The sequence below is a fragment of the Tenrec ecaudatus genome, chromosome 6, assembly GCF_050624435.1.
Source record: "Tenrec ecaudatus isolate mTenEca1 chromosome 6, mTenEca1.hap1, whole genome shotgun sequence".
Classification (NCBI taxonomy): Eukaryota; Metazoa; Chordata; class Mammalia; order Afrosoricida; family Tenrecidae; genus Tenrec; species Tenrec ecaudatus.
The window spans coordinates 123735332-123879510 of NC_134535.1; the positions used below are offsets into that span (position 1 = coordinate 123735332).

The window sequence follows — 144179 nt, forward strand, 5'->3', positions numbered from 1 at the left end:
CCTCTAAGTGTGGGGTCCTGGTTTACAACTGCCGGCACCAGCACCATGACAGGCCATATAAAACCAAAGTCTGGGGCAGGCTTAAGCTCTAATTTCAGATTCCTGGACACTGAGGTAATTCTGTCAGAGAAGGCATCACCTGTCCCAGACTGACCAGTAGGGAGCAGTGACCACCATCCCCCAATTGACCAGTCAAGAGAATACACGCAGAACTACTTGCCAACCACCACTGGACAACGCTGATGCCAGAAGTTTTCTCCAATAAGTTTAAAGAACAGCAACACTGGACTGCTCCCTCCCTCCCCTCGTCCATGGCCCCATTAAAGCTCAGGGAACAAAGAACTCGGGGCTGATTCCCTTCTGGACGATACGTCCCGCTGCGCTGGGCAGTGGAGAGAAGGAGGCCCTAGCTCGAGCTAGCAAATAAACTCCTTTTGTGGTGTTTGCATCTCAACTGGTCATAATTCTTCTGTGTGCCCAAGGTGAGCTTGCGTTCCCTTCCCCAATCTAACATAAGGTGATCTCATCAACTAGGGCAATTCTTCCCAGCATCACTGGGTCCCTATATTAAAAGGGCACACCAACCTGTCATGGCGTGGCAGGGACTAAAGTCCTCTTGCCCCACATTCAAGCAATCAGGGATCAGCTAGCTCTTTATCCTTTATTTCCTTCTTCTCTCTCTCCTCCCTCGTTACCATCACAGCAGATCTTAATGAACACAGTTGGGGTTCTGTCCCCTTCTTTCCCTTTCTTCTCTTTTTCTTTCTTTCCTCTTTCTTTTGTTGTTCTCTTGGCTTTTCTCTCTGCTTGTATGATTCTCTTTTCTACCTCTCACTCCTTTCACAGGCCACTGCTGATTCCCAGACCCCTGCACTCAGCCTAGGGCAACCCTGTCCTCCCAGTGGGCAGCCTGATCCCTAAGACAGTGCAGCACACAGGACGAGTCAGTGCTACGCACAGCACAGCACGGGGTCAGCTACTTCTTTATCTTATTTTAAAATTCTCTCTCCTCCTCTTTTTTCCCTTCTTTTTCTTTCTTTGTGTTCTTCTTTCGCTTTTTCTTCTTTTCTCATCTTCTTCTAGCTCTTCTCTTTCCGAACACAGTCTCAGCAGATTCACTTCTCCTGTTTTGTTGTTTCCTTTTCTTTTTTGTTTTTTATTGTTTTCACTTTTGTTTGCTCTGTGCATTTTAGTTGTGTGTGTGAGTTGGTGTCCGTTTGCGAGGCATTGATGCTTCAGGCTGTGTCTTCTTTTTCTCTGTTTCCTCTCCTTTCACACTCTTGCCTGTCACAAGCCACTAGCAGCCTCCAACCCACTCCCCTCTGCCTAGGACAAGTCTGATTGCCCAACTGGGGGAGCTCCCACCCGCATTTTTTTGCTTGGCAAGCAGCTGGCTAATTCACACTGGTCCTCTTCCACACACTAAGCAGCAGGGAATTCTCCCCTACAAATAGTGTGGGCATCCCCAGCCTAAATACCAAGGCCCTACAAGTGACTGGGAGAAATGCCTGACCACCACTGGTGGGGCTCCATGCTACTGTGGGAACATCCACCCCGTCTCCAAGGCAATATCTCTGTCTACGGTAATTCCGCTGACAGCTACAGAGTTCTACACCAAGGAGGGTATACCCACATGCCCTCCTCACACTCCAGTTGCAGAGGAAAACCCCACAGGCCAGCCGAGGTGCTCCTAGAACCGTGAAGCCTACTTAGAGATCGGCCAGGGAAGCAATGCTCTCGAGGGCCAACTACAACTCAACCTGTGTTACATGAAAGGAATATCCAACACACATTCCAAATAATGGAATACTGGAAGGCTAGGATAAGAGTGAAACCACAGGAAGATATAGCAATAGCCTGACCCCTCAGTACATCTACCATCAGGAAGTTCATAGAAGTATTTATATGAATCCCCATAGAGAGAGTCCAGGGCTCTTTGACTCAGGAAGATGGCTCCAGGCTCCTCTAAAACAACATGTAAACAGCAACTAGTACTAACAGCTTCAACGAAAAATCAGGAGAAACAGAACACAATACCAGAAGAAGTCATGAACTTAACGATGGGCATAGAAGAAGCAGATATTGACCTTCCACAAAAAGAAATTTTCAAAAAGCTGCTAGAAGTCACAAAGGATATGAGGGAAGCGATACATTATAAAAGATGAAATGATAGACGAGATAAAGGCAACGCATCAAAGGGAAATACAAGAGTCAAGGGATGAAATAAAAAAATCAAGTGACAAATTGAAAGAGCTTGCCAATAGACTTGAGGAGGCAGAGGATCGCACCGGTGAACTAGAGGATAGATAACCAAGCAGACCTCAGCAAACAGGAAAAGCAGTCAAACAAGACAATCAAATTAGCCAAAGAAAATTTGAGAGCCATGTCTGATTCTTTGAAAAGAAACAATATTAGAATAATTGGACTACCAGAACACGATACAACACAGAAGTCAACAGCGAAAATAGCAAGGGAATTCTTAGAGGAAATCTTCCCCAGCTTAATAAATGAAAATCTGGCAACCATTCAAGAGACTAAAGGAACACCAGCCAGACTGACTCCCAAGAAGAAGTCACCAAGACACATAATTGTCAAATTATCCAACTATGAGAAAAAGGAGATCATGAAAGGAGCTAGGGAAAAGCAAACAGTCACATATAAAGGTACCCCAGTAAGAGTATGTTCATACCTATCAGCAGAAAAGATGAAGAAGAGGAGGGAATGGAGTAACATATTCCAAAAATCAAAGGAAAACAACACAATCCCAAGAATACTTTTCCCAGCCAAAGTATCTATTAAGATAGATGGAGAAGAGTCTTCCCAGACAAGAACAACCTCAAAGAATACATAAAAAGAGCCTAGACCTACAAAAGATCCTTCCCAATCCAATATGGGCAGAAGATCAACACTCACCGAAGACAAATAAGAGACTATCACATAGAACAACTCCACCCATAGGGTGACAAAGAGAAAACAGCCCCCAGGATAGCATCAGCTCAATAGTGGAAAGAAGGCAAACATAAACCACACACAAAACACAAGCGGATAAGATAGGTACATGGGAAAATATCCAACATGAAAGGTACAAGATGACATCATGGAGTCCACAGATGGATATAACACAGAATACCAATGTCCCGAACTCAGGCATTAAAAGACTGGCTCGGGAAACATAACCCACCAATCTGCTGCCTCCAGGAGACTCATCTCAAGCTTGCAGACAAAAACAGGTTGAGAATTAAAGGCTGGAGAAGAATATTACAAGCAAATGGTATTGCAAAAGAAGCAGGGATAGCGATCTTAATATCTGACCAAATTGACCTCATGTTACAGGCCATAACAAGAGACAAGGAGGGGCACTATATAATGCTCAAGAGAACAATAGACCAAGAACCAGTGAGCATAATATATATGCACCTAATGAGAGACCTGCAAAATTCATAAATCAAACACTCCAAGAGATGAAAAAGAGATCACAGGCTCAACAATTATAGTTGGTGACTTTAATACACCACTCTCTAAAAAAGACATATCATTGGGAAAGAAACTCAACAAGGAGGCTACCGATCTAAATAGCACAATTGCATGACTTGTCTTGATAGATATTTTCAGAGCTTTCCACCCACAGGCAAAGAAAATCACATTCTTTTCAAGAATACGTGGCACATATTCAAAAATAGACCACATGCTGGGACACAAGTTGAACTTGAGTAAATTCAAGCACTTAGAGGTTATACAGATATCTCTCTCCAACCACTGAGCCATCAAGCTGGAAATTAACAGAAAGACTGTGAAAAAAAAACACAAGAAAAACAATTGGAAGATGAATAATTTCCTATTTCAAAAGGAGGGAGTATTGACCCTGATCAATGATGAAGTCAGGAAGTTTCTAGGAACCAATGAGAACAAAAATACGACATACCCAAACCTGTGGGATACAGGAAAGGCATTTATCAGAAGAAGGCTGATAGCAATAAATGCACACATTAATAAAGAAGAGAGACTTGTGGATGATATGCTGACACAAAACTTACACCAATGAGAGCAGAGTCAGCAAAACAACCCTACTAATAGCAAGAGGATAGAGAGAATAAAAATCAGAGCTGAGATACAGGAGAGGGCAAACAAGAAAACTACGGAAAAATTAATGCTGCTAAAAGTTGGTTCTTTGAAAGAATTAGCAGAACTGATAGACCTCTGGCAAACCTAACCAAAGAAAAGCAGGAAAAAATGACATTTGCCGGGATAAGGGATGAAACGGGGGACATTACAATGGACCCTAATGAAATCCAAAGGATAATTACACAGTACTATGAAGGTCTATACTCTAACAAATTCAACAATTTGGAAGACATGGAAAAATATTTGGAAACAAAATCCCTCCCTAGATTATCCCAGATAGATGTCAAGAACTTCAACAAACCCATAGCAATGAAAGAAATAGACAAGGTAATCAAGGGATTACCAACAAAAAAAATCCCCCGGGCCAGATGTATTCATTCACAGGAGAACTCTACCAAACATTGAGGGAAGAACTGACACCAGTTCTATACAAACTCTTCCAGAACATAAAAAAGAGAAAACTCCCAAACCCTTTCTATGAAGCTAGTATAACTATGATATCTAAAGTGGGAAAAGATGCCACAAGAATCAATAACTATAAACCAATATCCCTAATGAACATTGATGCGAAAATCCTTAACAAAATACTGGCCAATAGAATACAAAAGCATATTAAAAAATAATTCACCATGACCAAGTGGGATTCATACCAGGGATACAGGGATGGTTCAACATATGAAAGACCATCAGCCTTATTCACCACATTGTCAGGAAAAATTATAAGAATCAAATGATAATATCAATAGATGCAGAAAAAGCATTTGACAACACCCAACACCCATTCCTGTTTAAGACACTCAAGAAGATAGGAATAAAGGGAAAATTCCTCAAGATTAAACAAGTCATATATGAAAAACCAATAGCCAACATGGTAGTTAACGGAGAAAGGACTAAAACAATTTTACTGAAAAAGGGGACCAGACAAGGATGCCCCTTGTCCCCAATCCTGATTAACATCGTACTGGAGGTCCTAACTAACAACATAAGACAAAGAAAAGATATTAAAGGTATTCATCTGGGGAAAGAAGAGGCAAATTATTATTATTCACAGACGATATGATTCTATATATTGAAGATCCCTTAAACTCCACAAGCAGAGTGTTGGAAGCAATAGAGGAATATGGCAAAGTGGCAGGATACAAAATCAGCAAACAGAAGTCTATTGGACTGCTGTACACATCAGACAAGACCACAGTAGATTCTATTAAAAAGGTAGGACCCTTCAAAACAGCCAAGCACAAATTGAAATACCTAGGGATATACCTGACTAAAAAAATGAAAGATTTGTATGAGGAAAACTATAAGACACTACTATAAGAAATCAAGAGTGACCTCAACAAATGGAGAATGTCAGTTCTGCCCAAGGCACTATATAAGTTTAATGCTATCCCAATATGAATACCACCATCCTTCTTCAAAGAAATGGTAAAACAGATTACCAACTTCATATGGAGGGAGATGAAGCCCAGAAATAGTGGAGAACTCTTCAAAAAGGACAAAGTGGGAGGGCTTGCTCTACCTGACTTTAGCACATACTATACACACACAGTAGTCAAAACAGTGTGGTACTAGTTTAACAACAGATATTCAGACCAATGGAAAAGAGCTGAAAAGACCCAGAAATAAAAACATCAGCATACAGGCAACTGATTTTTAATAAGGGCCCCCAAAAATATTAAATAGGAAGCAGATGACATCTTCAATAAATGCTGCTAGAAGAAATAGATATCTACCTGCAGAAAAATGAAGCAAGACACTTACCTCACTCCATGCGCAAGAATAAACTCTCATGGTGGATCACAAACCTTGAGATAAAACCCTAAACAATTAGGGGCATTAATGAGGGAATTGGGACAAACTGAGAATCTTGGCACAGGGAATACATAGGCTATCAGAAATAGGGAAGGATACAAATACAGAGGAGTCACAAATAGACAAGTGGGAAATACTGAAGATAAGACACCTGTGTACATCGAAAGAATTCACCAAGAGAGTAATAAGAGAGTCCACTGACTGGGAAAACATCTTTAGCAATGACACATCAGACAAAGGCCTTATTACTAAAATCTACAATATTTTGCAAGCTTACAATAAGAGAAAATGTAATTGCCCACTGAAGAGGTGGGCAAAGGGCCAGAACAGAAGTTTCACAGAATCTGAAATCCGAATGACCAATAAACATATGAGAAAATGTTCCTGATCATTAGCCATAAGAGAAATGCAAATCAAAACAACTATGAGATACCACCTAACATCCTCAAAGATAGCCCAATTTAAAAAATCAGAAAGCAACAAGTGCTGGAGGGGCTGTGGTGAGATAGGAACTCTCATCCACTGCTGGTGGACCTGCAAGTATATACAGCCACTATGGAAATAGATTTGGTGATTTATCAAACATATGGAAATTGAATTACTATATGACCCAGCAATCCCCCTACTGGAGCAAGAAGAAAAAAGAGGCAAGAAACAAACCATAGCCAGACATCTGTGCTCCAATGTTCATTGAGGCACAGTTCACAACACAAGGAGTTGGAAACAACCCAAATTTTCATCAACAGATGAATGGATTAAAAAACTGTGGTATATACATACAATGGAGTACAATGCATCACTAAAAGGCAGTGATGAACACATGAAGCATACCGCTGCATGGGAAGAACTGGAGGAAATTATGCTAAGTGAAGTAAGCCAAGCACAAAAGGACAAGTATAACATGAATCCTCTGAGGTAAATATATATATATATATATATATATATATATATATATATATATATATATATATATATATATATATATAACAGAAAGGTAAATGCAAAAGGGACACAGGGAAAAAGCTACTGTATACAAACACACCAGGGGTGAGGTCCAGGTAATATGGCAGGGGCCAGACCAAATCCAGGGGTACATATGGTAGCCAACTAAAAAGGGGCGGGAGGGAGGAAAAGGGAATTTAAAAAAAAAAGATGGATGATGGGGAAATAGGGCACTGACCCACCCAAGGGGAGGGTATTGTTTGTATCTCCACCGGGAAAGAAGGGACCAGATATAAAGCCAGTGCTAGATGAATGCAGTATGCAGGCAAGGAGTGAGGAGTCAGTGGAGGGGCCTAAGGGCTCGGCCCCCATACCAGCTACTTGTACAATTGCCCCTCCCCACAGAAAAAAATTTACTTGAGATGACGGAACTGAAGCTGCAGCTAGGGGAGAGGGGCATGTCTGATCAGAGCAAATGGGAGCAAATGAAGGGGAAGGAAGAGAGAGTGGAACACGTTCTGGCCCATCAGGCCTAGAGGACAATATCCCCGCTTTGAGCAGCCAATGCAGAGTGGACAATATGGCTGATCCCACTACGAGACACGCCATCCCTTTATGGCTCAGGGCCCACAGGGGGACAACACTGGAGACTCAGTGTTGGGACTGGCCTAGGGGGACAACACTGGAGACTCAGTGTTGGGACTGGCCCAGACTGACCCTGTGACACTGAGGCAAACCACTAAAAGTATGCGGCAGAGCAACTATAGGAGCAGGGCAGGGAGCCCGTGAGGAAGTACAAAGGACAGACTGGGGCCAGAACATGGTACCCCATCGGACCTGACTGAAGGACACACCTAGAGATAAAAAATCAGAACTTGATCTATTTACAGGTTTTTCTTGCTTTTTAATTTTTTTTCTTTTAATGAATTTATTCTTCTATTGGTAATTGGTTTTCTTTTTTTGTTGTCATTGCTGTATTCTCATTCATCACCTATCTTGCTAATGGCTTGATTTTTGGTGCAGATTATTATCTCTACAGATCTATCTAGATAAGATAGGCTGGATGACTAGTCTGGAGAAGAAAACAATGGGATCAATGGTTCTGGGGGTACACAGGAGAGGGGAAGGATGGGGTAAGGAGGTGGTGCTGAACAACCCAGGGACAGGGGAACAACAAGTGATCCAAAATCAGTGGCAAGGAGGGTGTGAGAAGCCTGGTAGGGATTCAGCCAGGGCAAGGTAATCAAGAGAAATTACTGAAACACAAATGAAGGCAGAGCATGATAGTGGGACAAGAGGAAAGTAAAAGGAAATAGAGGAAAGAACTAGGAGACAAAGGGTATTTATAGAGGTCTAAAGACTGGAATGTACATATGTAAATATATTTCTATAAGAGTGTGGGGAAACAGATCTATGAGCATATATTTATAGGTTTAGTATTAAGGCAGCAGATGGACATTGGGCTTCCACTCAAGCACTTACTCAATGCAAGAATACTTTGTTCTATTAAATTGGCATTCCAGGATGCACACCTTCCCGACATGATTGCTGAAGAAAAATGTGTGCATAAGCAAATGTGGTGAAGAAAGCTAATGGTGCCTGGCTATCAAAAGATATAGGGTCTGGGGTCTTAAAGTCTCGAAGATAAACAAGTGGGCATCTAGCTGAGATGCAACAAAGCCTACATGGAAGAAGCACACCAGCCTGTCTGACCACGAGGTGTAGAAGGGACCAGTTATCAGACATCAAAAAACTAAATAGCATATCATTGGGTGGCCACTTTCCTGATGCTATCACTGAAGACAAACGTGTGCATGAGCAAATGTGGTGAAGAAAGCCAATGGTGCCCAGCTATCAAAAGATATAGATAGAGTCTTGGGTCTTAAAGGCTTGAAGATAAACAAGCTGAGAAGCAACGAAGACCACATGGAAGAAGCACACCAGCCTGTGTGACCATGAGCTGTCAAAGGGATCAGATATTAAGCAAGCAAAGAATAAAAAATCATATCATTGTTAATGTGGGTGAGTGCAGAGTGGGGACTCAATGTCCATCGGTAGGCAAATGGAAAACCCCTTACTGAAGGTTTGTGGGGAGGAGATGAGCCTGTCAGGGTGCAAGGTAGCAACAATGAAACATATAACTTTCCTCTAGTTCTTAAATGCTTCCTCCCCACACTATCATGATCTGATACCAATTCTACCTTACAAATCTGGTTAGAACAGAGAATATACATTGGTACACATAGCAACTAGAAACACAGGGAATCCAGGACAGATGATTCCTTCAGGACCAGTGGTGATGCCTGGAGGGTGGAGGGAATGTGGGGTAGAAAGGGAGAACTGACTACAAGAATCTATGTATAGCCTCTTCCCTGGGGGATGGACAGCAGAGAAGAGGGTGGGGGAGACGTCAGACAGTGTAACATATGGCAGAATAATAATAATTTGTGAATTATGAAGGGTTCTTGAGGTAGGTGGGAGTGGAGAAGGAGGGGAAAAATGAACAGCCAATATTAAGGGCTCAAGTAGAAGGCAAATGTTTTGAGAATGATGATGGCAACAAATGTACACATGTGCTTGACACAATGGATGGATGTATGGATTGTGATAAGAATTGTATGTGTCCCCCAATAAAATTATTTTTTTAATCTAGAATTCCATATGAAACATTGTTGACAATTATTGAGTCTATTTTCTTAGGTGCTGTGATGACCTGCTTTTGTAGTAATTATGGTATTTCCATACTGCATTTCTGATCATTCCTTTTCCAGGTTTTTTCCTTGCTTATATGAGCATTATTTTCACCTGTAAATAGCACCTAACTATTATATTTATTCTTTTGACAAATATTTACTGAGTTCCTTTGAAACTGGCCTATCATTGATGACTGGAATTTTATTAGCATATTTATAATTTATGTAAATACAATGGATTTCTACTATTAAAAGTACAACAAACCTGACATTTAGCTTTGAGTTTGATGTTAGGCTAAAATCTGGCAGTCAGACTCAGCTCTCATCTCAACTAGAAGTTCAACAAAATTTCTTAATTTTCTAAAATCTTGCACAATCAATTTACTCAGAAAACTCTCTGTTTTTATGGATAAGATTTCTTAGTGTCTATATCTATAAAAATAGAAACTAGAATATCATAAAATGGAAAAGAAAAGTGAGAGCAGCTAGCTCTTGTACCATTATAACAGTAAGAAAAACTCATCCAAATATAAACAAGTGGATTTGAATCAAGGAAGCAGGGGGAATGCACAATTCATTTCTTTAAGGAATGCTTTTCAAAATGCTTCTCATATTTACTATTGAATGCTGCAGTAAGTGCATATGCATTCATTAAGTACTACACTGATAATAATTATAGGGTTAATTCAATCCATAAAAATTATGTTAATACTTAGAATTTCACAGGCCCTCACTCACTGCCATCAAGTCAATGTTGACTCATAGTAACCCCCTGTTGGTTTCTGAGACTGTAACTCATGGAGCTGCTGGTAGCTTTGAACTGCGGATCATGCAGACCGCAGCCTAGCATGTCACCACTATGCTACAAAGGCACAAGAACATTTTTTAATAAATGTAAATAGCTTCAGCTGAAAAATTGTATAAGGGAATTATCGAAAAACTATATTAAAACATGAAACACTAGGATAAAATTACCTGAGAAATAAGAGTAGAAAGACAAGATGAAGAACAAGCAAAAATATACAAACTTTCCCACTTAGGTTCGGTATGTTAAATTACATTTAACACATACTATTATTTAACATAAATTTAACATTGTGTTAAATTATTTTAACATCTATTAAATTAATGATGATGGACACCAAATAGTTGCAATATTTGTATTCCAGTGGATATGTTCTGAAGAACGCACAGTCTTGGAAAGCCACAAGGGCAACTCTACTCTGTTCTATAGGGTCACTGTTAGTCTGAATTGGCTCAATGACAGTAACTTTTGGGGGAGGAGAGGTTACTTTTAATTTATAATGTACAATTTTTTGTGATCTTGCTCACAATGACATAGTGTAAATGTTGAGTTAAATATGTGAGATTTTATATGGTTATTAAAGCGCTTCTAGGGAACACAGGAAAATGTGAGAAGTCCACACGAGCTTAAACGCCTCACTGACGGTGCTGGGAAAGCGTTGCTCCTCCTCAATGCTGTCATGTTGTTAAAATATTTTTTGATGATAAAATATTGGTAGCACTTCGGATTTTTTCTTCTATTCCAGAATTTCAAACGATGACAATGGGTCTAGCCTTTGCCAAATACGGAGTTAGATCGTAATTTGAAGCCTATGCTAACAATAAATGCTGGCATATCAGTTCCTCTCGAAGGAATCATGATTAGGTGCTCCTTGACAGAGTGAGAGAGAAATGGGGGACAAAACTCGAAATCATAAAAGTATTAGGCTTATTGATTTGATTCAGACTGGCGGAACCCCTGAGACTATGGCCCTTACTCATTCTTCAAGCCTGGAATTCACCCCATGGAAGATCTCTCAGCTAAACAGTTCACTGGCCTGAAAAGCGAGTGATAATACCAGGGAGGCGTGTACGTGTTCCTTAGAACAATCAACCAAAGCTGACCCAAGGGGCAGAATTTGCCCAGGACAAAGTTCAGAAGGCATGAAGGAATTGGAAAGGACAAATGAAAACAGCAAACACAGGAAAATTGGGAAGAGTGCTGTTGCAATGTGGGAACTGCAATCAATGTTAATGAAACACAATGTGTATTAATTATGTAATGGAAAAATAATTTTCTCTGTAATCATTCACCAAATATTTAACAATAAAGAGAGTTAAACTATAAAACACTTGCAAATGGCCATCTAAATGATAAGTAAGTTTGTAATAGAATCCTGATGTTCTAGAACTATTCAAAATCAGAATGAATTGAAATGATTGGCTTGAAATAATTTTTAAACTTAAATCTCAAGTCAAAATGACCCTTAAAAGTCTGCCATGACACAAATAGTAAGTTAGCTTTAATTAGTACTCTTTTCAAGAATTTTTTTAAATTTATTTTAACAATTTATTGGGGCTCATACAATTCTTTTCACAGTTCATACATATACATACATCATTTGTATAAAGCACATCTGTACAGTCTTTGCCCTAATCATTTTTTTCTCTTTTCTTCTTTTACATTTTATTAGGGACTCATACAACTCTTACCACCATCCATACATATACATACATCAATTGTATAAAGCACATCCATACATTCCCTGCCCCAATCATTCTCAAGGCATTTGCTCTCCACTTAAGCCCCTTGCATCAGGTCCTCTTTTTTTCCCCCTCCCTCCCCATTACCCCCTCCCTCATGTGCCCTTGGTAATTTATACATCATTATTTTGTCATATCTTGCCCTATCCGGAGTCTCCCTTCCCCCCTTCTCTGCTGTCCCTCTCCCAGGGAAGAGGTCACATGTGGATCCTTGTAATCAGTTCCCCCTTTCCAACCCACTCACCCTCCACTCTCCCAGCATCGTCCCTCACACCCTTGGTCCTGAAGGTATCATCCACCCTGGATTCCCTGTACCTCCAGCCCTCATATGTACCAGTGTACAGCCTCTGTCCTATCCAGGCCTGCAAGGTAGAATTCGGATCATGGTAGTTGGGGGAAGGAAGCATCCAGGATCTGGGGGAAAGCTGTGTTCTTCATCGATACTACCTCACACCCTAATTAACCCATCTCCTCTCCTAAACCCCAATATGAGGGATCTCCATTGGCCGACACTTGGGCCTTGGGTCTCCACTCTGCACTTCCCCCTTCATTTAATATGATATATATATACATATACATATACACATACATACACACACTTATATCTTTTTTTTTTTTTTGCATGATGCCTTATACCTGGTCTCTTGGGCACCTCGTGATCGCACTGGCCGGTGTGCTTCTTCCATGTGGGCTTATTTGCTTCTGAGCTAGATGGCCGCTTGTTCACCTTCAAACCTTTAAGACCCCAGACACTATCTCTTTTGATAGCCTGGCACCATCAGCTTTCTTCACCACATTTGCTTATGCACCCATTTGTCTTCAGCGATCCTATCATGGAGGTGTGCAGTCAATGATATGATTTTTTGTTCTTTGATGCCTGGTAACTGATCCCTTTGGGACCACTCGATAACACAGACTGGCGTGTTCTTCCATGTGGACTTTGTTGCTTCTGAGCTAGATGGCCGCTTGTTTATCTTCAAGCCTTTAAGACCCCAGTCACTATCTCTTTTGATAGCCGGGCACCATCAGCTTTCCTCACCACATTTACTTGTTCACCCACTTTGGCTCCAGCCGTTGTGTCGGGAGAGTGAGCATCATAGAGTTCCAATTTAATAAAAGAAGGTATTCATGCATTGAGGGAGTGTTTGAGTAGAGGCCCAAGGTCCTTCCGCCACCTTAATACTTGACCTATAAATATAGACACATAGATCTATTTCCCCATCCTCCTATATATATTTGCATGTACATGTCTTTGTCTAGACCTCCATGAATGCCCTTTGACTCCTAGCTCTTTCCTCCATCTCCCTTGACTTTCCTCCTGCCCTACTACCATGCTTCATCGCCACCTGGGCTAGAGTATACCTCTTCTCTAAGCAACCTTACCCTTGATCATTTCCCACCAGGCCTGCCACTCCCCCTTCTCTACCATTTGGGGTCCCATGTTTTTCCCTTATCCCTGGGTTTGTTAACACCACTTCCTTCAAGAATTTTTAAAAAATATTCTTATGAGATGAAATCGACAGATCTATCGTGGGAGGTTGGATGAGAGTTCGGGATGGTGAGTTAATGTTAATGGGGGTGGAACAATTTGGAAGAGAACAATGAGATTGATTTCACAACTTGAAGGCTCTAAACAATATCACCAAATTGTACATGTACTATGTATGTAAACTTTATGCATATTTTACCAAAGTATTCATTCAGTAAGCATTTGTGACGCTGCTGGTATTTGAAATACTGGTCTTACCACTTCTAGCATCACAATGTGAAAGCCACCAGAGAGCTGACAGACAAACAGATCACTGGTGCCATGTAATGTATCGTTATGCTTTATCTCACTATGTGTGGCAGTTTACCACGCAGTTTATTTGCAATGTTGGAAATTTAATATCTTGGATATGTGTACTTTTGCAGCTCAACCCGGTTGTCATGTTCGTTAGGTCCACTTCATAGTCACTTGTTTAGATCAATTTTTAAAATGATGTCAAAACTTATGGTGCCTCACCTCAGTTCACAGGTGATCCCAATAAAATATTCTTGTCCACAGAAGTGCTGGTTTCTATTCATATCTTATTTATAGCTGAAATCCATTTTTTTTCTGTTTAAAAAACACACACACCTCAACTTTCTGGGAACCATTATAATAGTGTGGATACTCATAATGTTATTGCATGGTTCTTTCAAAGTTTCTGATGTGTATAAGTTGAATTTTAACATTCCAATATGCCTTGTCAAGCCAAAAAGGATGATGAATCACTATAGACAAAATATTTTATAATGCCGAGGGTAAAAACAAATAAAATGTTCATTATAGCTTGATGCAATTGATGTATGGATTGTTATGAGTTGTAAGAGCTCCAATAAAATGATTTATATTTTAAATGTTCTTCATTATAAAATCTACTTATAGAAAAAATAAGGGAATTGCCTTTGTATTCTAGGGTTGACAGAAATAACAAAGACATGTAACATGGGTTGGTATATCTTTTTCCTTTTAAAGGACAAGAAAAGAATAGGTATAAGCAACAAAAATTAAGCCTCTACCAGCGGTTCTTAGCCTGTGGGTCGTCACCCCTATGAGGGTCGAACGACCCTTTCACATGGATTGCCAGATTCAAAACAATAGCAAAATTACAGTTATGAAGCAGCAATGAAAATAATTTTATGGTTGGGGGGTCACCACCACATGGAGTTAGCATTACAAAGGTTGAGAGCCACTCAAGCAGTGGGAAAATTTCCTTTGAAGTTAGTTTGTTTTAAATTCTGCGATAAATTTCATAACTTTGTTTCATTAAATAACCATTTAAAATGAAGCCAGAAAAAATAAAAATAAAATGAAGCCAGGTGGATATGTGTGATGTTCCTTTATCTGCCACGACTTGGGGTATAGTGTCTCTACGTCACAATGAAGTCAGAGAGAAATGAAGTCAAGGACACTACTGATTTCATCAAAGTATATAGTTTGTTTCTTGTCTATTTAAAACTATTTAAAATGCTACCGAAACTTCTAATTAGTAACACTATCCAACAGTAATCTCGCAGTACTGTTGTTCAAACATTTGGACCACTTGATAAAGTCACTGCAGTATTTCTGATGGTCAACGAAATAATGTGGAATTGATTTTTGAATACTGGAAGTGGTTAATATTTTACGAAAAATAAGTGGTTGTCTGTTTACTTTCCCGGTCCATTGGGTGAAATAAAAGTCAGCGTATCTGGAGCAAGAACAGAGTTCAAGGAATAGGGGCACAGACTCCCATTCCCCGCTGTTTCTCTTCACATCATGAGGAAAAACCAGCTGCCAGGGGCAGTCTTGGTTCTACTTTTTCTGCTCCTTCTCAGAGATGCTGTAGACACTGCAGAACCGTAAGCAACATTTCCAGAAATATCTATTGCCCTCTTTCTTTCTCATTGTATTATCTGCTTCTTGATCCCCCCTTTTATATATTTTCTGATTTCTTATGAATCTGTCATTTAAAGGGGTTGGTCACTCAATTGCTCTTACCCAGGTTGAAGAAAACCCAAGATAGTTGTTCTTGCATTGATTCAGACTCTCCGGTTGTGATCCACGTCTGTCAGAGGAGACCCATAGGCCTTTCAGTGGCTGGGTTTTAGGAAGTAGATCACCAGGCTTTTGTCCAGGGGCCTCAAATCATACAACATTCAGGTAGAGGGCAATGATATCGGTGAAACATTCACCAAATCGATATGTTCTCAATTGGCTCCATCAAATGGGCTGCAGTCTTTGGCCATTGTAAAGTGACCGAGGTATTGAGCTTTCCTCAAAGCAGAGATGGCTCATGCCACACAGACAAGCCAGGTTTTATGTGCTAACTCACTCATTCCTTCAGCAATCCAAAGGCAAAGCACTGGCCCTGCCATCAATATTGCATAGTAAAGAAGATAGACTACACAAGGGATAAGTCTCTAAATGTCCAGACCCCTGTCATCTGTTGTTGTTGTTGTTGTTGTTGTTGAGTGATGTCGAGTCTTTTGGGACTCACAGTGACCCTCCATACAACACACTGAAACCCTGCCTGGTCCTGCACCATCCTCACAATCGTTTTTAGATTTCAATCAGTTATTGAAACCACTGCCATCTAATCACTTCTGACTCAGCATGACTACACAACAGAGTAGAACTGTCCCTTTCGGTTCCCCAAACTATAAAACTCTATGGAAACAGAAAGCCTCAGCTTTCTCTGGTCGTTAGCACCCCAGCACATAGCAAACTACCACCATGGCTCCTGGCAACAGAAACAGGCATTGCAGGATTCTGTGAGAATGTTCACAAGCTAACTCTTCTTGGGGCCTGACGCAAAGTTAGGGGAGGCATCAAAGTCTATACACCCAGTGAACTGCGTTGGGGCTAAATGTTTAGAAGCAAATAAAGTGCATTTCCATATACAGCCTATTTGGGTGCTTATGAGCTAAGGGCAGATGTCCTGGTGACACATTGATGAAAGCCATTGACTCTAACTGAAATGTCAGGGATTTGAGCCCACCAGTGATGGGGGCGAAAAAACAATGAGCAGTTTGCTCCTTAAAGCTTTACCACCTAGGAAATCATATGGAACGGTTCTACTTTGTCCTATAGAGTTGCTATGTGTTGGAATCAACTTCACTGCAAGGAGTTAAAGTCAAAGAGTGACATAGAAGGGCCTGGGGGACCTCACCGCTGTGAAGTCCCTTCATGTGTGTTACAGAGTAGAGCTGTTCTATAGGGTTGTCGTGGCCATCTATCATCCATCGTTACAGAAGCAGATAGCCTGGCTTTTCATCCAAGTTGCCACTAAGTAGATTGCAGCTATGCTTAGATAAGGAGTTGAGCACAAATTACTTGCACCCATCTGGAAACATGGAGGGTGGAATTTTAGGCTGGGGTTCTATGGCAAAATGCCTTGTAAATGGTCGCCTTCCTTTGGCTTGGCCGCCATCACTGGAGAGTGAAAGACGAGTCAAGAATTAGCATTGTGTTTGAAAAGCAGCTGGAATCGTCCTCCCTCGTGTATTAGATACGATCTCTCTGATGCTTCTTGAGCCCAGGGGATTCATGGCATCGTTCATGTAGAACCCCAGACCACATGGAGTATTTGAGGAGATTCGGACTTTCAGTGGCAATGGCTGGATGAATTCATATTTTATTGTTGTTACTCAGAACAGGAAAATCATTTCTATCCAAAATTTATCATCATTCATGGATTGGTTGCCCATGATGATCAACAGGCTTTTTACTATTATGATACCGCCTGGTTCCACAACAAAAGGAAACCATATTGAGGTTTAATTTCTAGGTGAGTTGCTTCAGAGTTGCTGAGAGCTACCTGCTGCTCTTCCTTCCTGTTGAAATTTGGCTCTGCTTATTCACATATCTTTATGTTAGGCGACAATAGGAAGATTGTCTAGGAAATGACCATCATAATAATGTCATTTATACCCTCTATGGCTGATACAGACCCCTGTTCTCCACAGACACTACGTGGTACTGGTCCCATCCCAGCTCTATTCTGGGGCCACTGAGAAGGCCTGTGTTATGCTGAAAAACCTGAATGAGACTGTAACGGTGACCATAACTATAGAATATGGAAGACAAACCTGGGACCTGCTCAGCAACCCTGTGGCAGAAAAGGCCTCTTTCTTCTGCCACCCCTTCTCTGTGAGTACTTCTGTGGAAGGGTGGCGATTGGTAGAGAAAGGGTATCCTAATTGATGCCTTATTTCTGATCCCAAAAAAAGCCAAGGAAGAGAAAATGAGAATTACAGAGGGAATTCCAAATTAGATTCTAGAAATGAAAGTTCTACTGAGTGTGTTAATATAATATTTACAAACAGATCTAATACAACAGAGGACATGTTGTGATACTTAGACAAGTTTTTTGTTTGATCTTAAACTTCACTGGTAAATAATGTTTGTGCTATTATTCCCATCTTACAGATAAAACCATTGAGCTGTGTTCAGTGACTTTTCTAAGGACCCGTAGATGCTTGAGAGTTGATGGATTGTCTCTATAGCCTTGTATTACTTAGAGTATTAAATGTTAGTTAATCATGTTGGCTTAGTACCAATAATGATGTCAGTATGCAAAATCTCGAAAACAAATAAGATGAACAAAGAAGAATGGAATTCGAGTGAGAATATTGAACATAAAATGGACTGCCAGAACTGTGATCAAATCTGTCTTGCAAGAAGTATAGCCAGAAAGTTCCGTAAATGGGGGAATGGTTAGATTTTGTCTCATGTACTTTGGGTTACCAGGAGGGCCCAGGGCCCAGAAAGAATATCATGCTTAGTAAAGTAGAAGTGCAGCAGAAAAGAAGACCCTCAAAGAGGTGGATTGATACCATGGCTTCACTTCAATAATGTGCTCGAATATAGCGATGATTTTGAGGCGGGCAAACACCTCAGCAAGGTTCTTTCCTGATGTACAGAGGGGCTGTATGAGTCAAAACTGACACAGGGCACTTAACAGCAACAATGTGTTGCTGACAAATGGAAAATAAATCTGAATAAATGGAAAATAAATCTGAAAATAAATCTGACAAATGGAAAATAAATTTGCTGACAAATGGAAAATATAAAAATCTGAAAATAAACCATCCTTGTTGTGAAGATGTAGGCCTGTTTCCTTCACTATTATGATTGGATTGAAGAATTAATTCATTTTACTGAAATGATTTTCCCTCTTTAATTAAATCAACCAATTGTTACTGCTTGTTACATGATCAAAATAACCAATTTATAAAGCAAAGAACATATTCTTGGACTTGTCCCCTGCTAATTCTCATGGGACTAACCAGGTTAACTGAGGAAATCAAGTAGAATGAGACATTCTCATGTGGATCTGGGCAGATTCTTCAGCCCATTGTCTTTTACAGCTTCCAGAGCTCCCGACTTCGGTGGCATCTATTACTGTGCAGGTGAAGGGGCCGACCCACCATTTCAGAAAGAAGAAAGCAATAGACATAAAAAAAATAGAGAACCTAGTCTTTGTTCATACAGACAAACCGATCTACAAACCAGCACAAACAGGTATAAAAAATCTAATAAGTAAGAGAAACTGTAAGGGCTGTGGGCCTTTTATAACTTTATTCTACGGTCATTGAAATCCTAGCATGTGGCAATGTATGACTCCCTGGGTTTCCAATGGAGGGACTCATGGACCAAATTCTTGTGTGTTTCAGTGAGATTCCGCATTGTCTCTGTGAATGTCAATTTTTACCCTTTGGATGAAATGGTGAGTCTCACCACAGTAGAGGAGGTTGGAAGAATTGTCAAAAATTTAAGTTCTATTCTTTTGGAAAGACTGAGGCCAAAATATGAGATATTTGAATCTGTTGCAGATGTACGAGGGGATAACTAAGTTCAGGATCAAGACAATTCACTAACACCATTCTTAAAAAACACTCTATTGAAGTTGCTTAAAGTATAACTTACCTCCTTAAATATCCCAGCTATTTTATTGAACAAAAGAAAATTGCATTGAATTTCTGTCAGACAAATATTATCAACAAAACAAACTTACTTGAATCACTTAAGCATATTATGATTCCCAAGTCATACATTATATCACAAAAGGAAAGTTATGACTTCGTAAGATGGGGCTCCCACACTAAGTGTTGTGAACCAAACAGGAGGGACATTTCTTTGTTTAAACAAAAAATAAAGATATTTACTTGCTCTAGATAGCTTTGTCCCTGCTGCCACCATCGTTTTCTCTTCCTAAGTTCCATCTCTGACATACTATGTCTTTCTTTCTTTTCAGTTCCCTGTGGTTTATATTGAGGTAGGTAATGCATTGTGTGTTGCAATTAGAATGAGGACTTACAAGTTATATTAAATCATCCCTCTCCCTCCCTTCCACACAATTTCACAAAAATGAAGCAAATACTATTTTCCTGTCTACCTTAAATCATCTGTAGATATCAATGAGCTATAAACGAAGGACCAAAATCCCCTAATAAGATCCTGTTCAGAGACTTCAAGGATAAGTCAAAAAATATTGCTGTAAGGGTACCAGTTCATACTGATGGCTGCAGACCAGTTCTTTCAGTAACATGCTTGTTTCACTTTCATTAGGACGCCTTCAGAAATAAATACAACCAAAGCAGAGACTTCGGAAGAAATCTATTGGACCAGTTAAATTCAAGGCACAGAGGTCAGCTCAGAGGGTTCTAGCAACTTTTTTTTTTTAGGGAATTCCAAAGTGATTATCTTGATAGATTTCCCCCAAAGGACACAGAATGATCACAGAAGCTTTTTATGAAGAAATTTAAAGAAAATTTAAAACCGCATTTGTGAGAGGAAAAACAAATGGGAAAATTGCACCAAGGAAGAGTTTACCATGACTGCAGTGTAGCTGCTTGTTCTTTGAGAGTAGTAAGGGCTGTTCTGGAAGAACATCATTGGGGAACATTTTAAAAATCATTTTATTGGAGATCCATACAGCTCTTATCAGAATACATACATGCATCCATTGTGTCAAGCACATTTGTACATTTGTTGTCATCATCATTCTCAAAATATTTTCTTTCTACTTGAGCCCATGGTATCAGCTCCGTGTTTTTCTCCTCCATCCCCCCACCCCCCAAGATCCCTTGATAATGTATAAATTATTTTTTTTCATGTCTTATACTGACTGATGTCTCCCTTCATGCACTTTTCTGTTGTCCATTGCCATAATGTAGATCATTGTGATTGGTTCCCCTTTCCTCCCCCCACTTTCCCTCTACTCTCCTCATATCACTACTCTCATTATTGGTCCTGAGGGGTTTATCTGTCCTGGATTTCCCGTGTTTCCAGTTATTATCTGCATCCATGTACATGCTCTGGTCTAGCCAGATTTGTAAAATAGAATTGGGTCATGATATTACAGGTGGGGAGGAAGCATTAAAAAACTAAAGAAAAGTTGTATGTTTCATTGGTGCTATAACACACTGTGACTGACTCATCTCTTCCTTCTAACCCTTATGTAAGGGATGTCCAATTGTCTACAGATGGGCTTTGGGTCTCCACTCTGCCCTCACCCTCATTCAAATTGATATGATTTTTTGTTCTGGGTCTTTGATGGCTGATACCTGATCCTATTGACACCTCATGATCACACAGGCTGGTGTGCTTCTTCCATGTGGACTTTGTTGCTTCCAGCTAGATGGCCACTTATTTAGCTTCAAGCTTTTAAGACCCCAGATACTATATATTTTGATAGCTGGGCTCCATAAGCTTTCTTCACCACATTTGCTTATGCACACATTTTGTCTTCAGCGAGCATGTTGGGAAGGTGGGCATTACAGAATTTTGGGATATTAGAACAAGGTGTTCTTGTGTTGAGGGAGTCCTTGAGTAGAGGCCCAATGTCCACCTGCTACCTTAATACTTAACATATAAATATATGTACATAAATCTATTCCCCTATCATTTTTAAAATATATCTACATATATACATGCCTATATTTAGACCTCTATAAATGTCCTTTGCCTCCTAGTTCTTTCCTCTAGTTCCTTTTACTTTCCTCTTGTCCCACCATCATGTTCGGCCTTCATTTGGGTTTCAGTAATTCCTCTTAGCTACATTGCCCTTAATCAAGCCCAACCAGGCATCATGTGCGCTCCTCGCCGTCTATTTTAGATCACTTGTTGGTCCCTGGTCCCTGGTTGGTTGACACCTCCCTACTTTCCCCCACCTCCCTCTCTCCTGTCCTCCCCCCAACCACCCCCAGAACCATCCATCCCATTGTTTTCCCCTCCAGATTGTTTATCCCACCTAACTTATCTAGATAGACATACAGAGACGATAATAAGCACAAAACCAAGACAGAGCAAAACAAAATAAACAACAACAAAAGAAAAGCCTATAAGTAGGTCCTGGTCTCTTTGTTGATCATTGGGGAACCTTATCTCATTCATTCTATAGCCCTGAACTTGTCTCATCCTTTCGTTCCTCAAACTCAATGAGCATTGAAAGGAACATGAGTGGAGTCCCTCAAGAATGCCCAAACTACCATTTTGTTGTGTAAATAAGAGCAAAGGGTTCTTGAAAGATGAGTTAGAGAGACAAAAACCCATCACCTTCAGAAATGCATACACCTCAATGAAGGAAATATGAAGAAATAATAGCTTCACATTTTGATTTTTTGTTTAATAAAGGACTCCCTAATTTCTGTAGCAATACTTTTTGACTTACCCTGGTGTATTTGACCCAAAAGGGGAAACATCATTTTTAAAAGATGGGCCAGTGTGGAATAGTATCTTTAATAGCTTGTATCTTATAAGGCTATTGTCCAAAACCCAGCATAGAATTCCTAGAAAATTTGGATGAAACCTTTTCGGTGTAAGTTAACCAAGCATCTGTAATGTAATACCCAAGGCCATTCCTACCTAATAAGTTTCCACTCCCTCAAAAGTTCATTTCAATTACTTATGTGGACTTTTTACCTATAGAACCCCAAGAAGAACAGAATTTTCCAGTGGCAAAATATCAGATTGCAGGGGGGGCTCACCCAGCTCTCCTTCCCACTCTCAGAGGAACCCATTCTAGGCCCTTACAAGGTCGTCGTACAAAAGAATCTGGAAAAAAAAATAGAGCACCCCTTCGAGGTGCTAGAATATGGTAAGTATTCTTCATGTACAAATAATTAGTGATATCACAGTAATTATAATTGAATACTGTTACATAGAGAAGGCCAGAAAAGTGTAAGTTCCAATATTAAAAATTAACAAGTCTTATCATTTGTCTAAATATTTGCTAATCAATTTTCATGTTTTGCTATCTCATGTATTTCTTACTGCAGTCCTTTGAAGCAGAATGAAAACTTATAAGTTCCATTGAATTGCCACTCTCCTGTCCTCCCATACCATTTCATAAAAACTATTTATTTTTATTACTTTCCCATCTATCTTACATCTCTTGTAGAAATCAATAAGCTATAAATGGAACAAGACTTTCTAAGGTGATACTGTTTGGTGACTTTAAGTATGATTACATTTAACCTCAGTTTACTAATGAGCAAATCAATTCTAGAAAAGTTAGCTAACTTGCCAAAATCTCACAGTCGATAGGAAGCAAGAGATATTTGAATAGGTCCATTCGACCTTATTCAAACACAAATTGTTAATTGTGAACTATCCACATTTCTGTTGATTTATAACAGAAGGAACTTCTTCCTGAAATTACCTAGTATATGCCTATAGCATCTATCAGCACTACTCCAATTACAGTAATAAGGCACATTGATACCATTAGCTCTCAGTTATGTGGAGATTCAAATGTACATTAAATATTTTAAGCTATGGTTGAAGAGTCCTATCACAAAAACATGAGTCCTCAAATTTATTAGAACAAAAAAATTATGAAATACAAATTTATAGTAGGAATAACACCTTAAGCAAATGTGGATGAAACTAGTCCAGCAGGGACAATGGATAGATCAGAGAAAACTTACTAACCAGTTCCCTTAAACCATTAGTAAACCAGAACCAAAGCAGATGCTAAGTAATCAAGTGTGATGCACGACTACCCGTGTATCAGAATAGTACTATGATACCTAGGGGTTTTTTTTTACACCTTTTTTGTTGTTTGGGTTTGTTTGCTTTGTTTTTTCAATTGTTTTATTAGGGGCTCATACAACCCTTATCACAATCCATACATACATCAATTGTGCCAAGCACATTTATACATTCATTGCCCTCATTATTCTCAAAACATCCGCTCTCCACCCAAGCCCCGGGCATCAGCTCCTCATTTTTTCCCTCCCTCCCTGCTCCCCACTCTCTCATGAACCCTTGATAATTTAGAAATTATTATTTTGTCATATCTTGCCCTGTCCGACATCTCCCTTCACCCACTTTTCTGTTGTCCGTCCCCCAGGGAGGAGGTTAGATGTAGATCCTTGTAATGGGTTCCCCTTTTCCAACTCTCCGCCCTCCTGGTATCGCCACTCTCACCACTGGTCCTGAAGGGATCATCCGCTCTGGATTCCCTGTGTTTCCAGTTCCTATCTGTATATATTTTTTCTTTTGTTTTTCTTTTGTAGTATTTCTCCAGCAGTTTTGTTTTGCTTGTTCTGTTTTTCGAAATAGTTCTCCTTGAGTACCTTTGGGTGGACTCAAACGTTGAACTCTTTAATTAACAATCAATATATCAACAATTTATACTACCTAGGGACTCCCAGTCATTGGCAGGGATGAATAAATTACAGTTTGTAAGGACCATGAGAAAGAAACCAGGTACCTTCAGAGAAGACAACAAAGGGAAGAATCCACAAAAAACTGTTATTTATGCATAGTGACCACTTCACTAGATCCAGAACCAAGTCGATGAAGGGCATGGAAACCGTTCCGCATGAGCGTTGGCAGTTGGGTCAGGGAGAAACAAAGCAAACAAATAACCACAACAAAAATGGATGCTGAGAGAGAACCTATTAGTTTCTCTCTGATGCTCTTAAGAGACTAATGGTACTCCTCTTCAGCAATTTGTAGGAGAATCTGGAAAATGTAGGATCACTTAAACCAAGTTGACATAATACAAACTGCCATGGTAACGAGTGGCATCTACTTGGTCAGTAGTGTACCTGATATTCTTTGTGGCAATGGAAATCATTTCATGTGACTCTATGTTAGAAATGTATAATACTTTCAAAAGCCTCACCTCTTATTCATTTTTGTTGTCAACAGTTTTGCCCAGATTTGAGGTCCAAGTGAAATTACCTAATACAATTGGTTTCCTAGATGAAGAATTTGAAGTATCTGTCTGTGGCCAGTAAGTTGCATTTTCCACCCCCACCCCCCATATCATTTCTGTTTCCCTATCTGTTTCAGAATTTTTATCTCAAATGACAGTTATTTGACTTTAAAGTACTCAAAATAGCTTCCAAACTTGCCTGAGTCTAATGCTAGCGAGAAGTGGTAGCCTATAACCCTTCTATTCCCCCCTCTGCTGTTGATTATTATTCATAGAGATTTCATGAGTGTCCTCGTAGTTGAAGTGTGCTCTGTAAGAATTTTTGCTTCAATTTTTATTGTGAATTGGGTGAAGTCTTACAGAAAAGATCAATTTCCATTTCGATGATTCAAACACATTTTGTTTCATCTTATTAATTGCAATTCTCTCCATGAAACATCTCTTCTTCTGTGTTTCCTGCGTCCATTCCTCCTTCTTTCCTAACCCTTCGGAACTGTCCACTTGGGCAAACTGTCCACTTTTGGTCTTCAATTATTGATTTTTCTAAGGTGGGCATAGCTCACTAGTGTTATGATAGACCAGTATAATGCTTGGCTGAAATTGAGCCACGGGGTGAGTTAGTTTGCAAACCTGAGGTGACTAAAGGGCTTCCAGTAGTCTCTATTGGCCCAGTAGACCTGGTCTTTTTAAAAATAATTTATAGTTTTGTTCTATATTTTTCTCCTACCGTAACCAAGACCTCCTCATGTGATCTGTTTTAGAGTGTTGATAGTGGTTGCTGGGCAACAGCTAGTTTTTCTTGTGTCCTGGTCAAGGAAAATAATGTTCATGTGGTGTATTAGTCCATTTTATCAGTTGTTTCTAGGTTTATTTAATTTCAACACTCTTTTCCCCTTTGGCCAGGAAGAGGCCAATAGTTGCAACCTAGATGAACCCAGCCATTAGTCTTCAAAATAGGATGTAGAGCGTTGTCTCTGTGGACTATGTTATGCCAATGGACCTAGGTGACCCCTAAGACTATGGTCCTGAGCCACCAAGCCCAGCAACTCATTCCCTCGAGGTTTTTGATGACATCTAAGAAATTTCATAATTTTGCCCTCTACATGCTCTACCACATTCATAGACCTATGTGTAGCAAAGGTACAGATATCCTCTGTATGTATTTGTCAGTATACTCGTGTACTCGTCTACTCGCACTATCCCTCCCATACCCATTCAGCCTGTATGCCTAGTCCTGCATCTAACTCTAGATCACGGTCATGATGGAATTGTATATAAAACCCGATTTCTCTCTGGTTCCTTTAACTCTTCACTTCTCCCAGTGTCTTCTCTAGTGTCCATCATTTTTGGCTGACCACCTACTTCCTGTTTATTGCTTTCCCCTGTCTACTTTCTACTCAGTTACTTCCCCCTTTCTTTCCCTCTACTCCCTGTTAACCATCAAAGAATGCTTCTTAACCTTTTAAAAAATATTCATAATAGTGGTCTCATGCAATGTTTGTCCTTTTGCACTCAACCATATCACACATGATCATGAGCTTTTCTATATATATTTGGTGGCTTGTATGGCGAAGTGTTCTTCATGTATTCAAGTTTCCCCCTTTGGGTTGTGGAATATCACACAAAGAAAATCATACTATATGTGCTTGCACAGCTCAGCTCACCAAAACAGTGACAGTATCCTAGTAAATTCCACAAGTGGGTGGGTCTTTCCTTTTTTCTTTTACTGCCCATCCTCAGGCATACTTCCCTTCTCCTTTCCTTCCCCGAGTACAGCCCTAAGCCCTGGCCCATCATAGCCATCAAAGTCTTTTCCTTCAGTGTAAAAGCATTATTTTTCCTTTCTAATAATGGTGTCATAAAATATTTGCCAAGAATTTCACTGTAAAGTAGTATCTCGTTGTTTTCTTAATTTGTATTTATCTTAAGCCTAATGAACATGAGAGCATTTTTTCGTATAATTATTGGCCGTCTGACATCATTTTAGTAAATTGTCTATTCAAGCCTTGGGTTCATTTATTGACTGGGTTACTTGTATTTTTTCCCATTAAAGTATTATAGTTTTCTATAGATTTTTAAAATTAGCCCTTTATCTTATATATCATTGCAAAATATTTTCCAAATCGATGAGTTCTCTTTTACTCTTTTGTTGAATTCTTTTCATGCACATAAATGTTGCATTTATAGAAGGTCCTGGTCCTCTATTTTCTTTTTCTGTAACGTGAGTGTTTTTCATTGCTTGGTAATGTGCATTGTATTAATAACCTTAAGCTTGTCCCTATTTTTTCATTGATGCTCCTTATATTCTAGAGTTTATATTTAGGTCTTTAATCTACCTTGAGTTTGATTTTGTACATAGTATGAGTTGGTTATGGGTCCTATTTCATTCTTTTACCAGTGATATTCAATTTTCCCAGTATGTTTTACTAAAAAGCATCTTCTTTCCCATTTAAAGTGTTTTAGGCCTTTGTCAAAAATCAGGTGTCTGTAGGTGTTTGGTTATATTTCTAGGTTCTCTGTTCCAATCCATTGATCTGCATATCTATCATTGTACCAATACCAAGCTGTTTTGATTACTAGGGCTGCAGAATAGGCTTTAAATTGAGAAGTGAAAGACCTCCTACTTGTTTGTTTTTTTAATAGTGTTTTGTTTATCCTTGATGTATTTCCTTTCCATATAAAGTTAGTGATTATTTTTCCCATTTCTTTGAAGAATAGTGCTGCAATTTAGACAGGAAATTGCATTGAATTTATAGAGGGATTTTGGTAATATTGACATTTTGTGTATATTAAGTCTTCCTCTTCATGAGCATGGAACATTCTTCCATTTGATAGAGTCTATTTTGGTTTCTTGTAGAGTGTTTTATGGCTTTCTGTGTAGAAGTCTATTGTTTCTCTGTTAAGATTTATTCCTAAGTATTTTATCACTTGGTTAGTTATTGTAAATGGTATCATTGTTCTATTTATCTTTTGGGGCTCCTTTTCTTTCATTATCAAGAATCTTATTGATTTTCATATGGTGATCTTATAGCCTGCTACATTGACAATTATTATAATTAGTTGCAGAAAAATTTTTATCGAATCTTTGGGGTTCTCTCTATATAAGATTCTGCCATCTGCAAATAAAGACAGCTCTCTTTCTGTGCCAGTGAATATGCCTTTAATATCTTTTTTATATCACATAGTTCTAGCTAAAACTTACAGGACTATATTAAATAAGAGAGAATGGTGCTAAATATCAATCCTGTCTGATTCCCATTCTAAAGAGAAAAGTTTTTAATTTCTCCACATTAAGTGAAATGCTAGTCACTGATTTTGCATATTTGACTTTATTATGGCGAGGAATTTCCCTTCTTTTCCTATATTATTAAGTATTTTTAACAAGAATGGATGTGAGTTTTATCAAATGCCTTTTCTGCATTGATTGATATAGTCATACGGTCCTTTTCCTTTATTTTGTTTATGTAATGGATAATATTAATTTTTTCTAATATTGGACCATCGTTGTATATCTGGTATGAATCCCATTTGATCATGGTTATTCGTTTTCAAATGTTTTATTGAATTCTGTTGGCTAGATTTTTGTTGACAATTGTGATGTCTATATTCATCAGGGATATTGGTCTATACTTTTCCATTAAAATTCTGGCGATGTCTTTGCCTGGGTTAGGCATCAGGGTCATACTGGCTTCATAAAATGAGATTAGTAATATATTATCCTTCTCTGTATTCTGAAATCGTTTATGTAGGTTTGGTGTTAGCATGTCTCTAAAACTTGCTAGAATTATTTGATAAAACATTCTGGCCCAGATTTTTTGATGATGAGAGTTTTCTGTTTTTTTTTAATTGTAACAGTTTTATTGGCCTATAATTCACATATGCAGTTCAATAGTTTTAGAATATTAAAGGGTTGTGAAATCATCACTACAATCGATTTTAGAATATTTATTTCTTCCTTGTACTCATTATTTATTTGTTCATGATGTCCATCCCACCTCTCCTGACATAAGCCCAAGAAACTATTCATACACTTACTGTTTCTGTAGATTTACCTATCCTGGGTTTCCCATAGAGAAAAACATACAAAAATAAAACCTAGTAACAAAAATAAAACATAGGAAAATCTCAGATGAAAAATTGAGTGAAAATAATAAAAATTATAACAAATTTTAAATGGATCAGCAATGATAAGGAATTAAAATTTCCTTGAACTACATCTGCATTTATCCATTTTACAATGCTCCCTGTCTGACAAGGCTCTTCACATCCCTGGCCAATGGTCAGAGGGGAGTCACTGGAAGCTTCATCTAAGTGGAGGCCAGCAAATGGATTGTGCACTTTCACTGTCATTTCAGTCTTCTGAAAACTGGGTGCTCAGAATTTAAGATCCAATACCATTCCTATCTCTGGCCTTGGATTTTATTATTTACAGTTAATAAAGATTTCTTCTCTGAGGATTGTAATTATAGGAATTATCTTAGAAAATCTATGATTTCCCCCCTTCATATGGTTGGTGGTGTACAGATATGTTAGAATGAGGCAATTAGCAGTGTTGGCTCTACTGTGTAAACCAAGACAGGCTAATCTTTGTACTTATGTCACAAGGAAAGTTTTATTTTCCAAATGTAATAAAAGTAGTCAAAATTACCAAGATTGGGAATATTTCTTCTAAGGTGTAAGCATGAAAGAGTTATAAACTATAGAAATCTATAAAGAAACTCACAAATTCATTCAGAAGGGCTGTTTAAATAAGACATTCCATTTTACTAAGAGAATTATAAAATACAAATCTGCCTCATGTGCTTTACAAGCAAAATATACTGTTTGATATATAATGGTATTAACATCAGATAGTTACGTGATCCTGAAGGCTATAATATGAACACTAGCCCGCTTCTCCTTTGTTTATGCTTCCAACTGAGAATGAAATAAACTAATGGAAGAATTCTTCACATGATTTCTTGTGACAATTTGTAGAGGCCACAGTCACTTTTCTGCTGTCAGAGTTACGACTCTCTAATGTGAAATCAGAATTGATTTACTGCTCTGCTGGTCATAGCTTGAATATTGCAAAAACCCTTTGATGGAGGATATTTCATGATGATGTTGCAAATGGCAGTTCTTGCCCTCTTGGTGTTTTGGAAAGAGCAAAACTGTGAAAGTTCACATCAGCCAGAACAGCTGTGTCTTTGTCACATTCTCTATGGTGAATTTGGTTTTTCCATCATTTGCCAGTGATTGGTCCGATTCTCCTCAAGAGGTGGTCTCCCTTTGAAGGCTTAACCTGTATGATTTCAAAAGACCCTAGGAAGACATTGTCCAGTTTGAGGAGGACAAGGGCAACCTCCTCTGGCCAAAGAGCAATCGCTGGCACCTGCCGTAGATCTCCTGTAGTCAAGAGTGGCCAGGAAGTTCAGCATTAGCCGCCTCAAGCAAGAGCTAAAGGCAGGAAATAAATACTGTCCTTTCCAAAATTCTGGTTGAGAGGTTGGCTCCAGTGTCCTCCAGGAGGGCTGGGCAACAATCAATACAATAAACATGAAGGGATGAGAAGATACATTCCAGACACTGCTCAGCATGAAAAGAATGAGGGAGAAGTACTAGTGTCCTCTGTGGTGTAAGTTAAGGGGGAATGTGGGATCTATGTGCATATATTTATAGGTTAAGTATTAAGGTAGCAGATGGACATTGGACCTCCACTGAAGTACTCCCTCAATGCAAGAGCACTTGGTTCTACTAAACTGGCATTCCATGATGCTCACCTTCCCAACATAATCGCTGAAAACAAAATGGGTGCATAAGCAAATGTGGTGAAGAATGCTGATGGTGCCCAGCTATCAAAAGCTATAGTGTCTTGAGTCTTAAAGGCTTGAAGATAAACAAGCAGCCATCTAGCTCAGAAGCAACAAAGCCCACATGGAAGAAGCATACCAGCCTGTGTGATTACGAGGTGCTGATGAGATCAGGTATCAAAGAACAAAATATCATATCATTGTGAATGAGGGAGGTTGCGGATTTGAGACCCCAAACCCATATGTAGGCAATTGGACACCCCTTACAGAAGGGCCTCGGGGAGGAGAGAAGCCAGTCAGGGTACAGTACAGCAACAATGAAACATACAACTTCCCTCTAGTCCTTTAACGCTTCCTACCACCACTATTATGATCACAATTCTACCTTACAAATCTGGCTAGACCAGAGGATGTACACTGGTACAGATAAGAACTGGAAACACAGGGAATCCAAGACAGATGAACCCTGCAGGACCAATAATGAGAGTAGCGATACCAGGAGTGTAAGGGGAAGGTGGGGTAGAAATGGAGAACCGATCATAAGGATCTACATATAACCCCCACCCTGGGGTATGGACAACAGAAAAGTGGGTGAAGGGAGGTATCAGACAGTGTAAGACATGGCAAAATAATAATAATTTATAAATTGTCTTGGGTTCATGAGGGAGGGGGATGGGCAGGGAGGGGTAAAAATGAGGAACTGATATCAAGGTCTCAGGTCGAAAGAAAATGTTTTGAGAATGATAATGGCAGCAAATATACAAATGTGCTTGACACAATGGATGTGTATATGGATTGTGATAAGAGGTGTACAAGCCCCCGATAAAATGATTTTAAAAGGGGTGGGGGGGAGGAACTGATAACAAGGGTTAAATGGAAAGTAAATGTCTAGAAAAGAATGATGGCAACATATGTGTAAATATGCGTGGTACAATATACATATGGAATGTTTTGAGTTGTAAGAGGTCCCAACAAAATCCTTTAATAAAAATATTTAAAAGGGTGAATGTGGGGACAAGGTGTCAACCCACCCTTTCCCTTCTCCTCTGCTAAATTCCACACATACTTCTGGGACTGCACGGAATCTGTGTTTTTTGGAAGTTCTTTGTGGTGATTCTTCCCTCTGAAACACCAAGATAAACTTGCTAAAAGTTTCTTCTACTCAGGTTCTTGAGCCTTCTCCATTTTTTTTTCAAAAGTATTCTTTGAAAAGGATTTCACGCAGCCTTCAATTACGTGACCATATTAGGCTGAACTCCTTTGATTGTTTTTAAATTGAGTTATTTGTCTTTTCTTGTTTAACTATTGACATTTTCTATAAACTTTAATGATTAATCCTTAGTCTGATATGTCATTGCTCCAACATTTTTCTCAGTCTGGGAGTTCTCTATTTACTCATGTGGTCCAATCTTTTGATGAGCACAACTGTCTAATTTTTATGGGGTCCCAGTCATTTAGCTAATCTTCTGGGATCTGAATGTTTTTCATGTTGTTCATATCTTAAGCCATATATAAAGGTCTCTATGTTTGTGGCTATTTTTTCATCGATGATCCACATTTTACATCTATGTCTTTAATTTCTTGAGTTTGCTTTTTATACGATGTGAGATACAGGTCCTATCACCAGTACCATTTGTCAAAGAGACCATCTCTGTCCCCATTTGATGCATTTTGGAACTTTGTCAAGGATAAGCTGCCTGGTGATGGATAGATTTACTTCTGGGTTCTCAATTATTTTCCATTGGTCTATCTGTATATCACAGGACCCTAATTCTAGTTGTTGTCTTTATGGATTCACCTTCAGTAGGTAACAGAGAATCTTCCCCACCCTGAAAGAGAGAAACTGTCTCTTTTGCTTTTGAAAACAAACAAGAAACATGTTTTCATTTCACCAGGCTTGATGTTTAAAGTTTTTCCACGAGAGAGAAATGTTTGGGCTCATATTTTAAAATAAGTTTCGGCAAAGTGCTTAAGCTTGTTCAATAAGTTATTACTTATCAGAAATTATAGGGACTTGAGGGGGTGGGGAAGAATAATGAGAACATGAGCCTTGTGGAGCTGAGGAAAAACCTCATCTACTCCAGAGTTTGAACTATGGCATTAGGTTCAAGATTGGAATGTGCAATTCCGCTTCCCGAGATTCTAAACAAAAATCTAAGCAGAGATTCTATAATCTGTATCTCAACATGTATCCCAAATAAGTGCAGTGTCGGGCCCGTTAAAAAGGAGGAGTTATGCATTGTGATTTAAAGAACACAGACTAAGATCAATTTTGTGTTATTTTCTTCCAGCAAACGTTTAACAAATCACACTGATTCATTACAATACTGTTCATATGCACCATTTTTGTTTCTATTTTTGCTTGTCTATCTAACTTGTCGTTTATTTTCTTTTAAAAAATATGAGTTGTAAGATAGATGAACCTGAAGATACTATGCTGAGTGAAATAAATCAATGAGACCTTAATTATAAGCTTTCCAGACAAACAAATACATTAAGCTTGAGAGGGCTTAAAAATGCACTTTATATATCCTAATATATTTCTTAAGTTGAATAAGATGAATATATTCACGGATTAAATAAGGTGGAGAAAAGCCTGTGTAACTTATGTTAAATATCTGATTTTTTATGTCCACTGTTTTGTTATAGATACACATATGGAAAGCCTGTCCCTGGTCTGGTGACTATAAATGTATGCAGAAGAGATTCACAATACCTATCCCCCTGTCGAAACACACAGCCAAGAGTTATCTGTGATGAATTCAGTCAGCAGGTATGTGGAAACTACCCTCCCCAGAACAGTAGTCCATAGCTGTGTTTGCATCGTGAATGTAAGATTGTCTGGCAGTGTTAGGGCCCCCTTGAGAGCTGCTGTTTTTGTACAATGGTTTTTTTTTTTCAGTATCGGGATGGGGGATGAGGAGCATAAATTATAGTGAAATCTATTTGGCCAATGTTGTGATTTTCTTGTAGCATGAATAAACACTCCAGGTAAAGTTAATAAAAGGATGTGTCACAGGTTGACTTTTGTCAAACAGATCAAACAAAAACCAAACCCAATGCCTTCGAATTGATTCTAACTTGTAGTGACCCGATAAGACAAAGAAGAACTGGCCCCTGCGGGTTTCCAACACCATAGAAATCCTTCTTTCTCCCCTTGAGCAGCTAGCAGCTTTGAACTGCTGACTTTATAGCTAGCAGCTGAACACATAGGCCACTAACCCCCCAGGGATCCTTCTGTCAAGCAGAGAGTCAAAGAAATATATGTCCTGTGCTAAGAATTTGGTTCATAGGAAAATCTAAAAGGCATAGATCAAGAAGACTATTTTAAAAATATTAAATCATCAGTGAGTTGAGGAGGAAGATATGAAAGAACAATAGACTGAAGGTTCCAATTACACCAATAAAGATATGCAATAAAAATAATTAAAGGAATCAGGTGAAAGTAGAAAATGCAACAGTAGAAAAATAGAATGATTGCATAAAGCAGTGCTTAAAAGAAAACAAGTTGGAAAGGGTCAAAATTTATGTAAGAATGGAATTAAAAGATAATGGATCTGAAGTATTAAGATCTGAAGATAAATAAGCAGCCATCTAGCTGAGAAACAGCAGAAACCACATGGAAGAAGACTATCCCGGCTTGATCACTGAGGACAAAGTGGGTGCATAAACAAAAGTGGTGAAGAAAGCATCTGGGGTCTTAAAGACTTGAAGATAAACAGGTGGCCATCTAGCTAAGAAACAACACAGCCACATGGAAGAAGCACACCAGCCTGTGGATCACAAGGAGTCAACGAGATCAGGTATCAGACATCAAAAACAAAATCATAGCATTGTGAATGAGGGGGAGTGAACAGTGGAGACCCAGGGCCCATCTGTGGGCAATTGTACATCCCTTTGCAGAAGGGATGCGGGGAAGTGATGAGCCAGTCAGGGTGCAGTGTAGCAACGATGAAATATACAGTTTTCCTCTAGTTCTTGAATGCTTCCTCCCCACCCCACCCCCCACTATCATGATCCCAATTCTACCTTACATATCCGGCTGGACTGGAGGATGTACACTGGCACAGATAGGAACTAGAAATACAGGGAATCCAGGACAGATGAACCCCTCAGGACCAGTGGTGAGAGTAGCGATACTAGGGGGTGGAGAGGAGGTGAGGGAGAAAGGAGAAACAGATTACAAAGTCTACATATAACCTCCACTCTGGGGGACAGACAGCAGAGAAGTGGGTGAGGGGAGATATCAGATGGTATAAGATATGACAAAATAATAATAATTTATAAATTATCAAGGGTTCAGGGGGGAGTGGGGAGGGAGGAGAAAAATGAGGAGCTGATACAAAGATCTCAAGTAGAAAGCAGGTGTTTTGAGAATGAAGATGGCAACATATGTACAAAAGTGCTTGACACAATTGATGTATGTATGTATTGTGATAAGAGTTGTATGAGCCCCTAATAAAATGATTAAAAAAAGATAATAGAATTGATTAATGGAGAAAATCCATATAATAATTGAACTTGGGGAGGATAAGCACTAAAAGAGTGACTAGAACGCTTGCTGAGTTTCTTTCTATGAACCATTAACAACATTTCTACCCCTGATTTCTGACTTTCTGATTGTGATTCAGAGGATTTTTTTTTAACCTTTTGTGTTAGTCTGGGTATTTTAGAGAAACAAGTCCACAAAAACTCATGTATAAGAGAGCGTTTTATATAAAGGCTAAGTGCACATCAAAAAAACATCTCAACCCAGTACTGCCCAAGCCCACAAGTCCAACATTAACCCATATGTCTGACACCAATCCACAAAGTCCTCGTCCATCTCACAAAACACATGCAACGATGCCGACTGTAGGCGGAAAGCTGAATCAGTGAGCATGTAAGCATCTCAGCACTGGCAGGGGTTTCCACACGGCTGCTCCAGCACCCAGTGCTGCATTGGGGTAGGTCCATGTGGCTTCTCCTTGGGGATGTCTTGCAGGAAGTGAGCCTTGCCTGCTGAAGCAGGGAACTGACTAAGGCAGCTGCACCTGGCCCAACAATCACAAAGCAAGAGATCTGAGAACTAGAAAGGCGAGGCTCACTGAGCCATTTATCTCTCCACCCTTCAATTAACCCCACGTGTGTTTATTGGCCAGATTGGCGCAATAAACTGTAACTAACGCACCTTTCTTTCATTTCAGGCAGATGGTAAAGGTTGTTTCACAAAACTCGTAAAAACAAAAAATTTTCTGCTGGGAATAAAAGGGTTTGAGATGGCATTTCAAGTGGAAGGCAAAATCAAAGAGGAGGGAACAGGTTTGTATTGTTCCTAAATGCTTATTAATTTCATATAGTTATTACATTTTTATTCTATGAAAATTTTGTTGGGGATTATGAAAATGGTCTGTATAGTTTGTTAACCTCAAAGAGTTAAAAAATGTAAAAATGAAATTACATTAGAGAGCTTCAAAAAGTTTGTGGAAATTTTTCATATCTTTTAGTTCTGTTTCCTATGAAGTTCTTGAAGGCCCTCCCATCCCATGTATGTACAAATAATTATCATATGATTTTCACAAGAAAAGAGCAAATTAAGGGTCAACAAATATGAAGGGAAAAGATAGAGTCAAAAAAAAAGCTTTGTAGATAAATTAGCCTTTGAGTTTATTTCTACAGACTGGGTAATATTTTGCAAGATAAAGATGTCTGAGAAAGGATGAGGAACCAAGAAAAAATGTATTCAATTTTGGAATAGTCTATGATGCACCTTCATGTTTGGTTGCTGAGAAAAGTTAATCACATAAAGGAGGTTAGTCTTTATTCTAGAGATATTTGAATCGCTTCAGATGTATTTGAGGAATGGAATGACCTAAACAAAATGACACATTTGTAATAATAATAATAATAATTCTAGAAGCCCTGCGTACAAGGTACAAGAAAAAAAAGATATATCAGGTGATGACTGGGGCAATTCAGGCGAAAAATCTGAACACCCTGCATTAGGATAAGTATAAATATATGCAAATAAGAAATAAAATGTTGATATCTTGAAGGTAAAATCAATTGATCTTGTTAAAAGATTTGATAGGTAAGGAAAAGGTACAAAGAAGTCAAAACTGACCCTAATTATTCCAAATTTGGGTCATGGGAACTAGAAATACTATTAACCAAAATAAAGAGTGCTTAAAAAATTACAAGCATTCTAAGAATAGGTCAAATATAGTTAATAATAACCTGGAATATCAAAGTAAATGAGGCTTCATAGTCCAGCTGATATTTTAAAGAGAGAGGGAGAATAAAATCTGAATTAGAGTTTTCAATCTTGAAGTCCTTCAAATTGTGTTCATGTCTACGTATGAACACACTGAATGCAGCTGAAAATAAGCTCATCTTTCATTTCTAAATTTACAATCTAGATAGGAAAAGAGAGGTGCTAAAACAGACACAGCTACCCTCAGGAAGGAGACAGTATTTTTTAAAAAGTCAGCATAATAAAATTTGAATTCCTACAGATAAAGGAAAAATGAGATTGGGCAATTTTTTAGAAGTCACTAGAAGAAAGAATTTCTCTGAGAGGTCATATATGATGAAGCCTCAGAAAAGGATATTAAACTGGAATCAACTAAGAGATTATTTAACATTTGAGAACAATAATTTAAAAAATAATTTTATTGGGCCTCTTACAGCTCATAACATGCCATACCATCAATTATTTCAAGTATATTTGCACATATGTTGCTATCATCATTTTCTAAACATTTACTATGTATTTGAGCCCTTTTATCCCTCTCCCTCCCCCACCCCACCACTCACCTTTGTGACCACTTAATAACATAAATCATTACTGTTTTCATGTCTTACCCTAAGTGCTATCTCCCTTCACCCACGTTTCTGTTGTGCATACCTCTTGGGGTGGGGGGCGCGCAGATTATGCATCAATCACTGTGATCACTTTCCTTTTCCTTCCTTCACCCCCCCCACTTCCCCACCCCCACCCCCACCTTCTCCCTACCTTCTTGGTATAGGTACTCCCAATCCTACTCCTGAGAGGTTTATCTGACCTCGATTCCATGTGTTGTGGACGCTAATCTGTGCCAGTGTACATGCTCTGGTCTAGCAGGACTGGGATCATGATAGTGGGGTGTGAGGAAGCCTCAAAGAACCAGAGGGATATTGCATGCTTCATGGGTGCTATGCTGCGCCCTGGTTGACTCATCCCATCCTGTGACCCTTCTGTGAGGGGATGTCTATTGTCTACAGATGGGTTTTGGGTCTCTGTTCTGGCCCTCCTCATTCTCAATATATATTTGTTTGTTTGTTTGTTTGTGATCTTCTGGTGCCTCTTAAACTGGTTCCATCAACACCTCATGATCACACAGGCTAGTGTGCTTCTTTTATGTGGGCTTGTTGCTTATCTGCTAGATGGTCGCTTGTTTAACTCCAAACCTTTAAGACCTCAGACTCTATATATCTTTTGATAGCCAGGCACCCTCAGCTTTCTTCACCACATTTTCTTATGCACCCATTATGTCTTCAGCAATCATGATGGGAGGGTGAGCATCACAGAATGCCAGGTTGTTAAAACAAAGTGTTCTTGTGTTGAGGGAGGGCTTGAGCAGAGACCCAAAGTCCATCCACTTCCTCAATGTATTGCCATATAAATATATGTACCTAGGCCTCTATAAAATAAATACCTCTATGTTTATGAATTAATATATTTACATAAGTGCACACCTATGTTTATACCTGTATCCATAGCTCTGCTTCTTAGATCTTTTCTCTGTTTCCTTTTACCTTCCTCCCATCCCACCATCACACTAGCCATTCTTTTGCCTCTTAGTAATTCCTCTCAACTAGATTGCTATTGCTCCAATACCACTGGGATCTCTATGTCCTCTTTGTTGTTGCATTTAATTCCCTAGTTGTTCCCCTGTCTATGGTGTTGTTTACTCACAGCTCCTTTCCCCACCCCCTCCTCCCCCCAGGTCTCTCCAGAACCAGCAGTCCCATTGCTTTCTCCTTGTGCTTGCTTCCCATGCCGATCTTATATTGGGAGGCAAAACATCAATAACAGAGACAAAACAAAATATTGAATAAAAAGAGGGGGAAAAAACCCTAGCCAAAAAAAAAGTGCTATTTGCTGACCTTTATGACTGTCTCTTCACCAGTCCTGGGGGATTCCAGGAACTTCCCCTTCTAACCTGAAGTCTATTTTGGGATTGTGTGGCTTTGTTTTATTCCCATTGCTAGTCTGCTATGTTCCTTTCTTGGTTCACCCCACTGTGGGAATGGTCAGAGCAGTCACACTCCCTGACTTGTGTGCCCATATTGCACTTCCACACGGTCTGCTCCAGCAAGGGGACATCATGTCTCAAGCTGTTGTAGGCCCTACAGTTGTTTTTTGTCTTTGCAGCTCTGTGCCAGGACATCATCCTCTGCGCCTCAGGGGTCCAGTTTGGCTCTGATTAGGGCCTGCTGTGGAGACATAAATGATATTCTCCCCCTGGGTGGATTAGGGCCCTTCTTCCCTAGTGCCATCGACAATCTTTGGAGGGGGGAGGACTCTTCCCTCCCCTTTCTCCTCCCATCCCCTTTCCCTTCTTTATATTGGAATGACATGTACATCCTTGGGTTTGGTCTGTCTCACATCCAATTGCCTATACCTCAGCCCATAAAGTGTGAGATAAGCTTTACTTCTCTACCTACTTTACGTACTGTGCTGATTATACTTACTTCAGCGGACTCATGTTGTGCTTGATCTTTTGTGATTGGTTAACTTCGCTTTGCATAATTTCCTCCAACTCTTCCCATAAGATGATGTGTTTCATGAGATCATCAGCGCTTTTTTATTGATGCATAGTACTCCATTGTGTGCATGTGCCAGAGTTTTCTAATCCACTCATCTGTTGATGGAAATTTAGGTTTCCAATTCTTTGCAAATGTGAATTGCACCACTTAATAAACCTTGGAATGCAGATGACTGGTTATGGTCTGTTTCTTACCTCTTTGGGTATATGCCCATTAGAAGGATTGCTGGGTCATTAGGTAATTCCATTTCCATTTGTTTTAAATATCACCATATGGCTTTTCATGTAGGCTGTATGTATCTACATGACCACCAGCAGTGGAGGACAGTACCTATCTCGCCACATACCCTCCAGTATTTGTCGCTGTGTGACTTTCTGATTTGCACTATCTGATAGAGTCATATTTTAGATAATGAGAACAAAATAAACTTCACTGAAGAGAAAATGACCAGGTGGTGGATATACTTTGGACAGATTATCCATTAAAAGAATGTTCCTGCTGGTGAAGGATTCTGCGATAGAAATGTTCGCATCCTTCTAGACCCAAATGAAAGGTGGAACATGGAGAGGTTCCTGCGAACTCAAAGAACCGGACAAGTATATGAGTAGTGGTAAATTTTTTATATAAAATGTAAGCTGATGGAGTCAAATAGGTCTATCTTGTAAATGTGAGGGGGGAAATCCTAAAAGACTGAGAAAAGAGAATGTGGGTAGAATTTTGTTATGATAATGTGAAGCTGGAATGGAGGTAAAAGGTGAGTTTTGAATGCATGGGAGAATTCAACTTGCTTTATTTCTTTTTCAGAGTTGGAATTAACTGGGTACGGAACATGTATAATCACAAATGTCATGAGCAAACTTATGTTCGTACAAGTGGATTCACATTACAGAACTGGACTTCCTTTCTTTGGGGAGGTAAAATCTCTTTCCAACATAAACATAATTTAAGGGGTGAGATTAGAAAGAAAATGAATTTTCAAAAATTTCTAAAATCACATTTTATTCCAAAATAAATACTTAGTTGAAATAAGAAATCACAGCCAAAATTCGAAAAGAAAATCGCCACAAAATCCAGGAAGAAAAACCCCTTTAAAAAAATGTTCTGTGAATTGGGTGAAGGTTTACAGAGCAACTCTGGTTTACATTCACTAATTCATACGTATTTTATTTTATGTCATTGACTATACTATATCTGGCCATGCTTAGCCTTCTTCCAAAAATTCCTGTTTGCATGTCTCCTTCTTTCCTAGTCCCTCTGAACTTGGTCCTTGGGTAAATGTTGCCTTTTGATTTTGCTGGGTTGTTATTATAACGTGTGAGTGCCTCCCTAGTGCCTAGTGTTATTGATACACAAAGGAATATTACCGAATGTTAAGGAATAATGATGCATCTGCAAAACACTTCACAACGTGGATCAACCTGGAGAGCATTTGCTGAGTGAAATAGAGAGATAGGAAATGGAAAAATATTGTATAAGTATTATTATAAAATGTCAAGGAAATGGTTTCGCAGTAAAGGAAATATTCTTTGATGGCTACCCAGGTACAAAGGACAAGGGAAAGGAAATTGCTTACTAGACAGTATATCATACTTTTAATAATTAACTTCCTAAAACATCTCTTTAATATTTTTCTATATAGTTTGGCTGCAACTCTTTGGATTCCTTTTTATAGACAAGTGTTTCATATTGTAACTTTACATAGAAAGAATAAAATGATGGTTCAAATTATGCTTATTTTAATAGTTCAGAAATTTTCCCTCCAAATTAAAAGTTTCAATTTGGTAAAGAAACATTGGTAAGGTTTAGAACTATTTGTTTTAAAATTTAGGAAAACAGTCATTTTATTTTGTATAGGAAATGTAAAATTTCTAGGTATTTTTTATTTTATTTTGTGATAGCTAATCTTTGAAATGACCATTGCCACTGAATTGACTAATTTCAATGGCATGTTTGCGTTTTTTTTATCTAGATTTATTTTTTATTAAACAGAGACTTAATTACAACTGCTTGGCATGTCCCCTTTTTCGGAGAGGTTTTGACACCTGAGAAAGCACCGGGAAACCCTTAGGAGCTTCACACAGGAAAGGCATGATTAACAGCGGGCTCTCTGATGCCGGTTATTAGAGGCAGTAAGCATCCTAACTGATCTACAGCCCAACACCTTCTCCCTTAGCATTTCTTCTCTAAAAACTTGCTGTTTTCTTGGAAAATGAACCCCTGTGTAGAACCCTAACCCGGAAGTGTTTTCTAGTGTAATGAATTATGTTTAAAATGGGTGCACAGACCATTAACATTTATATCACCTTGATAAAACAAACACAAACAAGCCAGTCACTGCCTTTGAGCTGATTCTGACTCGTGGCCAACTTGTAGAACTGCTCCATTAGGTTTTCAAGGCGATAACTCTTCCCAGGAGCAGGCAATCACATCTGTCTCCCACGGGGTGGCCGGTGGACTAAAACCACTGAACTTACAGCCAGCAGTCTAACAGTTAATCCACTACACCAGTTCCCCTTAGTTATAGAAATAGATCTATGTGGGCACAACTCCAGACTTCATACTCATAGCGACCCCACAGCCCCAATGGATGCTAAAGGCTGCAACTCCTTACAAGAGTAGAAAGACATGGCATGTTTTCATGTTGTATTTTCTTCATTGCTTGTACTATGTCATACTATGTCAGCAAGAAATGGATAAGTATTCAAATACATATGGGTAAGAGAGTTTCCCCCTGAGAGAAAGGCATGAGAAAACTGGAGACTTGAAAGCTGAGTAGGAATTGCCCAGAAATTTAAGCTGGAATAAGACTGCAATTAATATGAAATCTATATATATTGTGTTTTCAACAAGGATGCCATCAATGGATTCTTTGGAAAGAAGTAGGAATAAAATATATTTAACAAATAAAAGAGCTATAATTTGGCAAAACAGACTATTGAAAGAGATTAAAGGACCACCATATACTGGACAGAGAGCACGAGTGAAGCAGATTTAGGAATGTAGTCTCATGAGTCCATATTTGCCTTGAGCTTTTCAAATAAAAAAATGTCAGCTAGGAACAATGGTCATTTAAAGCCCAGGAACTATGTCTTATTGCCAAGGTCTTGGATCTTCAGGAAGTAACCGTAAGTGACAGAATGGAATATGTTATTGCTGCCGGACGTTGGGACCCAGCTATCACTTTTGTATTTCTAGCTTCTTCTCACTGATGAGAAGGATCAAGCAATCCCCAATAAAACCATCACTGTCCGTGTGAATGAAGCAAAGCAGTTCAAGTTTACTACAAATGAACATGGTTCAGTGAGGATGTCCATTGATACCACCGACTTCAAGTCTCCTATTCTTAGAGTTTCAGTAAGTAGTAACGGGCGTGGTGAATAGAAAAAGATGGATCATTGGAGCCACAGTATTTAAAGATATATGGGAATAATTTCATCTATAAAAATAAAGAGATGAATGATAAAAAGTAAAATTGGAGACCTAATTAATTATTTTTAAATGCAACATTCTCCATCAGAAAATCTAATTTGGATAACTCTGTTTATGAAATGAACTACTTTCAGGAGGCATTAAATGAATCATCTTAATATTCTCCTGAAAAAATGCCAACATAACTTTAAGATATAGTAGAATTTGTTTGATTTCTTTGGTATAATTCTATTTTTGCTATATTTTGAATATTCAAATGTTCTTATGCACAGGACAGCCATCAGGGTTGTTAAGAAAACATTAATGACCTTGATGTAGGTGAATAATATCAGGATGGCACAAACTTACATGATTTTAAGGAAAAGCTACTTATAGATTATTGTATTTGAGAAAGTGACCTTGTTTCATGTTATATAAAAATAAAGCATATTTAATGAATACATGTCATATTTTAATAGCAATAGCCTATTTAAGTCTTTTTCCCCCCTTCTACTAGGTCACTTTCAAACCAGCTAGTTACTGTTATGAGATGATGTGGCTTCAAGAAACTCATTCACAGCTTTATCACACTGCAAAGCGTCTTTTCTCCCCAAACAACAATTATATTCACCTGGAGCCTGTTGCTGGTGTTTTGACCTGTGGACAAATGCACAAGGTGAACATGCACTACATCCTGAATGAAGAGATCCCGAAGAGCCAAACAGAGTTAATGTTCTATTCTTTGGTAAGCAGTAATGCTACTCTAGCGTTTTCTAATTATATATCCTCTGAAAATGTAGAGTTCCCACAGAAGCAGTGCCCCTTTATAAGAGATGATAGCCATATTGATTTTTTTGTGTTTGTGCTTAAAGAGAAGTTATTTTGCAGCAATGCTTATGCTTTGCTTTCTTATTTGTATTCTAATATCCAGGGACATTTTGAGGTTGTCTTGGTTTGTTTTGCTGAGTTACAATGGCTAAGTTTTGAGTTGAATAGGAGAGAGTCTAAAATAAACATTTGATTTGCTAAAGAAAATTTTTTCCCTTAGAATTCTGTAGGTAAATATTCAGAAGATAAAAACCAATAATTAATTTAAAAGGAAATTAGATTATAGAAGCAACCCTCTGGGAAATCGTCTTCCAACTATGACATTAATTAGTAAAATTAAAATTAAAACAGTATAACATTTTACACCCAATAAAACAAAACAAAGCCCTGTTGCCATTGAGTCAATTCCAACTCATAGAGACCCTATAGGACAGGGTATAACTTCCTCCATAGTATTTTCAAAGCTATGGCTTTTAATGAAGCATATGGTCACATCTTTTCCCCAAGGAGCAGCTCGTGGGTCCAAATTCCTGCCAAACTTTCAGTTAACAAGTAAACCTTTAACCATTGCTTCACCAGTTCTCCTTTCCTACCTGTAAATATGCTAAATAATTTACACAATTCATGACTAGTGTAATTACCTTCCCCCAAGGTACATGGACAGCCATATCGTGTACGAGCACATAGAAAATGGTGATGGTGATAGGATTAGCATCAGAATCTAACTCAAGGGCATAAAGCCATCAAGATCACCCCAAGAATGAGACATGTGAAGCGAAAGTTAAATATACCTCCATTTTCCAACTTTTAAAAATCAGTTCTAACACCAGTTATTCCTCCCAAAGAATTCTCTCCTTCTGTAAGTGGGATGGGTTGTGTTTTATTAAGGAACAGAGTACAACTCAGAACCAGGATGGAGAAGCATGTAGTCAAAGTCTCTCTTCTTCAGTGTGAACAGCTTTTTATCTCCTCCCAACATTGTAGGGCTCTTCTCAACCACTCCGGATGTGCCCCTTATGGCTCCCCTATTTGTCCTTGACTCGGTCAATGAGCCCCTTCTGAGTCTCTCACTGTCTTCAGTGTTACAGCCCTCGACCTATTCCATAGCTCTCCAGAGGAGATGCTTTGTCTTCTGTCTCCCTTTGCTTCTTTGCTCTTCTTTCTCCCTTTGCCTCGTCACTCTTCTTTCTTCCTTTTGCTTCTTGATGGTTCTCTTTCTGTGTTTTACTGTCTGGAAAACCTCTCTGGGGTTGATGGTCTATGTCCATTTTAAGTTATGGCACTCCCACCAGGGGCACCAATGGACCAATAACCTCTTGGCCTGCCACAGACACTTCATTTGCATAGTAAACTATAGACACTTCGTTGACAAAAATAACATACCCCCTGGGGTAGAAAACTAAGACGAAGGTTTAGCCGGGGGTGAGGGGAAGGGAGGTTAGCGGGGAAATTTCTTAAGCTGTTTTTATCCAAAGAACCAAGGCAAAAGATCACATCAAGTAACTAACTTCACCACAACACAATAATTTTAAGAAAATAAATCTTCGCCCAAACAAAACATTCAAAGTTACTAGTTGCCCAAGTAAATCATTTTAGGAAGAAATCGTATTATGCAGAAAATTATATGTAGAAACATTCATTGTGAAATATAAACTTTTAAAATTCAATGAAAAATACAATAATTACCAAGAAGTCAACATCTTAGCTTTATTTCTTTTTAGTTATGTGACTAGAACAATTTATCTAGCCTCATCTATAATAAAAATAGCACTCATTTTACTTGAATACTGAACATAATACTTATTTCATGATGTTACTCTACATATTAAGTACAACCTTAAAACTAAGTTTTCTTATCTCAGTGTTTGGTACATACAAGGTGGTAAATAGTTTAATCTTTGTTGATCTGGGAAATAAGAGCAACAATACAGAATCCTTGTGCATATATTATATTTGACTACTGTATTTTGTTTTGCATATAATAGGGGGTTTGAAATACTTTTGAAACAATAACTTGCAAGTTCAAGTCTGAATATTCAAGAGTATAGTAAATATTTTGCAAAATAGTAAAAGAAGTTACAAAATTATTTTTTCAACAGTTTTGTTGGCATATTGTTCACATGTCCTACAATTCCATTGTTTATTCACATCAAGAAGATTTGTACAGGCATCACCATAATCAATTTTAGAATTTTTTTTTCTTCTGTTACTCATCGTTATTAGCTCCTCTGCCCTCCTCCCCAACCTCCCCTGGCATACCCCCAAGGAACCATAAATCCAGTTACTGTCTCTATAGATGTACCTATGCTGGATTTCACAGAACCAGAAAGAACTAGTCAACAGTCCATCATTTCAGGAGGTAACATATGAGTAAGAACGAATGCTGCTGAAGGAACACGTTCAAACAGCTCTGGATGCACTAGCTAAAACCAAGACTCCAGGAATGGACAGAACCTCCACTGAAATGTTTCAGAAAACTGAAGAAGCTCTAGAAGCACTCATTCAACTATGCCAGAAGATTTGGAAGACAGCTATTGGCCAACTGACTTCAAAAGATCCCTATTTGTTCCCATTGCTAAGAAAGGTGGCCCGCCAGAAGGCTCACACTATAGGATGATAGCATTGATATCACACACAAGCAAAATTTAGCTTAAGATCATCCAATAACAGTTGCAGAAGCACATTATCAGGGAACTCCCAGAAGTTCAGACTGAATTCAGAAAAGGACACAGAACAAGGGATGTCATTGCTGATATCAGAGGGATCTTGGCTCAAAGCAGAGAGTGCCAGAGAGATGTTTATGCTTCATTGACTATGCAAAGGCATTGGACTATGTGGACCATAATCAACTGTGGATAATCTTGAGATGAATGGGAATTCCGAAACACTTATTTGTGTTTATTCAGAACTAGTACATGGATTGAGGGGGAGTTGTACAAACAGAACAAGGGAATATTGCATGGTTTAAAACCAGGAAAGCTGTGTATCACGCTTGAATCCTTATATGCTGAGAGAGTCATCAGAGAATCTGGATTATAGGGAGACTTATTAACAACCTGCGGAGTGAAAATGACACAAGCTTGCTTGCTGAAAGTAAGAAGGAACTGAAGCACTTGGTGATGAAGATCACGGATTATAGCCTTCAGCGTGGGTTACAGCTCAATGTAAGGAAGATCACCATCCTCGCAACTGCACCAATAGGTAACATCGTGATTAATGGAAGAAAGGTTGAAGTTGTCAAGGAGTTTGTCTTGCTCGGATCCACAATCAATGCTCTTGGAGGCAGCAGTCAAGCGACCAAAAGCCATATTGCAATAGGTAAATTTGCTACACAAGACGTCTTTAGGCTATGGAAAACAAGGATGTCACTTTGAGGACTAAGGTGTCTGATCCAAGTGTTCTCCATGGCATCATGTGCGTGTGAAAGTGGGACACGGAAAAAGGACAACCGTAAAGAATTGATGCATTTGAATGGTGGTGCTGGAAAAGGTTATTGAAAGTACCATGGACTGCTAAAAGGACAAACCGATCTGTATTGGAAGAAGTAAGATCAGTGTTCTCCTTAGAGGCAAGGAGGGCAACACTTCGTCTCACATACTTTGGACATCTTGTCAGGAGAGGCCAGTACCTGAAGAAGAACATCATATTTGGTAAAATGTAGGGGCGGTGAGAAAAAGGAAAGCCCTTGATGAGATGGATTGACACATTGGCTGCAACAGTGGGCTCAAGCATAGGAACAATCGTGAGGCTCGCGGAGGACCACGCAGTGTTCTGTTCTTGAGTCACTATGGGTCAGGACTGATTCGACGGCACCTAACAACATCTTGGATGTCATATACAGAAAAACATTTAAAAATAAACTAAATAACCAAAAAAACCTACAAGCAAAACAAAGCAAAACATAAAAATCTGAATCCGAAAGAAAGCAGAAAATATTAAAAGCTAGAATGAATTCAAATGGACCATAAGGGACATCACATGACAGAATGCTGAATTTTAATCTCACTGCCTCTACAACACTCAATTTTCCCATGCAGTCTGCATGAGGGCAGACTGTTCACATCCATGATCCACGGTCAGAGAGGATGCACCAGGGGCTTCACACATGTGTATTTCCCCTTCGCTTTCCCCGCCCCCCGCCACTGCAACTGCTTTAAACTGAGTCAAAAGGAAGATCAAATGATAAGATTTCGACCTAACTATGTCTGACATACTTTACAATGCTGTCAGGACTACACATACGTTGCTAGGCATACTTTGCTGTACATATTTTGCTATACATACGTTGCTATGCATACTTCGCTACGCACGCTTTGGCCTGCTCGCAGGGCTATTCCCACCCCTCAACTAGGGCTATTCCCACCCCTCAACTAGGATCGGAGCGGATTCAGCAGAGGTTTAATACCTGTGCGGATCCTGCAAATAAGTGTTGGTCTTTCATTGTCATCCGTAACTGTCTGCAGACTGAGTGTTCACGATTGAAGCTCTGATCCCCCTCAGCTGTGTCCTCAGCTTAGCAGTCTGCTTCTTCTCACACTAGGGAGTTTCAGCCTGAAGTCCAAGGGCTGCCGGTGAGCTGGAGGCCAAGCCCAGTTCACTTACTGGAATTTCCACAGTGTCCCTCTGGTGTGGCCTCTGAAGGAAGTTGTGTGCCTCAGAAGGACAGAGTCTAGAGCCCCAGGAGTCTATAGCACATGGATGGGGTCACCAAGGGCTACACAGAAACCAGGTCAAAGTGTCCACTTAGAAACCTAGTTCCAAGTATATGCCCCCCTTGAGTTCCACATAAGTATTGTTAAGTGTTTTTGTGGGGTTTTTTTCCCCATTGAGAGGTTGTTCCTCCCCATTTTCCTACCAACAAAAATGTAATTGCCTTCTTTGTGACATACTGACCCCCCCCCCTACACACACACACACACACACACACACACACACACACACACACACACACACCCTTGACATAAATTCCAGTACATTTCTTTATCTGGTGAGAGTGTCTGTTGGACGGGGGTGACCTTAGCAAAATTTGGATGGCGGCAACTGAAGAATCTGCTCCCTCTCCCCACATCTTGAAAAGCTGGCCCTCCCCTGGGTGAGGTGTCCTCGGTGGAAGTGGTTTGTAAGATGAGCCTTTAAAGTGGGTGACATATGTCTCCTGGGCGCAAGGCAGACTCTCTACCTCAGTGTCCTGGGAGCAGCGGCCTGCCTTCATCTGGGTGTTTATCTTACAGTAGTGGACTCATACAATATTTGGCCTTCTGTGATGGACTGACTTCACTTGCTGAATTATGCTGTACTGATTTCCAGGCTCCTCCTTGTCATGAGATGTTTCATGGTTTCATTTTTTTAAGAGATGTGGAGTGTGTATGGACCAGGGTTTCTTTGTGCATTCTTCCACTGATAGGCACTTAGGCTGTGTCCAGCTTCTTGCTGTGCTGCAAGGAACATAGGAGAGCATATGTCGGTTTGCATTCTGCCTCTTCTTTCTTTGGGGTATATGGCCAGCAGAAGTATTGCTGGGTCATATGGTATTTCTATTCTCAGTTGTTTTAAGAATTGCCAGATCGCTTTCCACAATGGTGAACATACTTATTATTTTAAGAACAAAAATATAATAGAGAAATATATTCAATGTGTGGTGAAAATAACTTCCCATTTGGAACTGGGATTGTTATTTTTGTATTTTAAATGTATCAGCAGATACACCTCACAACAATAACAAAAGCATATCTCTTTATCTCCAGATCAAAGCAAGAGGAAGCATCGTCCAGGCAGCAACTGCTGTATTGCCCGTTGGACAAGGAAGCAGTAAGCATTTTCAAGATCCCTTGTGTTGCTCTCCTATCTTCAAATGTTGTGTAATTTAGCATGATAGGGCAAGTTGTGTTCTTTTAAAATGCCTGTCTACCCAATAGTTCAGCTATTTTATTTTGAATTAGATCATCTGATCATCATTTTTGCATAAAACAATTTATCAAACCTTCCTGTGGCTTGCCCCGTGTCCTTCCCCACATAGTGTATTAGCTTCCCCTAACTCAAGTTAACACCTGGCTACCCTTCCAGGAGTCCTCAAACTTTTTAAACAGGGGGCCAGTTCACTGTCCCTCATACCTGTTGGAGGGTCAGACTATAGTTTAAAAAAAAACTATGAACAAATTCCTATGCACACTGTACATATCTTATTTTGAAGTAAAAAATAAAATGGGGCAAAAACACCCGGCGGCCTGGATAAATGCCCTTGGTGGGCCGCATGTGGCCCACTGGCCATAGTTTGAGGAGCCCTGCCGGGAACCTACTGCTTCCCTTCCCCTTCCCTCCTGGCTTCTCCACCCGTTAACCCACAGTGTGTTACGTTGATATGAAAATGACAGGGCTATTTCAAAAGTAGAGTCACTACATTTCTGTCAACCAAAATGCAGCCGCAGATAAAACAGGATGGACTCATGGATTGATTCCAATCTACTTAGTACTTCTTTATGTCTTTATAACATATATTTGAATTTCAGTTCTGAAATGAGAATATACTCACTTTGTAATTAAACAACTTAAAATAAGGAAATTGCGGTTACATTTTCATGTGTGTGTGAGAGAGATTTTTTTTAATTTGTAGACAAATCCATTATCTTTTCATTCCATACATCTAGGATCTCTTTTTAAAAATCATTTTATTGGGGACTCTTACAACTCTTATAACATTCCACACATCAGTTGTATCAAGCATATTTGTACATATGTTGTCATCATTATTTCCCAAACCTTTTCTACTTGAGCTCTGGGTTTAAGCTCCTCTTCCACCCCCCCCCCCGCTTCCCCCACCCTCCCACTCTCATCAATCCTTGATCAATTATATATTGTTAATATTATTTCGTATCTTACACTGTCCTTTGTCTCCCTTCACCCACATTTCTATTATTTATGCCCTTGGGGAAGGGCTATATGTCCAACCTTGTGATGGGTTCCCTCATTCTCCCCCATCCCCCTCCCTACCCTCATGATATCGCTATTCCCACTACTGTTCTTGAGGGGTTTATCTGTGCTGAATTCCATGTGTTGAGAGCTCTTATCTATACCACTGTGTGTTCTCTGGTCTAGCCAGATTTTTAAGGTAGAACTGGTTCATGGTAGTGGAGTGGAGGGAAACATTGAGGAACTAGAGGAATGATGTGTGATTCATTGGTACTACATTACACCTTGGTTGAATCATCCCTTCCTTATAACCCTTCTGTGGGGGGATGTCCAATTGTCTACAGAGGGGCTTTGGGTCTCCACTCCAAGCCCCCTCTTTCGCATAGATATAGTTGTTGGTTTGGGATCTTGATAACGGAACAACAAGAGATCTAAAATTGATGACAAGAAGGGCGTATAATGCCTGGTGGGGTTTAATCAAGTGCAATGTATCTGTGAGGAATTAACCAAATGGAGAGTGAGCATGATAGTGGGATAGGAGGAAGGTGAAATAAATAGGATGGAAGTGTTATTTATAGAGGTATAGCTATAGGCATGTATATATGTAAATATATTAATTTATAATGAAAGGGATAGAGACCAATGTACATTTATTTATATGTTAAATATTAAAATAGCAGGCAGACTTTGGGCCTCTACTCAAGGCCTCCCTTAACACAAGAGCACTTTGTTCTGATAATCTGGAAATCCTTTATACTTACCTTCTCAACATGATCACTGAAGACAAAATGGGTGTATAAGCAAATGTGGTGAAGAGAGCAGATGGTTCCTGGCTATCGAAAGATATAGCATCTGGGGTCTTAAAGGCTTGAAGTTAAGCAAGCAGCCATCTAGCAGGGAAGCACATAAGCCTACATGGAAGAAGCACACCAGCCTGTGTGATCATGAGCTGTCTATGAGATCAGGTATCAGGCATCAAAGATCATCCAGGAATTCTTTGAACCTCGTGTGTGTGTGTGTGTGTGTGTGTGTGTGTGTGTGTGTGTGTGTGTGTGTGTGTGTAAGATATCTCACTGGGCTAAAATATAAATGTCAATAGAACTGAATTATTTTGGGAGTACTACAAGAGATTCTGTTTCTTTGCCTTTTCCAGTTTCTAGAAGCTGCCTCACTATTCCATAGATTTTTGCCCATTTCTCTATCTTCAAAGCCAATATCTTTAAATCACTCACACACACATACTCTCATCCCAACCTCCTCTATTAAAAGTCTTTATGATTACAATGGGTTCTCACTGATTACCCAGGGATACTCTTCCACCTCAAGATCCTTAGCATAACTATAATTACAAAGTCTCTTTTACTATATAAAGTGACAGGGACAGGTTTGGGGAAATAGATGGCGATATCTTTGGTGGGTCAATATTCAGCCTGCCACAATCCTTTTGCCACAAAGATTAACACCCATCCAACATGCAAACTGCATTCACTTCAAACCAACATCCCCAGAGCTTCAATTAACCCAAACTCCAAATCTCATCCAAAATTTCATCAGCTCAGTCATCTAAATTAGATATGGGGGAGGTCCTGAATATAAAAGATTTAGAGTAAAAGGAGTCCCTAATATCAAACAATTTTGAAATCCAGCTGGATAAACAGCATACTACTGCAAGGCCTGAGAACAATTCTCAAATGGGCCATGTCTCCTCATTTTTCAATATGAAGAATAGCACGTAATTAAGGATCTCTGGTGATGCAATGATTAAGCAGTCATTGGTTTAAGGCCAGTGTTTCCAATACATTGGCAGCTCCAGGGACAAAAAAAAAGCCTAGCAATCTGCTTTCATAAAATTAACAGCCAAGGAGGAATCCCTCTGGGACAGCTCTACCCTGTCACCCAGGGTGGCTGCAAGACTGAATAAATAAGAGGAATAACCACAGCACAACAATACATCAACAACAGCATAGAATTGCAGCAGAGTATTTGTGTCAGCTTGTCTTCTGCCTGTAGAATGTTTGCCACCTGCATTCGTCTTTCATTTGGCCTCTCTTCTTTTTCAGTCTGTCTCTTTGAGAAATTGATAGTACACTTCATTTCTGTCTCTTTTAGGGCACTTACTTCTGTCGCTGTCTCTTTCAAATATTGACAGTACACTTGTTTCTGCTATTGTAAAATTCTCAAGAACACTTAGGTCTTCTGATTGTCACTGGGATTCACTTCGTTAAAAAAGAAATTTCTTCAGGGATTTGTCCTGGAATATCCCTTCCCGATTGTAGCATTCACTGAGATGGCCAAAAGGATCTGTCGGTCATTCACTTAATCTACTCAAATAGAAATTTTGTTTTGTTTTCTGAAGGAGTGACAAATGGTTATCCAGCCACACTGTGGACGTTTTTTGTGACGCCTAATATTCTGAAAATGAATCTATTAATCTTAATGTCTTTGATAATCTGGACAAACTGAAAATATTCCAATTACCAAATTCTGGATTCTTTTTGCTTAGCAGTGTTTTCCCAGTTATATCTCTTTCCTCTTATAGTTTACTGTCAGCAGCAAGAGGAAATCAGGTTTCATTAACACTTGGCTTGGAAAGCTTCTGTGCTAAATATCCAAGTTGGTTGTTTGCAAGATTTACTCTTCATATAACTGCAGGACTCAAGCCAGCTCAGCCTCTGCCATTGTTTGGAGGATTCCCATTCCGTCAGTCTCCAATCACACGCTTATCATTCCCAGCTGAGCCCTCATTAGCTTCCTGTGTGTTTATTTTTTTAAAATTAAAATATAATATATCTCTATAGGGGCAGAAAGCTTCATCTTTCCTCCAACAAAGTGTCTGGTTAGGTTGAACCGCTGACCTTGCTGTTAGCAGCTCAGTGCATAACCTACTACAACATTAAAACCCCAATCCAAGTCCACTGCCATTGAGTAAAGCCCAGCTCAGAGCACCCTTGGAGAGCAGGGGTTCTCAACCTTCCATGCCGCGACCCTTTCAGACAGTTCCTCACGTGGTGGTGACCCCCAACCATAGAATTATTTTCATTGCTCTTTCATCACTGTCATTTTGCTACTGTTATGATTCATCATGTAAGTATCTGATATGCAAGGTGTATTCTCACTGTTACAAATTGAACATCATTAAAGCATAGTGATTCATCGCAAAACCAATATGTCATTATATATTGTGAAATATTTATTTCTAATAACAAATAAATGAAATTTTGTCTTGAAGTATGGTGTAGCATGGGTAAACAGTTTTCATGCCGGGTACTCATAGGTGGGTGTCATCTGCATGTGGGCTGACTCACCTGGAGATGGATAGAGGAGTGGTGTCTTGTTTCCTCAGACCATTGGAAAGATGTGTTTTCCAATGGTCTAAGGCGACCCCTGTGGAAGGGTTGTTCGACAACAGCCCCCCAAAGGCGTCGCGACCCACAGGTTGAGAACCGCCGAGCTGTAAGTTTATAGTACATTCTCTTCACCAAATTTGAGAAGTTCCATTCTAGTGCTAATTATATGAGGTTTTTAAAATCTGGAACAGATATTGAGTTTGGTTCCCCTAAAAACTAACAATATTGCTGTGATAGTTTATTGGAACATTTTTACCCATTAAAAATCATATTATTTGTTTCCATATTATTGAATCAGGAGTTCATATAGTATTCTGGTTACAAGACCTATATCAAATATATAGTCTGCATAGATTTACCCTAGATTATAACTTGTCTTTTCGGTCTCTTAACTGAATCTTTAGAAGAGCAGAATTTAACATTTTAACAATAATTTAATACATTAAAGTTCATTTTAAATTCATATAAATTTAATAATAATCAATTTACCTATTTCTTAATTTTATGTATCATTTAGTGTCTACGAACATCCATGTTTAAAACACTGCTAACCAATTAAAGATCAAAAAAGGATGCCTTCTATGTTTCCTTTCGGAAGTTGCATTGCTTTAAGCTTTACATGTATGCTTACGATCCATTCTGAGTTATCTTTAGATGCTGTGGGAGGTACAAATCAAAGTTCATTTTAGAAACATGAATATCCAATATAATAGTAGACATTTTAAGCAATTTAAAAATTCATAACTGTGACAGCTAGATTGTGAAAATGTATGACAGCTAAATTGTGGGGGGGGGGAAATTCCCAAAATATGGATATTAAAAAAAATAATAGCCCTTTTTGTCCTGATAACTCTCCATAATAGAACTTTTAGAATAAAGCCTTAAGAAAAGATGTTTCATTTCCTCAAGATGTGCAGTCAGCAAAGAGATGCACCGCTGGAGGTGCTTCCCTCCTCTAAGACATTTAGGAAGAACTCGTGGCGCGCAGGGGCACCGCAGCTTTCCAGTGGCTGTGGCATGCTCGCGATGCTGACTAGTCTCTCTCACTAATTCCTGTTTTCCAGGAAGAAAAAGAATGCTTGGAAACTGATTGTGGTAGCAGTTGTACAACACTACTTGACATGATTGAACTATGGAATGGGATGATATATGTATTAACTCCCAATTAATAATTTTTTAAAGAAATGTCTTCTTGTTTTTTCAAAAATCCATTCCTGCGAATAAAGGACATTGCTGTTAAATTTACATTTCACCTTTCATTGAGGGGGCTAAAAATTAGATTGATTTTTTTTCTAGAGCAGATAAGGTTGTTCCTAAAAGCATATCCAAAAACATAAAGCCATTTCCTCAAATGTACTTTTTATTTCTCTTGCTGGCATTGAGTCCATTTCTAACTCATATTGACCCAATCAGACAAAGAACAGCCCTCTATGGGTTTCGGAGATTGTAAATTTTTCCAGGAGTAGAAAGGTTCATCTGCCTCCTGAGAAACGGCTGGTGGTTTCAAACAGCTAATCTCAAAGTTAGCAACCCAGCTTGTCAACCACTGCACCGCCCGGGCTCCTTATACTTTTATGTTTGCTCACAGCGGAGTGTAAATTCTCTATAAGTTGACACTGGGGAGGTGCAGGTGGGGAGGGTGAAATGTCTCTTTATGGAAAACGATTCTTCAATAATTAGATGATATCTGCACAGCTAATATAAGGCTTGCTGTTTTAAAAAATGGCTTTAATTTCTAGGAAACACAATACTAACTTTAAACTCTAGTGTAAGGACCATTTTGTTGTACTTTCCTAGGAAAATTAATTCCTGACTCTAGTATCTCTGCTCCAGAATTCCAGCATCATATGGTTTCAATATAATCATTCCAAATGTGTTTTGACTCTGCTGGTTTTGTGTTTTCACCATTGTAGCTGTGGCAGGCCATCATGTCATTTCAACTCCTGGCAATCCCATGTGATTGTCCCTTGCGATTGCCCCATAGGGTGTTTTGGATGCAGTCTTTACCAAGCGTATTGCCAGGCCTTCTTCTCAGAGTCTCTAGTGCATTCAAGCTACCAGTCGAATTTTCAGTCGGCAGCTAAGAGTTCAATCCTTTGTACCACTGGGGAGCCTTCATGTTCATCATTACCTGTCCTTTGATTTTTTTATACAGAACGCTAAAGCTTTTAAACTTGGCCACAAAGACCAAACCTAGAGCACATTACATGAAAATTAAACAGGTTATGTATTATGAACTTTATGTGATTCACACAGAAACCAACTAAGAAAAATACATGAATTTCTTATTTAAAAAAACACAAAGGAACGTGATACTTTGCATGTGAATATTTGTACCTGGATTTCTTCGCTTCTGCTCTGTTGTGAACTTCCTAGAGATGGTGTTGTGTTTTTCTGTATTGTCCTCACACAAATGACAACAATTGTGCCGACTGGAATCTTAGAAGTAACTAAGAGTGTCTAGAAATGTTCCCTTTTTTCTCTCCACTTCTTTTGCAGAAGTTTTCTTCATGTGCAGAGATATGCACTCAATGTTCGCTCTCTTTGCCCTCCCTTAGACAGTAGGAATAATTAATTAAACCTACATGCTAAGGGGAATTCTGGGGTGGCGGCACGTGCTCATTGAACACCACCACATGTGTAAGCACGGGCCTGTTCTTGTTTCAGTCGGTCCCACCCATGAGAAGTAAAGTCATCCGAGAATCTCATTGTCGAGTGGAGAGCACTGTTGCTTGTCTCTTATCTGTCCCCCTTTGCTCTCTAGTGAAGGGCGTGTTGCCGCTCTCCTTCAAAGTGGAATCGGACATTGCTCCCGTTGCTCAGATGATTGTGTACACTGTGCTACCTAAGGGAGAAGTTGTTGCAGATATACAAACATTCAAGATCGATAAATGCTTTGCCAACAAGGTGAGTGATTTGTTTGGGCCTGGTTCCTGCATCTCTTCCTGTGCTGTGTAGAAAGTGAGGACATAATGTGCTAAAAGACTGACTGTCTTCTGAAAGCTTTGTAAGCACCTCTGAAAGCAAGGAGAGACACATCACACCTTAAGCCGCAGGCGTCCTCAAACTATGGCCCGCGGGCCACATGCGGCCCACCGGCCCACCAAGGACATTTCTCCGGCACGCCATCTGTTTTTGCCCCATTTGGTTTTTTTTTACTTCAAAATAAGATATGTGCAGTGTGCATAGGAATTTGTTCATTGTTTTTTTTTTAAACTATAGTCCGGCCCTCCAACGGGTCTGAGGGACAGTGAACAGGCCCCTGTTTAAAATGTTTGAGGACCCCTGCAGGCTTAAGGGCTGTGATGGAGCAGCACAAAGCCGGTACGCCTGAGCACAGTTTGTTAAAGGTTTTTGCTTTATCTTAAAACTCATATGGATCCCAAAACCTGCCCCTTTGATAGCAGTTCAGTGTTTACCCATCAGCACCACCAGGGCACACTAGATAATGCTGGCATTCAAGATGTGGACAACTTGTTGTGGTTAGGTGCCACCAGGTCGGTCTGACCCATCGCGACGACATGCTAGAAAATGAAAAAGGTTCTAATGCTGTGAAAACTAACCTGAAAAAAACAAAACAAAAAACCTCTTAAGGCATATTTTTAAAAATCTAAACCTATCTGCATGAGTCAACATTTTCTTTAATGACCAATGCTAGTTAGAAATAACAAACATAATTTTAAAGATTATGAAATAATTCATGTGTGCCATAAATCTGTTGTGTTCAAATTGAGAAAGAAGTGTATAAAATGTAAATAGAAAGACATGTTCTCTGTCCCAACAAAATTGAGATTTAAAATTTATCATTTTGAAGAACATGTGTCTGAATCAGAACTGGATTTTCCCTCATATACTCAGTCATCTTTTGTTCTGTTTGCTCATCATCTGGTACGAGATCTAACTTTTATGGTCCTTAGCTTCTCATATTACTAGACCTACCCTTTTCTAACTTTTAAATGCTACATGCATTTTCTTCTACATAAGTTATTTTAAATTTACCCATAATATAGCAAGTGATTAATACTATTCATCTTGAAGATAAATAAATGTATTTTGTTTCTCATCCACATCTCAAATATGTAATTCCAAACTACTAATCAATTCAGAAACACAAGCCAAGTATCATTTATCTGATACCAATATTTCTGATATAATTGCTATTTCACTCTAGTCCAAATCAGCTTCCAATTCAAAAATCATTAAAATTACCCACTGCTTTACTGAAACTAAATTCTTTTATGTTTCAAATCTTTAATAATTTTAAGAATAAGCTACTCAAACGTTCTTCACAAAAAGAAGGAACCAATAGATTCCTTAGCCAATGAATTTCGACATACCAAAACAGTCAAATCTATGAAAAAAATTCTGGGGAAAATGTCTTTAAGATCTTATTCATTTGTTCCCCAAAACCATTTTTTTGGGAACGAATGCACATATCATATCATTCCACAGTTCATTCACATTGAGCAGTGTTGTACAATTGCTACCACGATCCGTTCAAAACATTCTCTTCCTTCTTGAACTCCTTAGTTTCTGCCTCCCGTTACCACTTTCTCCCACTGTACCCCCAAGGAACCGTTATTCCATCCTGGATTTCATATGCTGATAACCAGAAAAACCGATCACCAAAATGCAAGGGGGTTACCCTCAATGACAAAACACATAATCCTCAATATAACAACAACCACAAAACAGTAACAGAAAATGTTAAAAACCAGATCAGGTCAAGGTGCCTCACAGAAGAGATCAGCTGGCAAAGCTTCCACCCTTCAAGTCAGGTGTACCCTTCTGATCGCCTCCAGTCAGCTCTTCAATGCACTCTCTGGTAACCACTTCATCCCCATCCCTCTGTTGGGGAGAAAGGGAAATCACTGGAGGCTCGTTCCCTGTGTAGATCTCACAAGTGGATCTTGGACTTCCACTGTCACCCACAGCCTTCTGAAAACCAGACTCTCACAGTTTAGGCTCTGTACTACTCCTTCCTTCGACTTCAGATTCTCCGATTTAAAATCCTTTGGTGACTGATGTTGGTGTGCTTCCTCCATGTGGACTGTGTTGACATCTCAATCAGGTGGCTGCTCATTTGGAAGCAAGCCTTTAAGAAGCTGGATGCTATTTAATCTGATAGCTGGGCACCATCTAATTTTTTCACCATACTTTGCTCTAGCACCCATATCTTTTGTATTCCCTTCCGGAGGGTGAGAATAAGATCTTTCTCTTGTCCACAGTTCTGTGCTAGTGTTTTGAACCAGTCAACTCTTGAGATGCATTTTAAAGGACTTAATCAAAAATAACCCAATAAATTCTTGGTACTGACAAACGGTGCTACACTGTTTTAAGTGTTTCTAATTTCAAGAATTTTAAGTGTTTCTAATTTCAAGACTGGAAAATGAAGGCAATTTTAGCTGGCTGTTCTCAAGGATCTAATATTATTTTTCCAAGTATCATGCAGACTTATAAAGCCCAGTTGGAGTCATGGGATACATGTTGGGCTGCTACCTCAAGGTTAGCAGTCTGAAACCACCGGAGAAAAATGAACCTTTTGACTACCATAAAGATTTTCAGGGTGGAAACCCCCCAGAGACAGTTCCACTTTTTTGTACAGGGTTGTTATGAATCAGAATCAACCCAATGGCAGTGATTCTGGTTTCTGAGTTTATCGTGCAGACTACAGACTTTCAACACATAAACACCTCATGGAGGTCAGCTATCCCAAGTCATGTGTCTTCCTTAGTTTAGGTGTCTTCATTTCCATTCAAAGATTACATCTATTTCAATGTGATAAAATAATAATAATCTATACATACCTGTTATGTAAGACATTACATGTAGAAATCCTAAGTTAACTACAACCACATTTCCAGTTTATTCCTGAGATGTTTAACTAAACTTGTTTTTAAATAGGTGAAAAAAACGTAGACATGATGATCTAATCCTCAGGTGTCAAAGAATTTTGAGTTTATAACTATTATAACACATGTTATTAATAATGATGTTATTATCATATCATCTTTGCAGGTAAATTTAAGCTTCTCTTCAGCCCAGAGCATGCCAGCTTCAAACACCTACCTGAAGGTTAAAGGTTCACCCTTCTCCCTCTGTGCCCTGCATGCAGTGGACCAGAGTCTGATGCTAATGAAACCGGAAGCTGAATTCTCACCTCAATCAGTGAGTCACATTTCAGTCTCGGGGGTCAGAGAAGATACAGACATGATCAGACCAATTTTGCAAGCTGTGATTTACAACTCCTAAGGACAATCTCTTCATAATGTCAGGCATAATTTAGCAAATTTACTATGAATTGGAATTTAATTCAGCTTTGCCACTGCCGTTGTTCAAGGTTCTTGACATAAACCTTCTGGTTGCATCTTCTGTTATTAATATATGATCAATGAAGGAGCAATCTTGAACATGAATATATTTCCTATGACTACCACAGTGTCTACTGTGTAGGAGTTAGTTGATTCATTTTAATGAAGGAATGAATGAATGATAATACTTTAAGGAAGGAACATTACCCTAATTATTTGAATAAAGGAAATACAGTTAAATTAGAGTAAGTAACTAAAGAAAAAAACACAACAAAAATATATATGTCAGAGGTGGAAGTTAAACTGAATGCTTTTCAGGGACAGCTCCTAATTTTCCACATTTCAAGGTTTTATGTGAAATGCCAATTGTTTTCAGTTTTCTCTAAAATTGACTCATGTGGATTTTAAGTATGGTCAAACTGGTTTTAAGTATGGTTCCCAAAAGGTGGTGATTTGTTATCTTTCATTCAAATTTCCCTTTTAAAGAATGCAGCTCTTTAGCGCTTTCCTGAGAAGCCAACAAATTATAGGATTTTCATTCATTCATTTAACTACTCACTACATCCTGACTACAGGATGGCACTGCGCTGTGAAGATGACTTCTACTAGTAAGCAATCCAGATGTGCTCTTTGACTACTTAGACTTATAGTATTGTGAGGTATTAGCACAAACAGCAACAAAACATAGCAATGCAATAATTCCTGGTTTTGTTAAATATTATGGAAGGCATATGTGATGGGATCACATCTAGACCCCTCCAAGGAGACCAACTGATATGAACATATTTAAAATTTACACATTAACAGCTAAAGTTAGTGATGAAAAAAACTGAATTCTACCAACTTCTTCAGTCTGAAATTGACCAAACATGTGATCAAGATGCATTAATAATTGCACTGGTAATTAAATGGGCAGCATTTCCCCAAGGACAAGGTTCTCAGTGGTTAAGAAAGAAGGAGAAATGGAACCAGGAAACAGGGAGGAAGTGGGATAAGCCATGCTACATTGTGAGCATCTCAATCAATGAGATGAACGAAAATTTGTATGAATCGTTGAATATAAAACGGATGATCTACTCGGTAAACCACCCAAGTAACAGTAAAAAGTTAAAATTAAAATTGGAGCAGCTCATCTCTGTTCTACACGGTCTGTAGGACTTGGAATTGGCTCGGTACTTGGTTTGAGTTGGGGGGGCGGGTAGGTGGTTGTTTGACATCAAAATAGACTCTGAGACTTTGACCAATTCATGCAATCTCTAGGCATGTAACGTTGTTACTGCACAACATGATTAGTAACCATAACCTGTGATCTATCCCCACCAGGGTAAGAAGGGTGATACAGCTTGAAGAATACAATCGGTGTTGCTGAGTTAAACACACAGAAATGATTAAGCTGCCATGTATCCTGCTGGGTGTAGCATAGAAGCAAAGTTATTTAAATTATATATGCATACATACACTATCTATCTATATCTATAGATGATATAGATAGATATAGGTATGGGTATGGGTATGGGTGTAGATGTAGATGTAGATATAGATTAGATATAGATATAGATATAGCTCCATGAACTTAAGTGTTTTTTTCCCATAAGGTAAACATGGAGATGTTTAAAACGCACCAGATTTGTTCAATGCTGTATTGAACATCATTAAATTTAAAGCAAACTTTTAAAAATTAAAAAAAAATTTGCTATCGTTGTTAGGTGTCCCTGAGTCACTTTTGACCCTGAGCGCTCCTCAGAGTACAGGGTGGAACCCCTGAAGTGGGGCTCACGCCTGTGGACCATTGAGTCACAGGTCACGAGGCTTGTCTTGTGAGGCATCTAAAAGTAGTTTTGAGCTGTCAGTCTTTCAGTTAGTAGTTCAGTACAAAGTCATTTTCACTAACCAGGAATTTCTTCTTCCTTTGTTTCTTTTGGCATGAATATTTTATTGTTCTTTTGTTTTTAATTCTAATAAATCATCTTATTGGAGGCTATTACAGCTCTTATAACAACCCATACCTCAATTATATCAAGCACTTATGTACATATGTTACCACAATCATTTTCAAAACATTTTCATTCTACTTGAACCTGTGGTATAAGCTCCTCTTTGTTCTTCTCCATCCTCCACCCTCCCACCCTCATGAACCCTATATAAATTATAAATTATTTGTATTTTTGTAATTTACACCATCTGCTTCATTCAAATTTCTGTTGTTCATCACCCTGGGGGTGGGGGGATAGGGGTTTTACATACTTCATTGTAATCAGTTCCCTCTTGCTCCCCACCTTCCCCCCTACCCTTATGGTATCACTACTCTCATTAGTAGTCCTGAGGGGTTTATCTGTCCTGGATTTTTTGTGTCAAGAACTCTTATCTGTACCAATGTACATGCTCCAGTCTAGCCGGATTTGTAAGGTAGAACTGGGGTCAAGATAGTTGGGGGTAAGGAGTATTAAAGCCCACCTGGAAGAAGCACACCAGCCTGTGTGACCATGGGGTGTCGAAGGGATCAGGTATCAGGCATCAAAGAACCAAAATGCATATCATTGTGAATGAGGGGAAGTGCAGAGTGGAGACCCAAAGCTCATCTGTAGGCAACTGGACACCCCCTTACAGAAAGGTCATGAGAAGGAGATGAACCAGTCAGGGTGCAATGCATCAAGGATGAAATGTGCAACTTTCCCCTAGTTCTTAAATGCTTCCTCCACCCACCATCATGATCCTAATTCTACCTTACAAATCTGGTTAGACTAGAGGATGTACATTGGTACAGATAGGAACTGGAAACACAGGGAATCCAGGACTGATGATCACCAGTGATCTCACCAGTGGTGAGAGTTGCGATACCGGGAGGGTAGAGATAGGGTGGGGTAGAAAGGGGGAACCAATTGCAAGGATCTACATATAACCTCCTCCCTGGGGAATGGACAAAAGAAAAGTGGGTGAAGGGAGACATCAGACAGTATAAGATAAGACAAAATAATAATTTATAAATTACTAAGGGTTCATGAGGGGGGCAGGAGCAGGGTGGGAGGGGGGAAATGAGGAGCTGATATCAAGGGCTCAAGTAGAAAGAAAATGTTTTGAGAATGACGAGGGAAACAAATGTACAAATGTGCTTCACACAATGAATGTATGTATGGATTGTGATAAGAATTGTACGAGCCCCCAGTAAAATCATTTAAGGAAAATCTAGAGGAATGTTGTGTTTTTTGTTGGTGCTCTATTGCACCCTGGCTGGCTCATCCCTTCCTTGTGACCGTTCTGTGAGGGGATGCCCGATTGTCTACAGAACGGCTATCGGTTTCAATTCCAACTCCCCTCATTCTCATCAAAATGGTTGTTTGGGGTTTTCTTTTGTCTATTACATGATACCATCAACACTTCATGAACACACAGGATGGTGTGCTTCCTCCATGTGGGATTTGTGCTTCCCTGCTAGATGGCCACTTGTTGAACTTCAAGCCTTTAAGACCCCACATGCTATATCTTGAAATATCTGGGCACCATCCGCTTTCTTCACCACTAGCTTATGCACCCATTTTGTCTTCAGTGATCATGTCAGGAAGGTGAGCGTCACAGAATGCCAGGTTATTAGAACAAAGTGTTTTTGTGTTGAGAGAGGACTTGAGTAGAGACCCTATATCAGTCTGCAACCTGAATACTTAACATCTAAATATATGTACACAGATCTATATCCTTACATTATACATTAATATATTTACATATGTTCATGTCTATGTCTACATCTCTATAAGTGTCTTTGCCTCCTCGTTATTTCCTCCATTTTGAGGGACTTCTTTATTTTGCTTTCACAGGTCTATCAATTGCTACCCTCAAAGGACCAAACTATTTTCTATAGAGAATTAAACCCTGAAGAGGATGAAAAATGCATCCCTATGGATCACCTAAGCTTCTATGAAATGAATGCGCTAAGCCAGTTCATGCAGGAGGATGATCTCTACAGTATCTTCCAGGTACTTCTTTTTCCTAAACACTCAGAGTTTATCTCTCATCTTTGTTAAGTTGGAGAATAGATTCTGTTCCTCTCTCCAAATCAAGCTATGTTTAACAGAAAGAGAAAGGAAACTAGGAAGCAGAGAGAATTTCTTATACATACAGATGTTAAACATAATTTATAGTGTTTACTTTTAGGGATCAACAAAGTTAATCATATTAATCCCAAAGTTATTTACCACTGACATATCTCCCTCTCAGTAACTCAAAGATATCTTAATATGGGAGAAAAAACAAACACATTTTTAAAAATATCCTTGCTTCACATGGTGACATCTTTAGAAGGGAAATATCTTATTGCCAAACAGATCTCTTGCACAAGAAGCTGTTGTTAGCTGCATAAGTGACTGAATATATAAAGTTCAACTCTTTAGTCCCCACCTTTATTTCAGTAACATGTCAGTAACCCAGATGAAATATTCACTTTAAAAGGTTAAACCAAATGTAAGTTAGAAATATTAATATGCTTTAAAATGTGTATTTTCAGGGTTAGACATAATTCACAGGGTTATGAAAGGGCAGTCTATCCAGATTATGAAACGAATCTTATGATTACCAAAAAGTAGGGGGGAAATTATATAAACATCTTGAACAAGGCATGGTTCATTCTTTTAATACACGTTGGCGCCTTCACTGGGAACAAGAGACCTCTCTCCTCTGGTACCCTTAGAGTGCTCAATCAGAGGGTGGCAGAGAATGGAAAGAGGATAATTTAGGTTTACTACTAAACTATTCCATCTTTAAACTTTTACTTGCTGATCTTTTTCTTCCTATCCCATATTCCTATTCGTATCCCTTCCTATCAGAATCCAGGCTGAGATAGGCTGAGCAAGCAGTGCTGATGGCTACCATTGAAGAAAATGAAAGTGAGAGCAGGCAAGTTCTAGGAACCAGGCTGCTGTCAGTACCTGTGTGCGCTTTTTCGATAAAGAGAATGAAGATGATTAAAAGAAACTATTAGAAAAGATCAATAAAAATGATGAAAGGGATGACTTTAGCATGAGTATGCAAGAAAAGGCACATCTTTCAGTAAAGCACGTATAAAACAAAATTTTCTGAGACTGACGAAAATATGAAAAATTCATAGTATGTTGCATAAAAACAATATGTAACCTTACAATGTAAAAATCTATACATTATATGCTTAGATATGATTGCAGATTGATATAGACATGAGCATAGGTAGAAGTTTTTAATTGGGGGAGGTGGCAGGGGGAGAACGGAAGAACGCTTGTATGACTAAATACTTCATTTTGGGGGCAGAAAAAAAATAAAAGTGGCATCAGAATTGAACTTACAAATTTTTTGAAATAGAAATCAGATCATCCTAATCCCAATTGTAACATTCGCTAACTGAATTTTATTGGCCGCGTCTCCATTTTCATATGTATAAAATCACTCTGCCTCTCCAAGGCCTGGGATTGTGCTCATTGTCCTCTGAGCTCTGTGTCTGACAAGAGTGAAAATGGTATGAATTCAAGAAGCTTAATCCCATCTCAAAAGTGGATTGTGAATATGCTTTTTCCATCAATATTTTGTTCCAGGTTGCAGGAGTAAATATTTTTACCAACTCAAATATCCGAAAGCCTCAACCATGTCCGTTTTCACTGAATCAAGGATATATACCAGGTACTGCGGGCTTAAATAGAGGGAAGGGTGTGCTCTATTTGTCTTCTTGAATAATAGAGTAGGATGTTGTACAGGGTTGGATTAGGGTAGAAAGCTATTTTTCCAAGTATTGGGCCAGTTGACTCAACAAAATGTCGCCCTTCAAAAACAACGAGTTTTAGCTAATCATGATATCCTTTCTGACATCAAAATCATCAACTTTTGTCCCAGTCTTCAGTAGTCTTTCTATTTCATCTCTTCCTATCCTCTAGGAATGTAATCCATGCATGTGTCAAAATGCTGCTGTCCAACAACTTCTGATTCATAGCAGCCAGGTACACACTGGGTTGTGCCCAATAGGACCCAGTAGGTTTTCATTGGCTGATTTTCTGAAGTAAATGTTAAAACTTTCTTCCTAGTTTGACTTTATCTGGTAGCTCTGCTGATAACTGTTCTGTGTCATAGCAGAACCCAGTTTCCAACTGCCAGATGGGTAGTAATTATATATATGGTGCATTGGCTGAAAAATCAACCAGAGTCTCTTCCATGGAAGGCAAGAATTCAATCTCAATTCTCTTTAGTCAAGAGCAGGTTGCAGTAACAAGCAACCCCCCAGATCTCAGTGGCTGTGAATAGTGTATTTTTTGCTCATACCACACCTCTTTGTGGGCCCTGCAGCTGTCTAGAGATGAATCAGGGACATATCGGTGCCTCTCATCTTGTGACTCCACTATCTCCAATACTGCCTTCAAGATCAGAACTGGAAACAAACAGAGGATGATTGTCCGGGACATTGAAAGCCAGGAATAGAAATGGCATGCATCATTTAACTCAGACCCCACTGACTAGAAATGCTCACAGAACTCCTAAGCACACAGCGAGGAACCCTGAGAAATATGAGCAATTATGTAGTCATCAAACAATTCTGTCACAGTCCTTTCATGGAATTCAAAGTGATTTTGGACTATTGAACAAATTAGACTGATTCAACTTCTGGTGAAATGGTACCAATCTCTTTGTGTGTTTCAAATATACCTGGAAATGAATTGAAGTTGAAAAGATTCTAATACTTAGTATTCGCTTCTACTGCTACCCTACCTTAACAGTTTTTCCTCTATGACCTCTAATGTCTACTAGTCCCAATTTCTAATAGAAAATTAGGGCAGCGTGATAAAGTATTTCTTTTAAAAATAAAAATAAATGCATCATACAGTTGGAACTACAGGCCTAGGAAGACAAGGAACAAATTTATAGCTAAAAGCAGAGACATGAATAAGAGTATTCTTCCATCAGAAAGTCTATCTTGTATAAAAAAAAAAAAAAACTTTGATAAAAGGAGAGGGAAAGTTTCTCATGACAATTCCAACTGCTGAAACTTATTGTTAGGGGCCGAGTCAGTCTGGGCGCATCACACCCCTATGTGTAACACAATGAGATACTGCATAGTCCTTGTGGCCACTTTGCCAATCCATTTTGTCCAGCATCTTCCTCCTTTTCACTGCCCCTCTATCTTACTAAGCACGATGCCCCTTTCCAGGGATTGGTCCCTCCTGATAGTGTGCTAAAACGATGTAACCTTAAATATATTCAAACCCACTTAACCTTTTGTAGGCTTCATTTCTTCATGTCTAAAGCCACAATGACTAAATTTACCAACGTGTTCTTTTGAGACTGAACTAAGGGAGAAGGAAAAAAAAAACAAGAATGATTCCATGTGAAAGCATGTATTTTGGGGAAAACAACTAAAAAGCACTATTGCTTTATTTTCACATCAATCCAAAAACCGAATGTATATTTTCTCTCCAATTCTAAGGAGGAAAATAAAATGTCAACACAAGATCTAAGAGATCTGAAAACTAAGATCTTCAAGAAAATTGTTAATTTCATCCCCCACCGATTTTCCTAATACTCTTTAGGGCTCCATTCTTCCCTTTGTTGTCAAGTAATCCTGTCCCTAACTGTGGCACGGCCAGATTATTGAAAAATCCTCCCATTTGCATTCCTTATTCTCCACTTCAATCATTCCGTATCCTGTGAAAGACTACCTGCTCTTCAACAGTGACTTTATCATGTCATTTCATTCTTCAGTGTAGTCATTGCCTCCAGAATTCCCAGAATCATGGTAAAGATTTGGCAAAAGGCTAGATAACTCTATGTTAGAACTTAGACGCAAGTTTAAAAGCTCTATCTCCTGAGTGCTGAAGTGTCGGTTAACATTTTGTAGTCGCGCTAACTTCTGCTTTAGCAGATCCAAAATGTCTGCCCTCATCGGCAGAACCACCACTTGTCTGTCGTTTTCGGTGCTGTGACAGCTCCCATGATCCTGGCGGCTATGCCACCAGTATGTCAAGCACCACCAGACTCACCCATGGGACACAGCTCTCAGCGGAGCCTGTTGAAAACAAATTAGGAACAAGGTGGAGCACTTCTGAAAAATTTGCCATTAAAACGCATATAAATAGCAATGGCACATTGTCTGCTATAGTGTGAGATGTGCCCTCATGTGGAAAGGCTCTCAGAGAAGGAAAAATAAGTATGAGAATGGGATCTAGGAAGACCTGGAGGTGGGAATTCAAAGGGAAAAAAAACACATGGCCAGCATTTCTCAAGCTTAAAAAACAGGGGGGGAAAATATCAAGCTTCTGGTTTTAATATTGAAGGATTCTCTGGACAAAATACTGAATGATGTTAGAACTTTCTTTCATCAAAATAAGATGAAAAGAATACAGTCACTGAACCCAAACGAATTGATTGACATTAAAATATTTTAAGAAGTAGCCTGATTAAGAACTGCTGGTCATGAAGGAAGACATTAACACTGCACTGAAGATGTAAGTGAAAAACAGCTCGGGGAGCTGACAGAATACCAAGAGAAATGCTTCTCTCAACGGATCAGTGCTGGAAGCAATTATTCATCTAGGCCCAGAAATTTGGAAGACAGTTTCCTGGCCAACCAACTACAAGAGGCCCCCATTTTCTCCTAATTTAGGTGATCCAACAGAATGAGGGTTTATCTAATAATATCAATAATATTAGAAGCAAGTAAAATTATGCTGGAAGCAATTCAAAATTGATTCAGTCATACATTGATAGGAAGCTGCCAGAAATGCCTGCCGGATACAGAGAAGGACTTGGACTGAGGAATCTCCTTGTTGTTTTTAGATGGAACTTGGCTGAAAGCAGGGAATACCAGAAAGAAATTTATTTGTGTTTTATGAATTATACAGAGAAAGGCAATTGATTATTTGGATCATAACAAACCATGATAACATTTTTTTTCATGTGAATTCAAGAATACTAATTTGTGCTCATGTGGAAACTGTATATGGATGACTAAGAGGCAGTCATGCAAACAGAACAAAAGGAAACCAAATGGTTCAAAACCAGGGGAATGAGGTGTCCGGGCTGTATCCTTTTGTGGTATTTATTCAGGCTGAGTACTATACGCATTATATGCTGGACAAATGATCCTAGAAGCTAGACTGTGTGAAGAGAGCAAGGCATCTGGATTGGAGGACGGTTCATTAACACGACCTTGCTTGCTGAAAGCGAAGAGGGGTTGAAGCACCTATTGATAAAGATCTAGGACTACCGCCGTCAGTATAAATTATACTGTAATGTAAAGAAAACAAAAATTCTCACAACTTGACCAATCAACAGCATCACTGTAAAAAGAGAAAAGATTCAAGCAGCGAAGGATTTTATTTCTCATGGATCCACAGTCAACACCCATGGAAGTAGCAGCCAAGAAATCAATGACTTCTTGCATTGTGTAGACCTGTTGCAAAATGTTCAAGAACAAAGGGATTTCTTTGAGGCCTAAGGTGGGACTGACCCAAAACATGGTATTTTCAACCTCATATCCATGTGAAAAATAGATAATGAATAAAAGAAACTGAACAAGAATTGGTGCATTTGCATTATGGTGCTGGCAAACAATATTGAAATTACCATGAAATTCCAGAACAGCAAACAAATCTATGCTGAAAGTAGTACATCTACAATACTCCTTATAAACCTGGATGGCGAGATTTGGTCTCATGTACTTTTGGCATGTTATCAGGAGGGGCCAGTCCCTGGAGCAAGACATGGGGTTTGGTAAAGTAGAGCCCCAACATTCAAACTCACTGTCATCAAGTCAATTCCCACTCATGGCAATTCCATAGGCCAGAGTAGGACTTCCCCTTTGGCTTTCCAAGCATGCAAATCTCTACAGGAGCAGAAAGCCTCATCTTTCTCCCATAGAACCATTTGTGAATTCAAACTGCCGACCTTGTGGTTAGCAGCTCAGTGCATAACTCATTTCACCCTAGCGGGTCAGTGACAGAGAGAAGAATTTCAAGGAGATGGATTGATACAGTGGCTACAATACTGGGCTCAAACAGAACAACTCTAAGAATGGAGTAGGACAGGCTAGTGTTTCATTCAGTAGTATAGACTGGTTTGCTCTGGGTGGGAAATGAATCCATGCCCCTAGTAACAAAAATAACCTTCATATTTTTATATAATTACGTTCATTATTTATTTTACTATGTTAAGCACATATTCCATATAAATATTATATTCCAAGGAGGTGAGCTGTTCATTGACGTTTGGATTCATATTTCCCCACCTCTGTATCTGTACCTTTATATCCCTTTCCCTGGAGAGTCTTTCCCTTTATCCTCTGCTGTTCATCTTTTAATCATTGTCCTAAGTTCTACTTTGATAAATATAGGTTATTGGGTGATGCAAACTCTTTGTGCTTGATTACTAACTGAAAATGTGACTGTTTGGGCACATTAAAAATGGAAATCTGCTTCCACAGAGGTTAACCAAGAAAGCACTATGGAACTCTATGTGTTGTATCCTGAAACACGTAGAGTCACCATGACCTGGAGTCCACCCAATAGGAGTGGATTTTATTTCGTTTTGGTTTTGATTCAGATTAAAATGTTTTTAGCCAAACTATAATTAATTTTATTTTCTTTCCTGAGTTTTTGTTGCCTGTAAAACATACTTTTCTGTCTCTTCCTGTCTATTCCCATATCTTATTCACTGGATTTTAAAAAAAAATACATTCCTGAACTGCTCTTGTTTCCGTTATTATCTGTTCTTTCTCTTTGATTTTCACTGCTTCATCTCAGTATAAAGGCAGCATATGATATATTCAATTCTTTATCTTTACGTTCACTGGATGACTGGGCTTTTTATTTCAATTTAGGGAGAGCTACCTTTGATTTTAATCTCAGAGAAAATATAATTACCCATAGTTTCTATTTTTATTTTTATTCGTGTTAGTCCTCCTTTAAAATGGATAGATAAGTAAGCTGGTCGATTTACTTGTTCTAGTAGCAAGCATTCCTTGAGCAAATGGTCTTATTTGACTTGGTAAACAGGGCAAACAAACAAAAAAAGCTCACTGTCATCAAGTCAATTCTGACTCAGAGCAACTCTCTAGGACAGGATAGATGTGCCCTGAGACTGGAACGTTTTACGGGAAGTAGAAAGCCTGGTTAGCAACCCAATGTGTAAGCCACTGCACTGCCAAGACAGTTGATAAAAAATGACATCGGACAGGGTAAGACATGACAAAATAATAATAATAATAATTTATAAATTATCAAGGGTTCATGAGGGAGGGCGGGATGGAAGGGAAAAAATGAGGAGCTGATACCAAGGGCTTAAGTAGAAAGCTAATGGTTTGAGAATGAGGATGGCCACACACGTACGTACAAATGTGCTTGACACAATGGATGGATGGATGGATAGATGGATTGTGAAAAGAGTTGTACGAGCCCCCAATAAGATGTTTTTTTTTAATGAGGCTCACACTAAGCACTGCCTTCTTTCCTCCATTCCGGTGTAGGAGGAAGAGCCGTTCCAGTTGCAGGAGTGGGAATGGCTCCAGGTGTAGGGATGGGAGCCGTTACAGGAATGGGACCACCTGGAGCAGCAGGAGTTGGGGGTGTAGTTGGGATATCTCATCATCCAGCTCCAGCAGTTCCTCTGGCAATGCCAATAGGAACTCCCGAGACTGCTCAAATAAGAGAAATCGTCCGGAAGTATTTCCCTGAGACCTGGATCTGGGACTTGGTCGTACTTGAGTAAGTGCTATGCTGCCTTGAATTTGATTAAGAGGATTTGAATCCTCTCCAATATTTTAGTTCCTGTTTCTTTCAATTCCGCTCCATTCTTTTCTAGTACATATTTAGGTTCATAATTAACCGGTTTTATACCGACAGAATGTAAACTTGTTGGACTTTGGTTCCTGAGATACTTCAAATAATAAAATAATAGAAGGCAGAATGCCATGAACCTCCTGCCCTGACCCACCCAGCCCCTCAGAAGAAATTATGAGAGACCTCATTGTGTACTAGATAGATCTAATTGGTTCCAACTCATAGCATCCCCATGTACACCAGTCCAAAACACTGTCTGATCTTGGGCCAGCCTTACAATCATTCTTATGCTTGAACCCATGGTGTCAGTCATTGTGTAGCTCCATTCCCTTCCAGGTACTCCTTTTATTACCTGACAATTTACTAAACATGATGTCCTTCTCTAGGGACTGGTCCTCTCTGTCCAAAGTATGTGAGACCACATCTAACATCCAGGTTTCTAGGAAGTATTCTAGCTGCACTTCTTCCAACATAAATTTGTTTGTTCTTCCGACAGCCCATGGTATAGTCAATAGTCTTTGCCAACACTCTAACTCAAATATATTCTTCGGTCATTTTTTTCATTGTCCAGTTTTCACATGCATTAAAAAGCAAATAAAAGCGCAGTGGCTTCCGTCAGATGACTCTTAGTCCTCACCATGAGATCTTTGCTTGTTAACACGTCAAAGCAATTGTGCCCATTGAAATACATTGTATTATTTCTTGGCTGCTGCTTCCACAGGCAAATTGAAGCTGAAGAAAATTATAACAAGCCCATGAGATTGAAACACAACCTTGAATTTGAATACCATCTCAAGAATAAATGTGATGCATTAGTCACTAATGACTGAAGACCAGACAATTGTGGGGTGACATCAAGCACATCATATCTGAAGTAATCTAACACATTTTAAAAGATTTTGATCTAACACATTAAGCAGCACATAGGTCTTATGCATACATCTATCCAAAGTCATGGCAGAAAAATCTGGTGATGTAATTAGGAAATAGACTGCACTGAAATTTAACCCCCCCAAAAAAAAATCCTCCTTCCATTAGATTTACCCATTGGTTTGCTAACTCTTAAATATCCAAGCATTTGAAAGCCACAGGCATCAGACTTCACCCATAAATACTTCAACAGGGACTTCTAAGATTAAGACTATTCTCCTAGATTTTCATAATCCCATTAATTCAATAATATTATCTAATAGTAGTTTACATTCAAATTTCTCCAGATAATTTTTTATTTAAATGTCTTTTTGGCTGTTTATTTCTCACCCATCCCCAACCCACCAAAACGAAGTAAACTATTGGAATCAAGTTGATTCCAACTCACAGTGACCCCATCAGGAGTTTCTCAGACTGTGCATCTTTAGGGGAGCAGGCACTCTCATCTTTCTTCTGCAGAGCAGCTGGTGAGTTTGAATCAACAACTTCACTATTAACAGCTGAATGCTTAACTTCACGCCACCAGGGCTCTGTGTTTATTTTTCCAAATGAAATCAACATTAATTGCTTTGGGGTGGAGTGAAGCTGGTCTCAGTTTCCTAAGCCCATCAGAAATATGTGTTTTCCGGTGGTCTTAGGCGACCCCTGTGAAAGGGTTGTTTGACACCCCCCCCCAAAGGGGTCGTGACCCACAGGTTGAGAACCACTGTTTTGGTCTCTCGCCTGTTGCCTCCATGAGCATTGATTGTAGATGCAAGTAAGATGAAATTCTTGACAACTTCCATCTTTTCTCTCTTTATCACGATGTTACCTATGGTTCCAATTGTGTTTCACATATGACTAAGCAAATGCACATCATATCTGATGTAATATAACACATTTTTAAAGATTTTGATCTAACACATTAAGCAGCACATAGGTTTTAAACAGTTGTCCGCAACAAAGATTAGAGTAGAGAGACTGAAAGGGGGCAAATGAACATTTTAGGGGGCTAAGGTGCTTTAAACTCGCTTTGGGTACTGTCAACTGCTCCCGCCTCCTCCCCCAGCCTTCATTCCACCCCATCTCTCTTTCTATTTGGAGAGCACAGAAGCCATAATTCAAAAATCTCCTCAATATCTCAGCACATCTCGACAAATCCATCTAAATGAGTCCTCATTTTCTCTTGTTACACGGAAGAAAATGTCTTCTCTTCTGGTGATGGAAAACTTGGCAAGGGGCACTGGTGATGCCCGTTTACTATGACTGACATAATGGAATTGTTCATGTAAACAAAAATGTCAAACTGACAAAGGTTTCAATGTATACATTGCATATATTATATATGTGTGTATTAGTGTATTGCAACAATGAAAAGTCAATTCCTCAAAAAAAAAACTTGTGATATACAGATGACTCAACCTTGCTTGCTGAAAGTGAAGAGAACTTGAAGCACTTTTTTTTCAAAACCATATTATTGGAAGTTAATACAGATATCATATCATTCTATAGTTCAAACACATCAAGCAGCATTGTACAATTGTTATGACAAGCAGTTTCAAAACATTCTCTTCCTACTTGAACTCCTTGACATCAGCCCCCTTTTACTGCCCCCCCCAACTCTGTACCCCCAGAAACTTATTCTACTTGCTGTCCCTAAAGATCCATCAGTCCTGAGTCTCATATGCTGAAAAAACAGACAAACATATAACAAAATCTCAATTCAAAATTTGTCATCCCCAATGACAAGACACATCTGAGATAAACCCAGATTTGAACAAAAAATATAGAAAAGCTAACATGCATTAGAGGGGGGATCCACTGACCAGGTTTGAATCATTCAAGTCAGGTTCATCATTTTGATGTTCTATAATCATCTCTCCACTGCCCTTTGTTTCTGAACCACTTTCCTCCCATCATTCTATTAGGGACAGAGGGAAATCACCGGGGGCATATTTCCTATGTGGATCCCACAATATATTTGTGGGATCCCACTCTCATCCATGGCCTTCTGCAAACTGGACTCTCACAATTTAGGCTCAGATATTATTCCCCCTTTGCTGTTGGAGAAGTATTTACTTTCTTCTTGATGAAGATCAAAGCCTGCAGCTTTCAGTATGGATTCAATATAAAGCAACGCAAATCCTCACATTTCTTGAGTTGGAACTAAGCAGACGCGTAGAACTAGCCTGTAGGATTTCCAGTTCTGTAAATACTTCTGGAATCAGACTGTCTCTGCTTTCTCCTGTGACGCAGCTAGAGGGTTTGAATCCCCAACATTTTTGCTAGCAGCCAAGCACTTAAGCACTGTGCCAGCAGAACACCCTTTCCATACTAGGCTCCTAGGGTGAGCTATGGTTCTTCTTTAAAAAGGAGGTTCGTTCAAGCTCCTCTTTTTCCCTTCACTAGTTTATCCGGTGGAAGTGAGATGGCAGTGAAAGTCCCAGACACCATCACTAAATGGAAGGCCAGTGCATTCTGCTTGTCCAGGACAGAAGGACTTGGCCTCTCGCCGATCATCTCTCTCCAAGCCTTCCAACCTTTCTTCCTGGAACTCGTGCTCCCCTACTCTGTGGTCCAAGGAGAAGCCTTCAATCTCAAGGCTACCGTACTCAACTATTTGTCCCACTGCATCCGGGTAAGGGCACGTCTCTCGAAGTGAGTGAAACTAGAAGAAAGGAACATGATCACTACTCATTCCCTTGGTCTCTGATCACCAGGATAAATTAGAATGGAGTATAAGGCATCGAGATATATTGACACAGTTGCTGAGACACTGGAGTCAGACATAGGAATGGTTGTGAACGGGATCAGTGTTTCAATTCCTTGTATGGGGGAGGGGGGTCACTAGAACTTGGAACTGACTCGACAGCACCGACTAATATTGGAATGAAATCGGTATTACGAGCAAAGCTCTTGGACAAGTTCAAGGTAGCATTACATTCTTTCAGTCACCTGTGTCTGTTTCCCTAAATGCACACAGTATTTCCACCTGATTTTTTTCACATTAGCTAAATGAATATTTCTTCCTGTGTTGACACAAAATCTGGAGAGTTTTTATGCTTATCCTTGTCGGCTTTGTAATTCCTCTACCACAGACACCTCCACTACAAAGTACTTGATCATATTTAGCTCATGGCCACAGTTTCTTAGATTCCTACAGGCCCATGGGCGACACAATCAGTTCGCAACAACCATTTGGCTATGAACAAAGGTTGACATTCCAACCCACCCTGTGATACTGCAGGAGAAATAGAAGGTGAACTGCTTTCCGGAAGATCACAGCCAAGAAAATGCTAGGGTGCAGGTCCTCTCTGTAACCTACAGGGCTGTTATGAGTCTGAATCAATCTGATAACGGGGATAAGAGCTAGCGTGCACTGCCCCGCTAAGCTTCTTTCCATACGATTGACCCTGTATCTATCAGTGTTCTCAGACATGTGCATGTTTGGGGGACAGGTCAGAGTGCAGCTGGAGGAGTCTTCTGCCTTCTCGGCCATCCCAGGGGAGAAGAATGCAGAATCGCACTGCATCTGTGGACATGGGAGGAAAACTGTGTTCTGGGCTGTGACCCCCAAGTCATTGGGTGAGTGATAAAGATGTGGACATATTTCAGCTCGTTTAGTCTGGTGAACTGAATTCATGGGTTTGGTTTTTTTTACTTCCTTAAAAATGAATTTATTGGTAGAACACCACTAGAGACAGTTATGAAAACTTTAAAATGAGGACTGATTGATGTAAAATCATTGTTTAACCATTCCCCAGGGAAGGTAAATTTCACAGCATCTGCAGAAGCCCTACAGTCTCGGGAATTGTGTGACAACGAGGAGCCTAAAATGCCATCATTTGGACAGAAGGATACAGTGGTCAAGCCCTTGTTAATTGAGGTATGTGCACAGTATACTTTCTCTGAGTCGGGCGGTCTTATTGTGTAGCATAACACTACCTCATCTGTATGTGGGAGGCCTGAATGACAAGCAGTTAAATGTTCCATTACTAGTTGAAACTATGATGGTGGAAACGCACCCAGAAGTGTCTCAGAAGATAGTCTTAGTGATCTGCTTGCAAAAATCAACTTCTTGAAAACTCCATGAGGCTCAGCTGTACCCTGCCCACGTGAGGTGACTTGACAATAGGTAACAACAATATGTATGTGAAGGTGACATTTCATTCCCCAAAATAGGAATGTATCTACATCGCAGGGTCTTGTTGCTATCACTTTGACTCTTCTTTAAAGTAATTGATTTTCCTCCTGATGCTCCTAAAGTATCGCTTTCCTTTTTTTTTTCTTTTTTCAATCAAAGCCTGAAGGAATAGAAAAAGAAGAAACTTTCAACACACTACTTTGTGCATCAGGTAAGTGTCAAAAATAGATAAAATTCTCATGTTAAGCCACTTGTTAGTTTTATTCCAAAGGAATTTCAGGTCACCAGCATATATAGAAGCCAGTATTTTACTAATACCTACTAATATCATCATATAAAATTTAGCATTAAGAAAATGCAACTCTGTCATCTTAAGGACAATACTCAGTCTGAAGATCTCTTCTCTCTTTAAGTATTCTTTGATGGGTATATCTAGTTATATAGCTTTATAAAAATAAAATAACTAACATTGGGGACAGTTAAATTTATATCTTAATTTCTTTGCATGCATTTTTATTAGATACTGGAGCTCCTGAGAAATTATCCCTAAAAGTTCCTTCAAATGTGGTTGAAGGGTCGACCAGGGCAACATATACAGTTTTGGGTAAGTCTCCTAGCTCTAAAGGAAGATGCTATTTGTCAATGTAATTCCAGTGTGTGGGACCTCACCATCAAAGTTAATGAAGTAAACAGTAACAGTAAACAGTAAACAAACACAGGATACCAGTTTATTACTAGTCAGGATCAATTCTCTGTGCCTCCCTCTTTAAGAGCTTACCTAAGTAGGGTGTCTAATGTTGTTGATGTCAGGTGTTGAATCAGATTCAACCCAGAGTGACCTGATGATGTGCAACAGAATGAAACGCTGCCTGGTCCTGTGCCGGCCTCACCATTGTCCCTGTGCCCGAGCCCATTGTTGCAGCCATGGTGTGAATCCATCTCCATGAGGGCCTTCCTCTTTGTCACTGCCCCTCCACTTGACCAAACATGCTATCTTCTCCAGGGACTGGTCTCTCTTGACAACAGGTCCAAAGATGCCTCCTAGCAGATTTTTAAATAACTGGTCATTCAGTTTTAGCAGCTAATAGGTCCATGAGAATAGATACATCACTTGCCTTTCAGTTTCTTCTCTACTTTTTCGGTCCTTGAAACACTTATTTTTCTACCTTTCACCGACCTTTCTCTTTCTTGCTTCTCTCTCTCTTGTTCTTTCTAATATTCCCCTCCGTAAGAAGTTTATCCCCTAGGTTAATAATCTATTTCCCTCTCCCAATACAAATGATTTCTGAATGCCTCTTATTTATTATTTTTTCATCTTTTCATTTCCAGGTGATATACTAAGTTCTGCGATGCAAAATCTGCAGAATCTTGTCCAGATGCCCTATGGTTGTGGAGAGCAGAATATGGCCCTTTTCACCCCTAATATCTATGTTCTGGCCTATCTGAGTGAGACAGGACAGCTAACAGAGAAGATCAAGTCCAAAGCCATCAACTACCTTACTAGTGGTGAGAAAGTAATCTAAACAGAGAAACCTTCATTGATTCCCTACATATATCCATCCATAAACTGAAACATTCCATTCATTAATATTTGCTCATATTAATTCTCAAATACATTGTTGCTGTGGTATCCAATGAAATGCCCCACCATGCAGCCCTAAACGTGTCCTACGGATACAATGGTTAGGCACTCCGATGCAAACCCAAAGGTTACTATTTTGAATTTACCAACCACTCTGTGGTAGAAAAGACCTGGTGATGAGCACTCAAAAACTTCGGCCTAAGAAATCCTATGGGGGCGATTCTACTGTGTCCTATAAGGACAAGAATTGACTCACCAGCACACAGCAACAGTATATAATGATTTAAAAGTCAATGTTATCATCAATTTTTAAAACCTCTATGCTCTATGGTTCCTCCACAAGCATGAAAGAAAAGACTGTTTAATTCCCCAATGTTTCTGCTGCCTCATAACATGAAAACTTCCTCTTCAGGGTACCAAAGGCAGTTGAATTATAAGCACAATGATGGCTCATACAGCGCCTTTGGGGATCACGATGGTACAATACCAGGAAACACGTGGTAAGATAATTATTCCATGTGCTACTCGTAGACTCATGATACATCAGCGTTCTGTAAATATGACTACTCTCTAGTACTTGGAACTCATCTGTATATGAGATACATATATATTAGTGTTATAAATATGTTAGAACTTATATATGTGTATATAATTTAGCCTTTAAAAACCAGCGTGTACATCATTGCAACTGGATAACCTCGTAGTTCCATCTCTGAAAGCTCACCTTCTTTAATAGCACAACTTCTGAGATAGAATGAGAACCTCCATGTTAAGTGACATAGTGAGAAACATTCTACATGGTAGGATTAAAGGAGGGGAGGACAAGAAGAGACAGCGATGTGATAAAAGTAGGAAAAACTATTCAGGAAATGCAGTGTTGGTTGTGGAAAGGCTTAGTAACTCTTATAGTGATTGCGGAAGAGGAAGAAAGGATGAAAGGAAACAACTCTGTAGAAAATAATAGAGTTGAAATATCAGCATAAAGATTGGGATGTTTGCTGAACTAGAGAACATTCAACTCTGGAGCCCCATTTCCCCACTAATCACTCTGTCAATTGTTCCCATCGTATTGATCAATGGCTGAAGGTAGCACACAATGTGATATTTGCAAGGGAGGCAGTCCTCATGCTTCTGTCTCTTCTGTGTTGAACAGGCTCACTGCATTTGTGGTCAAATCCTTTTCTCAAGCCCAGTCGTACATCTTTGTGGAGAGTTCCCATATCATAATTGCCTTCACCTGGCTTTCACAGAGGCAAAAAGAAAACGGTTGTTTCCAACCCTCTGGATCCCTGCTAAACAATGCTATGAAGGTGATGGTGCTGTTATAAAAGGGGGGTGGGGGATGGTCTCTAAAGTTAGTATCCATCACTCTTAGATCAGTTTGTCGTATGGTAGTGGTTTCCATGTTGCTGAGAACCTAGAAGTTACACTTCTAGAACTTTAAATACCAGCAGGGTCACCCTTGTTAAGCAGCTTTCAGTAGAACTTCCAGATTAAGCAGGACCTGGAAAATTACTTTTTAAAAACTTGTCAGCGAGAGCCTGTGAATAGCACCTGAACATTGTCAAATACGATGTTGGAAGATAAACCCCTCAAGTTGGAAGACACATAAAATATAACTGGGAAAGAACTGCCTCCTCAAAGTAGAATTGACCTTAATGTGATGATTTTAGACGTGTATTTGTTGACATGACATGACTCAAATTGAGAAGAAACAGCAGCAAACAATCATTAATAATCAGAGCATGGAATGTATGAACTATGAAACTAGGAAAATTTGTCATCAGTAATTGAATGTAACACATAAAGATAGATATCACTTACGAAGGTAGATATTAATAAATAGATTGACATTGGTCATTTTGAATCAGACAATCAAATGGTCAATTATTCCAGGAATGCGAAATGAACAGTAATCATGTCAATTCATTATCAACAAGAACATCCTAAGATCTATACTGCAGTACAACACTGTCACATATAAGATAATGTCATATGCGTATAAGGAAAACAAGTTGAAACAACTATGATTCAAATTTAAGCAATCACCACTAGAGCCACAAATGAGAAATAGAAGCTCTTACCAACTTCTAATATCTGAAATTTATCAAGCATGTAATCAAATGCACTAATAATTACTGGTTGTCATAGCGGCTACAAGTCTGGGCTGCTAACAGCAAGGCCAGTGACTCCTCAGGAGAAAGATGAATCTTTCTACTCTCATAAAGGTTTACAGTTTGGGGGGGGTGGGGAATTTCCATTTTGGAACCCCACAGGGGCACTTCTATCCTCTAGGGTCACTACGAATCAAAATCAACCCAATGACCATGAGTTTGGTTTGGTGATTAAAATATGAAAGTTGGAAACAAAGAGGAAAGATGGGCAGTTTAAAATGTCACACATTGCTTGATAGAATTTATTGATTATGAAAAGTCATTTGGCATTATAGATCACAACAAGCTATGGATAACATTTAGAATGATGGTAATTCTAGAATGCTTAATTGTGCTTATGAGAAGCCTGTACATAGACCAAGAAGCTGTCATTCAAACCGATTAAGGAGACACTGCATGCTTTAAAATTAGGAAAGGTGTTTATCAGGGTTATATCCTTTCACCATATTTATTCAATCTGTATGCTGAACAAATGATCCAAGAAACTAACTATATGAAAATAAAGAATTAGGATGTGAGCAAGATTTATTATCAGGCTACATTCTGTAAATGGCACAACCCTGTTTGCTAAAAGTGATGGAGATTTGAGTCTCTTACTGATGAAGGTCAAACACCACAGTCTTCAGTGCAGATTACATCTCACCCTCAAGAAAGCAAAACTACTCACAACCTGGCAAATAAGTGCTATCAGAATAAAAGGAGAAACAGTTGTAGTCAAAGACTCCATTTTACTTGGATCTACAATCAATGTCCTTAGAAACTGCAGTTAAGAAATCAAATGACATAGTGAATGAGGCAAATCTGCTGCACAAGACTTCTGAAATGCGTTGAAGAGAAAATGTGTAATTTTGAGGACTAAGGGGTGCCTGACCCAAGCCATAGTATGTTCAGTTGAATGGGAAAGCTAGACAGTGAATAAGGAAGACCGATGAATGAATGATGCAATTGAATTGCGGTGTTGGAAAATCTTGAATATTTCCTGTGTCCTGGGCTTTAAGAGGATTGAACAAATATGTCTCTGAGGAGATACAGCCAGGTGCTCATTGGAAGCAAGGATGGCAAGCCTGTATCTCATATACTTTAGACATGTAAAGTAGTATTTAGTCACTACAGTAGAGCATCATTTTAGATAAAATAGAGTAAAAATAGAAGACCTTCAAAAAGTTGCATTAAAAAATGAGCTCAAATATAGCAATGAGTGTAAACGTGGTCCAGGACCACGTAATATTATGTTTTGTAGTACATAGGGTCTGGATGAGTCCAAGCCAACTCGGCGACACCTAGGAACAGAACATTAACAAAGACAGAGAGATAGAGAAGGAAATTCTGCTTCTGTCATTTCCTCAGATCTTGGCGGCATAGAATACTGGAGAAGGAAGGTAGGGAATCAATAATTTGGCACAAGCAGGCACGCAGCCTCGCGAGCACTGTGTTCTGTTGTGCGTGAGGTCATCAGGACTTGGAACCAGCTCAATGGCAGCTAACAACAGTGACATTACCCAAGTTGCCCAAAGCACTGTTGGCAGAATCTAGCTTAAAAAAAATATCGAAGCATTTATGAGTCTCCATGTTTTATCCTTCCAGGGTGGAGTAGATGACGAGGTGACACTCTCTGCCTACATCACCATTGCTCTGCTGGAGATGCCACTACCCATCGGTGTACGTATTAGCACATTCCCTGTAGCTCCTTCACAACTGTAAGAAATAAAAAGTATGAATCTCAGAGGAAACGAGTTGTGGATTTAATGATAATTAGTTTGGGTATACTTTGCTGAGATGTAAGGAACTAGGTTATTTCAGAAGCTACAGAGGAAATGATTTTCTGGCCAGAACTATGATAGTACACACACAAACACACACACAAAGGCTTTTAATCTGAGGTTTACCTGGGAACTATTGTTAATTAGCCTGATTTTGCTGTCTTAAGATCTCTTTTCATCTTCTTCTTAGCACCCAGTTGTCCGAAATGCTCTATACTGTCTGGAAAGGGCCTGGAAATCCACTTCAGAGGCCCGAGGGAATTTTGTCTACACAAAGGCTTTATTGGCCTATGCCTTTGCCCTGGCAGGACACCAGGCCAGCCGGAATGAGGTGCTTAAATCACTTGACAGAGAGGCTGTAAGAGAAGGTAAGAGCTACCAGAACACCTGACCTCCAACAATTACCTGAGATCAGAGGCGGAAAGAGGGCCTAGTGAAAAGCTACGAAGCTATTTTAATCATAATTATAATAAGAACCATTATCATTTACCTAACACTTAAATATTCTAAGCATCATGAATTCTTTCATTCATTCACAAGCTATAGACCCTATACAGATAAACTTTTCCTCACTGGTATATAGCAGACACAAAGACATTGTGTGACTTTATGTATCTTATTAGCAAATATTTGCTGCATTAGTGACTATTAATGCTTTCACTTAATCAATGTCAGTCATTAGGTTAGCTCTAATTATAGTGATTAGTTTGCTTTTGGGGCTTAAATATTTTTCATAGTGTGATAAATATACATGTAACACAATATTGATATTTCAACCACGTTTACATTTGAAATGTAATATTATATTCATCATGTTACTCAATGCTATTACTTTTAATTAAAGGTCAGGGTCCTCAAAGTAGAGAGTCTTCCTTTACTCCTGCCTCCCACCACTCCTAACCACTAATAAACTTTGGTTTCGATACCATTTTTAAGTTAAATGGCCTACTGTTTTCCATTTCAAAGACGGTTCAATCCACTGGCAACATCCGAGGAAACTTCAAGAAGAGAGCACATTCTTTTATCAACCTCGAGCTCCCTCTGTGGAAGTGGAGATGGCAGCCTACGTCCTCCTTGCTTATCTTACTGCCCAGCCTGCCCCATCTTCAGCTGACCTATCCATGGCATCACGCATTGTGAAGTGGATCATCAAGCAACAAAATCCCCATGGAGGTTTCTCATCCACTCAGGTATAAGAAGTTACTCTATGAAAATAGAAGAATATATATGCATATGTATGAATCTCAGAGTATAATAAGTTGTGGATTAAATATTAGCACATAGGTAGAAAAATATATATGAATATACATATATATATAAGCACCTGGAAAACAGCATATTTTAGAAGCTTAGCTGGGGTTTCTAATTCACCTCATCTCCATTCCTTCATCAACACCCCTATAAATTCCATGTACAGATTACTGCTATGTTCCCTTTACACATCTTCATATCTTCTCTCCTTAGTGGACCCCCAACAGTACATGTAATTTTCCTAAGGCATTGTTTTTGTAAAAATAACACCCACATTTTTTTTACATCCAAGGTCTGATATGAGGTAATATTTTGCCTAAATATTTCTTCTTTCCAGAATACTGATTATTTTTATTTCATTAGATGATCCTTTTATCTTTTCTGGAGTTGAGTTACTGCTATTTCCATGCCTCCACTGAAAACATCCCCTACCCTGGTTTCTCATACACTGCTCTCTTAAGTATAGAAACCTTCCCCATTATTCAAGGACAATTTTTCACCTTTATCAAAGTCTCTTCTTACTATTCTACAATGTATTTTCTTCTCCAACTCTGAAATTTTACAAAAGAAATTATTGTACAATTATGTAAATTCTTGAAATTGTCTCCACTCCTGTCAGATACTTGAGTATAATTTCTATATACATATTATTTTTAAAAGCTTGAATTAAGAAATATTTACTTGTAGTCCCAAAGTATCTAAACTAGTTTAGGATTAATAGCAAGATCTGAACTAAATTACAATTCAGTTAAGTACTGTGTCTTAGCCTGGACACATCTGCTGAGGAGCATTGATGACATGGCTTGCATCCAGTAAGTGTTTGATAGCTTACTCTCTTGTTTCTGCACCCATCTCTTTTCAGGATACAGTAGTGGCTCTCCAAGCCCTTGCCAAATATGGAGCACGGATCTTCGCTACAAGTCAGAAAGCAGCTACAGTCACAGTCAAGTCTGCAGGAGCCTTCTCTAAAGAATTTCAAGTAAATGAAGCCAACCGCCTATTGCTGCAGGAGGTCCAGCTGCCTGAGATCCCAGGGGAATATAGCACAACCATTTCAGGAAGAGGGTGTGTGTACCTCCAGGTGAGACTGCCAAGACTTGAGGTATTCTGAAAATGTACCAGAAGGTCGCAGAGTGAAATGTGTTTTTCAAAGTAGTAAAAGAAACAGAGGCTAAAAGGTAGTGTGATTAACTTGGGGAAAGCTGTGAGACTGCTTGAGTACAAAGATAATGAATTTCAATTCTATTTTAGACAACTTTGAGATATAATATCTTGCCTAAGAAGGAACAGAAAGCTCCCTTCATCCTGAGTGTTGATACTCTGCCCAAGGACTGTGATGGAGCAGCTGCTCACAAGAAATTCCAGATTCACATCAACATTAGGTAAGTCTGTCCTTACTATCAGACCATTTGCATAATGTGAGGAAATTGATTTTCTATGAGACAACTTCACTGTCCAAAGTCATACATAATGAGTATAACACACCTGCAGTATTTGTTAATCACAAATTTCTTCTCTTATTGAAACACTGAAAAAAAGAGAGTGAGCAAAAACTATTTCTTTTTCAAATATCCATAATGGAAGCAAATAGAGTAGACATAGAAACTGAGTGAAAGTCAGGGTTAAGAAAAACTAGAAATATAGGAAAAGAGTACATTGCTTCCTTGAATTAATTCCATCAAATTTTGACTGCCTAATATGTACACCTTGACTTTCTAGTTATATTGGGGAGCGACCCAGATCCAACATGGTCATTGTTGATGTGAAGATGGTATCAGGCTTCATACCTGTGAAACTATCAGTGAAAAAGGTAAATTCCAAATCTCTTCCAGCTAAGTTATGACAAATGGTGACACTTACGGTTGTCGAACTTATTTCACTGATGTACTTTAAAGAGATTTCCTTCTTAAAATGTGCATCTGCAAGTAGAGTGTGTTTCTATTATTTTATCCGTGAACAATACGGTTATGTGGAGTGCTTGGGTGGCACAAACAGTTAAACACTTGATTACTAACCTATTTAAACAAAAGTAAATTAAGTTTAAAAGTAAATGTGCCAACACGCACCCAACAAAATGTCTTTGAACTTATTAATCTAACTCTTAAAGAACTCAAAAGAGAAGTAGAAATTATAATAATAGGAGACTTCAATACACCACTTTTGAGGAAGGACAGATCATAAGGAAAGAAACTCAATAAAGATGAAGAAGAACTAGACAACACAGTTAACCAATTTTATCTCCTCGATATTCCCAGAGCACTCCACCTGTGTTATTCAAGTAGACTAGAGAAATAATTCCAGAGACACTCATATATGTGTAAGAGAGAGCTTTAGATCAAAGAGCAATTGTGTATTGAGAAAACATCCCAGCCAAGTCCAGATCCAGTCCATAAGTCTGAAATCAGCCCATAAGTCTGATACTAGTCCATAAATCCCTCTTTAGACTCACACAGACACACACAATGATGCAGAATACAGGAAGATAACAAGTTGGTGGGTACAAAGTCTTGTGGATCCAATGGCAGTGGCTACATCAAAGCGCTTGTAGGTGTTAGCCTGAATTCTCCATCAGGAAGGTGAAGGAAGAGAGAGATGGCCCACTTCCAGAGAGCCATTTATCTTGGTGCCACTTCCAAATGAGGTCATCGAGCGATGATCTGACTGACGGGCTAAACTTCACCCCTTCGCGTTTATATACTCAAGTTGACATGAAATTATATAACTACCACACAACCCAAGGATACAGTGTAGATTCTTTTCCAGTGCACATGGAACATACACTACAATAGATCCTGTGTTAGGACACAATGCTCAAAATTCCAAACTCACTGCCACCTGTTTGATTCTGACTCACACTGACTCTACAGAACAGGGTAAAAATGGTCCCTGTAGATTTCTGAGAGGTAACTTCTTATAGGCCTAGAAAGTCTCATTTTTCTCCCACACAGTGGCTAGTAGTTTGGGACCACAGAACTGTGGTTAGCAGCATAATGCATAACCACTACACCACCAGGGCTCCTAGCAGACACATCACAAGCCATAATAAATGTACACATATTGACATTTTACCATCCTTTGTCTCAGAGCTCATGCTATAAAAGGAGAAATCAAGGAAGAGCAAGGGAAAAACATCAAATTCAGGAAAACTGAACAACACACTGTTTTGAAACTACTTGGTAATTGATGAAATGTAGAATGAAATCAGAAAATATCTTGAAACAAATAAGAATGAAAACACAACATCAAAACATACCAAAACCTTTGGGACACAGAAAAATAGTACTCAACGAGTAATTTATAGCAGTAAACACAGGGACAAAAGGAGAGAGACCCAAAACCAACACTCGCTACAAGCGTCTTCAACAACTAGAACAAGAGCAACAAAATAGACCTCCAATCAAGATACATTATGAGGATTGGAGCAGAAATAAAGGAGTTGGGACATAGAAAAAATCAATAAGTTAGTTCATTGTAATGTTTAACAAAATTGACAAACCCCTGGAAAATTTAACAAAGAGAAAGAAAATTTCTTTTTCTGCAAATATCAAGAATAAGAGATAAAAGGAGTGATATCATAACAGATCCCAATAATTTTTTTTTAATTTCTATGAAGGATTGTACTCCAAAAATTTGAAAACCTAGATGAAATGGGCTAATTTCTGTCTACCCAAAACATCTACCCAAATTAATACAGGCTGATGTAGAAAACTTTAACGAGCTCATTTTTTAAAAAGGAAGATAAAATAAATCAGTTCATTTAAAAAATTCAAACAAAATGAAGTCCAGGACCAGATGGCTTCACCCAGGAATTCTATAGAATATTCAGAGAAGAGTTGATCGCACTTCCACATACACTATTCTAGGATGTAGAAAAGGATAGCAAACTCCCACATTCGTTTTATGAGCCAGCATAACCCTGATACCCAAACAAGTCAAAGACACTATTAACACAATGAATTACAGGACACTATGTAAAAATTATTAACAAACAATTGGCCTGTAAAAGCCAACAATACATGAAAAAAATAATAGCCATGATCAAAAACCAGGCACAAAAGCATAGTTCAACATGTATGTTTGTGTCTGGGGCTCGGGAAGAGGGGGCAATTAAAATAATATACCACTTAAAACAAAACAAAAGATAAGAACCATGTGCTCATATCGATCAATGCAGATACACTGATAAATACATAGACCAATGGAACAGAGTAAAGAACTTATAAATAAATTCAGTCACTTATGAACAAATGGCTTCCACAAAGACCCAAACAACTTTCACTGGGAAAGAGTCACTTCAAAAGAGTTGTATTTAAAGCTATAAGAATAAAACCGGACCCACATATACCTCACCCCATGTATAAAAAATAGCGAAAGATGAATTAAAGACCTAAATGTAAATTCCAGACTATAGAGATCATAAATGAGAAAATGGGAGCAAATATAAGAACCTTATTGCAGGGCGTAGACACATGATCACATTTTAAAAAGGAAATCTAAACAGTAGATGACAAAATCGATGACTGCAACCTACTGAAAATAAGACACTTGCGGTCATCAAATTATTTCATCAGAAGAGTAAAAAGAACAAGAAATAAATTGATAACACAACTGAAATGGGACTGAGCTTAAAATCTATAGAAAACTGCAACACCTCTAAAAGAAACAGACAAACAATCATATTTAAAAGTGGGCAAAGATTATGAATTTCATACAGTTCACCGAAATTACATCCAAATGGCAAACAAATATACGAAAAATACAATCGCGAGCCATCCAGGAGATGCAAATTAAAGATGAGATGCCACTTTACACCAACAATGATTCTAGTGAGACTCTAAATGAAAAACCACTGTTGAAAGTGATATATCTTCACATCAAACTGGATCATAACAGATCTATATGATCCAGACATCGCTATGTTGGGCATATGTCCAAAAGAAGTGTCATAACATGAACAGACACATGCACACCCATGTTCCTCACAACACTGCTCACAATAGCAGGAAGATTGAAGCAACCTAAATGGCAATCAGGAGAATAGCTGAAGAAATATTGATTTGTACACACAATGGAATATTATGCATCACTAAAAAACAATGAGAAAATCACAATGCACCTCATTCCATGGATGGACATGGAAAACATTATGCTGAGAGAATTCAGCCAATCACAAAAGGACGAATACTAGAGACCACTATTCCAAGGACAAAGAAACAAGATAAAGACTTTCATACTTAAGGGAGCAGACGTTGATGATTTCCAATGTGGGAAAGAAACAGGGGGAGGATAAAGCATCGGGCTTTATGATTGAGGGATATTAACTTGGGTGGAATGGAATGCAGTAGTCCACTAGAGAGAGAGATATCGAGGAAGGGAGGGAGAGTAAACTACTGCAGGGTTTGATTAGTAGTTAAAATTTTTTAATACAAAATTGATTATCTGAAATTACCCAATTTACAAAAATATAATAATATATCATATAATTATAAGGGTCCTGAAGGGTAGGGTGGGGAAGGAGGGGATAAAAGGGAGCTGATATCCAAGAGTTCAAGAAGAAAGAAAATGTTTTGAAACTGATGGTGGCAGCAATTGTACAATGATGCTTGATCTAATTGAATTATGGATTGTTATAATATCTGTAAGAGCTCCCAATAAGATGATTGATTTTTTTTTAAAGAAAATTTTTTTTTCTGGTCAGATTACCTGAACTATATCCAGCTTTGCAGTGTAAATATAATATACAAAATGACAAATTAATCTCTTTGTATTTGGCTGGATTCTTGTCTCAAAAAGATGATCTTAGTACTGAACTAACAGTGTCAATATGAAATTATATCATTTAATCCATAGCCAAGCGATCAAAATGGTGATGAGAATATAGTAAAGGCTAAATAAATAGCATTGTCATCATGCCTCTTATTCCTATAGGAACTGGCATTAGTGGTTTGGATGCTTCTGTGCAGCCATGCAGATTATTTTTTCTAAGGCTTTCAGCATAAAACGCCCTCATTCCACATTTCTGGTTTATGCTTTCATCAACAGCTCCAAGAAAGACCTGAGATTCCAAGGACTGAAGTGAGCACCAGTCACGTCTTAATTTACTTTAAAGAGGTAAGATTCTCTGTGACTTTGTGCTTGGTCTGAGAGGACCAAGACAGTCCAGGTTTTTAACAATTTGTCCCATGTCCCGTGGCATTTTTTAAAAGTCCTGATTTTGGGAAAGAATGTACGACAAGCTAGGGTATACGGTTTTGGGCTGCCAGGTGCCTATTTCGCGAGGATATGAGTTTTATCAATGGTGTCCCACTTTACCAATGTTAAAATGGAATCTACACTGACTCTCAAATTTGAGTCCAGTTAACAGTGTTTTTCATATGTACAGATGCCAGAAAAGAAAATTATCATAGAGAGAAATGAGGCTTCTACTGGCTAACAAGGCTCAGTGTACTACATTTGTCTGTTCATACAATTGACTCTTTTGTTCTTATTTATTTTGTCCTCATTTTATATGCCACCAAATATGATATGCAAATCAAAATGACCTATGTTTTTCTATTGGTTTTAGTTGGATTGCAGGTCTTGGTACTAGATTAATATGGTATGTGAGGGAAAAAATTAATCTTTATTTTAATTTCCTTTTCCTGTCTCTTCAGCTAACCAATCAAAACCTGAGTTTCTCCTTCTCAGTGGAACAAGATATCCAAGTAGAGAATTTAAAACCAGCTGCAGTCAAAATCTATGATTATTATGAGACAGGTGAGATTTGGCCTCGATGAGCCTTATAAGAGAACAAATGGGCAACCTAGTTAAATGTTACCTTCTCTAACACAAAATTCCACAATGTTTCACTGGAAGAAAATTTGACTTTCCAGTCAGTAAAGAATCATATTCTTGTGTATTATCCTATTATATATCTGCTTAGCATTCTTATATATTGGACTGTAATCTATCTCCTAAACATTCTTTGAACCATTCTTACAAGTTGATTGTGAAGTTCTGCCTGAATTTTCCAATAAAATTGTTTAGGATGGGCGAAATGATTCCAAAAAATGAGAAGAGTAACAATAACTAAAATATCATCTCTTAGCACTGATATGTGATATGGAACCTAAAGTCTATTTATTTTTGACTTGTGCTTTTGGGGTTGTTGCTAGATGCAATTGAGTCTGCTCTGACTTATAGCCAATCTCTGTCCAAGAGAATACAATATCATGTTTCTGCATCATCCTCAAAAGTGTCACCAGGTTTGAACCCACAGTTTCAGGCACTTTATGTTTCTCATAATCTCATAAAACATGGAACACTTTTCAGTATAGCAGAAGATTCTTTCATTGACTCGTGCCTTTACACTAGAAACGTAGGGCCTAATATGTCAGTATATCATAGGACATGGTAGTGTTAAAACTCATCTTCTTCTTGCTGCAAAAACAAAACTTTAGAGAGGAGGACACTACTGCAATAGGGAAACAAACAAACTGAGAACCAGGGTGCTAGGGAGCCCTAGAGATAGTCACACTCATACTATGTGTGGAACCTGTTCCTCAACCTGTACCCAAACCCAAGTTTATCTCTTGTTCTGTTTCCCCAATTCTAAATGGCTTATTAGAGAAGTAGTTGTCTTGCTTTGTTTTTTTAATCATTTCATTGAGGCACATACAACTCTTCTCACAATCTATCCATCAATTGAATCAGTCATGTTTATACATATGTTGCCCTCATTCTCTAGAAGTAGTCTTCTTTATTGGTTCCATGCTCTTTGGATATCAGAGTACCTCTTCCTTATTTGAGTTATATAATTAAGTAGTTACTCACGTGCCTGTAACTGGATGTCTTAATTCTTTATTCACAAAACCCATCCTTTTCTTGTTTCAGATGAATTTGCCATTGCAGAGTACAGCGCCCCTTGTAGTTCTGGTAAAGTATAAACAGTAAACTCAAGTGCCAACTGGGAAAGGAAGGAAGGGACGGACTGAGGGAGTGAGGGAGGAAGAAATCAATTAAGAAAACCAGTAATTCACCTTTCTGCATAAGATTGCTTCTTAAGATGAGTGTATCCTTGTCATAGTATGAAAACTTCTGCTGTTCTCTATTAAGAATTGAACGGTTTCAAATGAGAGATTTAATGCATAAAACTTTCCTCTAAGCTAGTTGACAGGATTTATTTGGACAGTATGCTATTTCCTGTAAGGATGTCAGCTATCCACTTCAAATTGTAAATGTCAGAAAATCCTATTGTAAAAAGAAAATAAAATTTTATTAGGTAAAAATATTTATGATGAAAAATTCCTCCTACATTGTATCATTGAATTTCTCTGATCGTTGTATCCTTTCTGATATTGTTTAGAATCAGAACAAGGAAATGCTTGAGAAATGGAAATGTATGTACCTCATCAGGTGGATTTCGGCATAAATGAAGACCTATTGCAGAGAGGAGAAAGGAATTCATAGTATTTGTATTGAATAAAGTTCTATTTACAGTGCTTACTCTTTCTTTTTTTCTATTTATCAATGTTAGTTTTCCTTCTGAAATATATCTATATTCTCCATAGCATTGTAAGGGACATTTAAATATCTGTACAGAGGAGTACATTAAAAATATAGTAAATAAATTAAAGTAAAATTCTAAAAATTATTTAAGTAACCTCAAGGAATGCAGGAAAAATAAAACATAAAAAGAAACAGAAGTGTGGTGTGTGTTTATTCTTACCTGTCAATAATTATGTTAGGTGCAAATACTTTAAATCTTACAAAAGACAGAATGGTTAAAGTATATTTTTAAAGATTGAGCAAATTTTCTATTTCCAAGAAAAACTCCCTTGTAAAATGATAGAAGTTGAAAGTAAAATGATGGAGAATAATATGCTATGGAAACAATGAAAAGAAAATAGGAACTATGTTAATATCAGATGAATTAAACTTCAAAATGAAAAGAAAAAATCTTGATGTGATTGAACTATTGTGATTGAATTATATGACAATAAAACTGTTGGAAAAAAGTATCAGGAAAGTAAGTAGAATTACAGACCGGTAAAAGAATAAATTCACCCTGAAGACATACTAATACTTAATGTGTACAAATCAAACAAATGATCAGCAAAAATCATGTTTTAAAACATAAACTAATAGACATAAAGGGGCAAATAGACATTTCTTTAAGACTTTAAAAGCCATATGTAAATAATTGTTAGAACAACTAGAAAAGTAGATCAGAAAGGCTATAGAAGAGCACCATCAGCCAATAGAATCAAAGATCAGAAGCAAAGCAAAAATCTCCACTCTTGCTGCTTTTATTCAAAAGAGTACTAGAAGTTCTAGTCACTGAACTAAGAAAAGGCACATTCACTGTACACATGGACTTCCCCAGATGGAATACACAGAAATCAAATTGACTACATCTCTAAGAAAACACAATAGAGAAACTCAATATCAACAACTAAAACACCATGGGCCGCCTATGGAACAGATTATCAATTGATTGTATGTAAGTTCAGGATAATGCTGAAGAAAATCAAAACAAATCACAAGAGGCAAATATGACCTTAAGTCTATTCCACCTGAATTTTGAGACCATCTCAATAACAGATTTGACGCATTGAGCACTAATGGCAAAAAGACCTGATGCGAAGTGGGAGGACATCAAGACCATCATTCAAGAAAAAGCAAAAAAACATCATTTAAAAAACAGGAAAGAAAAGATCCAAGTGACTGTGAAATGGGCTTCTGAAATTTACTCTTAATTTTAGAGTAGCTAAAGCAAGTGGAAGAAAGGATGTAGTCAAGGAGCTGAATAGAACTTTTCAAAGAGCACCTTGAGGAGAAAAGCCAAATATTTTAACAAAATCTGCAAGGACCTAGAGACCAAGAGAGAAACATACTCAGCATATTTAAAACGGAAAGAACTCAAGAAAAAAGTCAAGCCTCAAATGGCAATTTTGAAAGATTCTAATATCAAGCCCTGGCGGTATAGTGGTTAAGCATTGGGTTGTTATCAGAATGGTTGGCAGTTCAAAACCACCAGCTGCTCTGTGAGAGAAAGACTGAGCTGTCTACTTCCATAAACAGTTACATTCTCAAAAAACTCACAGGGGGTCATTATGAGTCAGCATTGATTGGATGGCAGTGAGATAGGAAAAATATTGAATGATGTAGGAAGCATCAGGAGAAGATTGAAAGAAAACACAGAGGCACTGCGCCAAAAAGAAGTAGTCAACAGTCCACCATTTCAGGAGGTAACATATGAGCAAGAACCAATGGTGCTGAAAGAAGTTCAAAATTCACTGAAAGCATTATGCAAAAAACAAGACTCCAGCAATTGACGGAATGCCCATGGAATGTTTCAGAAAGCTGAATAAACAATGGAAGCACTCACTCAACAATGCCAGGAAATTTGAAAAACAGCTACTTGGGCCAAATGACTGGAACAGATCCATATTTGTTGCCATTCCTAAGAACGGTGACCCACACTATAGAATGATATCACTGCTATCACGCACAAGTAAAATGTTGCTTAAAATCATCCAACAATGGTTGTAGCAGCATATTGACAGGGAACTGCCAGAAGTTCAGACTGTAGTGGGGCTCAATCAAAGGCAATGTAGCAGTGAGGGGTTGAAAAGCCGAACATGATGGTGGGACAAGAAGGAAGTAAAAGGGAAATAGAGGCAAGAACCAGGAGGCAAAAGATATTTATAGAGTCCTAAATACATGCATGTACATATATAAATATATATTTATATAATGAGAGGGGAATAGAACTAGGTACTCCATCTATATGTTAGGAATTAAGGTTGCAGATGGACATTGGGCCTTGACTCAAATACTCCCTTAACACAAGAACACTTTGTTCTAACAATCTGTCATTCTGGGAACTTACCCTCCCGACATGATCGCTGAAGACAAAATGGGTGCATAAGAAAATGTGTTGATGCTTCCTCCCCCCAACTACCATGATCCGAATTCTACCATGCAGGACTGGATAGGGCAGAGGTTGTACACTGGTGCATATGGGGCTGGAGGCACAGGGAATCCAGGGTGGATGATACCTTCAGGACCAGGGGTGTGAGGGGTGATGCTGGGAGAGTGAAGGGTGAGTGGGTTGGCAAGGGGGAACTGATTACAAGGATCCACATGTGACCTCCTCCCTGGGAGATGAACGGCAGAGAAGGGGGGAAGGGAGACTCCGGATAGGGCAAGATATGACAAATAAACAATGTATAAATTACCAAGGGCACATGGGGGAGAGGGGAGCGGGGAGGGAGGGGGGAAAAAAAGAGGACCTGATGCAAAGGGCTTAAGTGGAGAGCAAATGATTTGAGAATGATTGGGGCAGGGAATGTGCAGATGTGCTTTATACAATTGATGTATGTATATGTATGGATTGTGATAAGAGTTGTATGAGCCCCTAATAAAATAAAATTTAAAAAAGAAAATGTGTTGAAGAAAGCTGATGGTGTCCAGATATCGAATGATATAACGTCTGGGGTCTTAAAGGTTTGAAGATAAACAAGTGGCCATCTAGCTGTGAAGCAACAAAACCCACATGGAAGAAATACACCAACTTGTGTGATCATGAGGTGTTGATGGGATCAGTTATCAGGCATTTAAGACCCAGAATGAAACCATACCCAAGGTGAGTGGGGATTAGAGGAGTGGCATGGAGTGGAGACTCAATGCCCGTCTGTAGACAATTAGACATCCTCTCACAGAGGGGTCACAGGGAAGAGATGAGCCAGTCAGGGTTCAGTATAGCACCAATGAAACACACAACTTTCCTCTAGCTCTTTGGTGCTTCCTTCACCCCACTATCATGACCTCAATTTTACCTTACAAATTGTATTAGACCAGAACATGCACACTGCTACAGAATAAATTCACCCTGAAGACATACTAATACTTAATGTGTACAAATCAAACAAATGATCAGCAAAAATCATGTTTAAAAGATTAGAGCCCACAACACAGGGAATCCAGGATAGATAAAACCCCTCAGAAACAACAAGAAGAGTAGATATACCAGGAGGATTAGAGGAGGGTGGCGGGGAGAAAAGGGGAATCGATCACAAGGATCAAACTAGAACCCCCTCCCAGGGGGACGAATAATGCAAAAGTGGGTGGGGGATGATAGAGAACAATGAAAGATATGGAAAAAAAATCTATAATTTATCAACGGCTTGGGAGGGAGGGTAGGGGAAGGGAGATGGAAGAAATGGGGAGCAGATATCAGGGACTCAAGTGGGAAGAGAATACTTTGAAAATGATGATGGCAGCATATGTGCAAATGTGCTTGACACTTGACACACTGGAGGAATGTATGGATTGTGAAAAGAGATGTAAGAGTTCCCATAAAATTATTTTTTTAAAAGAAGTTCAGGCTGGATTCAGAAGATGTGTGGCAGTTACATAATCTCTTGTCAACTTGAGAAGGGGTGGAATCTAGTCTATCAGGTCATAGCCAATGAGGCATTTCTGGCGGCATGGCCTTCTCCTGAGGACTCTGGGGTAGTCCTATCTTCTTCCCTGGAGGCAGGACAGACACTTCCTGTGAGACACTCCTGTTGGCAAGACATCTGGGACTATACTAGAGCCCTGGCACTGGAGAAGTCACATGGAGACACATGCCAGCACTGAAATGCTTCCTCTGAAGAGTTTGCACCCATTGGCCTGTGATCTTTCTGCAATCAGCATCATTGCATGTGTTGCATGAGTCTGAAGAGGAATTTAGAGACTGGTATCAGACATATGGGCTAATATTGGTCTTGTGAACTTGATCTGGACTGGGCTGGGTTGTTTTCTTAATATATAACTACTCTTTATATAAAGCTCTTTCTTATACATATATAAGTGTCTATGAATTTGTTTCTCTAGTGAACCCAGATTAATACAACATGGAACAAGAGGTATCATTGCTGATGTCTGGTGGATCTTGGCTCAAATCAGAGAATACCACACTTTTGTTTCATTGATTATAAAAAGGCATTTGACTATGTGGACCAAAATAAACTGGATAGCCTTGAAAAGAATGGAAATTCCAGAACACTTCATTGTGCTCTTTTGGACTTGTACATGGATCAAGGGACAATTGTGCAAATAAAATAAGGGACTACTGCATAGTTTTAAATCAGGAAAGCTGTTCATCAGGGTTGTATTCTCTCACCATACTCATTCAATCTATATTCTGAAAAAATTAGCAAATAAGCCAAATTATATAAAGAAGCATGCAGCATCAGGAGTGGAGAAAGGCTTATTAACAACCTGAAGTATCCAGGTGACACAATCTAGTTTGCTGAAAGTGAAGTGGCCTTGACGTACTTGATGAAGATCATGGACTGCATCCTTCAGTATGGTTTACAACTCAATGTAAGGAAGACCAAAATTTCCACAACTGAGCCAATAGATAACATCATGATAAATGTAGAAAGGGCTGGAGTTGTCAAGGATTTTGTCTTGCTTAGATCTGCAATCAATGCTTATGGAAGCAGCAATCAAGAGATTTTAAAAATGCATCACATTAGGTGACATTGCTGCACAAGAACTCCTTAGAGCATCAATGAACAAGGATATTCTTTTGAGGACTGAGATGTGCCTGACCCAAGCCATATGTCCAACATATGCAAGTGCAAGTTGGACAAGAATCAGGAAGACTATAGAAGAATTGATGCATTTGAATAGTGGTGTTGGGAAAGAATATTTAAAGGGCCACAGCCCACTAAAGGGACAAGCTGATCTGTATGGGAAGAAGTAAGACCAGAGTGCTCCCTAGAGGCAAGGATGCAATACTTTGTCTTACATATTTTGGACACATTGTGAGGAGAGATGTCTCTGGAAAAGGACATCATGTTTGGTAAAGTGGAGAGGCAGCAAAACAGAGGAAGGCCCTCAATGCAATGAGATGGATTGCTACAGTGGCTGCCTCGGTGGGCTCAGGCATAGAAACCATTGTGAGAATGGTGCAGAATCATACAGCGTTTCATTGTGTTGTGCGTGTCGTTATGGGTTGGAGCTGGCCAGATGGTACCTGACACCCCCACCAACAGCAACAACACAAGAGGCAGAGTTATTCAAATTTCCTAGGGATAGCCAAACACCTAGAAGGATTGAGCCACTGGGCCTGGGGGCTCAGGACCATAGTCTCATGTGACACCAAGGTCAGATGGCATAACACAGTCCATAAAGACAATATTCTAACCTTACTTTTGTGAGGAACAAGTGGAGCCTTAAACATTCATGAGTAGCCACAGAAGGTGTTCTCTCCTGTCAAAACCAAAGAAGAGCGAGGAAATCCAAGACATGTGGAAACAATTAGTCCAATGAACTCATGGGCCGCATGCTCATCAGTCTTCATGACCATGAAACCAGAAGAACTAGATGGTGCCAGACAATCGCTATAAACTTCTCTGAAAGGGATCACCTTAGAGGGTCCTGGATAAAGTGGGAGAAAAATACGTGCAAAACTCAAATCACGAAAGAATCAGACTTACTGATTGGAAGGAGATTGATAGAATCCCTGAGAGCATGATGGTTAGTCATCTCTCAAGCCTGGAACTGAACTCACCCTGTGCTCAACTGTCAGCCAAATACAGTACATAGGCCTATACGGTGGAGTGTTCGTGCCGTTGTGGGTTATGAACTGGCATGCAAGTTCAGCCATTTCAAACCATCAGCTGCTCCACAGGAAAAAGGCGAGGCTTTCTGCTCCTGTAAAGATTAACAATCTCAGAAACCCAGAGGGGCAGCTCTACAATTTCCATACAGTTACTATAAAACCAAATTAACTAGTTGGCAGTGAATTTGATCAATCAGGTGATTAGTAACACCTGAAAGGTATGCCATCATTAGAATATTCAATTGTACCAGACCACAGGGGCAGCATTTGCCCAAAATTTAAAAGGCAGAAAGGTATAGGCAAGAAGGACAAAGGGAAACAGGAAACACAGAGAGAAGAGAGGTGTACCATTAGACTGTGGGATTGCAACCAATGCAATGAAACAAATGGGTATAAATTGTTAAATAGAAATCTTAAATTGCTCCATGCAATTTCACCTTAATGACAATGAGCAGGTCAGTTTTGTTTGCTTTTGTTTATGTTTTGGGCGGGGAGCTTGTCTGTTGTGTTTTGTTTGTTTTGTTAATGAGACAGGCTTCTGTTAGCTGCTATCAACTTCTTTCTGCCTTACATACTTCGTTCCTATTTTCCAGAGAGACTACTCTCTGAAGAAAGACGTCATGCTTGGTAAAGTGGAAGGCACTGAGAAAGGGGAGGCCCTCAATGAGATGGAGGACACAGTGGCTGCATCAACGAGTCCAAACATAACAACAATGAGAGGATGGTGCAGGACAGGGCAGTGTCTTGTTCTGAGGTGGAACCAACTTGATGGCACCCAACAACAACAACTAGCAGAATAGAGACATGGTTGCAGGCTTCCAAGATGCACCCCCATGGTTTCCACTTCCTGGTAGTCATGGCCACGCATACTCTCAGTTTACATTAAACAGAACTAACTTGGACAATCAATGGAATACTGAGGAAGGCCAGTATTCAAATAAGAATATTATGACTTCCACTTTCCTTTCCCCCAGACAAAATCCTTGACAACTTCAACTTTTCCTCCTTTTTCCATGTTACCTATTGGCCCAAATGTGGGGTTTTTTGCTTTCTTTACATTGAGTTATAATCCATATTGAAGGTTATAATCTATGAACTTCATTAGCAATTTCAAGCCCCCTCCCTTGTATCGGGTAAGGTTGTTTTATCTGCATGTTGCAAGTTGATAATAAGCCTTCCTCTAATCCTGATACTGCATTCTTCTTCATACAGTCCAGCTTCTCTGACAATTTGTTCAATATACAGATTGAATATGTATTATAAGTGGATGCAACTCTGACACATGCCTTTCCTGATTTTAAACTATGCAGTATTCCTTGTTTCTGCTCATACAACTGTCTCTTGGTCTATGTACAGGTTCCACAGAAGCACAATTAAATATTTTGGAATTTCCATTTTCCTCAAGGCTATCCATAGTTTGTTATGATCCACGCAGTTGAATGCCTCTACATAGTATATGAAACACAAGTAAAGATCTTTCTGGTATTCTCTGCTTTTGACCAAGATCCATCTTCCATCAGCAATGATATTCCTTATTCTATATCTTGTCTATCAGTTTGTTGTACTGTGGTGGCTTGTGTGATGTGATGCTGAAAACTATCACTGATATTTCAAATACCAACAGAATCACCCAAAAGGAACAGGTTTCAGTAGAGCTTCAGGCTAAGAATATAGCATGAAAATGGCAAAGACTGTCCACTTGAGAGGATTAGCCACTGAAAACCCTGTGGAACGTATCAAAACATTGTCTGTTACTGAAAATTTAATGACCAGCTATAAAAAATAAACCAAACACCAAAGTAGTACAAAGAATATATTTATTTATGTAAAATCCAAACCCTCAAGTTCAGAGAATATTGATATTATCACATTGTGTGACCTTGACTATAGACAGCTCTCTTGATAAAGAATAGATATGAAAATGTGCATTTAAACCCATTTTAAATGGGACTATATATAATTGTATTATTGGTTTACAAAAGAAGGGCATTGGTTTTTGTTTTAGTTGAATTTAATAGGAAAAGTAAACTAAAGGTGAGAAATCATTGAATCTTAGATAAATATTTCTTTGACATAAAAAATAACTTCAGTTCAATATATGTAATTGATTAAAGATTGGTTGCTAAAACTTCCATTAAAAAGATATATTAGTGTTGAGAAGACATCTTTAAGATCAAGATTATTATCATAAGCAATGGAGTATTACTCATTCTTAAAGAGAGATTAACTCCTGATACATGCTTCAGCACTGATGAGCTTTTAAAAATCAAGCTAACTGAAGTATGATGGTCACAAAGGGACAAGTATTATATGAAGAATAACATATGAAATATCTAGACTAAGCAAGGGTGGTAGTTTCACAGTTTTATGCCAACTTGATAAAGGAATGAAGGGGTGGAGTCTAGCCTGTCAATCAGATCACAGCCTTATTGATCCCTCCTTGTGGGTGTGGCCTTCTCATGAGGATGCTGAGACTTCCTCTCTTCCTCTTTGGAGGTGAGACATTCTTTCTATCTACTTCACATCCTTGTTGACAAGCCACGTAGAGATATGCTTATGACAGTCATAGTCCTGGAGCTGGAGGAGTCACGAGGAGACCTCTGCCAGTGCTGAGATGTTTCCACCACCACTGGAGTCACAGGACTTCCCACCCACCAGCCTGTGATCATCCCGCATTCGGCATCATTGCATGTGTTGCATGAGTCTGAAGAGGAATTTATAGACTAGTATCAGAATGATGGGCTAATATCGGACATAAGGACTTGATCTGGGTTGAGGTGTTTTCTTGATATACAATTACTCTTTGATAGAAAGCTCTCTCTTACACATATATGAGAGTCAATTAATTTGTTTCTCTAGTCAATCTGGACTAACACAAGGACCAATTTTTTTTTAAAAAAAGATGTGTCTGCTCCCATAAGTATTTACAGTATCAGACACCCTACGGAGCAGTTCTAATCTGTCCTCTAAGGGTGCTATGAGTCAGAATGGACTCACCAGTAGTTGATTGTTAGTGTTGCTGTTGTTGTTGTTGTTGTTGTTTTTAAACTCACCTCCCATCATTCATCTGACAGAAGAAACTACAAGTGTATTAAGCGTATTACTGAAAGGACTTGCCTGCATCATCCACTGACCCTGGAGACATGTCTTAACAACTTTTGTTCAGATGCAATATGTGCATGTTTACTGATTATGCTGAACTAACTTTCAAAAATCAGCTAGGCAGCATACCTCGGGAAGCTTGCAGGCATCCTGCAACTTTCCTCCCACCATGCTTCCTCTCTTGGTATTTTCCTAGAGAGAACAGCCAGACTGGCCCTTAATATAACCATAGAGTACACTGTAAAATGATTCCGAATTTATGATTAGCAGAATAATTCCTGAGGGGCCTGTCATTGTCTTATGATTTGATAAATATCAGCCAATTCAAAAAAAATTTTTTATTTAAGCTCTGTGAAAATTTTCTTTCCTTGCAGTACTTTAGTGAAGTCTTACAAAATGCTGTTGAACCCCAGATCATTTGGTCACTTCAAAAATCTTTTTTTCTCTCAATAAACTCTTTAATTTTAATAGAAACTCCAGTTTGCTCTTTGACACTATTAATCATTTTTAAACTATTAAGAAGTTGCTGTTATTTTGATAGCCATTGTGTAGAACCATCTTAATATTTTTCACTTAATATTATGATACACATGTAAAATTTAGGTATGATAATTCAACCACACCAACCCCACTACCATTGAGTCAATTCTGATTCATATCAATCCTACATAAGATTTCCCAAACTGTAAATCTTTATGGAAACAGCCTCATTCTACCTCCCATGGAGCTGCTGGGGGTTTGAACCACCAACTTTTCAGTGAGCAGTTCAATGCTAATCCAAGAGCACCATAGATAATATTAAAATAGGGAATACTCAAGGCATTAAAGGCAATCTTTCTGTGTTAGTGTCGAACAACATTTTGTGCCTGGGGTTAAAAACTGTGCCAAGCTGTAATATGTACTTAATCTGACAAAAAGGGATTTTGTCATGTCCAGTAAGTGATCCTGGATTACTCAAAGTCTGTCAATATATAAACCACACAAAAGGCTTGCATCATTAATATTGTCACAATAACACTTGGCATGGTTAGTTCTCTTTCCATGGGCATGGAGCTACTAGTATAAAATGGAACTGTTTCTTTTTATTAAGCACAAAATAAGAACACCTTGAAAGTGAAAGGAGATACATTTGTGAAACTATATAAAATAAAGGAACACTTTTCTATAAAATATTCTATAACTCAAACTGGGAATCATAGATGGAAATTATTAAATATGGCAGCTTCCCATCTTAATAACATATTTGTCAAAGTATAGTATGACTAGTTTAAAGAGCACCTTAAAAGGTAAGGTATTTGCTAACAATATACGAAAAAATATACATTAGGATAAGAATCATGTGTTGGGTTAATATAAAATAGGCAGTAAAACATGTGGGCTTATCTGTCTCACTGGGACAGAAATTACTTGCACTACCGCCTGGGGAGAAACATAGAAAGGAACTATGAAGGCAAGAGTTGAGCTGCTCATCACAAGGGAAGTGATTCAAACCCATCACCCCCTCAGCAGAAACATGAGGCTGCCTGCCCATCGCCTTGCAGACCATAAGGAGTTGCTATGGAGCCCCTGTGCAACGCTACTCCGTCTGATCTATGGAGCTGCTGTGAGTCAGGGGAGTCGGGGAAGGGAGACCTAAAAGGAGAAATCAACAAGTTACAAAATAACTTCACTAAATCTGGAAACATTACTCAGTATTAAACATTAACTAACTATATCCCCTAGATGATCTTTAAGTGGCCCTCACTGCCTTAATAATTTTAAAATCATGTGTTACCCATAATTTTTTCCTTCTTTCTGAGCGTCTGATAAACTTTCTGACATTCTTCCTCCTCTAAATATTATCCTTTATAGGGAAAATTTTCATATGTTTGCATTAATCATATCCACATGTGCTCACCTCTGCTGTTCAATTGCAACTCATGGTTATTCTATGGCGTGGGAAACAAACACTTAGGGAAACATGATGAGGACTATATTCCCTAATTTATAACAAGGGGACTCTGGAACGCTGGTATTCCGTGGTAAGATAGCCTCCACTTTGGTAAATTAAAGTCAGCGTACACTACCCTGTTCAAATATCATTCCCACAGATTCTCCCCTTAACAGCTATGCTGCCTTAAAGCGAGCACACGGTTGATTGGATCTCCCTACAGAAACAGACCTTATGCTTTAGTTCTCTCTTCCCACGGTGTCACCCAACCTCCCTCAGACCTTCCCCAATACAGGTACTAGGTTCCCTCACCTTTGATCTCAGGGACCTTAATATAGATACCCCCCATCTTGTGATGCATGTAACTACTGAACCTGCATGTCTTAATCCTACCCATAAATGTCCCAAGAGAGTAAAGTTTCTCTCTCTCTTCTCCCAGTTCCATGTGGACCATCAAGAGGGCCTGAGGTGAGCATGTGACCATAAATGTTTCTGCCTCCTTTATTTTATTTTCTCTCCTACCTCTATGACTTTACCATGATCTTTATCTATTATTGCCATTCAATTGTGCCTACCGACCCTTCGGTTGTTGGAGGCTGAATTCCTCTGACACTGTAGAACAGGATTCATACACATCTTTACAGAAGCAGACTGCCTCTCTTTCTCTGTAAGACTTGCTAGTGGTTTCCAATCAGTCGTTATTTTGGTTAGGATCGCAATGATAAATCCAATGTGCCACCTGTGCTCCCCCATATTTTCAGAGAAGTACTAAGATCTATGAGCCATCTTAAGTGTGTCTGCAACCCTTTAACTTTTCAATGTTTAGCAACTAAACCAAAATAAATCCATTGATGTTGTCGTTTCTGACTTATGGCAACTCCATCTATTACATTAGAATTTCTAGAGTTGTCTTGACTGTAATCTTCAGTGGCGAAGTCCTGGTGACATAGTGGGTTACTTGTTGGGATGGTGAGAAACAAATCCAGTGGCACTCATATATGTGTAAGAAAGGGCTTTATATCAAGAAGTAGTTACATATCAGGAAAACATCCCAGCCCAGTCCAACTCAAGTCTGTAAGTCCGATACTAGTCCATAAGTCCCTCTTCAGACCTATGCAGTCACATACAGTTAAGCCAAATGCAGGAAGATCACAGGTCAGTGGGTGCCAAGTCGTGTGGCTCCAATGGCAGTGGCGTGGGCAGCAATCAGGGTCAGTCAGCAGGAAGGTGAAGGCAGGGAGCGCAGGGAGAGAAGGGGCGAGGATCACAGGATCCTCCTTATCAGAACGCCACACCCACAAGGAGGTACCATCAGGCGATGGCCTGATTGACAGGCTAAGCTCTACCCCTACATTTTTATATCTTCAAGTTGTGTTAAATTGTGTCACTGCTGCAGCTGGTAACTGCAAGGGCAGCAGTTCCACTCTCCACCAGTCCCTCTGTGGAAGAAAGATAGGCTTTCTGCTGTAAAGATGTACAGTCCTATAACCCCACAAGAATTTCTGTAGGAACTAAGCCCTATTTGGTCCCTTAGAGACAGAATTGACTCTATGGCAGTGAGTTTGGAGTTTGGGTAGGTTTTTGTTTTTTTTAATCTTTACTGAGTTAGATTGCCTTTCTTCTGTAGTCTGCTTCTAAATAAGTTTGAACTGCCAGGTCTTAGGTTAGTACTGGAGTGCAAGGCTCTTGTGCCAACTGTGCTTCCATTAGGTGCCATAGAATTAGCTCTGACTCAACAACGCTATGGAGGAGAGATGAATCACGCCCCAGTCCTTCAAATGCTTACCTTGCTGATTCAATCAATGAAAGACACAGTGACTTCAAAAAATGAAAAACTTAAAGAGCATATTGATCCATTCAACTATCAAGACTTGTAGCAACATTGTGTAACAAATTTGTTTTTAAAACTAGAAAAAGCCCAAAGTTCAGCAATGGGAAAATATAAAGAAGATTTTTAAAGCTTTTGGAAAGATGGAATTAAAAGATGTGGAATTTTTCCATGTACTTTTTAAAATTCCCTTGTACATGTTTTTGCATATTTACACAAGGTAGATGTTCATGAAAATTAATAAATTGTATTTTTCATATCAATGTAGACGTGTTTTCAAAGCACACTATTAAATGACAAATGTAAATTATAGAATTGGTACATGCCATTTACATTTATAAAAATAGAAAACACACAAAAGTGTACTATATGCATATGTTGTGTGTATAGTAAAAATATAAAAAGCATGATTAGAAGGATATACATTAGTAACCTATTAACAGAAAGTTGGAAAGACATGAGGTTGCGGAGGGGTGGGGAAAGAATTGCACTCATTTCTGTCATGTTCTGTTTCATAAAAGGAAAAGATTTCAAATAAATAAGGAAACATTTTAACTTTGTAAAAGATTTTCTAACTTGTTCTACATATTTATAACGGTATGTATAAATATTTCATAACTTAAAATGAATAAATGTAGTTTATGGTAATTATGATAAAAGACACACTAGTCTGACTTAAAGATAGAGAGGGAGGAATCTACGGTGGAGGGAAGATATACAAAGAGACACTCAGAATGAAATAGAGAGAAGGCTTGACAACACTGGGTACCGTGTCCACAGGCCAGGGCTGACACTGAGCCTACTTCTTTTATTCATCACTAGACTTCAAGTTCTGTGAAAGTGTAGAAAATAAATGTCTTATTAATTTCACATTGTGCACGTATCAGGACAGCATTTAAAACACACTAAAGAACCGCACAATATTTATTGAGAAAAGTAGAAGACATGATTCAAATGACTCAAACTGTAAAGTGCTGAGACACACAATGAGAACAGAGTCTGATCTGTAAGAACTTAAAGCTGATCTTGAATAAGCATTTTTAACATCTCTGTTATCTTTTCTTCCTCAATCAAAGGCACTTATGAGTCTTTTTCCTAACAGGGCCTTGTACTCAATTCTCCTGAAGTTCTGTTTCACTCAGTTTCAGGAATAAATCTGCACGGAGTGAATTACTGGCATAGTGATAAGCCCCATGACCTTCAAACACAGCTTCCTTTGACACCACGTTGAAGGAAACTCTTTAAGGAGGTGGAGGAAGATGATTTGAAAGTCCTTCATCTGGAGCTTGGTTGTACAACTTAAAGAACCTTTATTCTAAGAAACAGAGGAAAGAACTAGGATGTAAAAGACATCTATAGAAGTCTAAATCAGGCATTTTCATATATATATTTATATAGAACAATAGGGATATAGGTCTATGTACATATATTTATATGTTAAGTATTAAGGCAGCAGATGGACACTGGGCCTCTACTCAAGTACCCCCTCAATGCAAGAACACTCTGTTCTAATAACCCAACATTCTGTGATGCTCACCTTCCCAACACAATCGTTGAAGATCAAATGGGTGAATAAGCAAATGTGGGAAGAAAGCTGATGGTGGCCAGCTATCAAAAGATATAGCATCTGGGATCTTAAAGGCTTGAAGATAAACAAGCGACCATCTATCTCAGAAGCAACAAAGCCCACAAGGAAGAAGCACACCAGCCTGTGTGATCATGAGATGTCAATGGGATCAGGTGTCAGGTATCAAAGAAGCACAACAAAAAATCATATCATTGTGAATGAGGGGGGGAGTGTGGAATGGAGACCCAAAGCTCATCCGTAGATAATTAGATATCCCCTTACAGAAGGGTCACAAGGAAGAGACAAACTGGCAGGGGACAGTATAGCACTGATGAAACATACAACTTTCCTCTAGATCTTTAATGCTTCATCCCGCTCCCCCCCATTACCATGACCTCAATTCTACCTCACAAACCTGAATAGACCAGAGCATGTACATGGGTATAGATAAGAGCTCATAACGCAGGGAATGCAGGACAGATGAACCTTTCAGTACCAATAATGATAGTAGTGATACCGGGAGGGGAAGGGAAAGGTGGGGGGAGAAAGGGGGAGCCAATCACAATGATCTACATATAATTCCCTCCCAGGGGGACAGACAACAGAAAAGGGGGTGAAGGGAAGCAATGGTCAGTGTAAGGCATGAAAATGATGGTAATAATAATTTATAAATTATCAAAGGTTCATGAGGGTGGGAGGAGGGAGGGGGAAAATGAGCTGATATCAAGGGCTCAAGTAGAAAGAAAATGTTTTTAAAATGATGATAGCAACATATGTGCAAATTTGTTTGATTCAATGGATGCATATAAGGGTTGTGATAAGAACTACATGAGCCCCCAACAAAATTATTTTTAAAATAAGAAAAGAAAATGATGATGGCAATATATGTACAAATGTGCGTGACGTAATGGATGAATGGATAGCTTGTGAAAAGAGCTGTATGAGCCCCCAATAAAATGATTTTTTTAAGTAGAAGGAAAAAGAAAGGAATCAATTCAACCAAGACTCTGATTTGGGTTTTTCACCTCCAGATCGGTGAAAACATAACTTTCTGTTCTTTCAAGTCGACAAAGCAAAACTGAATGAAAAAAAAAGAGAGCCTTTATTCTAACTATGTGAATTTTGTCCACCCAAACTGCCTCAGAGTCTGAGAACTCAGCTCTGAAGGCAATGGGGCAATCGCGAAGGGCAACGGCCCTTTGGGACTCTGGGTCGAAGTCTAATCTCTATTTGGAAGCCTGGGGATGACTCTTTTTGCAAACAGCAGCGGCATAAAGCCTGGTAAATACACCTCAGGGACCAGGCTGGGGCAAGGATATTTACCCAATCTTTCCAGGAGATTAGTCCCTCGGTATGGGAAAAGACAGACCCCTCAGGCATGTCTGATGTTTCTTCTCCTTGTCCTGTGTCCCGTGGGTGTCTCAGAGGCCACAGAATGGCAAATTTCCCTCCAAGCCCCTTTCCAAGACTCTTTTCTTTACTTCATTCTCTCCCTTCCTACTTTGCTTTGGCTTTCCTATTAAATGCTACCCTTCTGAGATGATTCTGGTTAATCCATTTTTTCCCCTTCCATCAATCTCTCACTCTTGCAACATTTTTTTCTTTTATTGAGCCACTTACAGTCATAAACAAATAAGCAGTCATTAGAAGCACGATGTGCTTAGTCATTGCACCTCAAATCCCATGTACAGATCATTCTTTTGGATGGTGGGTGTTAACTCCAAAAATATTTCAAAGTATCAACCATGGCTGTCCAGTTGATTTCTACCCATGACAACTTTACAGAATAGAAGAGAACAGATCCGGGCAGTCTCTGAGGCTGTAAATCTTTACAGAGTCAGGCTGCCTCCATCTTTGTTCCTCAGAGAACTGATGGCTTCTAACTGCTGACCTTTCAGTTAGCAGCCTAATGCTTAACCCCCCTGCCACACCTCACATTGAAGGTCATACGCGTAGAGAGACTATAGATTCTACCTTTTTCAATCAGGTGTTGGCCTTCACCAAGAGTCACCAATAACTAAGTGGTCAGTGGGGAGAAATAATTTTCATTCTGTTAAACCAAGGTTACGCCCAATTGTAAAGTTGGTTAAATTAAATAACTATTTTAGGACTTCTCTTATACACCTCTCCAGGTTCTTTCCAAAATCGGATGATTGTGGTCCTCATTACTTCCTGAGAGGGAGGAAGGGCCAGAGACCTTGAACTCAGAGTTCTCTGTCCTCCTTGGCCACTATCCATCTGGCTTCTCTTTCTAATATTATTGCATTATTGGAGACTTGCTTCCTCTCCGTTTGGTAAAGACCAAAACATCCTCTCTGATCAATTGCCTCATCTTAGCCATTGTTTACTGTAGAACCTCCAGCTTTCCACTGCATCCAGTATCCAAATGTATATCCACTGGGCCAACGCAGCCCCCGCTGCAGGTCATGTTGCGTCTTTGCAGTCCAGGCCCAGCTGAGAAGTTTTCCTCTGGGAAACTATGAGAACTCTTGAGCCAATGGTATCACACAATTTTTTTTAATCTCACAATTTTTTTTAATCTCACAGTTGAGTCCATGCTGACCCTCTGTGGGTTTCTGCAATTGTAACTGTTGACAAGCGTGGAAAGCCAGTGTTTCTCCTGCAGAGCTCAAAGTAGGGGCAGCACAAATTGCCATTTGCCTGGTATATTTTCCACCAGCCTTTTATTCTTAGTCTATTTTTATCTCCCCAGCCTTCCTAGCTCCTGAAATCACTAAGGGAGAGGATTCTTATTGCATCATTGGGAGCGAGTGACAAACTTTATCTTAGTAACTCCCAGAACTCAGGGTGAGTGACAGTTCCCAAATGCTTTCCATACATATAATCCAAGTTTCTCTCTTTTCTTCTTTTTATTTTGATCTGAAATGACTCTCTCCTATAACTTCTACCCCATCTGAGTCCCATAATCAAGGACACTGGCTATTCAGTATGCATAAACCTTGTCGTTCTTGGTTGTCAGCCAGTTTTGAGGATAGAGGGAAGCCCCACCTCCCCAAAGTGGTTACAGAGCAGATTCATTTTGAGTGATTAAGGAGTACTATCAAGGTGGACACTTATGTTGTCTAGGTCCTTTGTTTTAGGAAATGTGAACTTCTCCGTAAGTGCAGGGGCAATGCAGTCCCTAGAGCTGTGTTGGAATGAAGTTGCTGAAGTCCCTGAGGTTGGGAAGAAAGAGACAGTCTTAAAACCCTATTGGTGGAGGTAAGTCTGTAGTCCATGCCATATGCTTTCTCTGAGTCCCTAACAATCATAATATTAAAAAATATTGTGCCAATCCCTAAAATAGACAATTAATTGCATTCTCCTCTAAGCCACCACACAAGCAAACAGAATTTCCCATCTCAAAAGTATGACAGGAAACATTGTTCATTTCTTATAATTCTTTGAAAAAATATGTGAGATATTCCCTTTTCTTGATCTCCATCTCTCCCATAAGATTGAGGTATTTTGGGAGAGTGGAGGGTGAGTGGGTTGGAAAGGGGGAACTGATTACAAGGATCCACATGTGACCTCTTCCCTGGGAGAGGGACAGCAGAGAAGGGGGGAAGGGAGACTCCGGATAGGGCAAGATATGACAAAATAACGATGTATAAATTACCAAGGGCACATGAGGGAGGGGGGAAAGGGGAGGGAGGGGAAAAAAAAAAGAGGACCTGATGCAAGGGGCTTAAGTGGAGAGCAAATGCCTTGAGAATGATTGGGCCAGGGAATGTATGGATGTGCTTTATACAATTGATGTATGTATATGTATGGATGGTGATAAGAGTTGTATAAGTCCCTAATAAAATGTAAAAAAAGAAAAGAGAAAAAAATGATTAGGGCAAAGACTGTACAGATGTGCTTTATACAATTGATGTATGTATATGTATGAATTGTGATAAGAATTGTATGAGCCCCAATAAATTGCTTAAAAAAAAAAGTTAAGGGCTTCCTATTTAAAAAAAAGGATCCACATGTGACCTCCTCCCTGGGAGATGGACGGCAGAGAAGGGGGGGGGGGGAGGGAGGCTCCGGATAGGGAAAGATATGACAAAATAACAATGTATAAATTACCAAGGGCTCATGAGGGAAGGGGGCACGGGGAGGGAGGGGGAAAAAAAGAGGACCCAATGCAAAGGGCTTAAGTGGAGAGCAAATGCTTTGAGAATGACTGGGGCAGGGAATGTACAGATGTGCTTTATACAATTGATGTATGTATATGTATGGACTGTGATAAGAGTTGTATGAGCCCCTAATAAAATGTAAAAAAAGAAAAGAAAAAAAAGAAAATGATTAGGGCAAAGACTGTACAGATGTGCTTTATACAATTGATATATGTATATGTATGGATTATGATAAGAGTTGTATGAGCCCCTAATAAAATGTTAAAAAAAAAAGATTGAGGTATTTCTCACACCCCTTACCACTGATTCCTTGCCCTTATTGTTCCCTCTCATTTTTTCCTCTGCAAATATTCCTAGTCCTTCAACATTTTACAAATTTATAATAACTTAATAATAAATTGGAAACAAATTATTCTGTTCCTGGCTATCAGAAAGAATAACATCTGGAATCTTAAAAGCTTAAAACAAGCAGCCATCTAAGTGATACGTCAGCTAAGTCCCTGCAGAAAAGCATGCCATCCCAGGCGATCCAAGGATTGTGAATAATAAAATCCAGGATCAGAGGAGGGAATTATATTAGAGACTAAATTCTGAGTACATGGTTTGAGAAAGACTGCAAATGGCAATGAAAGTCCTAAGTCCATTTGAAGAGCCCCATGTGGATTAAGCCTTGTTTGAACTCCCTCATACTAAGGATGTGAATAACCTTACACTCAGATAAAGTACATTGGAAAGTCTATTACTATAGATATAATTAGATTAAAATTTAATACATTATCATTTATTTTCCCTTTTGACTAATTTTTATTTATTTTAGTTTCTATTGTTCTCTGCTATCTTTCTGATTGGGGTCTTCCTGCATTTTACTTTGTTACCACTGCTGGGATTTTTTGTACAATTTTTTCTTTTTTTCATTTTGTTAGGGGCTCATACAACTCTTAACACAATCCATACATATACATACATCAATTGTATAAAGCACATCTGTACATTCTTTGCCCTAATCATTTTCAAAGCATTGGCTCTCCTCTTAAGCCCTTTGTATCAGATCCTCTTTTTTCCCCTCCCTCCCTGCTCCCCCATCCCTCATGAGCCCTTGATAATTTATAGATTGTTATTTTGTCATATCTTGCCCTATCTGGAGTCTCCCTTCCCCGCCTGCTCTACTGTCCATCTCCTAGAGAGGAGGTTACATGTGGATCCTTGTAATCGGTTCCCCCTTTCCAACCCACTCACCCTCTACTCTCCCAGGATCGCCCCTCACACCTCTGGTCCTGAAGGTATCATCCACCCTGGATTCCCTGTGCCTCCAACTCCCATATGCACCAGTTATACAATTTTCTTTATGTGACATCCAGGCTAGGTAATCCATAGAGACAGTAACTAGATTAACAGTCCTTTAGGGTTATGCTGGTGGAGGTTGGAGGATAGTGAGGAACTAATAGTGAGTACAAGAATGAAGATAATGTTCTAAAATTAATTGTGGTGATGACTACACAACTCTTCTCCATATAGTAAACCCTTTGATTGTATGGTATGTGAATTATATGCCAATAAAATTGCTTCCAAATGAATATAAATAAATAAAACTCTCAGATAATAATAAATTGGAAATTTCACATCACTTAGTGTAAATCCACTCTTCAAAGCAGAGACTCTTTGGTTGTTCTCTTATTACCTGAACATTTCTCCCTTTTATGCTTTGTTGCCCAAGCCTGAAAGCACTGAGCAAGAAAAGACTTTCAACTCCATGGCCCGTGCTTCAGGTAAGAGTCTATCCTTATCATTCTACTGAGGGCAACGCCTCCCAGGGATATATACTCTGAGTTACAATACATGTCCATACCTATTACCTCTCGTGATTTTCAGAATGTTCCATTAAAAGTTGACATAACACCGCTACTTTATAAACATGTTACAGATGAGGACACGGAGCCCATGAGGAAAAGTTAGCAAGGCTCGTGTAGTAAAGACAAGAATAACACTGATGCTTTCTTGGTTCACCTTCAGCCCTCTACTTTCATAGCCCAATGGATTCTTATCATAGGGTCTGACTCTAAGAACTCAGAGTGTTCCTGGGCAGGGTAAAGACAGAACTGAGTCATAATAAATATGAACCGAATAATATTTTGGTGATGAAACATATGTCACTTTAGAGCTATCTCACGAAAGCATTGACATTGTTTCATTGCAAACACACATATGCAAAGCACTACTTTATTTTTGGACTCCACCACAACACTAAGAAACAAGTGTAGCTTTGAAACAGGAATGCCACATTAGAATTAGTTCTATGTCCATAGTGTATACGATATTGCACTTGCCATTTCAGAAGGATCCAAGTAAACATCATGGTATCTGTTCTTAAAAATATGAATCTATTCAGAAGTTGTAAACAATAAGGGAGAAAGGTAAGAATCTTCTTATGGCTGTGAGTCTTAATAATGGCATAATTAAATTGATAGGTACCTAACCTTTTCTTTTCTTTTTGAGAGCTATTATTCACAGCAGCAGAATATAGTTCAGAGACAAGGGGAAAGGACTCTGGATCACACAGTACCAGGAGGATCCGGACTGCTAAAAGCTTACTTAATCACTAAGTAAAAATTCCTCTTCCTTGGATCCCAGTTATATCTCAGTGAGATATAATAATCCTACTGTCAACACTAACAATAACAATTGTGCATATTTATTAGCATTTAATGTGTTGCAGATAGTGTTCTGAATGCTTTTCAGTATTATTTCATAAATTCATCATAACAAGAATAATTAAAACATGAAGAAGCTAAGTCATTTACCTCATATCACGTAGCTAGTAAGTGACCGAGCCAATTCCATATTCAGACTGTGGCCCCGGGGCCCCCACTCCTAACCACAGCATTATACAGAAATCACAAGGAAGTGTCTTCCTCTGACATGGGCTGTCTTCAAAGGTACTGAGCTGTCTGAGCAACTATCTTTGAAGCTCCCACCAAATGTGGTCAAAGAATCTTCCAGAGCCTCATTCTCAGTTTTGGGTGAGTCACCTTGCACTTAAGAAACTTAAAACATTTGTTCATGAAGCCATCAGAGCTTAGCTTCAGTCCTGCAATTTTGGTCCTGTTTTTTTGGCCTTTACCTCAAACACTTGCTCCATCTCCATTTCCATCTCCTTCCTCTTGGCTACAGGCTCCCTTCCTTCCTCTTCCACTCGTGCCAGAGGGCTCTTTGTAAGCTATCCTTTGTTCTTGGAAGCCCGACACAAAGAATGAGAGGGGAAACAGCAATAGTATGAGGCTGAGAAAGAAAACTGGGAAACTCAACAACAGAACTCGTCAAGAACCTTAGAAAAGGACAAGAGGCAAAACCTTTCAAGACCTCTATTAACCACCAGTAATGTATTCATGGCCAATCTGCTAACATGGACAGCAGTGTGGGTTGCATCCTTTTGACCACTTCTCACCAGTTTTAACCAATGAGGATGGATTTAACAGCATGACAAAAATTACTTTTGTTGTTCTTGATGGAGACTGAGATGCTTTGAATTGTCTAGGGTTAGTGTGTACTAGAAAGTAAAATCTCTTTTCTACTATTTTTTATGAAAGAGATGTTTCAATTTAATGCAATATAACATACTACTATTGTACCATCATTTTCTGGTGGTTTGAGTGCTTATGGGGTATTCCAAAGTAAAAGGACTCCGGAAGGTTTTCATTGAGGATAATTTGCCATAATACAGTGCAAACTGAGCTTCTTAATTACATTTACAATGATACTCACAATACTGTATTACTTCAAAATAGTTCCCTTCAGTTCAGCATAGACCGTCATGTAATTTAGTCTAACACAGCTGACCCTATTTTGACACTTCGATTGCTTAAAAATACACATGTAAAAAACAAAGAATCCATATGCTGACAGTGCACCTAGAGCTTTCTTATAACAAACATTTTTGTTTATTCATTTGTTTGTTTTGGATTATATAAATATGTATTATTCTCATTTAGTACCCTTGTTAGCCAGAACCTCATGATTGCTTCTTTTGTGTGTAATGGGGTTTAATTTAGATATTTCCATGCATTGACCCTACTAAAGTACAATATGGCTTCTGTCATATGATAGGAACCAACAAGGACACTTTCCTGTAACTCCCTTTTTACACTCTATGGTGAGTAGCAGGTGGGGGGATGCATTTAAAGATCATTTCTAGCAAAACTGTGGAGCTAACAACCAACCTGTGTCTCCATCTGTGCAGTCAATTTTTTTTACTAGAAATGGGAATCATGGTCTCTTAAAGGGGAAAAAGTCACCAGTCTTTATTAATGTATTAATATATTACATTTCTATAATTTTTGTTTATATTGTAAAAATTCACATAATGAAAATACTGTGATGTAAAGGAAAAAAGAAATTTAAAACAAAAGAATTGCTGCCACCTATCTTATTTGTATATTTGTAGTCTAATTATCAACTCATTGATAAGGTACTTCTTTTAGGATCCTGGGAGGCTCACTTTTTGTAAATATGACTTTCTTTTTATCTAAATAATGGTTTGACATGTGTCTTTAAATATGACACTAGTTTGTCTTAATGAATAGTGGCTGTTGAACTGAAATTAGTCTGACATCTAATCATTCACATTCCCAGGTGGCATACTAGGTTCTGCCAGGAAAAATACACAAAACCTCCGCCACATGCCCCGAGGCTGTGGAGAATATGGTGCATATGGTCCTATTTGCTCCTAACATTTATGTCCTGCACTATCTGAATGAAACCCAACAGCTGACTCAGGAGTTAAAATCCAAGGCCTTTGGCTCGCTCATCAATGATAAGTAAACCAGAGAATATTTTACTTTGCTACACTAATGAGGTATTTCTCAATTCGACTTGAGTTAGTCACAAGCTAGGAAGCCCATTGTGATGATTTTATGAAAACAATAATATACCCCTCCACCCCCACTGCCCACTCCCAATAGCATGCTTTAGCGTGGCACAGCTATTAAATCCACAAAGTCACGGTGAACCCTGTACAGAGAAGACCAGGGAATGGCAATTGCTCTTGGGGTACATTCATCTGTGCATATGAGAATCCTGTCTTTCCCTAATGACTCAGGACCCAGCTGAAACTCTCTGTTCCAGGTGACCAGAGACAGCTGAACTATATGCGCCATGATGGCACCTATAGAACCTTTGGGGAGCGATGTAGCAGGAACTGGGGCAACATTTGGTAAGAAAAGAAACCTAGTCTGAATTTCAACTATGAGTTCAAAGTGCATACATTCATTGCCCTATTTAATTATTACAGAAGTGAGTCACTAGTTCATTTTAAAGAAAAGGAAACTGACATATTCCCTATATATTAACAGATATCGATGGCATAGAAACTAAAAATGTCCAGACTAAAAACACTTAGAGGCTGATTCTTGTCATATCCAGTACACCAAGCATCTCTTTCCTCTTATGTTCCTAAGGGCACATTGTAAGTTAATGATTTCCCAACTTACGTTGTTGCTCTGCACTGAGAGTTGCTGGAAACAGGCTAAGAGAGCTGTCACCATTATTTACTTATTGCTTTCGGAGCCAATATTACTACTTTCAAATTCTCTCTCTCTCTCTCTCTCTCTCTCTCTCTCTCTCTCTCTCTCTCTCTCTCTCTCTCTCTCTCCCACCCCCACCCCCCAGTCTTTCTCTCTCTCCCAACTACATCTAACCACACAGGAAAGCAAGAGTAAGCCAATGGCCAGCAAACTGGTGGTGGCCCAAAGAGATGTGGAGGGAAATATTTAGATCTCTGAAGCATGACATTAGAAAACGTTATCCCATTCGACTATAACCTGTACGAGAGAAAGTAAAGCATGTGTGAAAAGAAACACACACAGAGAAACAGAATGAAAAAGGAAAATAACTTAGTCAACCACCCAAGGAAACAAGAAGGCAGGTGAACCCCTAAACCAATAAAGAAATGCCCTGATAAGTAAGGGCCACTTGGTAACAGATTTAACAAAAGACAGGATAACACAAAGAACAGAGAAACGGTCGGGCTAAAAGAAAACAGCCTCCCAATAGTCACTAATAATGCATTGACTCTCATAAACTCTCATGAGTGTGTATGGGAGGTAGGAGTAGAGGCAAGGACCGATTGGGGGGGGAGCTATGAAGGTGGCATGTGTAAACAGAGCATGAGTGCTGCATGAAATCAACTCTCCTGAGTCCCTTATTCTTCCTAGTCCCACAGGCACACAGAATTTGTACTGAAGACATTTGCCCAGGCTCAGGCTTTCACCTTCATTGATGAAGCACACCTTACCCAGCCCTCACCTGGCTGTCTCAGAAGCAGAGGACAATGGCTGTTTTAGGAGCTCTGGGTCACACTGCTCAACGATGCCTTTAAAGTGAACCATTTGGTCAACCTCTCCTGAACTTTGTGATATGTCCTTGCAATATTCCCCAAGGGTAAGAGGTGAAAGGAAACACAGATTAAATTGCAACCATGAAGTCCAGGATAAATGTAGGAGGGTATCAAAAGAAGGCGTATTCACTAGAGAAAAGAAGAGATGATACTTGGCCTGGGAGATTCTGAAGAGAGTTTTCGTGAAGCCATAGAAGAGAATAGGCCCGTCTACCTATTCGCATGGTTAGGTTACAAAGATCAGGTGTTGTGTGGAAATAGGTGTTAGGGGAAAGTGGAGGAGGACAGAGTCACATCACAAAATGGAGGATAACTACTTCATTACATAACTGTCAAACTGCATTATTACATGCTTGCAAATTATATCATTACATAACTGCCAGACCACTGAGACTCATGACCCAATCAAATTGACGTATAACCATAACCATCTCAGCCAGCAATATTCTCACCTCATGCCTCAGCATTGGCTATGGCCAGACATGTGTCATTAATGCACAAAGGAGTCAGATTTTCAGTTGTCATGAAAGGGAAATGTCAGATAATGAGATTGTCGATAAATTGGGAAGAGAAGCTTACTGAAACAGAGGCAAAAAATTAATATCTCTCTCTCTTTCTCTCTCTCTCTCTCTCTCTCACACACATACTTTCTGTCTCTCTCTCCCTAACAGGGTGGAATGGAGGATGAAGTGACCCTCCCTGCCTACATCACCATTGCCTTCTGGAGATTCCTCTTGCGGTCACTGTAAGATCCATCTCAATCCCCTCTTTCTCCGTGAGGAACGTTATAAACCCGCTATCTAGAATGCTACCCTATTAAAATTCAAGTATCAGAACTTTACTTTTGCTTAAAGCTGAGGGGTTTCTCAGATAAACTCTTTTGTCAATGAATGTTATTGTTTAATTAATCCAAAACTATTACTTTAAAAGGGATCTGGCCTTATTATTTAGGACTTAACCATGAAATTAAAATGAATTGTTGCCATTTTGTTGACAATGACTCATGGAAACCTTATATGTGTCAGAGATTGAGTTTGCTCCATAGGGTTTTTAGTGGCTGGTTTTGTTTTGGTTTTTTTTAAGTATATTACCAAGCCTTTCTTCCAAGGTCCTTCTAGGTGGATACAAACCACCAAACTTGGGTATAGAAGTCAAGTGCTTAACAATTTGAACCAGCCAAGGGTTCCAAATATTTAGTTCCAAACCAAAACCACACTCACTCCCATGGGCCATGCTGTCATGCTGACTCGGCGATGCCCTGTGGGTTTCTGAGCCTGTAACTACTTACAGGAGGAGAGCTCGGTCTTTCTCTTTGAGCCTCTAGTGGTTTCAAACTGCTGACCATGAGTGTCTCAGCCCAACATGTTACCAATCACTATACCACAGGGGTCTAACAATAAAGTTAGGATATGCTTCTATTTAGATATGATGAATATCTAGCTGCATGCCTGGCTGGTTGATAACCATTAATGAGTCTCTCTAGCCATATCCTTATTCACTTGTTGACACTAAATCACTACTCTAATTTGACACCAAAACCCAGTGCTGGTAATTGAGTCTTTTCCAACTCATGGCAACCCCATGTGTGTCAGCATAAAATCTATATTCCATGGGGTTTTCAATGACTGTAATCTGAACTGGGTGGATTCGAACCAACCACTTTTCAGTTAGTAACCACACCACTTGGGACCTTAAGTTGACATCATCCTTTTTCTTTTTCTTTTTTTGCCTTACAACACCCTGTTATATGCAATGCTCTGTTCAGCCTACAATCAGCTTGGAACACAGCAAAGCAGGAGATTCATGGGAGCCATGTTTACACCAAGGCATTGTTGGCCCACACTTTTGCTCTGGTGGGAAACCAGGTAAAGAAAAAAGAAATTCTAAACTCACTTAATGAAGAAGCAATGAAAGAAGGCGAGAGCAAATGACAGGAGTTTCCCTCTTCCATTTGCAATGATTCTCCAAAAAGAACAAAATATACATATTCCTGCAGAAATTAATGAGCCTCATCTGGAATCCTTAGGCGCCTCAGACATTGTGAGATCGGGCACTTCTTCTCATATGTTCCCTCTGGGATTGCAGATGTTGCACAGAACATATAACATAGCAAATAAAGCACGACAAATCAAGTGTGGAGTCTTGTCCCTGTCTGCTAAGACCAACATACAATTTATACTTACATAACATTTCATTTATCTCATGCTGTTCATGTGCCTATACATTTGGATGAAAAAGATGTACAGCAAAAAGCCATAGTAAAAGAAATGCAATAACACTTTAAAGAATTATAAAGTATAACATTTTAAAGTAATATAAAATACTTATATTTTGTATTTGCTGGAGATATCCTCACAAAAGTCCTATGAGATCGACAGGTAGGCTTTCTATTCCAGTTTATAGTACAATTCCCAAGAAATACCCCAAACAGTGAGAGAACTCGGTCACTTTTTCTCTTTCACAACCCAATAAAGGCAGTATTTGAGAGATGGGTAAGCTTCTTCCTCCAAAATGTTCTGCATTGACCCCACAGAAGGAAACCAAGTTTAACAAAGAAATGTGAGTTAGAGAGGTGGGGAGTATTTTCTGGCCCATGTGAGATAATTGTGCATTCACTATTTACCAATAGCTATAATTGAATCATGGAATATTTAGCAATATTTGAGAACAATGGAATATGAAGAGGAAAAAAGAACTAAGAGATTCCTGGAACCATTGGTAGTACTAGGGCCAAAAAACACAACAGCTTCAACACACACCTGAAGTCATTTAGTACAAAGTGCTATGTTAACATACTTGGAAACTGTCAGCATCATTCCTTTCCAAAGATGTATTATATCATCAGCACCCTTCAGTCATTGACCAACCTTCAGATCAGGGTTTCTCAACTTCTGTCCTATCGACCTATTGTACTAGATAATTATTGATGTTGTTGGCTATCCGGTCCATACTAGGATGTTTAGCAATATCCCTAGGCGCTCACCACTAGATGCCAGCAGCACTTACAGTTGAAGATCACTGCTCTGGACTACAGAATTCATCTTTAGAAATCTATATGGTGAAACAAATTATTTTTTGAGATGATTATTTTTCTAATTTTTAAAAAGCTGCTCCAATCACAATTTAGGTTTGAGGGATACAGAAACTGAAGGGTTTTTTGTTGTTGTTGCTGTTGTTTTTAAGAAACTTATTTTACATATATTACACAGCACATCTCAAAAAATGAAATCAAGAAGAATATCATGTTAAGCCCTCTGTGTTAGTCTGGGTACTTTAGAGAAACAAATCCACAGAAACTCATGTATAAGAGAGTTTTATATAAAGGTTAAGTGTGCATCCAAAAAAAATCCTCAGTGCTGCCCAAACCACAAGTCCAACATTAGCCCATACCTGACACCAATCCACAAAGTCCTCCTCCACCTCACAAAACACACTCAGTGATGCCGACTTCAGGAGGAAAGCCAAGTCAGTGAATGTGTAAGCATCTCAGCACTGGCAGGGGTTCTCCACACGGCTGCTCCAACACCCAGGGCTGCATCAGGGTAGGTCCATATGGCTTCTCCTCGGAGATGTTCTGCAGGAAGTGAGCCTTGCCAGCTGAAGCAGGGAACTGGCTAAGGCAGCTGCACCCTGGTCCGACCATCAGAAAGCAAGAGACCTGAAAACTAGAAAGGCGAGGCTCGTAGAGCCATTTATCTCCCCGTCCTTCAATTAATTCCACATGTGTTTCTCCGCCAGGTTGGCACAATAAACTTTAACTATCTCACCCTCCTGTATCTATCTGTCTAACGAAAAGGGAAATGACGACGTAGCGTTCACTCTGATCTTTATAGAATGGTTGAGAAGCTCCATGTAACTTGCACCAAAGAACTCAGTCTGTCCACTCCTTTCTGTTCCAAAAAATCTGCACAGCTTTCTACCTTCCTCTAAATGGATTCATTTTAAAGGCAGAAGTTCTTAAACTTTTCTCTTCTAATCAGATTTCTGGAACTATTTTACTAAGGGTGCAAATGATTGCAATAAACACCCAGAGAACATGGGTCCCCCCTCTTACTAGTCCTCTGTAAAGATTTAGCACATACGAAATAAAACGTCTGCGTATCAGAGTGTAGAGAGGAAAAAGTCCCAAACTCTGTAAATGGAAAAAGAAAACTGAGGAAACGCAACTTGTCTTATACCACTCTTTTTATTCACCATCTCCCTCTCTCTTTCATCCAAAGGGTCCTCAATCATCTAGTTAACAATAGTCATGACTTTTGTTTAACATCTTAATGTCGGACTTGTTCTCGAGGGCTATCTCCAAGAAGTCTCTTCATGAAGAAGGCAGCTCATCCGTTCTGAGCCATCGAGCAGAGTTCCTAGGACAACGAGGATGCAGGGGAAACTAAACCGTGAGGCTACTTCTCTCAGTTGTTTTGATTTCTTTGGGGGAAACTGTAGCATGACTGAAACTGAGCAAAGTGTAAGGAATTTGGGGGCATGAAACAGAACCAAAGATCCAATCGACAAAATTTAGAAGCAGGCTTTATTGGGAGGATTGCGGGCAGATTCAGCAACTCAGGGAATTGAGCTTTTGAAACCGCACTTTGGGAAATTTAGGCTGCGGCTTTTATACCCCTGCTGGCAGGCACAGCTGGGAAGGGTCCAAGCTGGGGAGGATCTGTGCACACAGGTGCTTCAGAAGGGAGAAGGTCTTTGACCTCATCAATATGCCAAGGACAGCTAGAGTGGAGTGTGCATATCTTCAGATAACATTCTGGCTCAGGGAGGAGCCGGCTCCAGGAATTTGAAGGTTGAGCAGGGGAGGGGGAGATCAGTGAGAGAGGGAGGTCAGTGAAAGGGAGGTCTATGAGAGGTGAATTCTGAGAGCCAAGCTGAAGGCACCGGATTCAAAATGGAGTCCCTTTTGCCAAGACCAGGCACATAGAAGAAAGTAATTAGATGTATACTTTGAATGAAGTGTAAGGGGCACCGGTATCCTCACAGGATGGCTAGTTAACTTTCAGGCGAGGAGGGGAAGAATCTCACCTACCAAAACCGAAACCTCAGGGTGTGGTTTGGCTCTCATCTCTTCCAGGACACGGTGGGGGCTCTGCCAACCCTGGCCAGACATGGCACAGCCACTTTCTCCAGCACGGGGAAACCGCTCAGGTGATCACTCAGGGTTCACAGGTCTTTTCCTCAGATTCCCAAGTGGACAACAACAATCGGCTGTTGCTGCAGCCGGTCTCATTGCCAGGACTGCCTGGGGAATATGTCATCACAGGGACTGGGGAAATATGTGTGTATCTTCCGGTAAGATTCCTAAATTCGATTGGAAAGAGTCAACTTTAACCTCTCTCGTGGTAATGGAATCTCATCTCTTTCCTTCTTGGACAAGTAAAGGGCAAACCTAGAGAGGTTAAATGAAGGTGAAAAAGGGAGGCATCTCTGGAAAGAGAGAAAGTGATGCTATCGCTCTCATCTACAGACATCCTTGAAACCCAACATTCTTCCAGAGAGGAAGGATGCTCCATTTGCTCTGAAAGTACAAACTCTACCCCAAACTTGTGACAGGACCCAAAGACCACACCAGCTTCCAGGTCGCACTGTATGTCCGGGGAGACTGTCTCATCAAATGCTCAGTCCAAAAATCACCTGCAATCCATGGCAGTCAATGCTATCAATGTGAAGGCTTTGTTATTAGATGACTATAATTTAAAGTTGTAGAGGTATGTAATGAATTTCAGCATTTAGCATTATGAAATTTAGCAAATTCACCAAATAATATATTTCCCTCATAATTTTGTTTTCTTAAATTCTGAGCAAATGCTTTAAAGACCAAGAGATTGAGAGTGAAAACAATGCTTAGTAAAGCTTGGTATAAATTCTGACCAATAAAACAGTGTGGGCCAGCCAAATATTCTAATCAAGCCCTACTTTTTTTTCCAACTAATTGTAATTTGATTCTTTGCTAATGAATACATTATTTTACTTCAGTATAGGTACCTATATCTTAAGTTGAAATATCTTCCTCTCCTTTTCTGATTAATTGAGCTCTATTTTATTTTCTCTTTCTCATCAAATGGATAAATACCAAATGCTAATTTTATGTACAAATATCACTTAAATGCAATATATAGTAATCACCCCATCATAACCCATCAAAAACTTTACAGGAATCCTAATAAAACATATTCTCAAATAATATTCCTCCATATCTAATACTGATGATAATTTCATATTTGAGAAAACCAGTCCAGTTACTAGTCATCAATTTAATCAAAGTATAAAGTACAATAGATGATCTAACAACACTTCAAAGCCTCTCTGGGAAGCATGATATATTTAGGTTTTATATAGCTAAAATATATATAAATGAAAATATATAAATATATATATAAATAATTCATATAAACTAATAAATGAATAGGATCTACATTATGTGCCCAAAATCCACAGAAGCATTTAAAATGCAGGTTCCCAAGTTCTACTCCCAAAGATTCTGATTACAAGTCTTGGAGTGAGGTTTGAGCTAATGTGCTATAAAATTTTTCATTGAGATAAGTAAGTTATTGGTGAATCTGGAAGGACATTCCCTATCAATTCTTTTCTTCCTTCCCTCCCTCCTTCCTTTTCTATTTTTTTTTGTCATTGCAGTTACACAGTTAGCCATCCTGTCTCCAGTATGGTGATTATTAATGTGAAGGTGGTGCCTGGTTTTATTCCCATGAAATCAATGGTAAAAGGGGTTAGTGTTTCTTAAGCCTACTGGAGCTCATACAATAGGATGTTCTATATCCCCAAACTAAGACCATATCCACATCGAAACAGTACCACTATCTCTAAACATAATAAATTAATTCTATTTATTATGTATTTGGCCCTGAGCTGAGAGACACGAATGATATAAGAGAAATTCAGGGAAAATATCTATCCATAAGCATTTGTGGTCAAATTATGGATTTCAAACACATAAGAAAAAAAGAAAATCTAGCAAAATAATAATCCAAGAAATATAGCCTATGGTTAAAGTACCAAATTGACTGACATGCACTAAAAACTTTGAGAATGATGCAAAACAATATGACTTAAAATCATCAAAGTTGTCAGAGGATCAAAAATGTTGAATATGGAAAAATGGAAGAAGAAAATGACCTAAAAATACCTATATTTCTTTTTTTATAGGAAACTAGATTGTGCATAGTCAAAATATTGACAACATTGAATCCTTTATCCAAAACTTGATCCCTGCTGTCCCCCGTTAACTACATCAGCTAGTGCATCCTGGCTATTCCTGTCAATCGTGTAATTAAGGAGTCAGCTAAGTCCACAAAGAAGAAGCAGCACCAGCAAGTGTAAGTCAAGTATCATAAGCAATAAGAATCAAACCCCCCAAAATATAAACATGGTTGATACACCAAAAGACAAGATATTGATGACTATGCGAGGCAGGAGGGAGGGAGGGAACTGGGAATAGGGGGAGGGATGGGATATTGAGGGAGGAGGGAGGAGGGATGAGGGTTGATGAGAACCACATATATGGAGAGTTAAATGGAATATTGTTATTAATTTAATTTCTTGAAATGGGCTGTACAAATATATACAGTATGTTTCTTTTTTAAAAATATCCCCCAGGTTCCTTATCCCTCAAACCTCAATAGCGGTCTGAGTGGATTAAAAAAGGGGGGGTGATGAAAAGTAAAATTGAAATGGTCATGGAGTCTTCCATGACAAACGAGTTCATCTCAAACAAGCAAACAAAAATAAATAAAAGCTCCAAGCCAGGAGGAGGAACACGGACAAGGCCTAAATTCTAAACACTTGGTTTTGCTGAACAGTAAGGATGATACTGGAAGCCCAAAATCCATTTGCAGGGTCCACAAATGGATTGAGTCCCTGGTGCATCTCGACTGCCCCCAGAATAGGAATGTGCACAGCCGAATATCAGACAAAGAACAATGTAAAGAGGTTCTTATCAACTGTGCTTAGACTGGACTATAACTCTTTGCCATTAGGTCTCCCTTTAGACTCACTTTCAATTTATCCTAAGTTGTTGGATCGTTTCCTTTTTCTTAGATTGGAGTCTTTCACTATTTTATGTCGCCGTTGCTATTGGGTCCCTTTTGGTTATGGTTCTTTGTCCTGGTTTCATATGTTTTTCTGTTTCAGGAAGCCCGGATGTATGGAGACAGTTAACTGAAGTGATAATTATCTGAGGGCACAAAAGGGAGGGAGGGTGTGTTAGGCTCAGTTGACTAGAAAAACAAATCCAGAGAACCTCATGTGAGTGTAAGAAAGAGCTTTCTATCAAGAAGATTTATATATCAAGAAAACAGCCCATGTACACTGGTACATATGAGGGCTGGAGGTACAGGGAATCCAGGGTGGATGATACCTTCAGGACCAAGGGTGTGAGGGACGATGCTGGGAGAGTGGAGGGTGAGTGGGTTGGAAAGGGGGAACTGATTACAAGGATCCACATGTGACCTCCTCCCTGGGAGAGGGACAGCAGAGAAGGGGGGAAGGGAGACTCCGGATAGGGCAAGATATGACAAAATAACGATGTATAAATTACCAAGGGCACATGAGGGAGGGGGGAAAGGGGAGGGAGGGGAAAAAAAGAGGACCTGATGCAAAGGGCTTAAGTGGAGAGCAAATGCCTTGAGAATGATTGGGGCAGGGAATGTATGGATGTGCTTTATACAATTGATGTATGTATATGTATGGATGGTGATAAGAGTTGTATGAGTCCCTAATAAAATGTAAAAAAAGAAAAGAGGAGAAAAAATGATTAGGGCAAAGACTGTACAGATGTGCTTTATACAATTGATGTATGTATATGTATGAACTGTGATAAGAATTGTATGAGCCCCAATAAATTGTTAAAAAAAATTTTTAAAAAGAAAACAGCCCAGACCAGTTCAACTCAAGTTCATAAGTCCCCCTTCAGACTCACACAGTCACAAGCAGTGATTCAGGGTGCAGGAAGTGGGTGCAAAGCCTTGTGAATCCAACGGTAGTGGGCGCATCTCCAGGGTCGCAGCAACCAGGGTCCACCGGCAGAAAGGTGAAGGCAGAGAGAGGGAGGTTCCCAGGATCCTCCTTCGGAGAAGACCACATCCTCAAAGAGGCACCATCTGGCTGTGACCTGACTGACAGGTTGAACCCCACCCCTACACTATTCTATATCTTCACGTTGACATGAAATGATATAACGACCCCAGACAGTGAGGCAAATGGGAAGCCAACACCAGTGGTTGCAAGACAGAAGAACATGTTCCAAAACTGATTGTGGTGATCATTGCATAATCCATATTAATATGATTGAACTGTTGAATTGCATGATATGTTAATTAGAGCTCAAGAAAACGGAACAAAAATAAAATTAAAACAAATGGAAAAAATATAAACCAAGAAGCTATAACTTCACTTTTTGTTTTTAATAACTAATTTTATTGGGGGCTCTTACAGCTCTTATAACAATCCATATCTCAATTGTATCAAGCACATTTGAACATATGTTGCCATCATCATTTTCAAAACACTTTCTACTTGAGCCCTTGGTATCGCTCCTCTTTTTTTCCCTCACCCCACCCTCATGGACCCTTGATAAATTATAAATTATTATTACTTTTATATCTTACATTCTTTGCTGGCTCATTTCACCCACGTTTCTGTTGTTCATCCACCTGGGGAGGCAGGATTATGTATTGATCCTTACAGTCAGTTTCCTCTTTTTCTCCCCCTTCTCCCTACACCTTCCCCCTACCCTCATGGTATCACTACTCCCATTACTGTTCCTGGGGTGGTTATCTGTCCTGGATTACCTATGTTGTGAACTCTTATCTGTACCAGTGTACATACTATGGTCTAACTGGGTTTATTAGGTAGAACTAGGGTCATGACAGTAAGGGGAAGGAAGCATTAAAGAACTAGAGGAATGTTTTGTGTTTCATGGATGCTATACTGCACTCTGGCTAACTCGTCCGTTCCTTGTGTCCCTTCTGTAAGATGATGTCCAATTGTCTACAGATGGGTTTGGGGTCTCCACTCTGACCCCACTCATTTGCATTGGTATGACTGATTTGAGTCTACTGAAGCCTGATACCTGACCTGTTGACACCTCCTGATCACACAGGCTGGTGGGCTTTGTTGCATCTCAGCTAGATGACCACCTGTCTAACTTCAAACCTATAAGACCCCAACTATCTTTTAATTGCTGGGCACCACAAGCTTTCTTTACCACATCTATTTATGCACCTATTTTGTCTTCAGCAATTATGTCTGGAAGGTGAACATCACAGAATGCATGGTTCTTCAAACAAAGTGAATAATCTCACTTTTTAAAAAAAATTAAAATTTCCCCTTAATATTATCTGCTCTAGGCCTCATAGTAGTTTCATTGATTCTCTAACATTTTCATTTATCTCATTTTCTTTAGCTTGAAAGATTTAGCCATGTAATCAGCACAGACGTGAGCAATAACCATGTCCTCATTTATGTGGAACAGGTAAGAGCTCTGGAAACCTGACTGAAATTGTATATACCTTTCTAAATTGGTCTGCTCCCTGGGAAGCTAGTCAAGTGATAAGAAGAAACCAATAAGTAGTAATGCTCTTCCAAAAAATTCCTCCATGTGTCTCATGTGTCTCACTTTGATAAATCTTTTAAATACATGAAAGATTCTACTCTCTTCTTAACTGTGCTAACACTAGGATGATAGTATTTCCATGAAATTTCAACAACAAAATCAATAAGACAAAAGGTCACTTGATAGTTCTGTTATTTTAAAGATAAACATTACATTTCCCCCAAAAGGAATATGACCACAGTGGTTGGTTAATGATAGTGCTGATATTCTAACATTCAACTTTGGAACATGTTCTTCCTTGTAACTGTTGGTGTTGACTACACTTTGTCCCCTTTTGTGCCCTTGGGTAATTATTATTTCAGTTCCTCTCTTCATAAATCCTGGCTTCCCAATACAGAAAAGCTTATGAAATCATGACAAAGAACAATAACAAAAAAGGAGACCCAGCAACAATGATCAGATACAACAGTGAAAGACTTCAATCTAAGAAAAAAGAAATAGAAAGTAAAATTAAAATTGTTGTTAGGTGTCATCAAGTCCGTTTCTAATCATAGTGTCACTGTGCACAACAGAACACAACACTGGAAGGGAGCTTGGAATTGAGACTCACAGCCCATCTGCAGACAATTGGACATCCCCTCACAGAAGGGTCGCAAGGAAGAGACAAGCCAGCCAGGGTGTATGTAGTATAGCACCAACGAAACACACATCATTCCTCTAGTTCCAGAATTATGAAAATAGTGATACCATGAGGGTAGGGCAAAGGGAGGGGGAGAAGGGGGAAACCCATAGCAATGTTCAATGTAACACCCCCAGCCAGGGGTCGAACAGAAACGTGGGTGAAAGGAGACAGTGGATGGTATAAAATATGAAAAATAAAAATAATTTATAATTTATCAAGGGTTTATGAGGGTGAGCGGGTGGGGAAGAGAGGGTAGAAAGAGAGCTGAAACAAAGGGCCCAAGAAGAATGAAAGTGTTTTGGAAATGATGATGGCAACATATGTACAAATGTGCTTGATACAATTGGTGTATGGCTTGTTATAAAAAATGTAAGAGCCCCCAATAACATGATTTATTTTAAAAATTTTAAGTTTCAGTCTCAAAAACTATAAGGTCAATATGAGTCAGAATTGACTCCATGTCAATGAGTTTTGAATTTTTTATATTATTACCAAAAAAAAAGAACAAACACTGCCTGTTTCTGCATCCTTATAACGGTTGCTATGTTTGAGTGTTGCGCACCACTGTGTCGATCTACTTCGTTGATGGTCTTTCTCTTTTTTGCTGACCACGTAGTTTATCAAACATGATGTCCTTTTTTTAGGGACTCATCCCACTTAAGAAAGTTTACCATCCTTACACCTGAGGATCATTCTGGCTGATGTACTTCCAAGGAAAGAAACAAACTCAGCTCCATCAAGCCGATTTCAACTCAGAAGAAAGTAGAATCACCCCTGTAGATTTTGAAGATTGTAAATCTTTATGAATATAAAAATCTCATCTTTCTCCCTTGCAGAGGCAGGTGGTTGTGAACTGCTGGCCTTGTGGTTAGCAACCTAACAAGTAGCTCACTATGCCACAAGTGTTTCCACTTCCAAGATAAAGGTGTTCATTCTTCTGACAACCATGGTGTAGTCAATATCCTTTGCCAACCTACTAATTCAAATGCACTGGTTCTTTTTAGGTCTTATTCATTGCCCAGATCTCAGATGCAGATGGACAATTCTAACAATTGTGGTTTGTGTTAGACACGTCTTCCTCATCAAATGGCATTTGCAGGAGATGTACCCTATGCAATACATTTGATATATGATGTCTTCGTGTCCGTGGCTTTCATTGACTGTGGATCTGGGTAAAATGAACTCCTTGACAACTTTAATCTTTTCTCTGTATGTCATGATATTGCTTATCGCCCGTTGCAAAAAATTTTTTTAGTGTGGAACTGTAATTCATACTGAAGGCAGTAGTCTTTGACCTTCAGCAGTAAGAACTTCCAATCTAATTCATTTTGAGCAAAATTTTGTCATCTGTAATTGTATCAGTCCTCCTGCATATAATTTAGCTTCTCGAATTATTTGTTCAAAGTACACATTGACTAAGTGAGGTAAAAGCATGCAACACTAATGCACCCCGTTTTTTTTTTTTTTTAAACATTTTATTAGGGGCTCATACAACTCTTATCACAATCCATACATATACATACATCAATTGTATAAAGCACATATGTACATTCTTTGCCCTAATCATTTTCTTTTACTTTTTCTCCTCTTTTCTTTTTTTACATTTTATTAGGGGCTCATGCAACTCTTATCACAATCCATACATATACATACATTAATTGTATAAAGCACATCCGCACATTCCCTGCCCCAATTATTCTCAAAGCATTTACTCTCCACTTAAGCCCTCTGCATCAGGTCCTCTTTTTTTTTCCCTCCCTCCCCGCTCCCTCCTCTCTCACCCCTTTTCTTTAACTTTTAAATCACACAGTAGTCCACTGTTCTATTTGTAGGGCTGCATCATAGTCTATGTACAGGTCCAAATAAACACAATGAAGTGTTCTGGAGTTCCCATTCTTCTCAATGCTATCTATAATTTGTTATGATCCACACAGTCTACCATACAGTCTGATATCTTTGCATATTAATTAAAACATTCTGGGAGGGGAATAAAACTCACTGCCAAGGAGTCAATTCTAACTCATCGCAACCTTCTAGAAGAGAGTAGAATTTCCCCTGTGGGTTTCTGAAATATTAACTCTTTACCAGAGTAGAAAGTACCACCTTTCTACCTCTAAGCAGCTGGTGGCTTTGAACTGCTGATCTCGCTGTTCTCAGTCCATTGCATAACAACTATGCCACCAGGGCTCCTAAACTTAAACCACTGCCATCAAATGGATTCCAGTCACAGTGACCCTATAAGACAGGGCAAAACTCTCCCTATGGGTTTCCAAGACTACAACTCTTCACAGGAGTCGAAAGCCTCCTCTTTCTCCCACTGAGCAGCTGTTATTTTTGAACTGCTGATGTTGTGGTTAGCAGAACCATAACTGTGTATTCCTTCCATCTTCTTTTAGTGCTTCTTGTGATGCATAGCCCTCTTTGCCATCAGGAATTCAAGTAAGCATTTTTCTGGTATTCTCTGTTGTCAGCCAAGATCCATCTGACACCAACAATGAGATTCCTTGTTCTAGAGCCCCTTCTAAAACTGGCTTGAATTTCTGGCAGCTTCCTGTTGGGGTACTACTACAACCATCTTTAAATTATCTTCAGCAAAATGTTGCTTGTATATGATACCAATAATATTGTTAAACAATTCCCATATTCTGTTGTATCTTCTTTAGAATGAGCACAGATATGGGTCACATCCAGTCGGTTGGCCAGGTAAACATCTTCACAATTTCACATCATAGGCAAGTGAGTCCTTCTAACACTGCCTCCATTTGTTGAAATGGCTCGTTTAGAATTCTGGCATTTTGTACCTTCAGGACAGCTTGGATTCCTCTTTCAGTACTATTAGCTCTTGATTGTAATATGCCAACACTTGGAATGGTTGGTACTTAGTTTCCGTGTATTCCTTCCTTCCATGTATTCATTGCTTAAGATCTTGTCCATAAAAAGGGGGGAAAAGGGTATTTTCTATCAAGCCAATTCTTGTATATAAGCAACCATGTAGGATGAAGTAGGATTGCTCCCTAGAGATTCTGAGACTACATTTTCAAGGGAGCAGACAGCGTCATCTCTCTCCCACAGAGTGGCTGGTACATTGCAAGCACTAAATTTACCGTGAGCACCCCACGTGCAGACTACAATGCCACACGGGCTCCTTAAAATAATACTGCAACTAGAGACTTGAGGGTTTTTCCCTTCAGTGCTTTCAGCTTGAGAAATACCAAACATGTTCTTCGCTTTTGGTTTTCTGAATCCAGATGTTGCTATCTTTTACTAAAATATTTTGTCTTCTTGAGCTATCCTTATTTCATCACATTTTTTTAGCTACTCAAGTTCAAATGCACAATTCAAAGCAAGGTAAACTCTCTCCTGACATCCATTTAGTATTTTTATTTCTTTCTTGTCTTTTTTTGTTTCTTAGTATTTTTATTTCTTTCTTGTCTATTTTTATTTCTTTTTTGTTTTTTCCATGTATCATGTCAGTGATATCATTCAACAATCTTCTGGTCTTCAGTCATAAGTGTTCAATGCATCAAATCTGTTCTTCTTTTTAAAGATCATTTTATTGGGGGATCTTACAGCTTTTTAAACAATCCATACATCAGTTTCATCAAGCAGACTGTACATATGCTGTCATCATCATCAAATCTATTCTTGAGATGGTTTCTAATTCAAATGGATCAAGGTCATATTTTGGCTCATGTAACTTGTTTTGTAACTTTGAAACTTTGGCTCTTTGTAACTTGCATTAACTTCATTCAGCTTCAATTTGAACTTGTTTATGAACAATGATTGTTTGTTCTGCCTGCAGTCAATCCCTGGCCTTGTTCTGATCAATGATATTGAGTGTTTGTCGTCTCTCTTTCCAAAGATTCAAATTACTTTCATTTATTCTATCAGCTGAAGTCCATGAGTATAATCACAATGAATGATACTGAAAAGATATTTCAACATACAGGCTGTTGGTTTTTACAAAGTTCTATTGTTAGATTCCTTGGGTGGGAAATGCCTCGATTCTTGGCTTCTCACAAGAAAGAAATTCACGCCAAAGCCTGATTTGTGATCCAAGTCAGTTTTTATAAAGGATGGAAGTTTCAGATTTTATAGTCACAAACACGGACACTGCACACCCACACATGATGCCCCTGAGGCCAGAGAGAGAAAGAGAGACCACAGCACAGCGAAAGGCAAAGACACAGGCGGGGGTGGGGGCGGGGGCGGGGGGGGGGGGAGAAGAGGGCGGTGATCTCCAAGTTCCAGTTCCACTGCTGGAAGGTGTAGTCCATGGAACTGGTTGACCCCATTGGCTGAATTAAGCCCACCAGGCCCAGCTTGGGCCATTCCGGGTGTACCGCCCACCTATGTGTACCGCCCCTTCCTAGCTCAAAGCCTGCCCAGTAGACACTCCTGATCCCTGCTGTAGTTACCTAACATTTCCCCCACTAAAAGGGTATGGTTCCCAAATCTTTGGGGAACTGGCCGATAACATCTCTAACTGCTTCTTGCTGGCAAAAGGGGCATGGAGTGGGGCTCTGGGTCCACACCGATCCTGCTCTGTTGGAAGGGGTTGTCCACTCAGGGCCCACAATGGATGAAGTTGGGGTGGTCCAGGAGCTGGTGATGCTGGAGTTGGCACACCTGATTCAGAGACATTGGTAACCTTGGCAACCTGAGGACTTCTGGAAGAAACAAAACAGGTGGACCGTTTAGGTGAGACAGGGGTAAGGCTGTGAGATGACAGTGCCCTTACAGGTGGGGTTGGTGTCATGGGAAGTTTAAATAAAAAGAGGAACTCTTAGGGCTGACAGACATGGGTACTACTTTAAACATGGGAATGGTGGAAAAGCATTTAGTGGGTTCAAGACTGATGGGTCTGAGGTCGGTTTTTCTGGCCTGGGGTGGCAGTGAAACACCCAACAACAGCTCTCAGGGGTGCTTGTCAGTATGCTCCACTTCTGAGGGGTCTGGGTGCAACAGCTCCCACAGTTTCACCCATGAATGGTGCCTAGGGTCAGGGAAGAAAGCAAGAACAAGACAGGTAATTCTAGCGTCTAGGACAGCGGTTCTCAACCTGTGGGTATCCATCCCTTTGGGTGTTAAATGACCCTTTCACAGGGGTCGCTTAATATATTTCCAATGGTTTTAGGTACCGAGAAACCACTCCTCTATCTATCTCTAGGTGGGTCTGCCTATATTCAGATACGCCCACATCTGAGTAACCAGTGTGAAGACTGTTACCCATGCTACACCATGCTTCAAGACAAAATTTCATCTATTTTTCATTAGAAATAAATATCTCACAATATATGATTATATATTATTTTGTGATTAATCACAATGCTTCAGTGTTCAATTTGTAACAATGAAAATACATCCTGAATATCAGTTATTTACATTATGATTCATAACAGTAGCAAAATTGTGGTTATGAAGTAGCAATAAAAATACTTTCATAGTTGGGGGTCACCACAACATGAGGAACTGTATTAAAGGGTCGAGGCATGAGGAAGGTTGAGAACCACTGATCTAGGAGGACATCCACTGGCCTTGCTGCCACATTGATTGTTCGCCCGAGGTTCCAGACCTGCTCCAGCTCTCCTGCTGCTTTGCTGGCCAGGCAGGACCAATCTTCAATAAGCAGCTGCCCACTGGACTGTGGACACCTTCCCTCCTGGTTGCTGGCCATAGGATGAAGAATGGGGTCGGGGGGACGGGGGGTGCTATTCCTGTTAGGGCAGCTCTGTGCCCAGTGGCACACTTGGCACTTTGGTCACAGGGTCTGGGAAACCTGGGAGGCAGTTGACAGGCTAAGATAGTTAAAGTTTATTGTGCCAACCTGGCCGATAAACACATATGGCGTTAACTGAAGGGTGGAGAGATAAATGGCTCAGTGAGCCTCGCCTTTCTAGTTCTCGGGTCTCTTGCTCTCTGATGGTCACACCAAGGTGCAGCTGCCTTAGCCAGTTCCCTGCAAGGCTCACTTCCTGCAAGACATCCCTGAGAAGGAGCCACATGGACCTACCCTGATGCAGCCCTGGGTGCTGGAGCAGCCGTGTGGAGACCCCTGCCAGCGCTGAGATGCTTACACGTTCACTGACTCGGCTTTCCTTCTGCAGCTGGCGTCATTGCGTGTGTCATTTTGTGAGGTGGAGGAGGACTTTGTGGATTGGTGTCAGGTATGGGCTAATGTTGGACTTGTGGGCTTGGGCAGCACTGGGTTGGAAAGGTTTCCTGATGCACATTTACCCTTTATATAAAACTCTCTCTTATACACATGGGTTTCTAGGGATTTGTTTCTCTAATGTACCCAGACTAACACACCGGCAGTTAGCAAGTGCGGCCAGTACCTGGGCATGTCCTTCCTTCTCTCCCCCTGAGCCTGCCCCTGCCCCTCCTGTTCCCTATTGTATAAGGCAGCATTAGCACCAGCAACCATCTCTTCAAGGGTAACTTCTTCAGGCTTCTACGCTAACTTTTGGAACTTCTTCTCAATGTCCAGTGCAGCCTGCATGAGAAATTTGTCTCCGAATAAGATTTGGCTTTCATAGGAATCTACGTCTACAGCAGTGTGATTCCTCAGGGGCTCTTTTGGCGGCGCTAAGACGCCCACAGGGCTTTCCTCGGGTCCCTGGTGAGTTGCTGTCACTTTGGCATAATGAATGGCCATTTGCCTCCCTGACTTCAGTCCGCTTGTGATGCACACCAGAAAATGTGCCCATTTGTGCGTGCAGTCATTATGATTCCCAGCAGGGTCAGTGAAAGGCACAGCTGTTTCCCCTACTGGGTACTTATCACTCATCACCTGTAACTCCTCTGCACACCTCCTAGCACCTTTGAGCACTCGTGCTTTCTCGAAGCCCATCATAGTCTGTCCCAGTAGGACCATTACATCCTTCCAAATTAAATCATAGGCTAGGGTGAGATACTGGAAGCGTTCTATGTACTGTTCGGGTTTGCCAGAATAACTGCCCAGGTCACTTATTCTGCTTGAGTTAAATTAGAGTGAAAAGTCTGTGGATGCCTGGGGACCAAACTCCCCAGCTGTCTCCACTAATGGTAGAACGTTGGCAGGTTCCGAGGTGGGAGTATAGTAGCCCCTAGCTTTGGGGTCCCCTAGGGGCTCCCGGGTGCAGTGAGAAAGATCTTTACTGATCCTCAAAAGGAAAAATGCTCGAACATAACAGAACTCCTCCCACTTCCGCATCTGTCCAAAGAAATGTTCTGGCTGAATCAGGATTGGAATGGAAAGGGTGTCGTTCTTTGGCCAGTATTCTCCTTTCCCCAAAATATACTGTGGCCAGACGGGATTGCAAAACACCATCAACTTCTGTTGCTGCAGCCTCAAAGGTCAAATCTATCCCAATTAGATAGAAACATAAAAAAAGAAGAAGAGAGCAAGAGATTAAATACTTAGCTAGGCAGAAATAATAATAAAATTAAAACTAGATAGAATACATCAAAGTGGGGTTTCCTGTGCCAACGACCCGACAATCCCATCTAGAATACACAACAGAAAAATCACTGAGAGTTTCATGCCTCACGGTCAGTAACTGCAGTTTGAGGGTGAGCCACTGGGGTGCCATGAATATGGGACCTGGAGCAGGTGCCCCTGTTCAAGGGAGGTTGTTGGGGATCCAGTTTCTGCCTGCTATGTCCCGACCATTTTCTACACCACAAGCTAGGTGGACCACTGCTTGGAGTGGTCCCCCATTGCCTTCAAAGGCGCCTGCTGGCATGAGCGGGTTCCCAAACCTATGAAGGGGACGAGCAATTGGTCAGTGGCTCAGGGAACCTTTTAAGGAAATTGAGATTCTTAGCTGGACCCACTGTCACAGGGAACCATATCAGGAGCTGTCCTGGGAACATGCTGAAGGCGGTATTGCTTGGGTATTGGCCTGGCTCCAAAATGCCTTTGGCTGAGACTTCTGTAATGACAAACCAGGCCAGCTGGTGGAAAAACAAACCCAAACTAGCACGCTGGCAGAACATTAAAGCAGCTTGTTGGTAAAACCTGGAGAAAACAAAAGGAAGGGAGCGTCTGATGAGAGGACACTAGACGGGGCTAGTCCCCTGGGCTAAGCAGCCAGTCTACTAAGCACTGCCCCCACCCCACGTGTTTGGAGTAGCAGTGCCATCATGCTCCGTTGCCCCGCAACAAAGATGGTGGACACTGGGCAGGGCCAATTCAACGGGGAGGGGAGGGGAGGGAAGAAGGGGGAGAGGAGGGGAGAGTCATGTGGTCGGAAGATTGGCAGCCACCTGTGGGAGCGGGTCTAGCTGGACAGAAAAAACACAAAACAGACCACTGCACATCAAAAAGGCCCTTGGGACCAAAATCCCCCAGCCCTGCAGGCAGCAGCTTTCCATCCCATCCCAGGGAAGAGAGCCCCGAAACACAGAAAGGCAGACCGGAGCCAGTTGAACTTGAATCTCCGAGTTACAATACATGCACCCGATTATATGTTAGATTCCTCCGGTGGGAAGTACCCCAATTCTTGGCTGCACACGAGAAAGAAATTCACACCAAGCCCGGTTTGTGCTCCAAGTGAGTTTTGATAAAGGATAGAAGATGTTTCAGGTTTTACAGTCACAAACACGGCCACCCACACATGGTGCCCCTGAGGCCAAGAGAGAGAGACCACAGCATGGCCAAGCGAAAGGCAAAACCACAACCTGAAAAAGAGGGCGGTGATGTCCAAGCTCCAGTTTTTAAGGCCTCCCACTGAGGCGTGGTCAACGGTACTGGTTGACACCATTGGTTGAATTAAACCCACCTGCCCTACCTGGGGCCAATCTGGGTGTACCACCCACCTAGGCGTACCGCCCCTTCTTGGCTCGGAACCTGATTTTGGAGCATGCCCAGTAGACACCCCTGATCCCTGCTCTAGCTACCTAACACTATTAGGCAATCTCTAGCCTAATTTCTTTCACCCTTATTTTTTTTTCTAATTTTGAATTCTAGTCATCGGTAATTATTAATGTATTTTATTACATTCTCGGTCAATTTTGCACACATTGGTTTAAAAATCCACAAATCTGTAGAAAATAGAAATATGGGTCTCAAGAAGGATCTTCTAATTCTGACTAAAAGAAACATTTTGATCTTGCTACACAAAAATGAATAGTTTGATATAGTTACAAATGGTCCAAAGTTAAGACTGTATCTGAAAAATATTCAGCTAAACTCAGTGAGTTCATCTTGTACAGGGATATACAAATAATATGAATAGTCTTAATATTCTTAATCTTGTACAGGAATATACAAAGAATATGAATAGTCTTAATTTGAGAAATCCTGGAATATTTTGTTTTTCACAGTAAAGAGTTTCCCAGATTACCTTCTGAACTCTGTTACCATCACAACTGTTTATACCTTAAAAGTCATAGAATATTAAAGATTATGTTTATTTAATGAAGAAAAAGAGTAAGCTTTTCAAGTTATTTATTATTCGTATTTTTCTTTTCCGGATGACAAATTCAAGACACTGAGCTTGTCTTTCACAGTTGTGCAAGAAAATCCCCGTAAGAAATCTGAAGGCAGCCATAGTGAAAGTCTCTGATTACTATGACAATGGTGAGAGAAAGAAGCTCGACTGAAAGCTCAGAAGTCTGGTTTCAAGAAATGTGTGGCCCTCATTTGTGAGAACACACCTTGTGCTAAGTTCATTCTGCCAGCAAATATCTACTTCTCCAAAATGTAATATCGATGTTACCTACAGAGCAAATTAATCAGTTACTGAGTTAGAAACTTAAAATAAAATTCTACAGAAGGATAATATCCCGTCAGTTCTTTTGAGTAGATTACAGACTCAAGAATTATAATACTCTCGACAAGGTATTTATATAACAAGGAAAGGAAGTTGATGGCAAGGGTACTTCGTGTTGGATTTTGTTTTGTTCATTTCAATGGTGTAATATACATATAATTCACACACCATGTAAGTCAATGGTTTAAATATATTGAAAAGAGTTGTGCAATCATCACCACAATCAATTTGAAGATATTTTCTTCATTCTTGTATTCATTATTAGCTCTCTACCTCCCCCCAATCTCCCCAGATATAACCTGAAAAAAAAACTAGTAATCCAGTTACTATCTCTATAGACTACCTTATCCTGGATTTCATGTAAAGAAAATCACGCGCACACACAACCAAAAACAAACAAACAAAACCCACACACAGAGAAAATCCTTATTCCAAAAGAAATCAGAAAATCATAAAAACTAGAACATATTTAAATGGATCAAAAGGAAGAACAAATAAGAAAAGTGTTCAACTTTAACCTCACTACATCTGTATACAGGGTCATTACGAATGAGAATTGGTTCGATGGCAGTGAGTTTTGAGTTTACGCTTGTATTAATCCACTTTCCAATTCACTCTGCCTGACGTGATCGATGGTCAGAAAGGATTCTCCAGAAGCATAATCTACAAATAGTTTGGGGACTTTCGCTGTTATCATACCCTTCTCCAAACTGGATGTTCAGAATTTTAGCTCTAATATTAATTCCTTCCTCTGGTGTTAAATTTTATTATCTACAGTTCTTGCGTCACACAGGCTGGTGTGCTTCTCTGTGTGCAGTTAGCTGACACCTCACTTAGGTTGTTCTTTGTCTCAGACAACCCGCTAAGAACTCAGACAATATTCCTTCTGATAACCAGGCATCTAGGTATCTGATTTCTTAATCACACCTTGCTATAACACCCAGACCTTTAGTGATCTCTTCATGAAAGTATCGAGTAGGGTCACAGCATAAGAACAAAGTGCACTTAGATTAAGATTTATGATTAAGTACTAACTCAAAATCCATTGATATATCTAATATATATATCCCTGGCCACCTTTAGATACATCATTATCATTTTATTGGGAAATATTATAAATAATCTCCATAGGACATATGGTGATTCAATTAATAGTATCATTAATTTAGCCAGCAGTGTGGGAAAAATTTTAATATTTTTGAGAAAATCAAATGTATGGCACAGATTTTTAGATTAAACTTTATGAATTGTTGACATGTACAGATAAAAACTTTAAGTGACTGGACACTGTTTACACAAACATGAGTGGTGGAGATATGATAAAACTTTTAATAACACTCATTCACAAAGGCAGAACTATGCGACCGGACTAGGACATTAATGACAAGAATGTTGGTGAGCTAAGTGTGTAGGAGTTTGTGAGGCAAAACACAGCACGGAAGATTAGGCTTCGAAAAGATCAAACAGAATGAAGATCTGGATGAGCTTCTGAAGAATAAATATAATTTTTAGAGCAGATAAGAGGAGGAAGAATGACTTAGGCTGGAGCAGTAATCTTAGAAAAGGGATTAAGGCAAGCAAGCTGAGCAAAGCAAGCAGAAATAGTTTATGGATGAGACAAACTACAAATTAATAAAACTATAGTTATAGTTCTAAGAATTTGATATTTTGACAGCTTTGATCTGAACAGATTTCACTTAGTCTCTAAAGAAGAAGAATAGGTATTTTAACCACTCTTCAACTCTCACCTACTAACATAGAATTTTTATCATTTTTATGTTATTAAACAATAAGGTCAATAGACCGATATGGTCTCTGGTTCATAGATCTTTTTGTTCCTCCCTTCACCCCATATTTCTTTTAGATGAATCTGCTGTCACTGAGTATACCGTCCCTTGCAGCACAGGTAAGAGAGAACATGCTATGACCATTAATTAACCAATTAAGCTCACTCCAAATTTCTTCCTAAATTTTAAATTTTCTTCAATTCTTTCTAAGATCTGATACAATTCACCTGATATGTTCTCATACAAAAAAAAAGAGAACTGGAAAATGCACTTACTCTGTAGGTGGACAGTATGCCTTTTGATATTAGAAAAGGCAAGAAGCTTTTGTTTAGTTTGAAGAACAACTATAACTGATAACATTCTGAACCACAGTTAATTAGTTAATTGGTTTTCTTTGGCCTAGGAGCCAACTAGTTGTGACTTTAAAATCAAATCCACCCCCAAAGCCTTTTTTTTCAATGAAGTTTTACCAGAGCACAACCATGCCCATCTCAAGGCACCCTGGATGAAAAGCTTGGTGATCTTCTTCCAAAAACGTAACCACTGAAAACACTACTGAGCCCATTTCAACTCTGATCGTCATGGGGTCACCAGGATTTAGAATCGTCTCCCCAGCAACCGTTTCTGTTTTGTTGGTTGTTTTTATAGCTGCCTTCATAAAATGAGTGTCATAACATAGATCATGTGGTGCTCAAATTTTAAAATATTTGCTGTCTCTTCTTTCATTGAAAAAGTTTGTCCAAATCTGGCTAGACCAGAGCATGAACGCAGGTACAGATAAGAGCAGGAACCACGGAATCCAGGACAGATAAGCCCCTCAGAAGAGTAGTGATGAAAGTAGTGATACCAGGAGGGCGAGGGGAAGGTGGGGGGAAGCGGGGGAACCAATCACAATGATCTACACATAACCCCCTCCCTGGGGGATGGACAACAGAAAAGTGGGTGAAGGAAGACATCTGTCAGGGTAAGACATGAAAAAATAGTAATATTTTCTAAATTATCAAGGGTTCATGAGGGAGAGGGGAGGGGGATGGAGGGGGGAAATATGAGGAGCTGTTACCAAGGGCTCAAGTAGAAAGGAAATGTTTTGAAAATGATGATGGCAACAAATGTACGAATGTATTTGACACAATGGATGGATGGATGGATGGATGGATGGATGGATGGATGGATGGATGGATGGATGGATGGATGCATGGATGCATGGATGCATGGATGCATGGATGCATGGATGCATAGATGATGGATGGTAATAAGAACTGTATGAGTCCCCAATAGAAAGATTTAAGAAGAAAGAAAAAAAGAAAGAAAAGGTTTGCCATCCTCGCTTTAGGCAACTCTGTTGCCCAAACTAACTAAAGAAATACCAGCTCTTCGAGAAGTCCCACCACCTCTTATGTTTTTCTTCTCTCCCTAGATACAGAGCATGGAAATGTTTGAAGATCATACTTAGGTTGCATATTTTGCTGGATTCTCTGTCCTTCACTTCTTTTTAGAAGGAATAGATTTCTTTGCTTCTATAAGACATGAAAATGACTTGCTAAGAGACGTATATATCTGATCAAACTGTAATTTGTTCCATCATTCTTTCACCAAGTATTAATTACATGTGTATATGATAAGATATCTTTTTTCCTAATGTGTAAGATAGAGATTTCATCTATATCTGTTTATATTCCAGCTTTGGTTCCAACATATAAAGTCAAACAAAGAGTCATTTTAAGTAATTTTTATTCTAAGGTACATTAGAATGCAATTATTTGTTTGACTATGAGTCTTTTTAATGTTTTTTGTCTGTTTCTCTTTTTTTAATCACTTTATTTGGGCCTCATACAACTCTTACCACAATCCATATACACATTCATTGTGTCAAGCACATTTTTATGACAAGGAGTCTTCATGTAACAGATGGAGGGGAAATAAGCAAGTCCTTTGAGTAGTGATAACTTTCATTGCTAGCTGCCATCCAGTTGTTCTCCAACTGACTGTAATTCCATGCACAATGGAATGAAAATGCAACCCAACAAGCACAATCCATGATTGGTTGTAGATCAGTCCATTGCAATTCACACAGGTTTCATTAGCTTTGTGTCAGTCAGGGTAGACTAGAGATACAAATCCATGGACATGCATATGTGTATAAGAAAGAGAGTTATATACATGAGCAATTGAACATTGAGAAAACATCCGAGCCCAGTCCAGACCAAGTCCATAATTCTGATATTAGCCTATATGTCTGTGACCCATCTATAAAGTCCTCTTCATGCTCACGAAAAACATGCAATGACACCGGATATAGAAGATCACAGGCCAGTGGGTAGAAAGTTTTTGGATCCAGTGGCATTGAAAACACCCAGGGCTGCATCACGGTGGGTCCATGAGTCTTGTCAGCTGCTATGTCTCCCAGGGTATGAGCAGAGAGAGAGTCTCCCACGTCCAAGGAGGAAATACCGGAATTCCCAGAATCCTTAGGGGAAGGTTATGCCCACACAGAAGCCTCATTGATTATGACCTGATTGACAGGCTAGACTCCACCCCTACATGTTTAATCCTCAAATTAACAATTATAACTACCACAAGCTTGTTTTTAGAAATAGATTTCTCTATGTCTTTCTATCTAGTCCACCATTCTGCTGAAACCTGTTCGACATCATACCAACACGTGTCTCCATTGACAAAGATTGTGACTGCACATGCTGTGCCTTGATGGAGAAATGAACCTCTTGTCTCCCCCATGGAAGGAAAGAAATCTATGAGAACACCACCAATATCTCCTGCTTAGTAGCTACAAAGTTAGCTACTTTCTTCCGAGTCTGTCTTCATCTTTGATGAATGAAATCTTCGCATTAGAGCAACACCACGCCTCTATGCCCCATTTCTGCGGAGCAGGATGGTTGGGTCAAGGGCATGTATTTTTCAGAGTTCTCCAACCAGCAGCTTTTAAGAGGTTGTGTTACTACTCATCCTCTTTAATACTTTGTACCATTATGGTCTTAATTTTAGCCATTCTTCTTAGTAGACAATGGAATTTCCTTATGATTGTATGAATTTCCCAATGACTAGTAATGTTGAGCATTTTCTCATATGTATTTAATACTCAACTTCTATCCTATTTTGAAAAGGATTTATTAAAATTATTTTTACTATTTTTATTAGATTATGTGGAGTTTTGAAGGTGCATTCTGGATATATATTACCAAATATGTATATTTTAACTATCAGTTCCCTCTATCGCTTTTCATTATCCTAGATGTGTTTATAGATTAATAAAGTTTCTTAATTCTAACTAAATCCAACTACTACTTTTTCCTGGTATGGCTAATTCTTTTATCTTTATTTGTTTATTTTATTTTTTTAATTATTTTATTAGGGGCTCATACAACTCTTATCTCAATCCACACATATACATACATCAATTGTATAAAGCACATCCGTACATTCTTTGCCCTAATCACTCTCAAAGCATTTGCTCTCCACTTAAGCCCTCTGCATCAGATCCTCTTTTTTCCCCCTCCTTCCCCACTCCCTCCTCCGTCATGAACCCTTGATAATTCACAGATTGTTATTTTGTCATATCTTGCCCAATCCGGAGTCTCCCTTCCCCCACTTCTCTGCCATCCATCTCCCAGGGAGGAGGTCACATGTGGATCCTTTTAATCAGTTCCCCCTTTCCAACCCACTCACCCTACACTCTCCCAGCATCACCCCTCACACCCCTGGTCCTGAAAGTATCGTACACCCTGGATTCCCTGTGCCTCCAGCTCCCATATGCACCAGTGTACAATCTCTGCCCTATCCAGTCCTGCAAGGTGGAATTCGGATAATGGTAGTTGGGGGGAGGAAGCATCCAGGATCTGGGGGAAAGCTGTGTTCTTCGTCAGTACTACATCGCACCCTGACTGACCCGTCTCCTCTCCTAAACCCCTCTGTGAGGGGATCTCCAGTGGTGAACACTTGGGACTTGGGTCTCCACTCTGCACTTCCCCCTTCATTCACTATGGTATATATATATATATATTCTTTTTTTTTTTTGCATGATTCCTTATACCTGTTCCCTTTGGCACCT

At 39.3% G+C, this 144179-nt stretch overlaps 1 protein-coding gene across 1 annotated transcript; it reads left to right on the forward strand.

The window, feature by feature from the left end:
• Positions 1-15399: 15399 nt before the first annotated feature.
• LOC142451639 (pregnancy zone protein-like) lies at positions 15400-92139 on the forward strand. The gene is made up of 37 exons (XM_075553358.1): positions 15400-15482; positions 17589-17784; positions 19002-19146; positions 19299-19351; positions 19880-19900; positions 22555-22723; positions 24787-24871; positions 33235-33358; positions 35772-35886; positions 40180-40289; positions 42571-42729; positions 43301-43528; positions 49356-49419; positions 56629-56771; positions 59883-60032; positions 63985-64143; positions 65728-65812; positions 68016-68132; positions 71640-71877; positions 75271-75499; positions 76320-76446; positions 76626-76747; positions 77165-77216; positions 77526-77609; positions 78335-78511; positions 79000-79087; positions 79741-79897; positions 82346-82420; positions 82712-82889; positions 83488-83711; positions 84635-84853; positions 85024-85154; positions 85492-85582; positions 89815-89883; positions 90426-90528; positions 91645-91686; positions 92117-92139. Exons 1-37 carry the CDS (start codon positions 15400-15402, stop codon positions 92137-92139), a joined length of 4635 nt encoding a protein of 1544 aa, XP_075409473.1.
• The last annotated feature ends 52040 nt before the right edge of the window (positions 92140-144179 follow it).

Excerpts from the sequence above, each read along its gene's own strand:
- LOC142451639 (XM_075553358.1), top strand. The coding sequence starts at position 15,400 with ATGAGGAAAAACCAGCTGCCAGGGGCAGTCTTGGTTCTACTTTTTCTG. Across the intron at positions 43,529-49,355 it reads AGTTAATGTTCTATTCTTTG|ATCAAAGCAAGAGGAAGCAT; the intron begins GTAAGCAGTAAT and ends CTTTATCTCCAG. Across the intron at positions 90,529-91,644 it reads CTATGATTATTATGAGACAG|ATGAATTTGCCATTGCAGAG; the intron begins GTGAGATTTGGC and ends TTCTTGTTTCAG.